We start from the raw sequence: 117103 nt of genomic DNA, 5'->3' as shown, positions 1-117103 counted from the left end.
CTGAGACTCTGTGACTCTGTGACTCTGAGACTCTGTGACTCTGTGACTCTGAGACCCTGACTTACTCTTCCCACCTAAACGTTTCCTCATTGAAAGCAGGTCAGTTTGTGTGAGTATGCAGAGTTCCTGCATGACAACAGTACCTTCTTCATTCATGCTCCAGCTGCCGGAGTCTGATGTGTAGCCACAGGTGCCCAGTTCAAAGTTGCAGGATCCAGGCAGCAGCTGGGGCTGAGCCACAATGAGTCCACACAGCAGCAGCAGCAGCAGCAGCGGCGGCGGCGGCACTGCAAGAGACACACAACACAGAACACACAACACAGAAAAGTCCGTTACAAAACAATGACTTGTCTCAGAAAAACCTTTAAAAGGCAAAAATAATTGAGGGTTATTGTGTACTGTTGTTGTTTTGGTTTTGATTTCTTGTTACAGCAAATGACATGTATGTGCAACACAGGCCGACCTAAGACATAAGCGCATGAAGCGTCTGCTTTTTATTAACATATTAAAGAAGATATTTTAGATGTCTAGTGTTAAGTTATCCGTGGTTAAGTTTGTAGTTCATTTAGCGCACATTTGCACATCTGTTCAACCAAAACCACACTGAGTTCACCTGGAATAACAAAGTGAAAATGAATACGAGGCAACTTTTGTGATTTTACTTTTTTTGTCTAATGTTAAATACAAGTTTGTTGTAAATAACACAAATTATAGTGTTACAAGTGGTGGGGGCCCTCAAAATCAAATAAAGTTTAGGGCCCCATAAAGGCTTGAGCCGGCTTTGTTCAAAATCCTGCAACATTACATCAGCATGTGATTATTAATAAACACTTTACAAAGAAAAATGAAACTAAAGTGGATTTAACACCAGAAGTCATTATAAATCACGAGGTGCTGGAATGACACAGGCGCCCCCTTGTGGCACTTGACAGTAAATCCAGAGAACTGCATGTTGGTGATTTAAACTGAATTTTCAAATCACTGACAAATAAAAGTCACACGAGTTACAACGAGGACTCACAGGAAGAAACAGCGACACAGAAGGACAAAGAGTTGGACATTTACCGTGGACAGAAAGTGTGACGCTGCTCATCGTTTCCACGGATGTCGGTCAATCAGCTCCGGACAGAAGCGCAGCAGCAGCAGCTCACACCGGCCTCCACTCACATGCTGTGGCCGGACAGATGGAGTCAGTCCGTGGGTGTCGTGATGAATGGATGTCCCGGAGTTTCCAGCAGCTCCTCCTCCTCCTCCTCCTCCTCCTGCTGTCAGGGCCGGAACCAGAGGGGTCCAGGGCCTCGACAGCACAGGCTCGCTTTTGTGTTCATAATGGTTCACAGAGGAGAGGAGAGGAGAGGAGAGGAGAGGAGAGGAGAGGAGAGGGAGAGGAGAGGAGAGGAGAGGAGAGGAGGAGACTACCAGTTTCAGTCAGTTTGCCAAACTCTGGGTTTTTACACAGTGAGACCTGATGAGTAACTTGCTTCAGGTGTGGAGAGAGGAGGAGTTAGAGACCACGCCCACATGAACCTGCCACTCTCACACACACACACAGGAGGACAAAAGAGAACATGCTAAACATAACATAGATTTAGTTTATCACACAGAATCACATCAACCGTCGAGAAATCATACACATTTTCAGGGGCTCAGAAATAAATATAATAGAGTCAAAAGCAGTTCTGGAGAAAGATTCTCTGGACAGATGAAACAAGGCAGACTTCACCTCGCAACGTCAGACAGACAGACAGACAGACAGACAGACAGAGCCACCAAAAACATTACTCTGTGGGGTGAAGTAACAAAGATGAATTTGCACCAGAACGTGTGCACGGAGCAGAGGACGCTGCTCTTCAGGGACATTTTTATGTTAATCTGTCCTCTCCTTCATACGCTCCAGTAAAATAATCTTCATCTTTAGTTTGAACATCTGAGCTTTGGTTTACTCTGATGACGATGATGATGATGATGGTGTTTATTCCTAAAACAATCATTGAACTCAGACACTGAGGATAATTATTTATCCCTGTGTCACATTTATTTACACGATAACGTCTCAAAGCATGACTCTGTATATAATGATGATTGTTATTAATGTTATTGACTCTTGAAAGACACTTCCTGCTCTCCATCTCTGCTCTATCTTTCATTTCCCTCAGTAACCTCCTTCCCTTCCTCCTCCTCCTTCCTCTCCTCTCTCCTACCCCAAAGCGGTGGAGGTCTTAAAAGACATGAAAGCTCGACATGAGTCCAGTGGTGTGAGCCATCGTCCTCATGAGTCATGTGATCGTGGATGAAGCCCACGCAGCATTGACAGGGTCATATCTGACTTAGTCTAACAGCTTTAAATAAAATACAAATGTGAAACGTATACATCTGCATTCTGTCATTCATCTTTCCGTTCCTACAACAATATAAAGAGAAAATGAGAATTTTCTGCCATATTTACGTATGGTAATTAATCGTGATTAATCATGATTAATCCACAGCTACCCTTTGATTAATCTGATTAAAAATGTTAATCTTTTGACAGCCCTACTTTATATACATGCAACACGGCGGGCCACTGACAGAGCAGCAGACATCTGGATCATTGGTTTTAGGTCCATCCCATAATCTATCCAGAGGTGTTTGGATGTACATCTGTTGGTGATTACGTCAGGCAACAACGACACACACACACACACACACACACACACACGAGGATGAAATCCTGGAGTGTAATCAAATATTTGGAGTGCTAAAGTTTTGTGGTCGGAAAACAGAAGCTTTTCTCCGTGGACTCGGAACGAGTCAAAGTTTCCTCCGTCTTCGTTTGGACTATTTAAGTCGATGTGTTTGCTTTTCTTTGTCTTCTCATGAACTTCACATTGTTCACTTTTGATTGAACACAGATCAGATGTGATGGTTCACATTCAACACAACAACATGTGCGTTGCATTTGACACACGAACACTACAGTGCTCCGCTTGTGTTCACTTCCCTCCATTGTTGTGATGGTGACCTGAGGCTGATGACATCAGTGACATCAGTGCATAAATCTCACATAAATGATAAAAACAGGATGAGATACTTTAATTCTCATTGAGACGCTCTGGCTCACACACTCACTGTTTCTCCTTCTTCTTCTTCTCCTTATAAATTCCAACAGGCTGCACACGAGAGGTTAAATGCTGCCCTCCACAGGTTGAAGCTGTGAATCACAGTTCATCCCTTGAAACCCAACCCAATCAATTAAATTTTGCATTTTAATCCCATATCAATATCTGAAATTGAAATATATCTCATCTCAAAAATATTGCAAATATTATTCATTTTTGAACGTAGTTGAACTAATAGCACGATACTATAGTTAGTGAACTTTTTCAGTGTGCTTTTATTTCTCATATTCTTTTATTTTGATGGATATTATTTTATGTAATACTGCAGGAAATGGAGACGCATCAACACTGACGCCAGCGTGTGATGTGTCTCAGACTGAGAGACAAACGTGGACATGTCAAATCATTTCATTCCATAAGCAAACGTTACTACGGTAACCTGGAACATGATTTACAAGCTACGTTTATATCTGCACACATTTCTCATTTGAACAACAGGTCAAATAAACCTGACGCAACTCAAATCATGTGACACTTGGGATATGACACGACGCGGTCGCTGTTAAGGGGCAATAAAGTTAAAGAGCCACAGAACGGAACACAGACAGTCTCGATGACAAGGTGAACTGCAGGTGAGGCGTTGAGGAGGGACTTCAGGATCCAGGCCACGCCCACTGAGCAGGAGACAAACACAGAGGAGAACAGTCACTTCACTGTCCAGTCGCAGCTGTGGCTGACATCCTGATGAAGTGGGATGATACGAAAGAGAAGCCAAGCAGGAAGAAGGAAGCAGCTGTCCTCACAGAGGTCGACAGGTGCTTCGCCTGCAGCAGCACCGCAGCAGCACTGCAGCTGTTGAGCATACAAAAGACATGAGAAACACATTTGTCCTGAAAAAAAAAAACGAAATAAAACAAATAGAGGGAAAAAAAATGGAATAAAAAAGTGCCAATGTGTCCCGGGGCGAGACATTTAACCCCACACTGGTCGTGATGGCTGTGTAACGTCTGCGAACATCACAGCGTTGATCCGCTGAACAAGAGTCAACCTGAGGTTCCTCGTGAGGACGTCTGTTTGTGGTATAAAGTTTATTTAACTCCAAACAACATGAGAAGACGTAAGAACTAAATGTTTCCACACACTGTTCATTTCAGAAACAATGACCTCATTAGACATTACTTGACTCCAGTATCACATGTTAGTATTTAGCTGGTTTTTAGTCATTGTTTTGAACCTTTTGATTTAGGTTATTTAATCATATTCACCTTGTTAGATGTCATGTTTCTCTATTGTCATTGTAACCAAGTCAACGTGTGGTCAGAGGTTTTTTCTCATGTCATATCAATGAGGAACTCTGATGTGCTCGTCTCGCCGCTGCCTCGCTAACATAAACAGTGGCTGTAAAACCAAGAGAACACAGATGAAAGAGTCCAACAGAAGAGGCTGAAATTCTCTGGATCAATAGTTGATTAAATAGTTTTGAATCAAAAGTTGATGTTTAATGGAATCCATGAATCCATGAATCCATGAATCAGAATGAGTATCTGAATGGAACGGTGAGATTGTGTGTGCAGGTGTGAGATACTGACACAAGTCTTTTACATCAAAGGCAGATTGAGTCATGGAGTCACTCGAGTGATAAAGTGACATGATGCGATGTCACTTTATCAGCTGTGCTTTCATTTTAGATCCTGATAAAGTAGAGAGACAAGGTGAAGAGGACACAGATCAGGGAGCTTACATCTTACGCGAGACTCTTAAAACCAAGACGACGACGACGGCAACCATCATTTCACTTTAACTTTTCACTTTCACTCAACTTCAGAAAACATGGTAAGAACAAAAAGTGTTTCCTGTTGAGATGGTTCATTGGTTTTCGATACTAAAGCCCAGTTTTGTTACTGATGTTATCGTCACTGGACGCAAACAGACAACAACACTACAACATTAAAGAAAACGTGTTTATAATTATATATATATATATTTATATTCTACAAGCTGTCATCACATCACTGTCCTCCTCGCCCTCATGCTACATGATGATGATGATGATGATGTGGGCTTGCTTCTTCCTCCATGGTCTCATCAGGGGTGAGAGGTGGGAGTGTCAGGAGAAGCTTAAATGCATCCGTTCTCTTACAGCCAACAACAACAACAAACAAGGTGGCTTCATATTCCTCTATGATGTCACCGAGTGTTGTGTTGCCAAAACTGTGCAGCTCTTACATTCCTTTACAAATGAAAAAGTGATGACACAAGAGATTCATATCTGAATGAGAGCTCTCAATGCGTCAGTCTTATCCTCGAACAGACTCTCTCCTGTACTCGCCTTCACTGTCCAGCAGAAGTGTCACTTGACCAATAGTTGCCATGAGCACATGTGTTTCGGGTCACTGTCATCATGGATGTCGTGGAACTCTCCTAGTTCCACAAAGACTATTACTTTCCAAACACACGTCCTCTTTAGTTGTTCTGATCATTGTGCGTCCGTCCCCTTTTTGTAAAGTTGAAACTAATAGTTTGACAAGTCGCTGCAAAAAGACCCAGACTCAAGACCTGGTCTGAGCATGGGCCTTTGGAGTCTGCATGTTCTCCCTGTGTGTGACGAGGTTTTCTCTCTTTATGTTGACCCTCATGTGGAGGATAAAGCGGTAGACAAGGAATGAACGGTTTGCATTTTGTGTAGTTACACTAACCACAACAAGATGTGCAGAACTATTATTATTCTTATTATAACTGTGAAATCTATTGTGTGAATTTAAATGATGACGTGTCACAATATTAACCACCACCACTTGTAACTCACAGGGGAAGCAGTACAGATGTGGCTGACACGCCTTTCCAAACATACAAGTACAGACAGTTGTGTTAAAGTCACCGTGCTGCACCAGTCAGAGGTTGAGGCTGCAGACTATTACTGTCCATTACTGGAATTCAGATTCCTCCATTTTAAACTTCATTTATTTTCATGAATTAACAATAAAGTTTATTTTGTATTTTCAAATAAATAAATAAATAAATAGGCTATTGGTGGTAGCATGTTGAATATCTGTCACCCTTCCATTCCAAACATTTAGGAGAATCTATGCTAGCCTCCACTTATCATTTAAGTGTTAGCTTTGACCATTAAAAAGCTAACACTTTTTAATGGTCAAACATGTTGGCCTCCATAGAGATGACCCACCTCCTGCTGTATGTATATATATATATATATATATATACTATATAAGAGAATATTTTATATTTCATGTCAGCCAAATGCAAATAATTTCACCCAAATCAGGATCTTTAAGTTGTGCACAGGCAACTATAAATCTGTTTTCTTTCCACAGCGTGAGTGCATCTCTATTCATGTGGGCCAGGCCGGAGTCCAGATTGGCAATGCATGCTGGGAGCTTTTCTGCCTGGAACACGGGATCCAGCCAGACGGACAAATGCCCAGTGACAAGACCATTGGAGGTGCAGATGACTCGAGCAACACCTTCTTCAGTGAGACTGGAGCTGGAAAACACGTCCCCAGAGCGGTGTTTGTTGACCTGGAGCCGACTGTCATCAGTGAGTGTCATCATTACTTTCTGAAAGTGTTCTTTTTCTTTTCATGTAACAGCAGCTTGATGTTGCATTACTCAGTCAGGTCACAAAAACTCCTACATAACTAAAACAATATCTTTATTACCTCTTCAGATGAGGTGCGCACTGGGACCTACCGCCAGCTGTTCCACCCTGAGCAGCTGATAACTGGGAAGGAGGATGCTGCCAACAACTACGCCCGTGGACACTACACCATCGGCAAAGAGATCATTGACCTGGTGATGGACAGGATCCGTAAACTGGTACGACACTTATCATAAGGAGTAAATTTTCCCAATTCTGGTTTTGTGCATGTCAAACCCGACTATACATCCTGACCACACCGCGACAATTTCATGTAAACCACAACAATTTGGGGAGATTCAACTCATTTCTACTATTTCAAATGTTTTTCATGCTCTCTGAGACAGCCCTTACCTGCCCTTGACCTAGGTTGCCATGGCAGGTGATAGTGGATTACATTTGTCTGGTGAAGACTGCTCGCAGCTCTAATTTTGAATCTTGTGTTAATCACTGTCTCCTTGTCTGTCCTCAGGCTGACCAGTGCACTGGTCTGCAGGGCTTCCTGGTTTTCCACAGCTTTGGAGGTGGCACTGGTTCTGGCTTCACCTCTCTGCTAATGGAACGTCTCTCTGTCGACTATGGGAAGAAGTCCAAGCTGGAGTTTGCAATCTACCCAGCTCCCCAGGTGTCTACGGCTGTGGTGGAGCCCTACAACGCCATCCTGACCACCCACACCACCCTGGAACATTCAGACTGTGCCTTCATGGTAGATAATGAGGCTATCTATGACATCTGCCGCAGGAACCTCGATATCGAGCGTCCCACTTACATAAATCTGAACAGGTTGATCAGTCAGATTGTGTCCTCCATCACCGCTTCCCTCCGCTTCGATGGTGCCCTCAATGTTGATCTGACGGAGTTCCAGACCAACCTGGTGCCTTATCCCCGTATCCACTTCCCTATGGCCACCTATGCCCCTGTCATATCTGCTGAGAAGGCGTACCATGAGCAATTAACAGTGGCTGAGATCACAAACGCCTGCTTCGAGCCGGCCAATCAAATGGTGAAATGTGACCCTCGTCATGGAAAGTACATGGCCTGCTGCCTTTTGTATCGTGGTGACGTGGTGCCCAAAGATGTCAACTCAGCCATCGCCACCATCAAGACCAAGCGCACCATCCAGTTTGTGGACTGGTGTCCCACTGGTTTCAAGGTTGGCATCAACTACCAGCCCCCCACTGTGGTTCCTGGTGGAGACCTGGCCAAGGTCCAGAGGGCTGTGTGCATGCTGAGCAACACCACTGCTATTGCAGAGGCCTGGGCTCGGCTCGACCACAAGTTTGATCTGATGTACGCCAAGCGTGCCTTTGTTCACTGGTACGTGGGGGAGGGTATGGAGGAGGGAGAGTTCTCTGAGGCCAGAGAGGACATGGCAGCACTCGAGAAAGATTACGAGGAGGTGGGACTTGACTCCACGGAGGGAGACGAGGAGGGAGAAGAATACTAAAGTAACATAGAGGCATGCGTTCACAGGAGTTAATTTAGAATAAACATTTATGCTGTCAAAGAGCATACTATAGCTGAAATGCAAATAGCTGAATGATAATAAATAAGGATTACACCTGTGGCAACTTTTCCTCGCCACAAGGGAGCAGCAGAAATACGATTACTTACATATTTTTGATGATGCTACAAAAGCTAGACGTAGCTGAGCTTGAAGGTGGTGTCCAGGCTGCAGGGAAAGCTAGCAAGAGCAGGTTGTGTTTTGAAAAGCTTCATCCGTCAACTCCTGCCCCCTCCCCTCAGTGCCCGTTTGAAAGCCATGCCTCACGAACCTGAGTATGCACATGACCACACAGCTCGGAGACAGACGAGAGCGATACCTACCTGCAGACAAACACACACACACGCAGAGGAACCAACATGTATGAAATGCCATGTAACTACATCACTAAAATTGTCTGGACAGTAAAGAAATCACAGCCTTCCCAGTTCACGCACACACACACACACACATATTTACCTTCAGCGCTGCGTGTGTTCAGCCGACACAGTCGCTGAAAAGCAGCCACTGCTTCCGTGTAGTGTCAGGTTCTGCATTCCGAGGCAGGTGATATCTGTGGCACACCTGGTTAAGATCAAGCCAAACAATCACATTTGTAGGTGTGAAAATGATTGGTGGTCATGTTCAGAGCATCATTGCAAGGTGTATAGACAACTTTCTTTGTGTTTTTCCACACCCACCCCCCCTCCCTCTTCTGAGATTGGCTCCGCCCAGTGCCTAATTGAAAAATGCCAAGAGGTGGGCTGAGAGCTGTGTGAGGGAGAGTGGGGAGCAGTGCAGAGAACGTGGCCTGGTAGTTCCGTGGCAGGTGCACAGTGAGACGAGTGTCGCCATCGCTCACACCGCGCTCCAAGAGGTGGACAGAGAGAAATAGGATGAAGTGACAGCACCAGGGAGGAGGAGCTGGTGTTTGACCAGAGAGGCAGTAGACACGCCGTTTTATCACATTTATAATTTCAGTACTTCATACTAAACTGTTTGTTTAGATTTGTACTTTGATTACAGAAGAATACTACTAGATACCCACATACACTGACAAAAGTGGTTTAGGGGTTTAGTTACATTTGAAATGAATATGGTAAAATGTGTTTTAGAAACCAATTATGGACAGCACCTCTGATTATATTTGATGCTGCTGTAGAAGATGCAGTCATGCTCACACTGTTGTCCACTGTGTAAAAAAAACATCAAACCGAGCGCATTTCTTTTCACCTTGTGTTTGTGTAATCTGACATGTTTCTTTTACAAATATACTGTACATCGTACGTGAGAGAATCACTCTTGACAAATGCAAATGTTGATTTACAGCTACAAACCTTGGAATGATTTAGTTGTTTTTTGTTGAGAAAAGCATGGAATATCAAATGGATCTGTATTGTTCACCAGTTAGAAATACTGAAAATGTTCCAATAAAGTTATTTACCAGTAAAAAGTTATTTTCAATAAAGTTATTTAGCATGGGAAATTGTTCGTCTTGTGTTTATTCAAATTAAATATATTTGTTAAGTAGTCACAAATGATTATTCCTACAGAAATTATTGAATTTCCATGAAACATAATAATTTGAGTATTGGCATTGGCACTGGCATAACCATGTCAAACTGTCAATGCAAGACAATAGGGGCAGGGCAAGTTCACAAAGGACACCGCAGTAGTGGGACTGATTACCTGCAGTGACGAGTCAGCCTATAGATGTGAGGTGGGACAACTGGAAGCCTTGTGCAGAACAAACATCAACAAAACCAAGGAAAATGACAGTGGACTTCAAGACACATCAGAGGAGCAGCTGTTCAGGAGTCCACATTAGCAACAACCTCACCTGGACCTCCAGCTTATAAAGAATAAGGCCCTCCAACTACTGTACCTCCTGAGGTGGCTCAAATGGGCTACCTTGGAAACCACAGTCAGAGCTTTCTCCAGGTGTGCTGTAGGGAGCATCCTCACCTCCTGTGCATTGTTCAGTTTGATTCTTGTGTCGGACGTCGCACTTATGACTCTTCCAGTCACAACACTCTCTGACCAATCAGAGGCCGGCAGTCTGTTGATGTCACATTTTAGTATCAGCTCAGCTCACTTGGAACCTCGCGAGAGCACACACCAAAAACCACCAGGTACTAGCTACTATCTCTAATGGAAGAGCAAAGAAATCGTGTAGAGTCCATTTGATTCAATAGTAAACATCCTGTGTGAAAGCTGAGAAATATAAATTGAAATTGTCCAAGTTCAAACCCATGTTTCACCCCATGTCAGTTGGCAATGGCTCAAGCTCCCCGGGACGACCTTACCTAATTCATCACTGAGTTAATGCAGTATATTTAGGTTCTTTCTTATTGCTGGGCCGACCGGGTTCTGGAGAGACTGATTTTCGTTCTGACCTCATGTCTAATGTGTGTTGGTATGACAAAAGAAATATTGAATCTTGAATCTTGAATCTTGAATTGACAAATAATTTCACAGCAAAACTAGGGAAAAAATGAAAGACTGTTTTTTAATGCTATGCACAACAAAAACAAACTCGTATTGTAATTGTCAAACAATAATTCTCTCATGTAAGATTTATGTTTGTAAACGATTGATGCAAGAGGTGAGATTACAAAACCACATGGAAAAAGAAATGCTTTTAGTTTGATGTCGATTTTTCACAATCGCCAATGACGTGTGCATGACTTTTTTAAAAGCAGCATCAAATAATAAAATTCACCAAGGTCTAGATTTTGTAGCATCATCAAAACTATGATTCATCAAAAAGTAATGATGTCACCGTTGTCCACATTGTATTACTGCTCCACCCATGTGCAGGTTTGTGATCTCAGCAGAGATCACAAACAGAGACCATTAGCAGAGAGGTGAAGCCAGAACCAGTGCCATGTGTCATCATTTTTAGAGAAATGATGACACATTTGAAGAGCCCTGAACAACATGCGATTTTTTTGGAGGTCACCCAGTTTGGACACTCCTGTGGACAGTGGATGCACCCTACCCACCCTTCCTGCAGCCACAGTCAAACCACTTATCAGAATGGAGGTTCCACAGTTTGGGGAGACAAGAACTTCCACAGATGTCACTGGTTTCTGTCAGGCTGAACAAACACTGGGTATGGACTCAATAGCAGGACTCTCAGTTTGAACAGAAAAATACCTTTTACTGGTCTTGAACAAAACAGGTTCCCAAAAAGCACAAGGCAACAAAAGATACAAAAATACAAAAGAGGTCAAAAGGCACTAGAAACCAATCTTAAATACAGGCAAGGATGCTTACCAGTCGGCAGACAAGAAGAACTGGCAACAGACAAAGGAAACTAAACAGGTGAAACACAACAGGTAATCACAGAGGAGGGAAACTTTGCAGGAAGCAGACTCCGAAACGAGAGGCAATGGTAATTATTTCAAAATAAAACAGGAAACAGAACATAAGACTACTCAGGATGTTAGACTTTCATTAAGCATTATAAGAACTTTCTTACCCTCAGGCCTGTAAGAGATATTGAACTTTTAGGCACACTCAATGCTGTTCTTTAAGGGGAAGCACAGAGCTGGTGGTTGGCAGACTGCAGTAAGATAACCAACTGGACAAAAGTGCAACTCTCAAAGCTTTCCTGCACACAGACAATCAATCTGTTCTTGAGCATACATGTTCTTGAGGATGAAGATGCATGCCTTTACTGTTAGGCCTTGAAGTCAAATCATCTTAAAGCTGCGCCTGTGTTGCCTGAAGGACAGGAGCGCAAGACACAAGATGACTTTCAGTGGATTCATTCAGAGCCAATAGTCAACATTTACATGGCTCTACTGCAGGGGTGTCCAAACTCTTTTTAACGAGGGCCAGATTTGATAATGTGAAGATGTCCGGGGGCCAATGGTCTGTCATCTTGGGCAGATCTACTCATTGCTTTTCAAAAAACTGGATGCATACAAGGAGTGTTGTATTGGGGTGTAAATTCAAAATATGGTGGCTTCAAATCTCTGTTGGTTGTTTGCCTTGTGTTGGTTCCAGAGATTCTGGTTACTTGCACAACAATGCATTTGGAGGTCATGTGGGAAGGATTACTATACTACTAGTAAGGATTACTACTTGGAGGATTGAGCTTGCCAAACCTTGCCAAAAGGTTCCAATAATAAGGCCAACCCACTCCAGTCGACAGAAGACACCAAGTTAAATAATAGGAGTGAACTTTATGGGCCATATCAATTAAGCAAGGCCCAAAATTCAGTCCTGATGGTGGTTGTGAATTACTTTGGTAATTGGGTGGAGCTCTTTCCTCTGAAGGATGATGCCAAAACACCAAAGGTCTGTCAGATCTTAAAAGATGACATCTGACATGATGGTATTTTCCTGCTCTGACAGCAAGTGGAGTCACCTGAGCCACAACAGAGGGTCAGAAAACTTCAGAGCATTTCAGGTTTCATGCATCAAATCCCTAAGTCAATAAATGAAAAAGTTAATGTCTGAAGTCTCTGTATGGGATTGCTCCCACCACCAGGGGGCCCCATTTACTGAGAATCTCCTTTTAATTATGATGATTTAGAAATCATCCATCCATCCATTATCTACCGCTTTGTCCTCCAGGTCACAGGGGGTGCTGTGCCAATCTCAGCTGACATAGAGCAATAGGCAGGTACACCCTGGACAGTTCGCCAGTCCATCACAGGGCCACACATAAAGACAAACAACCATTCCATTTAGAAATCATGTCAGTGAAAACGTTTTTTCTTCCCACAGTAACATGGTGATCCTGTGGATCTGTGACCAAAACAGCACCAGTGTTGTTAGCTGCAACATGTCATTTAAGAAGCAATTTCATATGCTAAATAACTTTGGTAAATAACTTTATTAGAACATTTCAGTATTTCTACAGTCAAACTGGTGAACAGTAAAAGTCGTTTTGTTTTCTTTAATGCTTTGTACAACAAAAACAAGCTAAATAACTTCAACATTTGTCAAAACTTATCACATGTAAGATCTGTATTTGTAAACAAAATGGATGTCAGTGGTGAGATTACACAAACACATGGTGAAATAAATAATTTTTCACAATGGACAGTAGCATGAGCACGACTATATATTTTCTACAGCAGCATCAAATATAATAAAACTCAGCTAGGTCTATGGTTTGTGGCTTCATCAAAAGTATGTAAGCGAGGATTCATCAAAAGGTAATTATATCATTGTTGTCCACAATGTATTTCCTCTGAACCCTTGTGGCAAGGTAAAGTCGCTGCAGGTTTAATCATTATTCATTGTCTTTAGGCTATTTGCATTTCACCTATAGTATCCTGTTTGACTGCATGAATGTATAATCTGAATCTCCTGTTAAACACATGCCTCTATGTTTCTTTAGTATTCTTCTCCCTCCTCGTCTCCCTCAATGGAGTCGAGTCCCACCTCCTCGTAATCTTTCTCGAGTGCTGCCATGTCCTCTCTGGCCTCAGAGAACTCTCCCTCCTCCATACCCTCCCCCACGTACCAGTGAACAAAGGCACGCTTGGCGTACATCAGATCAAACTTGTGGTCGAGCCGAGCCCAGGCCTCTGCAATAGCAGTGGTGTTGCTCAGCATGCACACAGCCCTCTGGACCTTGGCCAGGTCTCCACCAGGAACCACAGTGGGGGGCTGGTAGTTGATGCCAACCTTGAAACCAGTGGGACACCAGTCCACAAACTGGATGGTGCGCTTGGTCTTGATGGTGATGATGGCTGCGTTGACATCTTTGGGCACCACGTCACCACGATACAAAAGGCAGCAGGCCATGTACTTTCCATGACGAGGGTCACATTTCACCATTTGATTGGCCGGCTCAAAGCAGGCGTTTGTGATCTCAGCCACTGTTAATTGCTCATGGTACGCCTTCTCAGCAGATATGACAGGGGCATAGGTGGCCATAGGGAAGTGGATACGGGGATAAGGCACCAGGTTGGTCTGGAACTCCGTCAGATCAACATTGAGTGCACCATCGAAGCGGAGGGAAGCGGTGATGGAGGACACAATCTGACTGATCAACCTGTTCAGATTTATGTAAGTGGGACGCTCGATATCGAGGTTCCTGCGGCAGATGTCATAGATAGCCTCATTATCTACCATGAAGGCACAGTCTGAGTGTTCCAGGGTGGTGTGGGTGGTCAGGATGGCGTTGTAGGGCTCCACCACAGCCGTAGACACCTGGGGAGCTGGGTAGATTGCAAACTCCAGCTTGGACTTCTTCCCATAGTCGACAGAGAGACGTTCCATTAGCAGAGAGGTGAAGCCAGAACCAGTGCCACCTCCAAAGCTGTGGAAAACCAGGAAGCCCTGTAGACCAGTGCACTGGTCAGCCTGAGGACAGAGAAGGAGACAGTTATCAAACAGACCCTTTACACAGATTGAAGACAAATGAAATTCCATACCACATTTGCCAAAGGCAAGCAAAGGCTGTTTCCACTCATTTTCAACAGGAAAACTAGTTCTAGTTAAATTTAATTCAAATTTAATGTATGATATTCCTTTTTGGGTTTCTAAAGTTTAGGCTAAATGTTTTTCAGCTGCAGTTTTTCAGCTCCCTAAATTGTAGTGGTGTAGCATGAGATTGTCAATTGTGTGGTCTACATTTGATGTACCCACTGGTACATGAAGCAGCACCAGTTTCCATCAAGAAACTTAAAGAATGTTTAAGTGTCCTTTCGGTAAAATTGACGTACCAGTTTACGGATCCTGTCCATCACCAGGTCAATGATCTCTTTGCCGATGGTGTAGTGTCCACGGGCGTAGTTGTTGGCAGCATCCTCCTTCCCAGTTATCAGCTGCTCAGGGTGGAATAGCTGACGGTAGGTCCCAGTACGCACCTCACCTGAAGGGAGATATTAATTTAGTTGTCTATTGACACATTTTTTAATTTTTTTATTGATTTTCTGAGAGAAATAATGACACTCACTGATGACAGTGGGCTCCAGGTCAACAAACACTGCTCTGGGGACGTGTTTTCCAGCTCCAGTTTCACTGAAGAAGGTGCTGCATGAATCATCTCCTCCACCAATGGTCTTGTCACTGGGCATTTGTCCGTCTGGCTGGATCCCATGTTCCAGGCAGTAAAGCTCCCAGCATGCATTGCCGATCTGGACTCCAGCCTGACCCACATGAACGGAAATGCACTCACGCTGTGGAAAGAAAACACAACATTGTTATCGGTTGGCTTCCATTCTGAATCTTGCCGATGCAAAGCTTAGGTCATCCTTTATAAACGTAATGACTATTATTGGTGCATCGTCAATGACATAGCATGGAGACAAACTCCTCTGTGTTTGCCTGTTTACAAAGGTGTGTCCCCTTCTTAAGGCTCTGTCCCATTTCTCATCTTTACCCCAACCCCAGTAATTGAATTAGCCATGATAATCTATCCAGCCTACAAAGGGGGACACTTGTTCAAGACTGTAGCACATCCTCACAAAAGTAGACATGACATGTTTTTAATGGAGATTCAACATATCCTCGTCAGAAAAACAGCTGGGCTCGTTTGCATGGGCTTGAGGTCTTATGTCATAAACATTAGTTAGCGTGAGGTGTGTTCACACTTTGCTGCAGATATTTCAGAAATGTGGTAAACCCCTGGGATTACAGGTAGAACAGTTCATCATTTGCACAAAGATTGCAAATAAGATTTGTTGTGGTTAGCTTAGCCACACATGTTCATTAGCGGTAGCCTGTTGTCATTAACAGTAGTGAGAAAAAGTTTTGTCCAGCCACTGTATACAGCAGCCAGGTAACAGCTAACATTTATTCAGAGGAAAGATTTTTAATTCCTACCATGTTCCCTGAAGTTTGGTGACAGTCAAAGATGCAGTAAAATTACTCTCACAGTGTAGGTTGTATGAGTCTTATGTAAGAAGTAACTTCCCTGCTATTTTTTTTTGCCTCCTCTTCTTCTCTTCCTCGCCTCTCATAATCTACCATGAAAGTACAGGTATTTCATGACATAGTAACTATGTCACTACTCACTCAGATTACTCCGCATGCCTTTGATGTCACATGTTGTCACACGTCATACGATTCTGAGCGGTCCCTTTCATGGTCCTGTACAAACTTCAAACATCGCAACAAAAACTGGGGTAGGCACCAGCACCCCCTCATGTGGAGGATAAAGCATTAGACGATGAATGAATGAATGGATGAATTTACACCAAAGATGGACAGAGTAATGTGACTATGTGTATTTCAAGCTTTTGGATTTATTTTAGCCACAAAACTAAGAATAAACAGAAACAACTAAACACTAGGGATCTGTTAACTGAGGCAATATTTTTACAGGATCATACTCAACATACCCAACATTAACAAGGGCTCTGTTCATCCATGAACGTCAGGAAAGAGTGACAGTGAGCTGACATACATCCTGAAACTAAGTAAGCTAAAGGGAACTCAGCCATGATCCATTTGGTGTACACCTTTGATTTTCATACTGTGACTGCAAGTGGGGTCACCTGTGCCACAACAGAGGGTCTGAATACTTACAGCATCTGATTTTAACACATGTGCAAGACGTTCTAAATGGTTTCACATCAAATCCACGACTCAATCAAGTGAAAAAGTGAAGGTGTCTTAAGTCTCTGTGTCTGATTGCTGGAGTTATTTTACAAAACAATGTTTTTGCACACGAAATACAAGTCATTCATTCACGCGAGATCCCCTGCAGCAATCTTGAGGCAATGTGTCACTGAAAAAGAGAGTTTATATCCTTTTGTTACATGTGCCCTAGTATTAGATTAATATTATAACTCATCAACTATTGTCTCACACGCTCCCATCTAGTGAGAATTTACTTTTGATTTAGAAATGCCTTTCACCAAAACCTTTTTCTTCACACTTCTTGGGTGAATGTTTAACAACCCACCATTGGTTTACAGTGGCAGACTCATTGTAATACACAGGACTGGACCCAGATACAGAACGGTGGTAAGTAACAAAGTTTATTTTAATAGTTCAAGAACAGAGGAAAAATACAATACCCGAGGACCCTCAAATAGACGGCAGGAAGATCCACGGTAAAAACAAAGTTACGAGGCCGACCGAGAGTGATTAAAGTACCTTATGAGAGAGGGGTCAAGGATGTCCCGGCTGGGAACCCACAACCTCTCCTCAGGAACCTAACCCTCCCAGTCGACCAGGTACTGAACCCGTGTCTCCGGTGGCAAGAGTCCGAAATACGATGAACAGTATAGACCGGCTTGCCGTTGAGAACCCGGGAGGGAGGAGTGGGTCTGGGTGCAGGAAGGAGGGAAGAGACACGGACAGGCTTGACTTGGGAAACATGGAACGTGAGGTGTACACGCAGAGATGGGGGAAGTCTGAGACGGACAGCTATGGCGAGCAGCTTCCTCTGTGCTCGGGGCCAGACACGGCGACACCGCCCTACCAGGACTTGCGCAGAGGGGACACAAAAATCACGATTAAGTGAGGGGAACAGCATTCAAAAGGGGGAGTACCCAGTAGACGAACAGACCAGCGAGTTGTGTGCATACTCAACCCACGGCAGAGCTTTGACCCAAGATGCTGGAGTGTCGGATACCAAGCAATGGAGAGAAGTCTCCAGTTCCTGGTTGTGCCTCTCAGACCGTCTGTGGATGGTAACCAGACGAGAGACTGGATGGGGCCCCGATGAGTTGGCAGAATTCGGCCCAGAACCGAGAGATGAATTGGGGGGCCACAGTCCGACACGATGTCCAACGGCAGCCCATAGAGCCTAAACGCCTCCCTGAGGATCACCTCTGCCATCTGTTTAGCGGACAGGAGCTTGGCCAGGAGAATGAAGTGCGCCATCTTAGAGAATCGATCACCAGTCAGTATGCAGGTCTTACCCTCCGATGGCGGCAATCCGGTGACGAAATCAAGGGAGATGTGGGACCAGGGCCGAGATGGTACGGGCGGGGGCCGAGATTTGGGTGGTCTGATCTTGGGAAAATTTGAATATCGTCAAGGTACACGAAGACGGAGACATTCAATGAGCGGACATAGGGAGCCGTCCTTCATCACAAAGAAAAACCCAGCACCGGCCGGTGAGGAAGAAGGATAAATGATACCAGATTTGAGGGATTCGTGGATGTATTGGTTCATGGCGGTGATTTCGGGTTGAGAAAGTGAGAACAGACGACCACGAGGGGGAATGGAACTTGGGTGAAGCTCTATCACGCAGTCATAAGGACGATGCGGAGGGAGAGCAGTGGCTTTGGTTTTATTGAAGGCTTCACCAAGCTCGTGATAGCAGGGAATCGGGGACAGGTCTGTGACGGTAGCCAGAAGAGACGTTGCAGCAACCACCTGAGATCTGGGAAGAGAAGGCAGAAAAACAGATGAGAAAGATGAGATGTGTTGACCAGTCAATGACGGGGTTATGGATTTGGATAAGCTGGATTTGCTCCTGGTGACCACCTGGGAATACCAGGAGGACCGGAGCAGTGCGATGAGTGACCCTCACTCTGAGACGAAGCTGGCCTCTGTGCCCGAGCCCATGAGGGCGAGGACCGCTCGTTTGTCCACAGAGACCTTGAATTCTGGTCGAGAGACACCCTTGTCAATGATGGTGGGACTCGCAATTACTCTCTTTACTGGTGAGACCTGCCTTTTCACTGGACAGTCCGCTCTTAGGTGTCTCTTGCTCCCGCAATAGAAACAGAGACCCCCAAACAGGCGTTGCTCCATGTTGTGCCCCAAGCCCTACAGCTGAGCAGTGTTCTGCGTGATGTGCTCCTCCTGCCGCAAAACTACAGCTTCCACCGTCCGCTGGGTCTATAATGTTGGTGAGTTTGTACTGTAATGCACAGGACTGGCCCCAGATGCAGAACGGTGGTAAGTAACAAAGTTTATTTTAACAGTTCAAGAACAGAGGAAAAGTACAGTACCCGAGGACCCTCAAATAGACGGCAGGAAGCCGTCGGTGCGAGATCCACGGTAAAAACAAAGTCACACTGAAACCGGTTGGCACAGAGAAAAATCCACAGAAGCACGGATGTGCAAAATCCAAAGAACGGTAAGAGAACAGCCGGGTAGATGTCACACTGACAACTGACAAAGACAAACTCACAACAAGACACAGGAAATGGGAGCGGTTAAATACACTAAGGAATCAGAGGAATCGACAAACAGCTGAGACAAACCAGACGCACATGAAACAGATTGGGTAATCACAGGAGGGAAAAGTAAAGAGCATGCAGACGAGAGACAAAAACGACTTCAAAATAAGAGGGGAATTTCACAATAAAATGACATGGACAATGGAACATGACACTGATAAGGTTATAATACCAGTGAGGACATGTTATCTACTGCAGTGTCTGTCATGAAGAGTGGTATATCACACATCCTGTGTGTTTGCTGAGGAATTTCAATGAATGGCTGTGACTGAATGTAAAGGAGCATTATTTCAATACTATGCAGGAAGAATCATTGAGGATCAGTAAATACATGCAGTATGTTTAGGCTGAATTAACACAAGACAAACAGGACAACTTCACATGATAAATAGAATTGGAAAAAAATCTTTATTGAAATGTTTTCACTATTTCTGCAGACAAACTTGTGAACGATGCACATCTGAACAATACGTTTTTTGAATGCTTTGCACAACAAAATCAAGATAGATGATTCTAAAATTTGTAGTTGTAAATCAGCCTTTTGTATTTGTCAAATATAATCCTGTCATGTAAGATTTGTATCTTTAAAAGAAATAGGAAGAAATGATATGAGATTAAAAGAGTGAAAGAGAGGATTTTTCACAGCGGACAGAAGCATGAACATGATTTCATATTTTCAACAGCATCAAATACAATAAAACTCAGCTCTGTCTAGATTTGTAGCTTCATCAAAAATATGAACGTGAAGATTTATCAAAAAGTAATGATGTCATTGTTGTTCATATTGTATTTCTGCTGCACCCTTGTGGCCAGAAAAAGTTGCTGCAGGTTTAATCCGTATTCATTATAATGAGGCTATTTGCATTTCAACTGTAGTATATTTACTGTTTGACTGCAGGAAAATTTAATCTGAATTATCTTCTTACTTTAGTATTCTTCTCCCTCCTCGTCTCCCTCAATGGAGTCAAGTCCCACCTCCTCGTAATCTTTCTCGAGTGCTGCCATGTCCTCTCTGGCCTCAGAGAACTCTCCCTCCTCCATACCCTCCCCCACGTACCAGTGAACAAAGGCACGCTTGGCGTACATCAGATCAAACTTGTGGTCGAGCCGAGCCCAGGCCTCTGCAATAGCAGTGGTGTTGCTCAGCATGCACACAGCCCTCTGGACCTTGGCCAGGTCTCCACCAGGAACCACAGTGGGGGGCTGGTAGTTGATGCCAACCTTGAAACCAGTGGGACACCAGTCCACAAACTGGATGGTGCGCTTGGTCTTGATGGTGGCGATGGCTGAGTTGACATCTTTGGGCACCACGTCACCACGATACAAAAGGCAGCAGGCCATGTACTTTCCATGACGAGGGTCACATTTCACCATTTGATTGGCCGGCTCGAAGCAGGCGTTTGTGATCTCAGCCACTGTTAATTGCTCATGGTACGCCTTCTCAGCAGATATGACAGGGGCATAGGTGGCCATAGGGAAGTGGATACGGGGATAAGGCACCAGGTTGGTCTGGAACTCCGTCAGATCTACATTGAGGGCACCATCGAAGCGGAGGGAAGCGGTGATGGAGGACACAATCTGACTGATCAACCTGTTCAGATTTATGTAAGTGGGACGCTCGATATCGAGGTTCCTGAGGCAGATGTCATAGATAGCCTCATTATCTACCATGAAGGCACAGTCTGAATGTTCCAGGGTGGTGTGGGTGGTCAGGATGGCGTTGTAGGGCTCCACCACAGCCGTAGACACCTGGGGAGCTGGGTAGATTGCAAACTCCAGCTTGGACTTCTTCCCATAGTCGACAGAGAGACGTTCCATTAGCAGAGAGGTGAAGCCAGAACCAGTGCCACCTCCAAAGCTGTGGAAAACCAGGAAGCCCTGCAGACCAGTGCACTGGTCAGCCTGAGGACAGACAAGGAGACAGTGATCAAATATAGAATAAAATACAATAGATGCAAGCAGCACTGACTGGACCCTTGTAGACTTATCAAAGACAGAGGAAATTTGCTTTAAGGGTTGCCATAGCAACCCAGTTTAAAGGCAGGCAGGGGATATTTCCATTTTTTTCAATAGGGAAAAAGTTCCAAAGCTCAAAAATAATTATTAGCAGAAAAAATGAAAGGTACCAAATTCTCTTGGATTGCTGAGTTTTGGTCGAGAATTTCGTTTTTATGCCTGTTCTGGTCCCCACATTTTTGTAGTTTACAGGAAATTGTCATGGTGTGGCCTTCACTTATCAAGTGATGTCCAGGACCTCTGATAGCCTGGGTCATTTAAGGCCCGATTTGGTTTGATATTTTGAGTCAAATTTGGGCAACTGACCCCTTATGATATTAAGTGTCGTACCAGTTTGCGGATCCTGTCCATCACCAGGTCAATGATCTCTTTGCCGATGGTGTAGTGTCCACGTGCGTAGTTGTTGGCAGCATCCTCCTTCCCAGTTATCAGCTGCTCAGGGTGGAATAGCTGGCGGTAGGTCCCAGTGCGCACCTCATCTAAACGGGCAATGTAGATATTAATTTTGTTACTATCATCTTTTGTACATTTTTTAAGTTTCCTAAAGAAAATCTGACACTCACTGATGACAGTGGGCTCCAGGTCAACAAACACTGCTCTGGGGACGTGTTTTCCAGCTCCAGTTTCACTGAAGAAGGTGCTGCAAGAATCATCTCCACCTCCAAGAGTCTTGTCACTGGGCATTTGTCCGTCTGGCTGGATCCCGTGTTCCAGGCAGAAAAGCTCCCAGCATGCATTGCCGATCTGGACTCCAGCCTGACCAACGTGAACGGAAATGCACTCACGCTGTGGAGGAAAAACAACAATGTTATCTGTTTGCTGTCATTCTGAATCTTAAAATTCTTCAAAATTAACTTTCCTTATTTCATTAATAAGAAATGACTTGAAGCCACATTCAGAACAGTCTTTGTTTGGTGTATTTTATGTAGATTTGTGCACTGGGATGTTGTACAGTTGGGGTTTGATCATTCTGAATACATTAGAGGATATTCTTTTTACCTGGCCTGATACATAAGTTTGTCTCCCATTTCGTGGTCGGAAGAGAAATTATAGGATCATATTTAGTTTAAAAACAGAGACAATACTTTGATATTTTTGGAAGATGAGAGCTTAGACAATAGTTTTCAAAGTCCTGAAATTGAATAAAATTACTATCTTGGATTATTTGTTCCAAATGCCTCATTGTTTTTTGTGCTTGTTCAATATCTAGCCACAGGTTGTCCAGCCGGAGCCAGGTTTACCTGTTATTGTACAAACTGGCGTGTTGGCAAGAAAGTTCCAGACCACAATTTCTGGTTTTGGAGGGTTGTTTAACCAACACATGGTGGTTTGCTTTTCCCAATGAATTTTAACCAGGTTGTGGGGATCAGTGAAAAGAGGTAACTGTTTTGGCCAAAACAGTTACAACTAACAACTAAAGGTTAAAGGTTGTATTAAATCTAACAACCGGGGGGAGATATTAATACTAATAATAAGTATCTAATGTTACCTGACTTAGGAGAAGTGGAAAATAAATGTTTCTTACCATGTTTCCTAAAGTCTAGTGAAATTCAAAGGTTGAAGTAAAATCAATCTCACAGTGCAGATTTCATGAGTCTTGTATAAGAAATAACACCGGTGCTCTCTTTCCTTTGCCTCCTCTTCTCTTCTCTCTCACCTCTCATAATGTACCATGAAAGCACAGGTGCTTAGTGACATCATAATTACATCACTCAACGGTGACTGACTCAATCTGCCTTTGATGTAAACAAGCTGTGTCAGTACGTCATACAATCACGAGTGTGAAGCTTGCCTTTCATTGTCCAATACAACCTTAAACTACGTGTGGAAATAATATACATAACAAAATCTATGTATCTCAGCCTGACACTGGTTTGGTATTGTATTACTCATAACATTAACAAGGGCTCTATTAACTTCATGTGTCAAGCCATTACTGTTTGATTATGTACGCATATGATTTTTACTACTGTGACCTGTACCGCGAGTGAATAATACTTCCTTTTTAACACATGTGTAAAATATTCTAAATGCATGGTTCCAAAACCAGAACTCGAAGAGGAACCGTATCCTGTAAACAAAGAGAGCGGAGAGAGAGAATTGTGAAAGGGTGTTTTAGGCTTGTCGCTTTTTTTTATTAATTTATATGACCCATAATTTGTTCACTTGTAGAAGTACAATGGACTACCAGAAAACTGTAATTGCAGTGTTTTTGGATATTGAAAAGCATATGACTTTATGTGAAAGGAAGGAGTTAAATGGCATGACCCAAGGATCTGTCATCAGTCCAGTCTTTTTTAATCTAGTGATTGGCGACATTTTTCAAAATCAGGGATATGGAATGTTACTGTTTGCAGATGATGGTGCCGTCTGGAAGAAGAGTAAACATATTCTTTCTTCTTTATTGGTGGAGATTTAAGATTGCAGACCATGATTTTTGGTCTGAAAAATAAGGTCCCTGCGTTAAGCTTGTTAATGTAAGGCGATCCCTTAGATCACACATGGCCATGATACGGCCCACGTGAGGTTAATTAGAAATTAGAAAATAAACGTTAATAACTGACAATAAATGACATGCTCCTGAGTTTCCCACGTTGCATCCACGCTGACATATCTTATTGTTCCTTTGACAATATATTCGCTGCACTACACCACAATATAGTATGTATATAAATATTAAATGCGGTGTGTTTAGTTAGAGAAACACTGTTCTCTCTCTCTGCATCCTCATCTTGCAGGCTGCAGGATCCAGATCCAGTTTCGCGTCTATTACTATTATTATTATCATTCATATCATATCACCATTATTATTATGCTATAATTAAAGTTGATATCAGTGTAATTCTTTATCAACAATCTCTGCTGCTGCTCTTATTTCTTCCTGTTGAGTGTTTTTTCTCTCTTTTGTTGGGTTTCTCTGCTCTCTATAATGTTGCCTATGTACAGCGCCTTGAGATAATGTAGGATGTGATTTGGCACTAAACAAAGAAAAATAAAATGAAATTGAATTGAATTGTTGGAAGTGACTAAGTGGCTACAACTTTTGAGTTTTGAATGCAGTAAAACTCAGGTTGCGTGTTAACCTTGTTAATGGTTAGTCTAGTCAATAAATTAAACTTTAGTGACAAGTTTAGTGACAAGGTGACTAAACTTAATCTGGCAACTAACACCTCGCTACCAGCTTAAGCAGCCTTAGAATCTTTATTGTGGTTGTATGATCCCTTTAAGCTGTAGACTCTCAGTAAAGGTGTATAACCTGGGCTTTTACATTGTATATATAGTCTGTGCAAAGAAATCTAATTGTATTGTTTCTTAAAACTACCCAGCATCTAAATGCAGCCACATTAGACTCGCATGCATCACTTGAAACCTAAAGAAAATCAAAGATCATGGCTGTGCCAACCGATGTGCTCCTCGATGACTGGTTCATTATTTTATAACAACATCCTTTTTTCTTTTCTTTTGTTTTATTTGTTCAGAACACAAGAATCATGTATCAATGAAATAACAAATATATTTAGAGAAATCAAAAGAAGCAAAAATCTATCACATGAACAGTACGATGCTGACATACTGCAGATCTTACAGCAATGGTCAAGTTTCAATAGAAATAGAAGATTTCTATACATGTGACAGTTTTGTCTCTAAACATGGAAGAAAAAACATTTTATTTCAGATCATTACATGAAAAGTCATAAAGTCTGTATCAAATGATGAAAGCTTCTACAATCTATTCAAGGTTAGCACTTCATGGAGCAGTATTTAATATAATAAAATCATAATAATAATATGACTGAGGGGCCCTATTAGACATATCCCATAGCCTTTGTTATTTGACTGAGGGCCCCATCAAGACATCAGGGGTGGATACCATAGCCTAAGGGGCCATCACATAATAACCAGTGTTATTTGGCTTCAGGGCCCCATTACAATATACATTACAAAAAGTCCAGTTAAAAAACAGCCTGCAGCTAAAGTTAGCCAAACTTACACTGGGAAAAACCTACAAGTGTGAACTTGGATTTTCTATTTTCACTGAAATAACACAAAGCACAGAAAAAGCATGTAAAAAGCAAACACGCTCACTTATCTCATAGTAATTATCATTTTTAAATTGTACATTAATAAAATGAAGCTGTGATTTATTTATCACACAATTATCTCATGGAAAGGGCCAATTTACCTACAATATAAGGTGATACAGAAACAGCATTAAAAATGGTCAGAAATGTTACAAAGTACAACTCTGCTCTTGTCAGGATGGTTTGTCACCTTTAAAAATGAGGTCTCCATAGAAAAAGCTTGGGAAATATAACCCTCGAAGACACAATCCTGTCATCAGTTGGACGGCCCTGGTCGTTCCTCTGGCCTGCCTTTCAGGTAAGTGTAGAAGTTGGTCACAATGTTAAGGTTTTCTGAAACATCTAAAAAAAGATAAATGTATATTGTTAGCTATGTTTCAGGTTGATTTATTACTTTCAGACAGTAATAAATGTATTGAATTCTCAGTGATCCATGTATAAGAATTGATTGATTTATGCTGTTTTCTACCTGGGAATGAGTCGCTCCCTGTCTTGAGTGCCAGTTCAATCGATTCCATCAGGGTTTCCTCGAGTTTCTTCAGAATTTCATCCTAATTCACCGTCATAATTAGCCTCATTACTTCATTATCACATACACAGCAACATAATGTGAATGATATGCATCAACTGTTGAGTGTTTTCAGATTGGTCAGAAGAATCAAAGACTACATTAACATGTGCAATGATAATATCACATTTATGACAGTGATGGAGAGTTTTCAGAGCAAGAGGAGCTTTAGCATATTCTACTTGATTAAAGTAAAAACGTTTATGTAAATGATTACCTCAAATCATTGATAACAATACATATTACACAAAATGTACAAACCTTCAAAGCATCCAGTTGTGTCAACATGTTCTTTTTAGCCATCTCAAACATTGTGTACTTTGTACCACATACATGAGTCCGAATAATCTCCCTCATTTTTAACAGTGAGCCCGGTCCACGAATCTCTTTTGCTTCTGTAATAAAAAAGTTTCCTCTTTTGTTGTTTGTCAAACTTGTTTCTGTACAATCATGATTAATATAAAGGTGTTTTACTGTCGTCGCAGGTTTTACATGAAATTATCTTGATTACCGTCATAGCATGTTTTCATGTTTGCCTCAATTGTGTCTGTCAGGCTGCTGTAGATCTTCTTCTTACGATCCCGGATGATTTTGTGGAGCTGTAGTTTGAGTTTGTCCTCCTGGAGAGACAGAGAGAGACAAAGAGAGAGAGAGATTTGATTTTTAAGTCTCCTTTATTTGCTCAGAGCATGTTATTCAATACATTTTGGCTCTGGAGGAGAAAAAAAAACAGAGGAAGAAATTTCAGCAAACATAAAATAATCAACTCAGGATTTGACCGAAAACTAAATCATCGTCTTTCACCGAACATAAAACTCCCTTCTCCCCCCACACTTGCAAAAAAAGTGTGGGGGGTTTCATTAAACAAAGAGAAAACCTGAAACAGAAAGTGAAACAGAGGACTTAATCTAACACACTGTAAAAAGTGTGTTAGACTGTGAAAGACAGTTTCTCTCAGTGAACAGAAGGGACATGAATCAGTGACATTTGGATTTACAACAGAGATAAAAGCATTTACAGCCACCGCACCATGGAGAAGCCTCCACTGTAGGTCTCCAGCTTTCTTGGTTAGCGGTGGCTTGTACAGAGCCTTCCATTCAGGCTTCTGAGCTGTTGTGAGGGACAGGTGGGTCCTCCAAGGAGTGTCCACTCTGTCCCTGAGCTTGCTCTGCAATAATGCTTTTAAAACCAAGTAATACATTGTCTTTCCCGTCATGTTCCACAAACCATAATCAATAAAATCATTCATTTTCAAATAAAATCCAGAGTCACTTTCAAGAACAGGAGTAATGTTCGTGTTAGGGAAAGAGTCTGTGGGGTCAGGCTGAGCTGAGCCGTCACAATAGTTCGTTAAAAGAGTCAGTTCAGGATCAGTGAGCTGCTGTTTCCAGTCTTTCAGCAGGAGACCACTCACCCTGACTGACCTGGTCCCCAGACACTGGGCCAGAGCAGCAGCATTGTCCAGGCGAGGTCCGCACACCTGAACAACACGGCCTAGGGTCAGGACCCTGGCATCGTGCAGTTTCTGGAGTAGGGACGGTCCTGCGACGCAGTGGAGCCGTGTCCCGTGAGTCACTGGTTCTTTTAGGAGCCAGAAAAGAGAGTCGCAGCGCCCTCTTTCCTTGCAGAAGAGTCCCCACACTTTGAAGAGTCCTCTATAAAAGTAAATAAAATTATCCAAGTTAAGCCCACGTAAATCCATTAAAAACAGAGAGTCTGCCAGACCCGGTCCACCACACCGCTCCAGTATGGCGCGAGCCGCCGGCCTCCAGACCAAGTCCGAGGGTCCAGTTAAAAAGCGCCGGATGTGTTGGAGTCTGAACGCTGCTCTCCTGCTGACCAGGTGTACAAGTCCATGGCCCCCCTCCTCTTTTGGGAGAAAGAGGACGCTCTGGGGGACCCAGTGCAAACGGTCCCAGAAGAAGTCCACCATAGCGGCCTGCACCCTGGACAGCAGCCTCTCTGGCGGGTCCAGACACATCAGCCGGTGCCACAGCATGGAGGACACAAGGTTATTAATAATGAGGACTCGACCTTTGAAGGACATCTTGGGTAAAATCCATCTCCACCTCTTAAGACAACCTTCAACCTGTTCAATTAAAAGGTCCCAGTTCTGGGAGGTGGAGGCTTCATCTCCAAGATGGACACCAAGGTACTTAAGTCCTCCCCTTCTCCACACTAAGCCCCCGGGCAAAACCAGCTTCTTCTCCAGCCCCTCCCCCACTGCCACAGTTTCGCTTTTCTCCCAGTTAATTCTGGAGGAGGAGAGTTTTCCGAAGTCAGCGGCAGTTTGGGTGAGACCATCTATGTCATCCTGAGTCCTCACAGACAGGATGACGTCATCAGCGTACGCTGACAATTTAAAACAGCCCTCACAGCCGGGAAAGGACAGACCAGACAGACGAGACCTCAGCTTGTGGAGAAAAGGCTCCAGGGCCAGAGAGTAGAGCATGCCCGACATTGAGCAGCCCTGTCTAACACCTCTCTGGACCTTAAAAGGAGCGCTTAGTCTACCATTGACTTTCAGCACACTCTCAATGTCACTGTACAAGACCCTGATCTTAGCTATGAATCCTGAGCTGAAGCCAAAAGCCTGCAGCGTCTGCCACAGGTAATGGTGTTCAACTCTGTCAAAAGCTTTTTCTTGATCTAGAGAAAATCAGACCAAACTCTGAGCCTAATGAACTAGAGAGGTCCAAAATGTCCCGAATCAGACTAATGTTGTCAGATATCAACCTGCCGGGCACGCAGTAGGTCTGGTCCACATGAATGACCTGGTCCATCACCTTCCTGAGTCTCATGGCCAGCACCTTAGAGAGCAGTTCATAGTCAGTACATAGCAGAGACACAGGACGCCAGTTCTTAAGCTCCTGCAGGTCTCCTTTCTTTGGGAGGAGGGTGAGGACAGCCCTCCTGCAGCTCAGGGGCAGCCGTCCCTTGTTGAGACTGTCCTGCAGGACACACAGAAGATCGTCCCCCATGACCCTCCAGAAGGCTCTATAAAACTCCGCAGGGAGACCGTCTATGCCGGGAGCCTTCCCGCTCTGCAGAGTCTGTAGCCCCTCCTGTAGCTCCTGGGCAGAAAGTTGTGCCTCGAGACTCTCTCTGTGGTCTTCGGTCACTTGCGGCAGCCCTCCAAGGAAAGACAGCGCCACCACTGGTTCCTCCCGAAGCCCTGCTGTGTAAAGTTCCTGATAAAAGCCCACAGCACACTGCCGAATTTCTGCGTCCTCCTGCAATAGTAATCCACTGTCAGACCTCAGCGAGTGCATTAGTCTCTTCTGTCCACTCTTCCGCTCCAACCCAAAGAAAAAATGAGAAGGAGCATAGATCTCCGCGACGTTCTGGAAGCGTGACCGAACCAGGGCACCATGGGCGTGAAAACCCAGCAGGTCGGACAGAGCTGAGCGTTTGACTTTGAGAACTTCAATGTGTTCTCGGTCTCCTGTGGAGTCTGCTTGGTTTTGCAGTTCCACCACTTCTCTCTCCAGATCTCTCATGGACCTGGTCATGTCTCTAGTGACACTGAGAGTGTACTGCAAGCAAAGCTGTTTGATCTGAACCTTTCCCACGTCCCACCACTGCTGCAGAGAACTGTACTCGGACTTAGTCCGTCTGAAATAAAACCAAAAACAGCTGAGTGACTCTTTAAAACCATTATCGGTCAACAGTGTGGTGTTAAAGTGCCAGTACGCACTTCTGCATTTCACGTTCTTTATAAAAACCACACACTGCACCAGGGAGTGATCGGAGAACCCGACAGGGCTGATAACACTGCTCTTAAAAACATTAAAATGAGGCTCGTAACAATAAAACCGAGTCTTGCTAAAGACAGTGTGTTGCCTCTAGAGTGAAGCCAGGTGTATTGACGCTGGCTCCTGTGGAAACATCTCCACACATCACACAACTCAAAAGTTTCCATCATTTTGCTGATGGCGTTTTTTGAAGCAGTGTGAGGTTCCCCGTGGTTCCTGTCTAAGACAGGGTTCTCTGTGCAGTTAAAATCACCAGCTAAAAACAAAAACTCCTCACTGCAACACTTGTGAAGTGTTTGGTTCAGTGTTTCTATGAAAACCAGTCTCTCCAGAGCAATCACTGGAGCATATACATTTATAAAAACCAGTTTCATCTTCTCAAACTGAGCAGTCACTTTTAAAAGTTGGCCTGGAACGACCTCGTCGACAGTGAAGTTAAAAGGTGTGAATTCTCTGGAGAAGAGAATCCCGACCCCCCCACTGTTACTTTCCCTGTGACTTAAAACCAGCTCCCCATTCCACTCCCTTCTCCAGTCACACTCATTATCAGAGGTGCTGTGTGTCTCCTGAATAAAAGTGACATTCAGTTGCTTGGTTTGTATCAAATTAAAAAGTGCAGCTCTCTTTGTGTCCTGACGAGCACCGTTAATGTTCAAAGAGCCCAGTTTGATGTCGCACATGATTAAAAAAGAGCTGCAAACAAACAAAAACACACTCACCAAACTAAAGAAAGGAAGAATAAACACACTCATCCATTATCCTCCTTCTCTAACTGGAGTCGAACTTTTGTTAAAATTTTCTTCAGCCTAAAGACCTCTGTTTCGATAAAAGCAGGATGACCAAGGTCTCCTTTGATCTTCATCAGCGACCTGACTGACTGAGTGAAGAGACGCAGGTCAGGGAAGAACTCCTCAATGTTCACCCCCTTCTCTCCTTTTGTGTCAGCTAAAAACTTCCTGACACGAGAGAAGGAGTAATCACTGTGTATCTCCCCGGCCTCCCCGTCACCCTGTGTGCTCTGTGTGTCTCCCAGTGTGTCCTCTAATGTGTCTTCCTGTGTGTTGTCCTCTGACCCCTCAGAGGACACCTGTGAATTATCTTTTGACATTTTCTTGTTTTTTTTGGTGGTTACTTTGGTTTCAGTGTTTTTCCGTTTGATTGAACATTTCATCATTTCACCCATTGAATCATCAATAATATCATCATTATTATTATTATTATGGTCCAGAGCAGCCTCTGCCACTCTGGTCGCTTTCTGTCCTCTGACTGCAGAGGACTCAGTCTGGACACTCTGTCCATCAGGGCTTGTCCCTGTCTGTGTGTGTGCTGCATCACTCTGTACCTCCGTGTGTGTGTGTGTGTGTGTGTGTGTGTGTGTGGTGTCTGTGGTGTGTGTGTGTGTGTGTGTGTGTCTGTGGTGTGTGTGTGTGTGTGTGTGTCTCAGGTGTGTGTGTGTGTGTGGTGTCTGTGGTGTGTGTGTTGTTCGGGGACTGTCGGCTCTGACCGGCGGCTCCGCTGCAGCGGCAGCAGCAGCAGCGTCAGGCCGGCGATCACCTGCTCTTCCCGGGCATGAGCGGACCAAGTGTCCCTCTGCCTCGCAACCGAAACACTTGAGCGAGTCTGACGTGACATGAACTGTATAGTCATAATCATCTACTCTTCAGAACCAGGTTTAACTCGGATCTGTTGTCCTTGAGTATCATGAAGACCTGTCTCCTGAAAGACACGACGTGCTTCAGGAGAGCAGATTTACAGCCAAGCGGAATCATCTTTATCGCGGACACGAGTTTCCCGTGCCGCGACAGTTCCTTCATTAGAGACTCGTTGCTCAGAAACGGCGGAACATTTGAAATAATAATTTTCTTCGTAACACCTGCACCAGAGAGCCGTCCACCACCACGCCGCTCTCAACCAGCTCATTAACTTTATCAGTGCTGTCTAAAAAAATGACGACAGCACTGTTCATTCTGGAGGCGGATTTAACTCTGCCGTAGCCCACGACTGCACCCACAGCCAGGCCACACGCCTCCACTGACACGCCGACATCCGGACACAGTCTAACGGCATGTCGGCGAGTCAGCTTCTCCAACCCGGAGACTCCAGGAGCTGCCATTACCTGCACGGCTGCAGCGCCGGCGGCAGCTACCGTCAAACACAAATAACTTTAAAACTATAAACTATAAACAACTCAAAATCAGTGGTCACAAAAGAAAAACTAAATATCAACAAAAAACCACCAAGCAGCAAAAAGAAGAGTATAGAAAAAGTCAGAAAAGTTATAGATTTCACTCACCCTGACCACGCTCACTCCCACCATTCACTCAGAGAGAGAGAGAGACAGAGAGAGAGACAGAGAGAGACAAAAAGAGAGAGAACATGAAGTACATGTACATTCACATGGTCAATTTATACACATGTTTTTGGATTGTGGGAGGAAAGTGGAGAACCCAATGTATGCTCTTCTTTCTGTTCTTCTCTACTTCATTTCCTCATCTTAAAAGACTTTTAAAGAAAGTTACAGCATCCAGGGACGGCGTATTTCCAGGACAAAGACATTTTAGCTAAGTAAACTACTGATGACATGTGTGGTTACTAATACTCCACTGGAGAAACCGTCTTCAGTCTTTACTCCGTAATATTTTACTTATCATTCTTTGTCACTATTTTCTGAAATATACAAAATGTGAAGAGGAGAAATTGTGCTTTTGCTTTACTTTAAGCAGATGCAAATTGTATTTGGCAATGCTCAGTTTCCCTTGTGTCCCCTCTGGCAGCCATGTTTTCAGTGAGCACATGTTCATCACTTCAAAAACCCAAACTATCTCTTTAACAATTGGGTTCATCATGCAGTACAGCCGTGAGGTCACTGTACATTGAAGTAAATGTTTTATCACCAACCTACACACACATTCACAATATTTTACCTCTGTCTTGAGAAAAGTGAGTTGCAGTTTGACGTCATCGTACTTTTGAATCAGCGTCTCTGTGTTCAGTGAAAACTCTTTGATGACATTCTTGAAAGGTCCAGAGTTGCTTTCATTTCTGAAAAATATCAAATGCTTTTGGTATGAACGTACATAACCGTGGACTTTCTTACGTTCTCATTAAGTAACAACTCACGGGAAGGTCTTCTTGAATTCTGCATCAATGCTGTCAGTCAGATGTGAACTTAACTTCTCATTTAAGTTTTTAGGTTTCCCTTTCTTTGATTTGTAGGCCCCACTGTTCTGAACTACATACTTCAGTATCATGTGAAAGCTGCTACCTAATGTCCTTGGCTGGGACAAAACAAACAGAGTGCAAATAAAATCAATCAAGTGCAAAAAAAATAAGATTATATTAGTGAAAATATATAATTGGGACACTGGTACATACAGGCTCTAAAATGGACTTCATTGTTTTGTCACATAAACGTAGTGATTTTTCAACGCCCTCTGCAAGGTGTGATTCAAAAGCTGAATGAGCCTCTTCCACGGACTTTTTGACTTTGTCAAGTTCATCGCTCATCTTCTCTTCAATATCCTTATACACCTCTGCTTTTTTACCAGCCTGAAAGTGGAAAGAAAATAAAAGAAATATATATATATGGGCTGTAACAATATGCAATATGAAACCGAAATCGTGACACTCAGTTCCACGATCCTGTGTCGCGGTGTGAGAAGGCAGAATCGCGACACACCCCTTCTAACTCCCAGAGTTATCCCTCCCGTTCAGATCCAATGAATCATGTGACGCCTGCCTGCAAAAGTTGAGCTAACCGGAACTGGCCGCTATGAAGACGACAGTAGAGCTCCGAACAGCATACGGGCTAGAGGCTAGCTCGTTGGCACTGGCACATCGGCGAGTGAGTTGAGAGACGGCGCGCCGGGGGACTCAGATTCCGGACATGAAAGGACGTAGGAATCAACACAGATGGCGACAGCTGTACAGTTAACACCCCCAGCAACTCATCACAGTAGATGCCCTCTCCAGAGCTCCCCTGGAGGGTACGCCTACAGCAGGGTATCTACAGCTTGAGAAAGAGGTTGAGGTTTTTGTGGACTGTTTAATGTCTTCTCTCCCAGCTACAGAGAAAAGGTTGGGGGAGATCAAAAAGGCACAGAAAGAAGATACAGTGTGCACAAAAGTGACAGAACACTGTCTCACAGGTTGGCCAGAGAACTGTGAGGCTAACACACATCAGCCCATACTGGTAGGACAGAATGGATCTCCACATCGCTCACGGTCTCCTCATGAAAGGAGAGAGGATTCTACAGCAACTGCATGAAGGACATCAGGGGAATCTCAAAATGCAGAGCAAGAGCTAAAGAATCTGTTTGGTGGCCTGGCATTTCAGCCCAGATAGGACAAATGGTGGAAAGGTGTGAACTATGTCAAACGCACAGACCAGCTCACAGAACCACTGAAAAAAGTGGGCATGGATCTGTTCGAGTGGTCCAAGAAGGATTACCTGTTGGTCATTGACTATTTTTCAAGGTACATTGAGATAGTGGAGCTCAAAAGCACTTCGGCTGAAGTGACAATCACCCTGGATTTCCACTGGACACGGAACGGCCACGGCGCGGTTCTGCTGCGTCCTCTCCCAAACGTCAATCCCCACCGGGCGCGTTACGGCAGCAGCGCGGAGCCTTGGGAGCCAGCGGTATTCACGGAAGATCATTATCATCGATAATCTCGAACGGACGCGAGATCCCGCGATAGACTGTGTGTATAAAGGAAACAACAACAACACAGCTTCTTTCATTCTCCGACGTGGACGAACTGTCTCTCGTCGTCCATTGTCTCCGAGACCCTTGGATCAAATGACTGTTGACCTGGGAGCACCGGTTATGACGTAACGTTGAGGTGAAGTTGTGACCTGCGTATTGTGTTTTATTTTGAAAGGGGGGCGGAAGTGTTTTACTTTGATACTGTGTCGGACTTCCTGTCTTGTGCGATCTGCTTCGTTTAAATTTACGAGGTTCAGCAGCGGCGAGCCGCTTCTGGGCCGCTGCTGATCCGCGCCGCAGCGCGGCCGGTGGGAATGCTCACATTGATTAGAATGGAAGCTATTTGCAACGGCTACCGGGCCGCGGCCGTTCCGCGTCCAGTGGAAATCCAGGGTTAGAGCTATTAAAGAGGTCTTTGCCAGGCATGGGACTGCAGAAGTTGTCATATCAGACAACGGGCCTCAGTTTTCATCAGCGGTGTTCAAAGACTTCGCAAAGGTGAGCGGTTTCGTGCATACCACCAGCAGCCCCCGTTACCCTCAAGTGAATGGAGAGGCAGAGCGCGCTGTACGGACTGTCAAGGATTTGTGGAAAAAAGATAGTGATTACAGCAGAGCACTGCTGGCTTATAGTTCCACCCCGCTGGTGCCCGGGTTCTCACCAGCTCAGCTGTTGATGGGAAGAAACCTGCGTACATCTCTGCCCCAATCAACAACCAAGCTGGATCCTAAGTGGCCAGACCTGCAGGCCTTTCGCACAAGGGAAGAGGAAGGAAGGTGTAGGCAGGCAGCAACCTACAACCTGAGACACCGCTCAAGACCTCTCCCAGAACTGACTGCTGGTCAAAAGGTCTGGATTACCACTGAGAGAACCACAGGTGCAGTCATTGGATCAGCCAATACACCAAGGTCTTATATGGTAGAGACCAACAGGGGTCTCCTCAGAAGAAACAGAAGTCACCTCTGACCTATAGGGACTGTTACGAGAGCTGGTCAGGTGACAAAGCCGCCTGATAAACTGGAATTGTGAATTAGTTGGACAATGACAGGTTATGGTCCCAGTAAAGAATAAAAGTGATTTGGGATGTTAAAGTTCTTAATTCTTGAGTTCAAATATAAACATTGCTAAGGATAAAATGTTGTTAAAATGATACTGTTTCAGTTTTAGTTCATAAGAAAATGTAGTGAAGTGACCCGTAACATTGCCATACGTCGACCAATCTGCACTAAACTTCACATGAAATAAGTAACCCGGCCAGAGCCCACGTTATACATGACATGCCGGTAGAGGGTGGCGGCCGCGGGGTCCCGTACAACGCTGCTTGCAGCTTTAATTAGGGACCGAGCACTCACACAGTGTGCGAGGACCTATTGTAATTCTAGCAACATGGACCGAGCACTAACAAAGCAGTGTGCAAGGACCTAGGACCATGCACAAACACAGTAGTGTGCAAGGACCGAGGACCGGGCACGCACACAGCGCGTGCGGGGTCCGAGCCCACACAGTGGGCGAGGACATATTGTTATTCTAGGAATTATTAGGGTTCGAGCAACAAGGTTGCAAGAACCCTATTGAAGCTGGAAGGATTATTATTATTATTATTATTATTAGGGTTCGAGCAACAAGGTTGCAAGAACCCTATTGAAGCTGGAAGGATTATTATTATTATTATTATTATTATTAGGGTTCGAGCAACAAGGTTGCAAGAACCCTATTGAAACTGGAAGGATTATTATTAGGGTTCGAGCAACAAGGTTGCAAGAACCCTATTGAAACTGGAAGGATTATTAGGGTTCGAGCAACAAGGTTGCAAGAACCCTATTGAAACTGGAAGGATTATTAGGGTTCGAGCAACAAGGTTGCAAGAACCCTATTGAAACTGGAAGGATTATTATTATTATTATTATTAGGGACCGAGCACTCACACAGTGTGCGAGGACCTATTGTAATTCGAGCAACATGGACCAAGCACTAACAAAGCAGTGTGCAAGGACCTAGGACCGTGCACAAACACAGTAGTGTGCAAGGACCGAGGACCGGGCACGCACACAGCGCGCGTGGTCCGAGCCCATGCAGTGGGCGAGGACATATTGTTATTCTAGGAATTATTATTAGGGACCGAGCACTCACACAGTGTGCGAGGACCTATTGTAATTCGAGCAACATGGACCGAGCACTAACACAGCAGTGTGCAAGGGCCTAGGACCGTGCACAAACACAGTAGTGTGCAAGGACCGAGGACCTGGCACACACACAGTGCGCGCGGGGGGGGCGCGCTATAACTTTGCCATACTTTGGCCTATCCGGACGAAACTTCATACGTGACACAAGACCCTGCCCCGGAACACGTCTACGAATTCGAACTTGACCCCAACGAGATGTCGGCCATTTTGAATTGCGCGTTTCGCCGCTAAACAGGAAGTGCCCTGTTTAGGCGGTGGTGATAGATATGGCCATAGATATGAAAGAAAAGCTGGAGCAGATGTGGAAGGTGAAGGCGAGCGTGGTCCCTGTGGTAGTAGGACCACTCAGGGCAGTGACCCCCAAACTGGGGGAGTGGCTCCAACAGATCCCACATCAGAAGCCTCAGTCCAGAAGAGCGCAGTCCTAGGAAAAGCTAAGATACTGCACAGAACCCTCAAACCTCCAGGCCTCTGGTAGAGGACCCGAGCTTGAGGATGACACAGATACCACCCCAAGAGGGTGAGAGGGACTAGGTTTTTATATATATATACACACTGTATTTATATATGAAATATGCTGACATCCTCTTTACGTCCTGATAGCCAATAAATAACTTTTAATAACTCCACACCATGTGGCCAACAACTTTATTAATATTTCTTTTTTTATTATTGATGTGGGGTTTAAATCTAGAACAAAAACATGATGCATCTGCTTATTATCATTGCTGGGGGAATTTCCTGGTGTGCACACACACTCACACTCTCACACTCAGAGTATGAATATGACTTTATTATATGTCATTAACCTTGTTCTCTCTCTCCCTAGTTTGTGTCTTTCCTTCCTTTCCTCTCTCTCTGTGTGTCCACATGCTGGTTGCAGGATCCAGATCCAGTTTTCGAGGCTATTATCATCATACATATTACCATTATTATTATGCTATAAATAAAAGTCGATATCAGTATAAATTTTATCAACAGTCTCTGCTGCTGCTATAAATGACACTGTAGTTCTATAAACATGTCATCACTGACTCTAACTGTCCTGTTGTCATATCTAGGAAGTTGTGTTAAGTTATGTTTAGTTTTGCCTTGTATCTGTTGTCTTGTGACTTCCTGTTTTACTTTGACATCACTCTTTCCTCTTGTTTCAGATAACTTGCCCTTCCCCTGGGGTTTTCCCACCAGTCTGCTCATCTTCCCCGCCCTGATTGTTTCCACCTGTTTCGGTGAATTCAGTTTTAACCACTACCCCTTGTAACCTAATTCCAAGAGGGGGTTTACTTCAGTTATGCAGCCTGTAACAATTTACCACATTTGAACTGCTATGCAGCAAGGTTTACAGGCATGCTAAAGATGTGTTTTTTATATTAATGGCATATAAAATGATCAATGACATGATTACTCTTACCACTTCCATGCATCTTGTTCCTTGAATCAGAGACAAAATCCCACAAGCTCCAGACACATAGTTTAATGTCTCCGAGTAAGAGTCGTTCAGGTCTTTCAAAAAATTCTGCAATCGCGGAATTTCTGTCAAAGAAATATGCTATAATTTTAAATACTTAATATGTAATGTATACCACATTCAACATTTCACACAAACATCTGTTATGGAGAAATCTCTACTTACCGGTTTCATCTCGCTCAAGATATTTATTCTTCAGAAACTCTTTGGAGCTCACTGTGAACACTTTGAAACTGTCATCACTGAAGTGTTTCTGTGGGAAAGGCCTGTGATTTTAGCAGGTTTCTAGTTGTAGTCTTTGTTTTAGATTTTCTGTTTTTAATGTAACGCACCTTAATTTTGTTTTCCTTGCTGAATTGTTTCATCACTCCATGTTTGGCTTTTTTGTTTCGTTCAAGCACACGATTACGAACTTCATCTCGTGACCTGCAAGAGATTTCAACCTGCAACTCAGTCTTCCTGGAACCCTGAAACATCTGAAGTTTGGAGGAAAGAGTCTAGGCATACAATCCTACTTAACAGAAAAAAAACCATGTCTTTATTTCTTTAAATAATCTATCTGCATGGATGCTAACAACTCTGACCAGAACAGTGCCTTGTGCCAGACATTTGCTAAGGACACTTGAAGTAAACATTGCATGGTTCAAGATGAAAATCAACCCATCAAGTCAAAAATAAAAGTAAAAGTAAAGGCAGTTATCTGAGAAACCCATTAGAACCCTTCCCTAAAAGACTGTGGACAAGTCCAACAACTAAAGAAGGACATTTGCAGTGGGTTTGAGAACAATTATTCAATTATCCTGAGAAATCAAGATTGAGAAAATTTCCTGAACATTATAGGTGTAGTAGTTTCCAAAAAACTGTATATTCAAATTTGCATCAGTATATGTGTTACCAACAGGAAAATCTAATCAAATGATTTTTGTCAGTTTGACGTAGGTGATTTATAAAATGTTCAGGCCTACAAAACAAAGAGATAATTAAAGCACTTTAGATGCAAACAGAAAAATATATCTATAGAATATAGTAAGAAACTGTATTTGCTTGATTTAAATCAACCTAATTCAATGTGTTAACACAAAAATGGACACCAAAAGAAACAACTCAACAGGCATTGGCAGTATGTAGCACAATGTAGGATTTCAATCTTCAAATAATGTCTCTGAGATTATTTTGATGGTGCATCAGCTCATAACAGGGTGACTCTCACCTCTGTCAAAGCCTGAGCAGGTCTGCATCACCTGCATTGGCACTATGTAACTTCTGTTTCAGGTCAATCCAAAAAAAAACCCTAAAACATTCTTCTTTAGAGCACACATCACAGAGAATGCTATAACACAGGCTACTGTACTTCTCACTGAGATGTCCAGGAGGCCTCCTGACTCCAGATGACTGAACCACTTCAACTGGTTCCTCTCGATACAGAGGAGCAGTGGCTTGTCTCTCCCAAATGTCCTCGCTCCTCACCCTCTCTCTTAAGGTGAGCCCAGACACCCTTATTTCACAATCATGTTCTATCAGTCACTTCCCACAGTTCATGATTGTAGGTAAGGGTTGGAATGTAGGTGGACCGGTCAATTGAATGCTTTGTCTTTCAACTCAGCTCCCTATTCACCACAACAGACCAGTACAGCGTCTACATCACTGCAGATGTTGTCTCAATGTAAGGGATCATCTCAATTAAGCTTTGTGACCATCTGTTTTACACATCATCACCTATCCCCAACATCTCTTAGTCTGATCAACATCAGCCCAGGATCAACAGAATGAAATGTTTTAGACAGCTCATCGATTCGTAAATCAAATCTTTCAGTACTTACATACAATCTGAATCATTAATTTGATCAGACTTGGTGCAAATGAAGTGAATGTGCTGACACTCGCCACCATTTCCCATTAGCCTACTGGCATTTTCCAGGATCTCCCAAGATTCTTTCTCTGCTGTTGCTCGAGTAGTTTCAGTCACAATCCACACAGTGGAACAGTTTCCAACAATCTGCAGATGCATTACAGTCAATAAAAATACTGTTTCTAAAGAGATATATATAACAAACAGAACTGAAAGTAAACAGCTTGCCTCTTTCCACATTTTATCTCTGCTTTTGTTACGATCCCCAGTTCCCGGAAGGTCCACAATTGTGACATGCTGAAGGAGGTCATTTCCAGGAACCCTTAGAGTCACACACTTCACTAATGGCCAATACTGTCTCTTTAGTTTAGACCTTTCCACTTTTTTGTTATTTCTTGTGTATTTGACACATTTTGCTGCAAGTTCTTTAACCTGTGATTAGAAATAAAATAAGGTAAAACAGACGATCTGTTCATACATGTATTCAAAGAGTTTTGCTGCAGAAAATAAGTACAAGCCTCAACTGAACTTTGAAAGTACAACTTTCTTTCATCAGTTGGATCAATTGAAAATGTGATTGCAGGAGTGAGGCAGCGTAAATGCAGCTCTGCAGCATTCTCTTTGCCAGATTGTCTTTGCGTCATGCCTGACTCTCCAGCATTTCTTTGTGGACTGATTTCCTGGTCATGCCTCTGCTCTTCATCCCTGCCCTGGCAAACTCAACAGCCTTCTGTCTTTGACCTTGTTTTACTAACCTCCCTGAAGCACTTACCAGCCAGCCTTTATCTCCATGCCCTGTGCATCCTGTTGAGCCTGAACTCTTCCTTTGGAACTCACCCAACTCCACACTTCAATACCCTGCTACACTCTGGTGCACTATAAAACCTGCTGAAGGCTCTTTCATTATAGGTCATTATCAATTGCCTTTCTGTGTGATTGTATTGCATTTGGGCTCTATCACACCCCCTGACAGTTACCACCATAACTCACTCTCACTGAGCTCTAAGGTGTTGGAATGGTGTTACATGCCACATGGGTTCAAGAGTCCCGGGTATCATCACAAATGTTAGTGTTAAAGAGGTTTTACTAACCGAGTCACATTTGATAATCTTCTTCCTTGACTGGAGAAATTCTGGAATTTCTTTGAAATATTTGTTGTCCATGCCGTTAGAGATTTCTTTCCAATCTTGTTCATACAGTGCTGAAATCTTGTCCTCAGTGGCACTATAATCATCATCATGCTCATCCAGAATATTTTCCATAGACCACAGTTCATCTTTCCACTCCTAAAATAAATGAACAAATTAGTTGTGAAATAACATGTGATATCTGATGGTGAAAATAAAAAAAAAGAAGAAGAACATACTCACCTCTGGCGTAATGAACTCAATGTGTGCCTCATATCTTGGTGTGTCCATGTTTGCCTCTAGTTTTATCATGACTGAGGTACATGCATCGACATCCCCAGACGGCAGAAGTTCCTTCTCCTCAATGACGGCATTTATCAAAGAGCTCTTTCCAGCTCCTGTTTTCCCAAAGACACCAACTAGTTCCCTTTTTTCTGTCTTCAAATCTTTGATTTTATCCCTGTTGTACAAAATGTAAATATGGATTTAAAGAGTGGGATTTAGTCAGAACAGCAGAAAACAACTCATACAATCAGGTGATTGTACACTTTAAATTAAGTATGCAGTAATTATTCTGCTTCAAGTTCTACGGAGCCCCTAGAGCAGTACTTCTCAAATGGGGGGGGTGGTGTTGGCCTTGGAATCGGTGCCGTTTTATCCCAAAGGTCAGTTAAAGACAATAAACTACATCCATGTGCTTTTCTCTCCAAGAAACTCTCATCCTCACAAAGGAATTATGATGTCGGCGACTGTGAGCTTCTGGCCATAAGGGTGGCACTGGAGGAGTGGAGACACTAGTTGGAGGGGGCCGAGCAGCCTTTCTTGGTTTGGACAGACCATAAGAACTTGGCGTATTTGAGAAGGCTGTTTCCGCCATTCGGCATCCTTCATGTTTTGTTGGCGCTATTACCTGGGAGATTGAGAATAAAGTCAAGGATGCCAATAAGAGACGTCGCATTCCGGATGGGGATCCCCCCCAACCGTCTGTTTGTTCCTCCTCTTCTCCGTTCTCAGGTCATCCACTGGGCACATTCGTCACTCCTCTCCTGTCATCCAGGGATTCAGAGAACTATCTTTGTCATCCAACAACGATTTTGGTGGCCCAGTATGCTCCAGGAACAAGACCTCTCGGAGGCCCATCTTGTCATGATCTTCTGTCTGTCACCTAATTCACCTCAGCTCACCAGCCCCTCCTTCTCCTCACCTGCCTGCCAGCCACTCCTTGCCCATTAGTCCAACTCTCCCCACCTGTTGCACTCAGCTGCCTCTGATCACCAATCAACCCTGTATATAAACTCACCTCTCAGTTCACTCAGTGCCAGATTGTTCTATGTCACCAGTACTAGTCTCTCCATCGTTTTTCGGATGGATTCCCCGGTACTGACCCTGCCTGTCCCTGACCTGCCTGCTCTGTCTCTGCCCCGGTGATCTACTCTGCCTTCTTCCCCCAACAACGGATTCTGCCTGCTCCCTGCCTGACTTCTGCCTGCTTGTTCCTGTGTGGGCTTGCTGTGTTGGGCTCAAGTTCCCTCCAGTGAACCCAGCTTCCCCTTGCAGGTTTTCATTGAACTATCACTGAATTTTGTTGCAAAAAACGTCATTACCAACTGTCTGCCTGCCTCTATGTACTGCATTTGGGTCCTCCCCTGACCCGTTACACATCTGTGGCCTTGTGCGCCCCCTACCGGTGCCTCATCGCCCCTGGCCAGACATCTTCTTTGACTTTGTTACTGGCTTGCCTCTGTCTGAAGGTAATACCACCATTCTTACAGTTGTTGATCGATTCTCTAAAATGGTTCATTTTATTCCACTGCCTAAATTCCCCTCTGCTAAGGAGACTGCAGAGGTGGTTTTGTACCATGTTTTCCATCTTCATGGTTTCCCCAGGGACATCCTGTCTGACCGGGGGCCACAGTTTGTGGCAAGGTTCTGGAAGGCTTTTTGCAACCTACTCAGGGTCACCGTCAACCTATCCTCAGGCCATCACCCTCAGACCAATAGACAGAGAGACTGAACCAGGAACTGGAGACTGGGTTGCGGTGCCTCACTTCTCAGAACCACTCATCCTGGAGCAAGCACGTGATCTGGGTGGAATATGCACATAACACCTTACCTTGTTCCTCATCTGGCATGTCTCCATTCCAGTGTGGATATGGCTACCAGCCTCCTCCGTTCCCTTCACTGGAAAGGGAGGCCAGTGTCCCCTCTGCACTGGATCTGGTACAACGGTGTCACCGGATATGGAATCGAGCCCGACAGGCCCTCTTAAGGAACTCAGACCGCTACTAGAAAGCTGCAGACCGGCACCGGCTTCCTGCCCCATTCTACTAGAGTAGTCATAGGGTGTGGTTGTCCACCAGGGACCTTTCTCTGCGTGTTGAGTCCTGTAAATTGGCACCTCGCTTCATTAGTCCTTTCCCTGTGTCCAAAGTTATTAACCCTGTGGCTATGAGGTTGAGGTTGCCAAGGTCCATAAAAGTTCATCCCACGTTCCATGTCAGTCGACTGAAGACTGCGAAGGAAAGCTCATTGGTCCCAGCCTCCAGACCCCCGCTGCCACCCCAGTTTGTTGATGGCAGTCTGATTTACATTTTAAAGGGGACATATTATACCCTATTTCCCCCATTAAAATAGTTCCCTGGTGTCCTAATGAACATGTCAGTGACATGCTTTGGTCAAAATACCATAAGGATGAAGAATCATAGTAATTCAATAACCCTGCTAAACCCGCCCCTTTCAGAACGCTCGGTTTTCGTGCAAGGTCCCTTTATATGCAAATGAGACACAGGCAAACACACACACACTTCTTCCAGGGGGTTTCTGATTTGTCCTCTTTACAGCGCTTTACAGCTCTATTCGTCTCCCCCTCCCTCCACTAGCTCTCTGACAATATCAACATGTCAGCGAGACTGCCGTCACAGGAAGAGACGTCCTACATAAGGATCGAGCCGAACACTGTCCAACTGTAAATCAGTTAAAAACACTTAGGAACAGAAGATCAGCGGTGACACAGAGAGTGCAGCACCGCTGCACAGAGAGTGCAGCACCGTGTAACGCGCCACCGCTGATCGCCAGCGGCGCGCTGAATAAACTGTATGTTGCTGTATCAGACCGGAGACTGTGCTCCGGAGACCTCACCACCGCCGACCAGCTCCGGTGCTCCGGCGAGCTGGCGATCACCGTGTAACGCGCCACCGCTGATCGCCCGCGGCGCGCTGAATAAACTGTATGTTGCTGTATCAGATCGTGTGTTTGTGTGTTCGCACCACTTCACATCAGACTGCGAACAGCGGTCGCCGTATTTAGTCAGGGGACGTATTTCACCGACGTACAAACACACAAATTGTTAAGAAAAGATCACATAGAGTTCATAACTGACCATTCTGACACGTCCTAATTAAACATATTTGTTCAGTACGTCCTCCATGACCGGAGCACAGACTCAGTCTGATACAATCGCATAAAGCAGCTGTTTATGCAGCGGTGCTGCACTCTCTGTGCAGCGGTGCTACACTCTCTGTTTCACCGATAGCCTAAACTGCCACTGGCGATCAGCTGATCGCCACCGCTGATCGCCAGCGGCGCGCTGAATAAACTGTATGTTGCTGTATCAGACCGGAGACTGTGCTCTGGAGACCTCACCACCGCTGACCACCTCCGGTGCTCCGGCGAGCTGGCGATCACCGTGTAACGCGCCACCGCTGTATCAGACAGTCTCCGGTCTGATACAGCAACATACAGTTTATTCAGCGCTCCACTGGCGATCAGCGGTGGCGATCAGTTGATCGCCAGCGGCAGTTTAGGCTATCGGTGACACAGAGAGTGTAGCACCGCTGCACAGAGAGTGCAGCACCGCTGATCGTCAGCGGCGAGCTGCATAAACAGCTGCTTTATGTGATTGTATCAGACTGAGTCTGTGCTCCGGTCATGGAGGACGTACTGAACAAATATGTTTAATTAGGACGTGTCAGAATGGTCAGTTATGAGCTCTATGTGATCTTTTCTTAACAATTTGTGTGTTTGTACGTCGGTGAAATACGTCCCCTGACTAAATACGGCGACCGCTGGTCGCAGTCTGATGTGAAGTGGTGCGAACACACGAACACACGATTGCTGACTTTATCCGGCACATTAGCTTCATATATAAAATCCTCTGTAAAACACTGTGCTCCACTGTGCAGCCACCAACAGCACACTTGTCCCGCCGCGTTGACATAATACCGCTCTTCCTCCCTCGCCTGCACTCTCGCAGGGACAAGGTGGAGCTAAGGTGGAGCTTGCGAAGTAAACGTACTGGTGGGGCGGTAACATTCGCGGTGAAATGCGCATGCTGACGTCATAAGCACAGGGAATTCAACATCGAGTGTTTTATCGCCTATACTTACACTAAGCGGAACCACGAAAACATGACTGAGTATTGTTTTTCCACACTTTGGCGACTGGTAGGGCCCCCAGAGTCCCAAATATCAGTATTAAAATGGTTAAAAAGTTGATTTTGCATAATATGTCCCCTTTAAAGAAACTCTTGGCAGTGCGCCTTCGGGGCCGTGTTCAGCAGTACCTTGTGGACTGGGAGGGGTATGGTCCAGAGGAGAGGTCATGGGTCTCGGGCAAGGAACATTGTGGACCCATTGTGTGTGTTCTCCATTGTTGTGTTGTTGGGTTCTGTGAGCCAAACTGACCTGAAAGATAAGGTCACTACGAGATTTTTTTTATATTGCGTAACCTTGCAAAAGTTATTGCGAGGTCATGCAAAATCCATAAAGTTCTACAAAATGGAAATAATTAGCTTTACACGCTGGAGCTTAAGTGTATTGTATTACTCTTACTTTTCTTAATATAGAAAACATAATACTTACTTCAGGAAAGCATTGAGCCTTGTGTTGTCTTTATTTTGTAGTGTCTTGCTGACTAAAGCAATTGTGTCTTTCACATAACCCAGTATGATGTCTTCTATCAGAGTGAAAATAAAGAGCTGTTAATAATGTGGAATAATGATAAACTCTGAGATTATAGCCACTGAGCTAAAACATCACATGTTATTAATGCTCATATGTAGCTTTGGTACAGGTAGTACATTGTTGACTGCTCTGATTGGACACTGGCCTACTACTAAAAAAGGATTTACTGTGGCCAATATACAGAAAACAATATTGGACAATGACATTTTGACATTTGTGGGTTGCTATTGCGGAGAGTGGTAGCATGAATACCTGAATGTGAATCTGGTGAAATGACACACTGACGTTTCCTGGGCGTCTCCTCCTTAGGATCCAGCAGTCTCTTCCCTTATTGAAGAGAAAAGTTTGCTGCAGTAGTCTCTCCCAACAATAAATCTTTGACACATTACAGACGTTCACACAAAGCAAAACTATTACTGCCTTGAAAACACAAACTAAACCTTCATATGAGGTCATATATCATGTAAGATATACAGATATTTCACCTGTGTCAATTCTGCCACTGGTGGATGGAACCTGAGGATGAACATGATGTTACTTGACTGTTAGATCAAAAAAACATATCATACACATCATATGTTGTTTAACAGAACAAACTCATGAACACATGAAGTCATGCCATGAATCAGAAAAGACCAAACAAGTGATCAGTGTTGATTTTCCTCAGTGAACAACAGTTAAATCATCTTGTGCACAGATTTATGCACCAAAAGCATATGAATGGAGAATTAGGGAACATTTGCTGATTTCAAGCCTCTGCGATTCAGTGATATCTTTATATGAGAAGAATCAGGTGTTTAGACTGTAGATGGAGCATACAGCCATGTCAAAACCTGAGCAGGCATTAAATAGAATCTCTTTCTCCACAATTAATGGCTCAGATGACTATTTAACAGTCTGCAACTTACCGGAGGAGGAGAATAAAGCATTTTCTGAGTTGATGGTGGAGTCTGTGTTGCCTGGAGACAATAGAAGACACTTATCAATGACTGTATTCACATTAATATTGTCAACCAGAAAACACTTAATAATTCACAGTAAAGAAATTTTTATAAAGAAATTAAAAATATCTATGAGTGTATTGACATTGACATTGACATTGTCAACCAAGTCAGCACAGTACTCCCATGGTGCCAGACTCCAGATCAGCACACTATAGGACTCCATCAGGGCACCATAGAAGGCACCATCCCACCCCAGAGAGCCAGAGGGACAACCTCCCCCACCCCTGGGACACCACGGGCCCCCAGCACACAGAAACCCAACCCCCAACTGCCACCCACAATGTGGAGGTGGCGTGGCCGATGCCAACGGCCAACTGGAGAAGGAGCAGCAACCATTTCCCGATTTGATGATGGATGTTGTGTTTCCTGTAGACAGCAGAAAACCTTTACTACATGTACTACCTACATATGTATTAGCATTGATTGTAATTTGATGTTGTCAATTACACCACCATGTGACAGTAAACAAGGGAAAAAAGCAGAAATCGTGCACAGCTGTGTGTCAGAAGTAACTAATGACAAACATCATTAAAGTACAGACTTGCCTTCCACAACTTATATTTATCCTTGAAGATCATCCTCGGTCCTCCTTTTGGGATCAACTGATCAATTAATCGATCATCAAGAAGGTGAAAACTTTGCTCATTTATTTCTTCAACTGTAATTAAGAAATATTTAATTAAATCACAGTCATGAAAAAATGAGTTTTAATTTTTGTTTATATGCTCCTGGTCTCTTTCTTCTGTCCCTCCTCTTCTTTGTCCCCCATTTTTCCTTTCACCCCAACCGGTCGAGGCAGATGGCTGTGAGTCTAGTTCTATCAGAGATTACGTCTTCTGTTAAAAGGAAGATTTTTCTTCCTTTTTGTTATGCTCATTGTGTGAATTGTTGAGTTTCTCTGCTCTCCATGATGTTGTCTGTGTACAGTGCCTAAAGATAATGTATGTTATGATTTGGCGCTATACAAATAAAATTTAATTGAATTGAATTAAATGATTGTGTCAGGTGAATGCATATTTATTTTTTCCTGTTGAGATAATTCTTTACTTTCCAAGCTTCCACGTATCCTGTGCTTATAGCCTTTTTTTTCCAAAACACAAATTAATTGCATTGTCCTTTGAGTTCAAATGTTTCTTTTTATTTTAAGTTATTTTAGACTTAGTGATGCAAACAACACTAGGAAGGATTAGTGAACACTTTTCTCTCAATGTTATGTCTGCGATGCACAGCAGACCAAAGCTGCAGCAGTGTCACAACTGTACGAGTAGATATTCATCTGTTTATTTTACATTTTATCTGTACCTCACAAAGAAACATACTTTACCTTGAAAATAAGGTATCCACTTGCTGAGTCCCCATTCATGTAATTTATTTTTAACAAAAGTGTCCATGTCCCACAGCAGAAACTGAATGGTAGATAAATTGGTTTACTTAGTCATGAAGTCATACATGATGGACACTAGTGAAAAATAAAACCAGTCAAAGGTATACTCACCTAAATCCAATCCAACTGTGTAAATCACTTTAATACAACCACAGTGGACAAAGAATACAGAATAATAAATAAACGACAGAATAAAGAAAAGACATAAAAGCTTACACGAAACATTAAAAAAATAGCGTCAAAGGCCAGTGAGAAGATTTGAAAACAGAAATTTCTGATGTGCACAGGCAGATCATTCCACTGTTTAGGAGTCATAACCTCTGAGGGCCATCCAGGCCTTTATGTCATCAAGACACCTAAGCAACAGTTGGATGGATATGTGTTTTTTTCTTTTAGGAGGCACATGAATCTGACAATCGTCTGAATAACCGTGGAATAAAATGCTGGGTCGCCTAAGTATAGAGTCAGGTGGGAGCAGATAGAAAGAGAAGAGGGCCTAAAACTGAGCCCTGAGGGACTCAACACAAGGGAGGAGCAGAGGTGGATGCAGAGTCATCAATGCCCAGTAGCTAAAAAGATTTATACAATTCTTTAAAGAGCTGATTCTGTGCTGTGCAGAGTTTTAAAATTAGATTAGAAAACCCTGAGTATGTTATGCTCTTCCAGAAAGGCAAATAACTGACTGTAAACTATGTTCTTGAGGATTTTAGAAATAAAAGGCAGCTTGGAGACACACCTATAATTAATGAGAACTGCGTGATCAAGACCTGTTTTGTTTAATTAGAGGTTGCACTACTGCATTTTTTTTAAATATTCAGGGACCACACCTGAGCACAGATTGCTATTAATAACTGCAAGTACAGATGGGCCTACAGTGGGGCCCACACTTTAAAAACATGCAGAGGTCTTCTGTCTGTCTGTCTGTCCTATGGTGTTCAAAACTTATTTTTGAAGTGTGGTTGTTTGAGTTGCTGACCGTATGACCAGAATTTAGCCCCTTAACAGAAGACTCACCCAGTATAATCTGCACAAGCTTGACTTTAACATATCTTTAACATATAGGTATATAGTATATTTTTTGTCACATCACACAGGAGTTGTTAATCCACCTCTGCCTCCATCAGGAAGTTCAAATTGAAATTTTACATTTGTCATTGGTGGTGCATGCATTAGCAATGTCAGCACTGAACCACACCTCAAATATCTATTTGAAAATGTACAGTATTTTGAATAAATATACATTATAAATGTGTATGTCACCTCTAAATTGTGTTTTTCGACAACAGCTTAGTTATAGAAATAATCATTTAAAGGAAGGACTATGCAATTGTATGTATCAAAACTGACAACTGTACCACTGCATCACCTCCCACAACTCTAAATGCTTTCAGTTTTGTAACAAAGTAAAGAAATTCAACACCCAATTATCAAAAGGTTTTGAAGAAGAAATTAATTATAAAATCAAGAAAGAATGTTGTAAAATCCCGACATATTTAATGGGTATACATATATATTGTGAAGTCAAACTAAAGAAAGAATTAATAAACTCATGTCGCAAAGCGGAAAGGAACCTTTCGGCAGTCCGAGTTGCTGCACGGACTATAAAAGAGGTGGCACACAACATCAATGAGAAAGTAAAGTGAAGCGAAGACGCAAACTGAAGCAGTGCTTAGCGCAAAAATATCCAACCCCGTGCAAACAAATCTACAAACACCAGAGAGGCAGCCGGTAAGACGCCAAGCCCATCAGGAAACCCAGCGGACAATCGAAATGAAATGTTTGTGCAGGCGATAGCCGCTAGCGTTAGCCACGGGGCAGAACCGGCAGTGCGGTCGTTAACCTTATAAATGCCAGTGTGTGTCACGTTTGATTCTCATTTCATAATTTAATGATGTCATGATTGTTAAAGTTGGTTAAGATGTCATGATTTTTGAGTGAGCTTATGTGTTGCAGATAAATTAGTTAAAATTATTATGATGTCATATTCTTGTGGTGACATTATTTAAATTAAGTAAATGCAAAATATTTAAAATCTGAAATTAACTTAATGAAATCCCTAAATGCATTAATAATAACAGTGGGAGAATTTATGTTGCACTTTGTTTAATTTAAGAGGAAAAAGAAAATAATTGTTAAAAATGTATATTTTCCAGAACATTGTAAAAACAATCTTTTTCTTGTTTATTGTTTCAAAAGGTTTTTCACCTACCTGCTTGCTTGTAAACTACCTGCTTACTTGCAAGCTACCTGCTTACCTGAAACCTTGAAATCACAAAATAAAAGAAGATAAGAGGAAAAGAAAAGCGTGGTTATTGAGTGAAGTCCAGCAACTCTGGGTAGATGTCCAACTCCTTCAAGTGGAGATTGCACAAAGGAGGGGAGAACTTGACATATATATATATATATATATATATATATATATATATATATATATATATATATATATATATATATATATATATATATATATATATATATATATATATATGTGTGTGTATATATATATATATTAGAGCTGGGCATAGATTAATTTTTTTAATCTAGATTAATCTCACTGCAATCTTGGAGTTAATCTAGATTAATCTAGATTAAAATGGCTCATTTGAATTCTTCTTCTGCTAAGTGGCGCTCCTCTGTTTTCATCACACCTAACATTAGGAGTAGGACAGAAAAAGTATATCAGAGTAAGATTGCTAGTAGTAGTAGGCAACTATCAGCAACTAATCAGCAAAACGTTGATAACGTTAGCTAAAGCTATACCGCGTGAAGTTAGTTTCAGGTTGGATATTCATTCAGACAGTTGTCGGACGCGACGGTTGGATATCCAACCTGAAACCATTTTCACCGTGGTAAATTACATAGACCGTTATAAAACAAAAAATGACAATAAATTACATAACGTAACGTTACCTACATCCGCGCTCAGCCAGGTCAGAGCCTTCTGGGCCAGGTATACATCCGCGCTAACATATCAAAGTGAAATTCATAGCTTGCTCACTATGTGGACCCAGGTCCCACACCCAACTTTGAGAATAGATTAACGGCGATAATTTTCTTATTGCGCGATAAGAGTCTCGCGTTAACGCCGTTAACGGCCCAGCACTAATATATATATATATATATATATATGTGTATATACAGGGCCGGCTCTTGGCATAGGCGATATAGGCGGTCGCCTAGAGCGCCATCTGCTGGAGGGGCGCCGCGAGGCGACTAGTGACTAGTATACAGTCACTTTTGAGCGCGACACACACGCTCGTGGACACACACACACAATCTCGCCTAGGGCACAAAATTAGGTAGAGCTGGCCCTGTGTATATATGTATGTGTGTGTATATATATATATATATATATATATATATATATATATATATATATATATATATATATATATATATATATATATATATATATATATATATATTATATACATAGGTGTGTGTGTGTGTGTATATACATAAAACATCCAATGACTTTTCATTGTTTCATACAGCATATAATAGAACAAAAGACTTCTGCATGTTATCCTGTTTTAATTTTGTTTCTCCCTGTTAAATTTACTCTTGAATTAAATGTATTAAATTTTCCATACTTACATTCTGTTGCTTCCTCTTTGACGGACAAACAATAACACAGTGCAGTGCTCAATCTGGGCCTTTTCTTTTAAGTCTCCACCTCTCACTAGTTTCACTTTTATAAGAGTTAGATTGTGCAATATTGCAGAACAGGTTCTGTGGCTACATCCACATGTTATGTTTGTGTCCAGATGAGTCAGAAAATATTTCTCACAAAACAAAAAAACAATAATGATAATTATTATAATTACAGTACACGTCATTGAGCAGACACTTTTATCCAAAGCGACTAACAATAAGTTCATTTCAACATTTGTTTACAAATAAGAGGACAATATACTGGTGGAGGCTACAGTGGGAAATGACCCTGCCACTGAAAATGGGCAAATGAACACTCAAAAATGTGCCCAATAAAGACATTGCCAATATAATAGAACAAGCATGGATATGGACTATGAGTATTTTTATGATCAGATGGATGAGGTATCTTTCATCGACAGATGGGGGCAATGGACTGAGTTACGTGGCTTACATGTTCTCCAAGGAAAGACTGTAGAAGGTTGGGATTATTGAGACTTTGACGTACCGAAAACCCGATATGAACACATCACAGAGGGCTCAGTTTACTTTCACTGGTTCTCATTTTGGGAGGAAGAACAGGCCAGACTCAAAATCAGTAATATGAACAGGCAGGCCATTGTCAAACAGATTTTGGAAGAAGGAAAATATTGATTGTGGGATGAAAGTTTTACTTAAATGTGATGCTAATGGTGAAAGCATTGTACAAATACACTATCACTTACATATGCAACAGTTGTGGTACTGGCTGGCCAGCTGTTGAGACTGCATGGTTTTTGTGGGGACATCAATACCCAGATCAGTGTCGCAACCCGTTCGCGGTGCACCCACAATCAAACAACATGTCAGTTTGGCAGTGGGGTGTGGTTAGGCCAGGTCCAGTGAGAGAGAAGCAGAGCGGAGACGGCTGCACGAACACAGCGGATGCAGCCCCCAGCTGTCAGAGTGACGGCGGCGCTTTTTGTTGAGACTTAAAGTAATTTCAGTTGGACTTTATCTGGTTAGTCCAACCAATAAATTAAACTTATCCCTGGGGCCTAACAAAGTCACTGAACTTAATCTGGCAACTAACACCTCGCTGCCAACTTAAGCAGCCATAGAATCTTTATTGTGGTATAGGATCCCTTAAAGCTGTAGACTCTAACATTTGTATATGACAGTAAAGGTGTATAACCTGGGCTTTTACATTGTATATATAGTCTGTGCAAAGAAATCTAATTGTATTGTTTCTTAAAACTACCCAGCATCTAAATGCAGCCACATTAGAAAATATATTAGAAAAAAAAAATTGAAATAGAAAACATATCCCATAGCCTTTGTTATTTGACTGAGGGCCCCATCAAGACATCAGAGGTGGATACCATAGCCTAAAGGGCCAGCACATAATAACCAGTGTTATTTGGCTTCAGGCCCCCATTACAATATCAGGATGAATAACGTGGTAGCACATTATACAGATATTGGGATAGTAATGCAGAGGCTGGGGCTTCAGGGGCCCCACAGCCCATGGGCCAAGGGTTGAAAACCATTACGTAAAATAAGGCAAGGCAAGATTCTTTGTATAGCGCCAATCTTACACAAGGCAATTCATAGTGTATTACAGAAGCAAGTAAATACATTGGAGACAAAATCAATTAAAAACAATTAAAACATTAAACAATTAAAAATCAAGCAGACAAAGAATTTTTCATCTGTTCTGTGTTTGCCCTCCATGTGAAAATGAAATAAGTCACAGGGCTTACACTCCCACTCAGCTCGAGTCTCCAAGACTCCAAAAAAAAGTGCTCTTTTACCTGTTCTTCCCATTTCATCTAATCAGTCTCCCTTTAACTCAGATAAAGCATCCTTTAACTTAAAATTAATTAAACATTGGAATGTAATTTAAAATCCTTAAACATCATTAAACAAGCAGATGTGAAAGTTAAAGTGGTTAAAATTGGCATTATCAGAAAAAAGAAAAATACTGTTGGGTAGTAACGTGTTATTAGTAACGCTGTAACTTTATTTAGTAACTGCTAATGTAACATGTTTTTTTAATTCAGTAACTGTGTTTTCGTTAGCAAACGTTGCGTTACTGCGTTCCTTTTGGTGAGGTTTTACAACGGCACACAGTTCTCATTTTACATTTTAGCAATCAATTAAGTTTAATTGAATTGAAAAACAAAGCTTTTTTTTTAATTCGAATTAGAGTTTTATTTAAATTAGAAAAAATAAAGTTACTTACCTGTAATTGACTAAAGTTTTGTGTCTTTCAGGTATCTAAGAAGCATGCGATCAATTATGATAATTAACTAAAGTTACCATGAAATTAAGATAATCTATACATAATTGAACTAGCAAGACAGTTAGCAAAGTGAAATCTATCATGCCTGAACAACAAAAGTATATATTTATATATATATATATAGAGACATACATACATACATATATATGTATACACACTTACTCTACTACTTTATACAGCATATTCTTATGTGTAATGCCTGATGTCTAATGCTGCTGTAAAATGATCGTTTACTAACTAACTTTTTTATTTTTTTTATTTTACAACTTTATTGCAATACAGTTACAGTACAGAAATGATGTGTGGTGACTGTGTGGTAAGTGAAGCCAGGTCTACTGATGGTGGGGCATGATAGGGGTCTCTGTGTGTGATTGAGCATTTCAGACTCTAACACGTTGTGCATGAAGACAGCACCCACAGCTGATCGACGTGGAAAATATCCCAGGAATGAGAACTGAATTGGATGCACCCCCAGTGAGGGGGGAGAGAGAGTCAGAAAAGAATGGATGTCAAGGTACAGCCAGGGCACACTGGTGACATTACACTGCTGTGAAACTCAGCATGGGGTTCAGTGTCGGCTAAACAAGCTTTACTGTCACTAGTAGTAGTGGTAGCCTCGCGCTCTCACCCGTTCATTCACCGCGCGCGGTACTAGTTATTTTCAGTACTAGTTATTTTCAGTACTAGTTATTTTCAGCGGCGTCCCCGCACATGTCGATCCAAATTTCGGGGGGGATCGGCAACGTATGGCAAAGTTATAGGGCACTTCCTGTTTAAAATGGCCGACTTCCTGTTCGGTCAAATGCGCGTCCGTAAACGTGTTGAGGGAAGTTCCCTTGTCTTACATATCAAGTTTTGTGCAGATCGGACAATCTTAGAGCACTTCCTGTTTAAAATGGCCAACTTCCTGTTCGTCTCTGGAAACATGTTCAGGGAAGGTCCCGTAACTCACATATCTCGTTTTGTGTCAATCGGACAATGTAAGACTTTACTTCCTGTTTCGGGCGTTCCACTTCCTGTAGGGAGGTGACCTTTTACAGACATGCTCAGGACAGGTCCCTGGTGTCACATATAAGGTTTTGTGCAGATCGGACAATGTACTGCAAAGTTAGAGGGCACTTCCTGTTTAAAATGGCCGACTTCCTGTTCGGTCAACGGCGTCTTTCCGGACTCTCTTAAAGAGGCCAGAGTGACCCCCCTCCTTAAAAAACCCACCCTTGACCCGTCTGAAGTAAATAACTACACACCTGTCTCTCTTCTTCCTTTTCTCTCCAAAACTCTGGAGCGCGCTATCTTTAATCAACTCTCCTCCTACCTTCACCGGAACAACCTTCTTGATCCTCTTCTGGTTTTAAAGCAGGTCACTCGACCGAAACTGCACTTCTTGCTGTCACTGAGCAACTCCACACTGCCAGGGCTGCCTCTCTCTCCTCTGTGCTCATCCTCTTGGACCTTTCTGCAGCGTTTGACACAGTTAACCACCAGATCCTTACTTCCTCCCTTCAAGAACTAGGTGTCTCAGGCTCTGCACTTACCCTACTCTCGTCCTATCTTCAAAACCGAACATACAGAGTAACCTGGAGAGGATCCGTGTCGGAACCCTGTCCTCTAGCTACTGGGGTCCCTCAGGGTTCTGTCTTGGGCCCTCTCCTCTTCTCTCTATACACCAACTCTCTTGGTTCGGTTATTCGCTCTCATGGTTTTTCCTATCACAGCTACGCCGATGACACCCAACTCATTCTCTCTTTTCCCAGCTCCGACACACAGGTAGCAGAACGGATCACCGCCTGTCTGACTGACATCTCTCAGTGGATGTCTGACCATCACCTGAAACTCAATCTCGACAAGACTGAATTTCTTTTTCTCCCAGGAAAGGGCTCTCCCACCACAGATCTAACCATCACCCTCGACAACTCTGTGGTAACTCCTTCTCACACCGCAAGGAACCTGGGTGTGACACTTGACGACCATCTCTCCCTCACTGCCAACATTGCTGCAACAGCTAGATCTTGCAGATACATGTTGCACAACATCCGAAGGATTCGGCCTCTCCTAACCTAGAAGGCGGCACAGGTTCTGGTCCAGGCTCTTGTCATCTCATGCTTGGATTACTGCAACTCCCTCCTGGCTGGTCTTCCTGCATGCGCCATACGACCTCTGCAACTCATCCAGAATGCAGCAGCTCGACTGGTCTTCAACTTACCAAAATTCTCCCACACTACACCCCTCCTCCGCTCCCTTCACTGGCTTCCTGTAGCTGCTCGCATCCGCTTCAAGACTCTAGTGCTTGCGTTCCATGCTACAAACGGATCCGGTCCAGCCTACATCCAGGACATGATCAAAACCTACACCCCAGCCCGCCCACTCCGCTCTGCATCGACAAACTGGCTCGCTGCCCCCTCACTGAGAGGATCGCAGAGGCACTCGCAGAACTCGAGACTGTTCACTGTCCTCGCTCCCAAATGGTGGAACGATCTCCCCATCGACATCCGGACAGCTGAAAGCCTCCACATCTTCCGACGCCGACTAAAAACACATTTCTTCTGACTCTACCTCGACTAAGACGACAAAAAAAATAAAAAAAAAAGCTTGTACATCGCACTTATGACTAGCACTTCATAGTTTGTTCTACTTGAAGCTCTTACTTACTTCTAGCTCTTATTTGTACCCAAATGTTTAAATGCACTTTTGTAAGTCGCTTTGGATAAAAGCGTCTGCTAAATGACATGTAATGTAATGTAATGTAATGTAATGTCTCCGTTAACATGTTCAGGGAAGGTCCCGTAACTCACATATAAGGTTTCGTGCAAATCGGACAACGTACGGCAAAGTTAGAGGGCACTTCCTGTTTAAAATGGCCGACTTCCTGTTCGTCTCCGGAAACATGTTCAGGGAAGGTCCCGTAACTCACATATCTAGTTTCGTGTCAATCGGACAATGTAAGACTTTACTTCCTGTTTCGGGCGTTCCACTTCCTGTAGGGAGGTGACCTTTTAGGAACATGTTGAGGAAGGGTCTGGGGTCCCACATACTAAGTTTCAAGTGGATACAACAATCCCTGTTGGAGCAGCATCAAAAACTATAAATGTAATTCTGTCTGCTGTCACCAGGGGGCGCTGTATTTGAAAATTAATATTTTCATATAGACGTGTTCAGGGCCGGACTGTCATCAATCCTTGCAAGTTTGGTTCAGATCGGACCAGGATTCGCGAAGTTGTAGCAGTTTGATTTTTTGTCCCAAAAATCCGACTTTGCGTCGTTGCCATGGCAACACCGTTAAACGATTTGTCGTCATATTGATCACGCATCATCTACCATGTGTTTTGACTGTTGTCACCAATTTTGAGTGCGGTACGATTATCTGTGTAAAAGTTATTCCCGAAATCGTATTTTGGTGTATTTTCTTTCACCACAAGGAGGCGCTGTTTTCAAACTTCACCATTTTTTCATAGACGTCTTCAGCCATGGCCCATCATCAATGGTAGCAAGTTTGGTTCGGATCGGACCTTCCATCGCAAAGTTATAAGAGTTTTGTTTTTCTGATGCGAAACATCAGAATCATCACGAACTTTGCCGCCCCCTATCTCGTGCGCCATGCGACATTTGAAAAAACATTTGAAAAAACATTTGATACTGTAAGCTCCTCAACTGGTCCACAGGGACCTCACCAAGTTTGAAGGTGATCGCACGAAAACTCTAGGAGGAGTTAGTTCAAATACCATTGCTGCGAATTCGCCAAAATCGCCAAAAATGCGATTCATTTGGGGGAATAATAAGAATAATAATAATAATCCTTCCAGTTTCAATAGGGTTCTTGCAACCTTCTTGCTCGAACCCTAATAATAATAATTAAAGCTGCAAGCAGCGTTGTACGGGACCTCGCGGCCGCCACCCTCTACCGGCATGTCATGTAAAATGTGGGCTCTGGCCGGGTTACTTATCTCGCATGTGAAGTTTAGTGCAGATTGGTCGACATATGGCAATGTTACGGGTCACTTCCTGTCCGGAAAGACCTACTTCCTGTGTGCAGGTCATGGTTTACAAACATGTTCAGGGCGGGCCCTTGGTACCACATATCAATTTTGGAGTTGATTGGTCAATGTACGGGCAAATTACAAACCACTTCCTGTTTAGGGCTACCTACTTCCTGTGAGCAGGTGATGTCTTACAGACGTGTTCAGGGCGGGCCCTTGGTACCACGTTTCAAGTTTCAGGCCGATTGGTCAAAGTTTGGCGGAGTTAAAGGGCACTTCCTGTTTCAGGCGACCTACTTCCTGTGTGCAGGTGACATCTTGCAGATGTGTTCAGGGCAGGCCCATGATGTCACAAATCAAGTTTCAGGTCGATTGGTAAATGTTTGGCAAATGACAGGGCACTTCCTGTTTCGGACGACCTACTTCCTGTGTGCAGGTCATGTCTTGCAGACGTGTTCAGGGTGGACCCTTGGTCTCACATATCAAGTTTCGGGCCGATTGGTCAATGTTTGGTGGAGTTGAAGGGCACTTCCTGTATAGCGGCGAAATGCGCAATTCAAAATAAGCGTTTCCAGTAACCATGGCGACAAAAATCACAAAAACTGCGAAACAATTCCACTCACACAATAATTGGAAATGTGTGTGCTGCTTCAGTGACAGACTCTGCTGAGATTCACAAATCATCACTCTCAATCTCTAAACAAACTCTTCTCCTGCCCACAATTTCCAACCTACAATTTTTAGATCAAAATGTTGCCATGGGTGTCGTCTAACTCTGTGTGTGTTTTCATTTTTATATGAATTGTAGTTTTTCTTAAAATCACCTCAAAGCGCAGAGAGTTCTGGTCACAGCTCCCATAGACTCCCATGTTAAAAGTCTGCTTGAGAGTTTGGCAAAAAATCAACCCGAGGGTGATTTTAAAACTGTGATTTCTCTGTCAATTCAGGCCCGTTTGTCACAAATTTAAATGTGGGAGTTGCTAAAAGCCTCCTGACGCTCACAAACCAAAAATTCTTATCACTATCATCAACCGTTCTTGAAATATGACACGTTTAAAACATGCTGTTTTCTCTGCTTCTCAGAGGTTTGGGAGAACTGCAGGTGTGTGTGTGTAATTTTCTCTCTGTATGTGTGTGGCAGAGGGTGTGGTGTTCAAATCATCACAACACCACAGTGTCACACTGTGATTGGTCAAGGCTTGAAGCTTCTAGCAGTTTCTGTGAAAGTTAGGCAGAGGTATGTGTGTGTGTGTGTGTGTGTGTGTGTTGGCTCTGTGTGTGTGTGTGAGTGGCAGAGGGTGTGGCTTTCAATCTTCACTCTCTCTGTATGTGTGTGGTGCTCAATCATCACACCACCACAGTGTCACACTGTGATTGGTCAAGGCTTGAAGCTTCTAGGAGTTTCTGTGAAAGTTAGGCAGAGGTATGTGTGTGTGTGTAATTGGCTCTGTGTGTGTGTGTGTGTGTGTGTGTGTGCTGCAGAGGGTGTGGTGTTCAATCTTCACTCTCTCTGTATGTGTGTGGCAGAGGGTGTGGCGCTCAATCATCACACCACCACAGTGTCACACTGTGATTGGTCAATGCTTGAAGCTCCCGCCTCCCTACTATAAATAACCTGGACCCGCCTCGACTGCAGACCCTTGCTCTAGCAGATTCTGTGGAAAGCATTGAATTTGTTGGATAACTTTGTTGGAGACTTTGGAAAACCTTTTTGGACCATTTCATCATATCTACTTCGTTTGAGGACATTACAGGATCTATTGACGACTTCCTTCAGCTCAACAACTGGTGAGTTATCTTATTCAATAAGTAATTTGGTTATGTGTGTGAGTGCGTGTGTGAGAGAAATTTTTTAATGTGGCCGTTTCATTTGAAAATAGTGTAATATTGTGTGGGAAGTAGCTGCTTTTCAGTTTAATGTGTGTTTGTTGAATTTTAATCGGAGTTTATCTTAAAGTTGTGGTTGGGGTTTTTTCTTTTCTTTTCAATTTTAATCACAGTGTTAGAAAGGCTTCATAAGTTTTAGTTAATTAGTATTGTTATTTTTGTCTTTAATACTCTCCATCCCAGTAGAGTGCGTCTGTGTTACTTTAAGGGCGCAAAGCATTCCGGTTCAGTAGTCTCAGCAGCGCAGGTTTACTTTAATCACTCGCTGATGCTCATCATGCAGTGCTTCCACGTCAGTGTGCGTCACTGCTGAATGTAAGTTTATTATTTCAGTTCAATAACGGGTGTGATCTCATTGTTATGTATATTTAATTTTTTACTGTTACTGTCAAGGGCTTTTATTGGGATGTGAACCTGTTGAGAGATTTACTTCTGTTAGTTTCTGTTGTGACCCTTTCATCATAATCTCTCTGTGATTTAACTTGTTGGCTGCCATTGACTGCTATAGACGTCAATTCACTGCGTTGAAAATGGCTGGCAGCCAATGATTAATGTATTCGCGGGAGTTATTGTGGCCGAGGCGCATTTTATGCATGTAAACTCCTATGCCGCGTCAGTCCGATGGTCCGTCCAGACATGTGCGTTTATGGGCGCCACCATTGCGGCTCGTTAACAGCGCGTTGTGGCGAGCATAGACATATATAGTAGACACTACATTTAGAGCTGAATCGTATGTTTTAGTACGAGTTGAGTACTTTTACATTGTAGTGTATTATGATGTGTTTAAGGTTTTTTTGTAAGTGGGGTGCATTTAAGTACTTTTACATTGCAGTGTATTTAAACTGTGGTGCGTTTAAGTACTTTAACATGATAGTGTATTTGAACTGTGGTGCATTTAAAACTTAATAGTTTTAAAACGAAACAGATTCTTAAAACTGCAGACAGTGTACAATGACCAGAGGAATCCTTATAGTTTTCCAAAAAGGAAAACTAATGTTTTTGTAGTGCCAGGAGTCAAAGGCGGAGGTGGAGGTCCGCCTTCTGGACCAGTGGTTGACACCTGTCCACGTATGTAGCCATGTAATTTTTCTCTATTATTCATTTATTTATTTATTTATTCATTAATTCATTTATTTTTATAATTGATTTATTTATTTGCATCCATACATTAATGGGCTCTTGTTTATTATTTTTATGTCGTAACATGGGTGTTTCTATGTCTATTTAACAAGGCCGTGGTACAGGTCGTCGCCATGTCGCGAGGAGATGGCCAGTTTCGTCCCTCACCGGCAGGAGCCACAAGCTGGTCATCCCGGCCGAATCACCTGACAAGAAGGTATTGTTGCGGTAACATTTGCAAACATGATACTTGATCTGAGAAATTATTATTTCAATTTCATTATTTTATAAAATATTTTCTGTGTTTTCAGTTTGTTTTTCTTGTCGGGGACTCCCACCTGAGGCCCATCGTCGATGGCTTTGTGAAGATGCCGGAGAGGGGCATTTCGTTTGGTGCCATGTCGACGCCTGGGGCCTGTGCCAGGGACCTGAGGACCGAGTTGGTGAGTGCGGTCCTCCCTAGGACACCTGACCTTGTTTGTCTTCTCGCCCCCAGCAACAACCTGACTGCGAGCAGGACTGTGGACGAGGCCGGGGTCCTTGCCAGCGCTTGCGCTCGGTGGCCGAAGGTAAAATTATTTTAATATTGTTATTTCCTATTCACTATACGGAATGAATTAATGTGGTTTTATGGGATGTTGCAGAAGAATATTTATATAAATAAACTTTTGTTATGTAGGTGTTTGTCCTGGACTTCCCTCCACGCCTGACCGTTGACGCAGGTCTCCAGGAACTCTTTCGTCAGGAGTTTCATCGCGTGGCAGCACGGAAGGGTATGTCTTGAATTAAATATGTAATTCAGTTCAAGTGAAGTTGCATGTATAATGAATTGTCTCTTATTGCATGCTTGAAAATATGATTTTTATCACATTATAATAACAGCTTTGATTTATGAAGCGCCTTTCGTGGAACCCAAGGTCACAGTACAAGTAGAAAAGAGACAAATCAGAACAAAACACAAGTGTCGCTTCAAGATTGAATGAAATGACTCCACAGTTGGAGCATGGCAAGTAGGGTTTCGTGAGTGACGGTTGACATTGAGGTTGGAGAGATTATGTGCTGCAAGGGAATGGAGAGACTTGTAGCTGAGGAGGAGAAGCTTCAAGACGATCCGGAATTAAATAATAAATGGATATGTTCAATTCATGTTGTTGTTTTTTTTTTTTGTTTTTTTAGGTGTGAGGTACTACTCCCTTGCGGAGTATTTTCCTCTTCATCGTCTTGATCTGTGGAGTTGGGATGGCGCGTAAGTTAATATCACAGAGCTTATTGTCCAGGCAAATCATATTTGACAATAAAGTCTAATTTGTAAACTTGTGTTTATGCTCTATATTTTTGCAGGTGCACTTGAGCGACAAACCAGGAATGGAGCTCCTGGCAGACGTGCTGTGGGAAATCTCTGATCGGCTGCTGGAGACAGCTGCTGAGGTGGAGGTTCGTCCCAGCACTCCGCCACCCACTCCATCTCCTCCACGCCCAGGTCCCAGAGTTGTTGTGAGGGGAAAGATCCGCTCCCCTCGTCCAGCACGCAACCCATTGGATTGGACGCTGGTTGGACCACGCAAGAAGGTAAATGAGTTGGATACTTTTTGGTTTGGTTTTGAGAAACATTTCTCATTTCATTTTATTGCAGTAATGGTCAAAATGTACATATTTATCTAATACAATCTAAACTGTTTGTCATTACAGAGGAGCTCCCCAGTGCCACTGTCTCCTGATGCTCCCAAGAGGGGGATGGTTCAGCTTAAGGTTTGCTTGTTTTATTTTGCTTGCCTATATTCAGCTATCAAGTAATATTTGTAATTAATAATCAATAGGATTATTTATTGAGTATATCACTGTTTACGTTTTGCCTTTGTCTCACAAGGAGTGTTGCATCCCGCTTACACCTGTGTGGTTCAGCCCAGCCATTCTGGAGTCCATGAACCAGGTCCGTCCGGCTGACCTTGGTGACCCTGTGGATCATCCAGCTGTCCACAAGCAACAAATGGTAATTTGATGCCAGTTGTGTCTATTGACTGATGATTTCCTTTTAAAGGGTATAGCAAAAACTATCCAAAAGCTATACCTTGTAACGTTTCACTTTTCCTACATAAGAAGGTGGATCGTCGCCGCAGGGCTCTTGCTCCCAAGAAGACCCGGGAGAGGCAGCAGGTCTGACAAGCTCCTTTTGTTTTGTAGAGAAATAAAGTTTGGAAAAACATACAACTCATTCAGCTACTTTATTCATTTTTGTTTTTTTTCCAAGGTGGAGCTGGAGGAGGAGTGGCCCTTACCTACAAGGGCTGTGGTGGTAAGGAAATTATGTTTTTAAACACCATTTCATTGTGTTTTGTTTTTTTATTATTCCGAACTTGATATTTTTTGCTGATAAATACAGTATATTCATTATATTAGGTCACTTCTGTCCATGGTTGTCGAATGCATGTCTTTGTCTTTATTTTTAATGGCCATAACTAAAATGTAAGACTGCTGTAAAAATTGAAATTAGTTTTCAACGCAGGAGAACTACTGCTTCCCGCAGGCCTCTGGCACAGAAGCAGGTTTGTCATTTTCTTTTTATTGTCCAACATTTAACTTATTTGAAATTACTTGTCTTGAGTAGAAGAGCTTTTTAAGTAGTAATAATGAAAGTACATGTGACTTTTTTCACACTGTTATATTGTTTTTTTCCTAGGTGGAGGCAACACCGCGTGTGGGGGAGGAGTCTGTGGAGCCATTTCCTGCCATGGATGTGGTGGTGGAGGAGGAGGGTCAGCACACACAAAGATCCAGCAAAGGTCAGAGTGATGCTAATCTTCCTTACCCTTCCACAGATGTGAATGAGCCCAGTACTTCTGTGGGGGCTCCAGTTCCGGTTCAGGTTGAGGTTCAGGCTCAGGTTGACTGCGATGGTGCAACTGAGCCAGAGGATCACAGTCGTCCCAGGGTGGATGGTCATGCAGTACAAGGATCATTTCATCAGGGACTGTAAGGGAAAAGACCTGCATTTCAGTGAAAACTAGTGTTTTGTTTTGTATTTGTATTTTTATTACATATTTAATTCCTCGCGGGGGTTTGTGTGTTTACACAACTAGCCCTGTCTGCCTTTAAGCTTGAGACAGCAAGGGTCTCACGGGGCAGCGAGCGCAGTGCATGCTGGGAGTTGTTGTCGTTCATCTACATGAGCCAACATGACATTTTTCTGCCTCTCTCGGTCAAGAAGGCACTTGCTGTGTTTCATTTGTCTATTACATAGATGACCCAGTTTTAATAGACATTCATCTTTAAAAACCTCTATTTGTTGCCCTAGCGATACTGCAATACACATTATTCATTGGACCAAATGGATTGATTTACTAATTCATTTATTTTATTTTTTTCCACTTTCAGGCTGGTAAAAAAGCAGAGGTGTATAAGGCGCTTGGAAGAGAAGATGAGAGATGAACTTGACAAAGTCAAAAAGTCCGTGGAAGAGGCTCATTCAGCTTTTGAATCACACCTTGCAGAGGGCGTTGAAGAATCACTACGTTTATGTGACAAAACAATGAAGTCCATTTTAGAGCCTGTATGTACCGGTGTCCCAATTATATATTTTCACTAATATAATCTTATTTTTTTGCACTTGACTGATTTTAATTGCACTCTGTTTGTTTTGTCCCAGCCAAGGACATTAGGTAGCAGCTTTCACAAGATACTGAAGTATGTAGTTCAGAACAATGGTGCCTACAAATCAAAGAAAGGGAAACCTAAAAACTTGAATGAGAAGTTAAGTTCACATCTGACTGACAGCATTGATGCAGAATTCAAGAAGACCTTCCCGTGAGTTGTTACTTAATGAGAACGTAAGAAAGTCCACGGTTATGTACGTTCATACCAAAAGCATTTGATATTTTTCAGAAATGAAAGCAACTCTGGACCTTTCAAGAATGTCATCAAAGAGTTTTCACTGAACACAGAGACGCTGATTCAAAAGCACAATGACGTCAAACTGCAACTCACTTTTCTCAAGACAGAGGTAAAATATTGTGAATGTGTGTGTAGGTTGGTGATAAAACATTGACTTCAAGAAAGAATGATAAGTAAAATATTATGGAGTAAAGCCTGAAGACGGTTTCTCCAGTGGAGTATTAGTAACCACACACTTCATCAGTAGTTTACTTAGCTAAAATGTCTTTGTCCTGGAAATACGCCGTCCCTGGATGCTGTCACTTTCTTTAATAGTCTTTTAAGATGAGGACATGAAGTAGAGAAGAACAGAAAGAAGAGCATACATTGGGTTCTCCACTTTCCTCCCACAATCCAAAAACATGTGTGAATGTACATGTACTTCATGTTCTCTCTCTCTTTGTCTCTCTCTGTCTCTCCAGGAGGACAAACTCAAACTACAGCTCCACAAAATCGTCCGGGATCGTAAGAAGAAGATCTACAGCAGCCTGACAGACACAATTGAGGCAAACATGAAAACATGCTATGACGGTAATCAAGATAATTTCATGTAAAACCTGCGACGACAGTAAAACATCTTTATATTAATCATGATTGTACAGAAACAAGTTTGACAAACAACAAAAGAGGAAACTTTTTTATTACAGAAGCAAAAGAGATTCGTGGACCGGGCTCACTGTTAAAAATGAGGGAGATTATTCTGACTCATGTACGTGGTACAAGGAACACAATGTTTGAGATGGCTAAAAAGAACATGTTGACACAACTGGATGCTTTGAAGGTTTGTACATTTTGTGTAATATGTATTGTTATCAATGATTTGAGGTAATCATTTACATAAATGTTTTTACTTTAATCAAGTAGAATATGCTAAAGCTCCTCTTGCTCTGAAAACTCTCCATCACTGTCATAAATGTGATATTATCATTGCACATGTTAATGTAGTCTTTGATTCTTCTGACCAATCTGAAAACACTCAACAGTTGATGCATATCATTCACATTATGTTGCTGTGTATGTGATAATGAAGTAATGAGGCTAATTATGACGGTGAATTAGGGGGAAATTCTGAAGAAACTCGAGGAAACCCTGATGGAATCAATTGAACTGGCACTCAAGACAGACAGCGACTCATTCCCAGGTAGAAAACAGCATAAATCAATCAATTCTTATACATGGATCACTGTTACGTGTGCATGTTTTTGCTGCTCTCTTGTGTCCTGCGCTAGGTGCTACCCTCCCCACCTGACTGGTCAGGCACACCTGCGGCACCTTGGCAATCAGGTGGACTGTCTCAAAGCTGCAGGGATGGAAGCAGACGGGGCCAGTGGGCCAAACCGCCAGATCGTGAGAAGTGCTGATGATCATGAAGGAGAGCCGTGTGCTGCTCTCCGCCTTTGATTCATTCTTATTTCCTTGGGGCTCCGGCCATCGTGTTACCTTCGCTTCGCTTCCATCAGGAAGTAGATTTATGTTAACGCTGATTTACTTAGGCATAAATAAATAGTCTAAGTATACAAATATCTTTGTTTCTTTGCTTTCTTGAAACGCCCGGTACAGTATTTAATTGTTGCTCGCCTTTTCCCCTGGATGCCACATATGGGGGCGTAACAATTTTGGGGGCTCGTCCGGGATTTAATTTCGTTTTGAGAAATCAGTAAAGATGTTTGTAGTTTAACTATTTTGTTTTGAAAGCGGCAATTCACTTCCGGTGGTTTGCAGTCTGTATTGACGGCGGTGTATGCACGATCTAGCCTTACCTATTTGTACAACTCCCTCAGTTAGGTAGAAGTGTCCAGCTGGGTTGCACGGCACCCTTCCATCGGACACTTGTTTATTGTTTTACCTTTTTTATTTTCGGAGCAAATCCTGGGCGGGGATCAAGTTCCCCGACGGGGGTAGGCGTTTCGGGGCTCCGGCCGCCGATGTTTCTGCCTTTCAAGTCGCCTCGAGCCCGGCACGCTCCAGAAGACAGACAGGTTAGTTTTTGGTAGGTAGGATCTGGGGGATGTTTGTTTATTGTAAGGCTGCGTTTCTTTGATTGTGTGTGTAGCATCCGGCGTGAATGGTTCGGACTGTTGCCACGGAGTGAGTGGAGTACACGCTAATTTGCTAATAGCTTACTCTAGCGGCTAGACGCTACTACTGGCGTAATGGCGAGTGGGTCAGCGTTTAGTGTGGAGGAGTTTGTGGTGAAGCCTACGCTGAGTCAACTAGACATCTGTAGGAAAGCTGATTTATTTGTGATCGCTGACCGCTACGGGATTAAGGTTACAACTTCTCTCCTTAAGAAGGAGTTGAAAGCTGCCGTGGTGGACGGTTTAGTGGAAGGGGTTGTGTGTAGTTTACCGGCGACTGTGGCCGAGTCCGCAGGGGAGGTGCGCTCCGAGGCTCGGGGGGCGGAAGCGACTGAGCGGCAGCGAGACATTTTGAACATTACCCCCGGTGTAAAACATGGTAACATGGACGAGAAGCAGTTTACGTTGCCACGTTTTGAGCCGTTGTCCGTGGAAACGACCCCTGGATCGAGAATAGATGCGCGGATAAAGCTGCGTTTAGCTCGTCTCCATCTGGAGAATGAGGAACGGGAACGGGAGCGTGAGTTTCAGCTCAAGTTGAAGCGGATGGAATTGGACGCAGAGACCGCGGTCAAAATGCGAGAGCTGGAACTCCAGTCTAGCTCAGTTTCGTCTGGTGCGCGGCTGTCTTCGTCATCTGCAACATTTGACGTGAGTAAAAACATTTCTTTGGTCCCCGTCTTCCGAGAGTCCGAAGTTGAAGGTTATCTCGGTGCATTCGAGCGCATTGCTGCTGCCCTGCACTGGCCGAAGGAGGTGTGGCCGATACTTTTACAATGCAAACTAACGGGTAAAGCTCAGGAAGCTTGCTCTTCTCTTTCTGTGGAGGATGGCCTCTCTTATGAAAGAGTAAAGAGCGCGATACTGCAGGTATATGAGCTGGTGCCTGAGGCGTATAGACAGCGTTTCCGCGGTCTTAGAAAAACAGCAGGCCAGACATACGCTGACTTTGCCAGAGAGAAGGGGATGCTGTTTGACAGGTGGTGCTCATCTTGTAAGGCAGATAACTTCGATTCCCTACGTGAGCTAATGTTGTTAGAGGAATTTAAAAACCGAGTGCCCGAGCGAACTGTTGTGTACTTAAACGAGCAAAAGGTATCTACTTTGCAGCAAGCTGCTATTCTTGCTGATGAGTTTGCTCTTACCCACCTTTATCAGGCATGATTCCCCTACTCGACATGAGACTGCTTTTAGGTCCAGTGACACGTGCGTTCCACGTTTTAGTACATCAGCCTCTGCACCGAGAGCAGATAAGCAATGTTTTTTCTGTCATAAAGCTGACCATCTAATTGCGGACTGCAATGCGTGGAAACGTAAGCAGCAGGCGGCAATTTCAAAGCCCAAGGGTGTGGGGCTAGTAAGAACAGTAACCACTTGTTCACCGTCCCCCAGTCAAACAGTACCTGATGAGTGTTTTAAACCCTTCATTTTCCCTGCATTTGTCTCGCTCACAGGAAAGGTGGATGATCAGCGTCCTGTCACAGTGTTGCGAGACACTGGTGGCTCCCAGTCATTCATTCTTTCCACTGTACTGCCCCTGAGCGCGGAGTCTGCCTGCGGCACAAGCGCAATTGTAAGAGGTATCGGGATGGGGTTTGTACCTGCCCCTCTTCACCGCATCCATGTCCAGTCTAACCTTAAAACTGGTTTCTTCCGGGTAGCTGTCCGTTCTTCGTTTCCCATCGATGGAGTCGGATTTATTATGGGTAACGACATAGCTGGGGGTGAAGTATATCCATCACCCGAAGTCGTTGACAACCCTGTGGCAGAACCTAGACATGATGATCTGGTCCAGTGTCACCCTGACGTATTTTCAGTTAGTGTGCTAACTAGGGGGCAGGCCAGAAAACAAGCTCAGGATGTCGATCTGTCTGACTCTGTTTTTGCTTCTGCCATATCTGAGGACAGGCTGCCTGCTACGAGAGAAAAGGAGAACTGGGCTGGAGACCTAGAAAAATGTGAAGGTGGGACAGAGCCCGTCGCTGCTCATGTGCTGCCACTGACCCGTGAGGCGCTCATCAGCTCCCAGTCAGGTGACCCGTCTATGAGAAAATGTTTTGCAGCAGTTGAGGATGTCGATAAATGTTCTGAAGGTCAGTCATTTTTCTTGGATAACGGGGTATTGATGCGGAGATGGATTTCACCACTAGGAAAAACCAATGCAGTTAGTGACTGTGGCACAGTGTGTCAGATAGTGATTCCAGCTGAATATCGGCAGCATATACTAGAGTTAGCTCATGATCATCCCTGGTCCGGTCACCTTGGTATCACCAAAACCCATGACCGTATTCTGAAGCATTTCTTCTGGCCAGGAATGAAGAAGGAAGTGACACGCTTCTGCAAAACATGTAGTACCTGCCAAGTGGTGGGGAAACCAAACCAGGTTGTTCCTCCAGCCCCTTTACATCCTATTCCTGCTGTTGGTGAACCCTTTGAACGCGTATTGGTCGATTGTGTTGGTCCGTTGCCGAGGACAAAATCTGGTAACCAGTTTCTGTTAACGGTAATGTGCGTTACCACTCGTTTCCCTGAGGCCATTCCACTGCGAAAAATCACTGCACCTGCCATTACGCGGGCGTTAATTAAATTCTTTACCATGTTTGGTTTACCGAAAGTTGTACAGACTGATCAAGGATCCAACTTCCACAATGTGCGTGGCCCACTGAAATTGTTAAAGGAAAAGTTCTTGTGTAATACTTCTTCACAGACTACAGTGCGGGATTTTGTATCACGATGTAAGGAGCGTTTACGTAATGCTTCTGTGCTGGCTAAAGTGGCACTCTCCTCCTCGCAGGAGAGTATGAAAGAACGGTTTGATCGAAAGGCAGTTAAGCGTGAGTTTGAACCTGGTGAGAGAGTTCTGGTGCTGTTACCGACACCTGGCTCTGCCCTTACTGCCCGTTTTTCAGGCCCATATGTCATAAAAAGCAAAGTGTCCGATACGAACTATGTCATTCACACACCTGAGCGCAGACGCAAGGTGCGGTTATGCCACATTAACATGCTTAAATCCTATCATTCCAGAGAGGCCAACCAGGGGGAGCAGGAAAAAACTCCGGAGACTGCTGCCCCTCGTGAAACAACTACTTCCTTGATTTGTGTGGAATCATTGCCTGACGATGGGTTGGCTGTACTAGGAAGTGATCAGCAGAGTGGTAGGCTGTCTAACACAGAGTTCTTGGCGAAAATGAACATGTGAAATACTTTTAATAAATGCATATATGTTGTTATTATTTTTACATTTTAAATATTTAACTTCATTTATTAATTTATTTCTATTAAAATATACAATACAAATAATACAATGTGGAAAATAGATATATTACAGCATTGTAGAGTAGTATATATATATATATGTATGTATGACATATATGTACGTGTACAAATATATACTACTCTACATACTATACTATACATATCTAATATTTACATATTATATTTAAATACAGATACAATAACCGTGCGACTTTAATATAAATCTAACATTCAAAGTTAAAATAAATAAAACATTAATAATATACAAATCAACAACAAATCTATGGATCACACCGAGCATCTAATGACAGCGACGTCTGAGCCAGCGGATCATTTAATCAGGACAGGCCGAGGTAACGCTGCTCTGTGCCGGGCACAGTGAGCGCCGAGCGTCCACAGAGGCGGAGCTGATCACCTCCAAAAAAACGTCGCTGCCAAACTATAAATACGTCATATCTTCATACACAAACCACATGTTTGAATTCTAAATGACTCATTTCTCGCCTCAAAGGATGTTAAAACTTTGTTCCGGGACACAGAAAAATATTTATTTCAGATATATTTCTATTATTTGCTGCTACGCTCCGCCGAAATGTATTCTGGGATACATGGCCATCGCAAGTACGTACTTGGTAAAAATGGGCGGAGCGAGACCTACTTGGCTGGAGGTAGTTAGCAGCTAAGCTAGCTAACGCCATAGAAATACCTGGGTGACGCTGAGGTGGGTGGAGCATGCTCGGGTGGAGAGGGCGTTGCATTGCTGTGACTCGGCTTCAGTGTCGTCTGAGAGGCACACGGAACAGTGTGGAGTAGTGATTGAAGTGCATTAGAAGAGTTGCTGTACCTATTTGGAGTGTGTACAGGAGCGTGTGCGTTCATAAACCAGTAAGTAAGATGTCTGTCTGTCTCACATGTATAGTTCTATATCTATTGTTTATGTTGTTTGGCTGGTTAACTGGTTAGCAGGCTAAGGCTATCGCGCTAATGCTAATCTTAGTCCTGAACATCCACTGTCCGTTGTTGACCGTTGTTCTTACAGTTATTAGACGTTAATTGGTTAAGGGGTGTGTTTGGTCCGTGTACTTTTTGACCGTTTTTTTCGGGAGGTTCGGAAATACCATCTTTTTCCGTTTTGAACCATAAACGAAAAAACCGCCCTTTTTTCGTGTTTGTTGTCAAAATTTTGATTTTGTTTTTTTTTTGACTATTTATTTTGCCTTTTTTCCGTCTGAGGAATGAAGTGAAGGACAGGAAATCAGGTGACCCAAAAGTTAAAGCAACTACTTCAAAATAAAAGCCAAGAAGATGGTAGAGAAACAAATGATAGCCGATTTGATAGATAGATAGATAGATAGATATCTGTCACACTGTATCTGAACGTAAATATCTACATGTCTGAAATGGTCAGTAAATCAAAATAAATAACACATTTTATGATGCTTGGAAGATGACAGCAGCGTTAGGCCAGCAGGACATGCAGGTTTAAATCTGAGCTGAGGGTGAATGATGATGATGATGATATGATACAGTGATGAAGTGCAAAGAAAAATGAGCACTGGTGGTGCGGTGACTGTGTGGTAAGTGAAGCCAGGTCTACTGATGGTTGGGCATGATGGGGGTCTCTGTGTGTGATTGAGCATTTCAGACTCTAACACACTGTGCATGAAGACAGCACCCACAGCTGATCGACGTGGAAAATATCACAGGAATGAGAAGTGAATTGGATGCACCCCCAGTGAGGGGGGAGAGAGAGTCACAAAAGAATGGATGTCAAGGTACAGCCAGGGCACACTGCTGTGAAACTCAGCATGGGCTTCAGTGTCGGCTAAACAAGCTTTACTGTAACTAGTAGTAGTGGTAATAGTGTAGTTTAGTGTCCTAAATGCTATCTAATTCAAGCCGCCTCACAACTAGTTAGCTAGTAGTTAGATATGAGTTAGATGTAGTTAGATAACTACAGGGTGTGCCAGTGCAGGAGAGCCGTGCCAAGGGTGACGGGTCTTTACATGACTTTGCATGACTTTGCAATAGGGATGCACGATATATCGGCATTAATATTGGTATCGGCCGATGTTCGTCATTTTTTAACATATCGGCATCGGTCCAATGAGTAAAACTGCGCCGATTTTAACAACCGATGTTAATACCCGTCTATTTGCTGTTTGTGTATGTGTGTCGGGAAGGGGAGGCCATGCTGCATTTCTTTGAGCATGTTACAGTGACGCAAGTGCAGCACAAGGTGTGTGTGTGTGTGTGTGTGTTGAGGAGAGATAATGTCAGCGGTGTGGTTGTTTTTTCAGGGTGTCTGTAACAGGGTAGACCTGTATCAAATAGATTAATGCATTTTGTGACACTAGTGGTGGATTTGGTGGTGCATGTGTGGGTGTGGCTTCACAGTGTGTGTGTGTGTGTGTGTGGTGATTTCATGGTGATGGGCTGATCTGAAACAGGTATGCTGGGCAGGATTTCAGCCAGCTTAATTACCCCCTCACACACTCTCTTCCAGTCTCCCTCTGCTCTTCTCTGTGACAGTGTGGCGTGTGACGTGGGCTGGAGTTGTCTTAAGACGGTTGGTCGGACTGGAAGTAACTACAGCGGCTGAACAGCAGCGCCTTGCAGCCACACAGTGGAGTGCAGCAGTCATCAGCAGCACAGCATGCGGCGTCAGCAGTGATAGCACAGCCACATCGAGTCAGTGCACCAGTCGACCAGCGGACCCAGCCTGGTGACAGTGAAGCTCAGCCACTCACCAGGCCACACGGAAGCCACACCTTCAGTCACCCCTTCTAGTACTTTTAATTAAATTCCCTTGGACTCAATCAGCTTTTTAGATGTTTATATGAATAATAAAAGACTCGTTAAATTATACCTCTGTCTTGTTGTTCCCTTGCCCACTATCCACTGGCTGGTCAATTGCACGAACCAAGGAACACTTTACATGTCGATAGAAGATACGCGAAAAGCATTATGCAACACTTGCAAAGTTGAGATAATGCGAGGAGGGTTCCGCGTCAAGTCATTCAATACCACAAATTTGATGATGTCATTTGAAAAACCGCCACCCAGAAGTATACAAACAACGGCAGGAAGCTAACGCTAGTAACCTAAAACATTTTATTTCAGATCATTACATGAAAAGTCATAAAGTCTGTATCAAATGATGAAAGCTTCTACAATCTATTCAAGGTTATCAAAAAAATAAGAGCACTTCATGGAGCAGTATTTAATATAATAAAATCATAATAATAATATGACTGAGGGGCCCTATTAGACATATCCCATAGCCTTTGTTATTTGACTGAGGGCCCCATCAAGACATCAGGGGTGGATACCATAGCCTAAGGGGCCATAACATAATAACCAGTGTTATTTGGCTTCAGGGCCCCATTACAATATCAGGATGAATAACATGGTAGCACATTATACAGATATTGGGATAGTAATGCAGGGGCCCCACAGCCCATAGGCCTAGGGTTGAAAACCATTACGTAAAATAAGGCAAGGCAAGATTTTTTGTATAGCGCCATTCTTATACAAGGCAATTCATAGTTTATTACAGAAACAAGTAAATACATTGGAAACAAAATCAATTAAAAACAATTAAAACATTAAACAATTAAAAATCAAGCAGACAAAGAATTTTTCATCTGTTCTGTGTTTGCCCTCCATGTGAAAATGAAATAAGTCACAGGGCTTACACTCCCACTCAGCTCGAGTCTCCAAGACTCCACAAGTGCTCTTTTACCTGTTCTTCCCATTTCATCTAATCAGTCTCCCTTTAACTCAGATAAAGCATCCTTTGACTTAAAATTAATTAAACATTGGAATGTAATTTAAAATCCTTAAACATCATTAAACAAGCAGATGTGAAAGTTACAGTGGTTAAAATTGGCAATATCAGAAAAAAGAAAAATACTGTTGGGTAGTAACGCGTTATTAGTAATGCTGTAACTTTATTCAGTAACTACTAATGTGACATGTTTTTTTAATTCAGTAACTGTGTTTTCGTTAGCAAACGGTGCGTTACTGCGTTCCTTTTGGTGAGATTTTACAACGGCACACAGTTCTCATAATATTTTAGCAATCAATTAAGTTTAATTGAATTGAAAAACAAAGCTTTTTTTTAAAAAAAAAAAAATTCAAATTAGAGTTTTATTTAAATTAGAAAAAATAAAGTTACATACCTGTAATACAGTAAAGTTTTGTGTCTTTCAGGTATCTAAGAAGCATGCGATCAATTATGATAATTAAGTAAAGTTACCATGAAATTAAGATAATCTATACATAATTGAACTAACAAGACAGTTAGCAAAGTGAAATCTATCATGCTTGAACAACAAACGTATATATATATATATATATATATATATAGACATACATACACACACCTACTCTACTGCTCTATACAGCATATTCTTATGTTGTATGCCTGATGTCTAATGCTGCTGTAAAATGATCATTTACTAACTTTTTTTTATTTTACAACTTTATTGCAATACAGTTACAGTAGTGATAAAAGAAACATTCTGCATTAGTGAACAAACAAGCAGAGTACAGACAGAAGAAATAAAACTTGAAGCTAATGAGTTATTAAAAAGAGAAAGAAACAAACATTGACAGTCTTAATTGCCTTTTTGTTGTTGAGAATTGAAAAACAAAGCACTTGTCGCCCTCAAGCGTCCCACACGTAATCAAACACGCGCCATGAAGGGGGCTGGACAGTCTGCTGATGCACCTGGGGGAGTGGCATGCTTCGGCAAAGTTAGCAGCTAAGGTAGCTAACGCCATAGAAATACCTGGGTGACGCTGAGGTGGGTGGAGCATGCTCGGGTGGAGAGGGCGTTGCATTGCTGTGACTCGGCTTCAGTGTCGTCTGAGAGGCACACGGAACAGTGTGGAGTAGTGATTGAAGTGCATTAGAAGAGTTGCTGTACCTATTTGGAGTGTGTACAGGAGCGTGTGCGTTCATAAACCAGTAAGTAAGATGTCTGTCTGTCTCACATGTATAGTTCTATATCTATTGTTTATGTTGTTTGGCTGGTTAACCGGTTAGCAGGCTAAGGCTATCGCGCTAATGCTAATCTTAGTCCTGAACATCCACTGTCTGTTGTTTACCTTTGTTCTTACAGTTATTAGACGTTAATTGGTTAAGGGGTGTGTTTGGTCCGTGTACTTTTTGACCGTTTTTTTCGGGGGGGGGGATACCATATTCTTTCGTTTTGAACCATAAACGAAAAAACCGCCCTTTTTTCGCGTTTGTTGTCAAAATTTTGATTTTGTTTTTTTTGACTATTTATTTTGCCTTTTTTTCATCTGAGGAATGAAGTGAAGGACAGGAAATCAGGTGACCCAAAAGTTAAAGCAACTACTTCAAAATAAAAGCCAAGAAGATGGTAGAGAAACAAATGATAGCCGATTTGATAGATAGATAGATAGATAGATAGATAGATAGATAGATAGATATCTGTCACACTGTATCTGAACGTGAATATCTACATGTCTGAAATGGTCAGTAAATCAAAATAAATAACACATTTTATGATGCTTGGAAGATGACAGCAGCGTTAGGCCAGCAGGACATGCAGGTTTAAATCTGAGCTGAGGGTGAATGATGATGATGATGATATGATACAGTGATGAAGTGCAAAGAAAAATGAGCACTGGTGGTGCGGTGACTGTGTGGTAAGTGAAGCCAGGTCTACTGATGGTGGGGCATGATGGGGGTCTCTGTGTGTGATTGAGCATTTCAGACTCTAACACATTGTGCATGAAGACAGCACCCACAGCTGATCGACGTGGAAAATATCACAGGAATGAGAAGTGAATTGGATGCACCCCCAGTGAGGGGGGAGAGAGAGTCACAAAAGAATGGATGTCAAGGTACAGCCAGGGCACACTGCTGTGAAACTCAGCATGGGCTTCAGTGTCGGCTAAACAAGCTTTACTGTAACTAGTAGTAGTGGTAATAGTGTAGTTTAGTGTCCTAAATGCTATCTAATTCAAGCCGCCTCACAACTAGTTAGCTAGTAGTTAGATATGAGTTAGATGTAGTTAGATAACTGCACCTGAATTGACAGGGTGTGCCAGTGCAGGAGAGCCGTGCCAAGGGTGACGGGTCTTTACATGACTTTGCATGACTTTGCATGACTTTGCATGACTTTGCAAGTAGTTACACCCAGAAGGTGTACAGATCGCACAGGACTGAAAAGGCACTGGATGAACGATCGGGCTAGGTGTAAGATTTATGTCTGAACATAGTCGTGTCCCATACTTGAATGTGTATAGTCATACTGTGGTAAAGGTGGTCAAAGGATAAACCCTTGGCCTTACTGAATTCATTCATTCATTACCAAACAAGATGGCAAGTGCAGCTCCAGGATTCTCTGGCTGGAAAACTGACTGGGTTAGGTCCTGATGGTTAAGTTACCGATACCGGTTCCTCATCAGTACTTTTTTTTGATACCAGTTTTATAATATATCTTAAAAAAGAAAACTACACATTATGGAAAAAATCAATCCTTAGTTTTCATTTGTCATGTTCATTACTACTGGTATATAGAGAATGTATATCCTGTTCTGATTTCTGTATTTATTTCTGTTTCAGAACCACACACATAGACACACACAAAAGTGGAAGGGAAACTCTACAAGACGGTAGTGAGACCTGCTATGACATGACTTAGAAACAGTGTCACTGTCTAAAAGACAGGAGACAGAGCTGTAGATTGACCAGGGTGGACAGGATTAAAAATGACTGGAAGAGCAACTTCATACTACAATATTTTACTGAACAAACATTCTTCACTCTCTTCTTTCTCCCCAGTGTGACTCTGATGAGGCTGTGCGGACCAGAGCGGCTTGTTATTGCTTTTCTGAATTTTCTGATGCGGATGTAGCCTCAGAGCTTGTGCAATATTGCACAATCTAACTCTTATAAAAAAATACTGCCAAACTTAAAGGAAACGGCTGTGGTATTGTTTGTCCGTCAAAGAGGAAGCAACAGAATGTGAGTATGGCAAATCGAATACATTTTATTTAAGAGTAAATGTAACAGGGAGAAGCACAGAATCAGCTCTTTTCTATTTTTTTTATGTTTCGTGTAAGCTTTTATGTCTTTTTATTTATTCTGTCGTTTATTTATTATTCTGTACAGCACTTTGGTCCACTGTGGTTGTATTCAAGTAATTTACAAATAAAGTTGGATTGGATTTAGGTGAGCATACCTTTGAATGGTTTTATTTTTCACTAGTGTCCATCATGTATGACTTCATGACTAAGTAAACCAATTTATTTACCATTCAGTTTCTGCTGTGGGACATGGACACTTTTGTTAAAAATAAATTACATGAATGGGGACTCAGCAAGTGGATACCTAATTTTGAAGGTAAAGTATGTTTCTTTGTAAAGGTACAGATAAAATGTAAAATAAACAGATGAATATCTACTCATACAGATGTGACACTGCTGCAGCTTTGGTCTGCTGTGCATCGCAGACATAACATTGAGAGAAAAGTGTTCACTTATCCTTCCAAGTGTTGTTTGCATTACTAAGTCTAAAATAACTTAAAATAAGAAGCAACATTTGAACTCAAAGGACAATGCCATTCATTTGTGTTTTGGAAAAAACATGGACTATGATGACTGTGATTGAATTAAGTTTTTCTTAATTACAGATGAAGAGATAAATGAGCAAAGTTTTTACCTTCTTGATGATGGATTAATTCATCAGTTGATCCCAAAAGGAGGACCGAGGATGATCTTCAAGGGTAAACTTAAGTTGTTGAAGGCAAGTCTGTTCTACAATGATGTTTGTCATTAGTACTATTGTTAAAGTCACAACTCAGTGTAACATGCTATCTCAGGAACATAAACCTCTGATTAGTTCTGAGTACATTAGTGCAAATGTGGCAACATGGTGGTGTAACAACATCAAATTACAATCAATGCTAATACATACGTCGGTAGTACAACAAGGTTTTCTGCTGTCTACAGGAAACACAAAATCCACCATCAAATCAGGAAGTGGTTGCTGCTCCGCCTCCAGAAGATAAGAGCATGGTAAATACCCAAAAGCCTGCGGGGAGTGTCGGGTGGTTGGCTGTTGGCATCGGCCACCCCACCTCCACAATGTGAGTGGAAGTTGGAGACTGGGTTTCTGTGTGCTGGGGGCATGTGGTGTCCCAGGGTGGGGGAGGTTGTACCACCGGGGTGGGATGGTGCCTTATATTGTGCCCTGATGGAGCCCTAGGGTGTGCTGGTCTGGAGTCTGGCACCATGGGGATACCGTGCTGACCTGGTTGACAATGTCAGTTATTTTTTTGATCAAAATGTCTTTACTGTGAATTATTAAGTGTTTTCTGGTTGACAATATTAACGTGAATACACTCATAGATATTGTTTTATAAGAACGTCTTTACTGTTATGGATAAGTGTCTTCTGTTGTCTCCATGCAACACAGACTCCTCCACCATCATTTCTGGAAATGGTTGATTCTCCTCCTTCAGTAAGTTGTAGACAAATGAATACAGTCATTTGGCCACATGGTTGCTAATAATATTGTGAATACACTCATAGATATTTTTTTATAAGAACGTCTTTACTGTTATGGATAAGTGTCTTCTGTTGTCTCCAGGCAACACAGACTCCTCCAACACCTCAGGAAATGCTTTATTCTCCTCCTCCAGTAAGTTGCAGACTGTTAAATAGTCATCTGAGCCATTAATTGTGGAGAAAGAGATTCTATTTAATGCCTGCTCAGGTTTTGACATGGCTGTATGCTCCATCTACAGTCTAAACACCTGATTCTTCTCATATAAAGATATCACTGAATCGCAGAGGCTTGAAATCAGCAAATGTTCCCTAATTCTCCATTCATATGCTTTTGGTGCATAAATCTGTGCACAAGATGATTTAACTGTTGTTCACTGAGGAAAATCAACACTGATCACTTGTTTGGTCTTTTCTGATTCATGGCATGACTTCATGTGTTCATGAGTTTGTTCTGTTAAACAACATATGATGTGTATGATATGTTTTTTTGATCTAACAGTCAAGTAACATCATGTTCATCCTCAGGTTCCATCCACCAGTGACAGAGATGACACAGGTGAAATATCTGTATATCTTACATGATATATGACCTCATATGAAGGTTTAGTTTGTGTTTTCAAGGCAGTAATAGTTTTGCTTTGAGTGAACGTCTGTAATGTGTCAAAGATTTATTGTTGGGAGAGACTACTGCAGCAAACTTTTCTCTTCAATAAGGGAAGAGACTGCTGGATCCTAAGGAGGAGACGCCCAGGAAACGTCAATGTGTCATTTCACCAGATTCATTTTCAGGTATTCATGCTACCACTCTCCGCAATAGCAACCCACAAATGTCAAAATGTCATTGTCCAGTATTGTTTTCTGTATATTGGCCACAGTAAATCCTTTTTTAATAGTAGGCCAGTGTCCAATCAGAGCAGTCAACCATGTACTACCTGTACCAAAGCTACATATGAGCATTAATAACATGTGATGTTTTAGCTCAGTGGCTATAATCTCAGAGTTTATCATTATTCCACATTATTAACAGCTCTTTATTTTCACTCTGATAGAAAGCGTCATACGGGCTGGTGTGAGACACACAATTGATTTTGTCACCGAGAAACTACAAAATAAAGACAACACAAGGCTCAACGCTTTCCTGAAGTAAGTATTATGTTTTCTATATTAAGAAAAGTAAGAGTAATACAATACACTTAAGCTCCAGCATGTAAAACTTTGGGAAATTATTTCCATTTGGTAGAACTTTACCACGCCCCTCAAGGGACATGGTATAAGTTTTTTAAATGTCTTTTATTTGTAGCCTATTAGGGACTTAGACAGGAAGTCAGCTTCAGTCCCTTTTAGGTCAGCCGTTCAGGGCTTGTTCTTTAAAACCCTGTCCCAGGTTCAATACCCACCTGTGACAGTCTGGTCTATTACGTTACTTGAAAGCAAACTTTCAAAGCAGCGGTGTGCAACTCACTCAGAATGACAACCGTTTTTGCAGCAGCAGCCACAAACAGTGCAGAAATGCCACAGATCAAACTCAACCGTTTTCTCTCCCACGGGTTTGTGTTCTCTATTGTTGTGTTGTTGGGTTCTGTGAGCCAAACTGACCCGAAAGATAAGGTCACTGTGAGATTTTTTTATATTTCGGAATATAAACGGAATATAAAAAAACTTGTCCCCCCCCAAAAAAAAACAATCACCATGTCCCTCTGGGGCAGGGGTCTCAAAGTGGCGGCCCGGGGGCCACATGTGGCCCTCCAATCGATTTCATGTGGCCCTCCAAACAATATCAAGTTGTAACGAGTCATTTCTATATATTTTTATTTTTAAATGAATAGATTCATTTTGCATCATAAATATGTTTTTTTATTGTTGCATATTAAAACAACCACTTATATTTTGAAATGATCCAATCCAACTTTATATGTAAAGCACTTTAAAACAAACACAGTGGACCAAAGTGTACAAAGTACAGAATAATGGACAAAAGACAGAAAAGCTCACATGAGGCAATAGCATACATTAAAAAAAAAAGGAATTAATACGGTATATTGATATGAGCCCATAACGTCCACCAAAACTGTTGCTTTTCCCAAAAAAGTTGGGCTTTTTTTTTTTTTTACTTGACTGGTTTACTTGACCGACTGACCAGGCGAGACCGTCAGTGGCCCACAGGTCATTTGAGTTTGAGACCCCTGCTCTAGGGGCTCCGTCGAACTTGAAGCAGAGTAATTACTGTATACTTAGTTGGTCAGGTGTACAATCACCTGATTGTATGAATTGTTTTCTGCTGTTCTGACTAAATCCCACTCCCACTCAATCCATGGTCAGCCTAACCTATATTTACATTTTGTACAACAGAGATAAAATCAAAGATTTGATGACAGAAAAAAGGGAACTAGTTGGTGTCTTTGGGAAAACGGGAGCTGGAAAGAGCTCTTTGATAAATGCCGTCATTGAGGAGAAGGAACTTCTGCCGTCTGGGGATGTCGATGCATGTACCTCAGTCATGATAAAACTAGAGGCAAACATGGACACACCAAGATATGAGGCACACATTGAGTTCATTACGCCAGAGGTGAGTATGTTCTTCTTCTTTTTTTCATTTTCACCATCAGATATCACATGTCATTTCACAACTAATTTGTTCATTTATTTTAGGAGTGGAAAGATGAACTGTGGTCTATGGAAAATGTTCTTGATGAGCATGATGATGATTATAGTGCCACTAAGGAAAAGATTTCAGCACTGTATGAACAAGATTGGAAAGAAATCTCTAATGGCATGGACAACAAATATTTCAAAGAAATTCCAGAATTTCTCCAGTCAAGGAAGAAGATCATCAAATGTGACTCGGTTAGTAAAACCTCTTTAACACTAACATTTGTGATGATACCCATGTGAATCCACTAAAGATTAATATAATATATATAATATATTATATTATTAATAATAATAATAATAATAATAATAATAATAATGATATACATCATATAATAATATATAATGGTGGTCAACTGTGAAATCTATACTTCACAATTGTTTGTTATTAATCAAAATCACTTCTTTTCATTTACTCTGTTACTTTTACTAAGTTTAGTTGAGACTTGTACTTATTTTCTGCAGTTAGTAAAACTCTTTGAATACATGTATGAACAGATCGTCTATTTTACCTAATTTTATTTTTCATCACAGGCTAAAGAACTTGCAGCAAAATGTGTCAAATACACAAGAAATGACTCCAACGTGGAAAAGTGTAAAGAATTAAAGAGACAGTATTGGCCGTTAGTGAAGTGTGTGACTCTCAGGGTTCCTGGAAATGACCTCCTTCAGCATGTCACAATTGTGGACCTTCCGGGAACTGGGGATCGTAACAAAAGCAGAGATAAAATGTGGAAAGAGGCGAGCTTTTTACTTTCAGTTCTGTTTATTATATATATCTCGTTTAGAAACAGTATTTTTATTGACTGTGATGCATCTGCAGATTGTTGGAAACTGTTCCACTGTGTGGATTGTGACTGAAACTACTCGAGCAACAGCAGAGAAAGAACCTTGGGAGATCCTGGAAAATGCCAGTAGCCTTATGGGAAATGGTGGCGAGTGTCAGCACATTCACTTCATTTGCACCAAGTCTGATCAAATTAATGATTCAGATTTTAAGTAAGTACTGAAAGATTTGATTTATGAATCCATGATCCGTCTAAAACATTTCATTCTGTTGATCCTGGGCTGATGTTGATCAGATGAAGAGATGTTGGGGATAGGTGATGATGTGTAAAACAGATGGTCACAAAGCTTCATTGAGATGTTCCCTTACATTGAGCCACACCTGCAGTGATGTAGACACTGTACTGGTCTGTTGTGCTGATTTACCGGTCCACCTACGTTCCAACGCTTACCTACAATCATGAACTGTGGGATGTGAGATTATTTAAAGAAATAAAGACATGTTTTTTTCTCTTAAGTAGGATTGTATGCCTAGGCTCTTTCCTCCAAACTTCAGATGTTTCAGTGTTCCAGGAAGACTGAGTTGCAGGTTGAAATCTCTTGCAGGTCACGAGATGAAGTTCGTAATCGTGTGCTTGAACGAAACGAAAAAGCCAAACATGGAGTGATGAAACAATTTAGCAAGGAAAACGAAATTAAGGTGCGTTACATTAAAAACAGAACAAAGGCAAACAAAGACTACAACTAGAAACCTGCTAAAATCACAGGCCTTTCCCACAGAAACACTTCAGTGATGACAGTTTCAAAGTGTTCACAGTGAGCTCCAAAGAGTTTCTGAAGAATAAATATCTTGAGCGAGATGAAACCGGTAAGTAGAGATTTCTCCTTAACAGATGTTTGTGTGAAATGTTGAGTGTGGTATACATTACATATTAAGTATTAAAATTATAGCATATTTCTTTGACAGAAATTCCGCAATTGCAGAATTTTTTGAAAGACCTGAACGACTCTCACTCAGAGACATTAAACTATGTGTCTGGAGCTCGTGGGATTTTGTCTCTGATTCAAGGAACCAGATGCATGGAAGTGGTAAGAGTAATAATTATGTCATTTTAAATGCCATTAATATAAAAAAAAGACGTATTAGTCAGTAGACCTGATTTTTCCTGTAAATCCATTTTTAATTTTTACTTCTACCCCTTGGCCCTCCCCCCTTGGAATTAAGTTACAAGGGTTAGTGGTTAAAACTGAATTCACCGAAAAGGTGACGTCAAAGGTCACCCCTTCAACAACGTGATAAGTCATCATGTAAGCAGATGCATCATGTTTTTGTTCTAGATTTAAACCCCCAACCCACATCAATAATAAAAAAAAGAAATATCAATATAGCTGTTGGCCACATATATATATATATTTATTTTATTTTCTTTCCACTTTCAGGCTGGTAAAAAAGCAGAGGTGTATAAGGAGCTTGAAGAGAAGATGAGAGATGAACTTGACAAAGTCAAAAAGTCCGTGGAAGAGGCTCATTCAGCTTTTGAATCACACCTTGCAGAGGGCGTTGAAGAATCACTACGTTTATGTGACAAAACAATGAAGTCCATTTTAGAGCCTGTATGTACCGGTGTCCCAATTATATATTTTCACTAATATAATCTTATTTTTTTGCACTTGACTGATTTTAATTGCACTCTGTTTGTTTTGTCCCAGCCAAGGACAAAAGGTAGCAGCTTTCACAAGATACTGAAGTATGTAGTTCAGAACAATGGTGCCTACAAATCAAAGAAAGGGAAACCTAAAAACTTGAATGAGAAGTTAAGTTCACATCTGACTGACAGCATTGATGCAGAATTCAAGAAGACCTTCCCGTGAGTTGTTACTTAATGAGAACGTAAGAAAGTCCACGGTTATGTACGTTCATACCAAAAGCATTTGATATTTTTCAGAAATGAAAGCAACTCTGGACCTTTCAAGAATGTCATCAAAGAGTTTTCACTGAACACAGAGACGCTGATTCAAAAGTACGATGACGTCAAACTGCAACTCACTTTTCTCAAGACAGAGGTAAAATATTGTGAATGTGTGTGTAGGTTGGTGATAAAACATTGACTTCAGTGCACAGTGACCTCACGGCTGTACTGCATGATGAACCCAATTGTTATAGAGATAGTTTGGGTTTTTGAAGTGATGAACATGTGCTCACTGAAAACATGGCTGCCAGAGGGGACACAAGGGAAACTGAGCATTGCCAAATACAATTTGCATCTGCTTAAAGTAAAGCAAAAGCACAATTTCTCCTCTTCACATTTTGTATATTTCAGAAAATAGTGACAAAGAATGATAAGTAAAATATTATGGAGTAAAGCCTGAAGACGGTTTCTCCAGTGGAGTATTAGTAACCACACATGTCATCAGTAGTTTACTTAGCTAAAATGTCTTTGTCCTGGAAATACGCCGTCCCTGGATGCTGTCACTTTCTTTAATAGTCTTTTAAGATGAGAAATTGTGAATGTACATGTACTTCATGTTCTCTCTCTCTTTGTCTCTCTCTGTCTCTCCAGGAGGACAAACTCAAACTACAGCTCCACAAAATCGTCCGGGATCGTAAGAAGAAGATCTACAGCAGCCTGACAGACACAATTGAGGCAAACATGAAAACATGCTATGACGGTAATCAAGATAATTTCATGTAAAACCTGCGACGACAGTAAAACATCTTTATATTAATCATGATTGTACAGAAACAAGTTTGACAAACAACAAAAGAGGAAACTTTTTTTTTTTCTTTTACAGAAGCAAAAGAGATTTGTGGACCGGGCTCACTGTTAAAAATGAGGGAGATTATTCTGACTCATGTACATGGTACAAGGAACACAATGTTTGAGATGGCTAAAAAGAACATGTTGACACAACTGGATGCTTTGAAGGTTTGTACATTTTGTGTAATATGTATTGTTATCAATGATTTGAGGTAATCATTTACATAAACGTTTTTACTTTAATCAAGTACAATATGCTAAAGCTCCTCTTGCTCTGAAAACTCTCCATCACTGTCATAAATGTGATATTATCATTGCACATGTTAATGTAGTCTTTGATTCTTCTGACCAATCTGAAAACACTCAACAGTTGATGCATATCATTCACATTATGTTGCTGTGTATGTGATAATGAAGTAATGAGGCTAATTATGACGGTGAATTAGGGGGAAATTCTGAAGAAACTCGAGGAAACCCTGATGGAATCAATTGAACTGGCACTCAAGACAGACAGCGACTCATTCCCAGGTAGAAAACAGCATAAATCAATCAATTCTTATACATGGATCACTGAGAATTCAATACATTTATTACTGTCTGAAAGTAATAAATCAACCTGAAACATACATATTTTTTTAGATGTTTCAGGAGAGCTTAACATTGTGACCAAATACTACACTCACCTGGAAGGCAGGCCAGAAGAACGACCAGGGCCGTCCAACTGATGACAGGATTGTGTCTTCGAGGGTTATATTTCCCAAGCTTTTTCTATGGAGACCTCATTTTTAAAGGTGACAAACCATCCTGACAAGAGCAGAGTTGTACTTTGTAACATTTCTCACCATTTTTAATGCTGTTTCTGTATCACCTTATATTGTAGGTAAATTGGCCCTTTCCATGAGATAATTGTGTGATAAATAAATCACAGCTTCATTTTATTAATGTACAATTTAAAAATGATAATTACTATGAGATAAGTGAGCGTGTTTGCTTTTTACCTGCTTTTTCTGTGCTTTGTGTTATTTCAGTGAAAATAGAACTTGTAGGTTTTTCCTCATAGGTGTAAGTTTGGCTAACTTTAGCTGCAGGCTGTTTTTTTAACTGGACTTTTGTGTTTCATTTGGGGTTGGGTCACGTTCCAACTCATGCTAGCTTAGCACACAGGTGACAGTTAGCTTTACTCGACTTTTGTGTTTCAATAACAAAGCAGGGCTCGATTCATGTCGTCCTCACATGAGCTTATGTCACAGGTTACAGCTGTTTCAGTTTAACTGAAATGTTGTGCTTCATTAAAAAACCCACACCAAACGTCCTAGCTTTCCTCACAGACGAGGATGGACCCAGCCCCAGGGGCCATGTAGGCTCACCAACTTCTTCATGATAAAATAAGGAACGATTGTAATCATTTTTACCTTTACATCTTGTTGCGTCTCCGTTGCTACGATACACAGGACTCACAGCGAATAGGACAATCAGTTAACAGTGTCCATTTTCTGCTGGATAGTAATGAATGACAGACTGAGAGGGCCTGATAGCAGGAGGAGGGTTTTATTTTCCGTCTTATCAATTGTGCAATCTTCACAACTTGACTAACTTGGATTTTGTTCTGTCATGGTTTTGGGCTGACTTCATTTTCAAAATAAGGAACGAACTCTGTTCTGTTCTATCCAAATGTTGTTTGTCTTTTAAATATGGAACAAATCCTTATTTTTCTTATACATATGTATGTATGTGTATATATATATACATATATCTGTATGTATGTATGTATATATATATGGATATATATATATATATGTATGTATGTATGCAGGTATATATGTATGTATATATATATATATCTTGTGTGCTGGTTACTGAAAAATAGTAACTAGTTACAGTTACTAGTTACTTAAATCAAAAAGTAATGCGTTACTGAGAAAGTAACTTTTTAGTTACTGTATAATGTTTTTCCCAATGCTCCAATAAAGGTTGATTGATTGAGTTCCCCTCTAGCTGTCATTTCAGTTCTGTACTGATGTTGTCCACTACATATCTGAGGGGGGAAAAAAACACACGCTTTAATCTGTAAAATTTTACCATTGGACTCTTGGAATATAGCCTGATATTGCTAAAAGAGATCCAAATAAACAATTAAACATACCGGGTTATTGTTTTATCAAGTTGTGCCTGGCTATGGGTCCGTCTTTCGAACTCCAAGCGCTGCTGCTTGGGTGGAGTGTGAGTGTGTGTGTGTGCGCGCTCGCTGCTGTGGCAGTTTCCCAATATCCATACTTGTGCGTACTCCCGTACTCCCGTACTTGTGAAAACGTCATCAGCCTCAGTCCAAGTTCTGTTCCAATTCTCAAGTAAGCGAACGGCGAGGACGGTTCTCAAAGCCGGAAGTGTTCTCGCTCCGCCCATTTTTACCAAGCATTGCACTTAAGCGGATGGCCATGTATCCCAGAAAACATTTCGGCGGAGCATAGCAGCAGATAATAGAAATCTGAAATAAATATTTTTCTGTGTCACGGAACGAAGTTTTAACATCATTTGAGGCGAGAAATGAGTCATTTAGAATTCAAACATGTGGTTTGTGTATGAAGATATGACGTATTTATAGTTTGGCAGCGACGTTGTCGTGTCGGAGGTGATCAGCTCCGCCTCTGCGGACGCTGGGCGCTCACTGTGCCCGGCGCAGAGCAGCGTTATCTCGGCCTGTCCTGATGAAAGTACATACTTGTTTCCTTGAGTATTGAGAAAATGCCTCGGTCCTTATTCTGCGTTAGCCATCCGTTGTCCTCCTGTTGACTGCCACGCCCCTCCCAAAAGAATGTTCGCGTGTGTCCCTGTGGGCTTTCCGTACGTACTGTTTTGTTTTTTTGTTTTTTTTTTACCCGGAAGAAGAACACGGTCTCCGTGACGTCATTGAAAGCTGTAAAAATGGCGGAGTTGGAGGAGGAGGTGGACGTCCTGGTGCAGAGAGTTGTCAAAGACATTAACAACGCCTTCAAGAGGAACCCTAACATGTGAGTAGTGCTGCTTGTGGAGGCAGCACAGCGAGTGGAGCCCCGGCTGCCACGTCCAGTCACCACCGACACTAACACCCGCTCCATCCCGCCGGTCAACGGTGGGCTCCGACTATCACCTGGAACGAGAGCGCTTCACAGAAAGTTGACAGTTCAGTCGCTGGATTTAGCTCGTGCTCCGTTCGCTTAAATAGACAGAAATAGTTTCTTTGAAAACGTTTCCTTTTTTGTTGAGTCACAAAATGTATTGCGTTCGTAGCGTAGTTATGATGGCTGTATTTTGTACGAGGAATGAGGAACGGAGAGATTGAGTATTATTGTTGTTGTTACTCCGTCTTATTTCAATGCTCAGTTAGCTGCTACGTTTTATTGCATCGCTATTACAAGTTCAACGACATGGGGCTGTCAGTGTTGTTGGCATATCCATAAAACGCTTTCATATCTCCTAATAATAGCAACAACAATGATAATAGTAGTTGTCATACATAAATAAGTTGTGTATGTGTGGTTTTGTGTTGTAGTTCATACTCTGACCTCTCTCCTTCCTGTCATTCCTCTCATTACACGTAGGAAACTCTAGATTTTGTTTTTACAATGAGTGTTATAATATTTTTGTGGGGCCATTCTTATATAATACTATTCTACCGCATTATATCGTATCGTCACCTCCATATTGGGATATGATGTGTATCTTTTTTGCCAGATTTTTATAATAACTAGGATTCCAACGATAACTCCGTTAATTGATTACTAAACGTGACGTTTTTAATGTTTTTTTATATATAATAAAACAAGTCGTGTGATTTATTTTTTGAGCTTCATAAAGGTTAATATATTCTGGGGTTTTTTGGTTCTTTAAAACCAGGATACTCATCACAGATATATCACGATATGTCAATATTTAAAATTGACATGGATATACTGCCCAGTCCTACATCTATACTTTACAAACAAAAGGACTGTGACTGCTGTCAATGCTCATTCTCTCTGTCTTGTGTCTTGTCAGTGATGAAATCGGTGTGATCCCATGTCCAGAGGCGCGCTACAATCGCAGTCCCATCGTGCTGGTGGAGAACAAGCTTGGTGTTGAGAGCTGGTGTGTTAAGTTCCTGCTGCCGTATGTTCACAATAAGTTGCTGCTCTACCGCCAGCGCAAACACTGGTTAGACAGGGAGGGTAAGTGCTCTCGTTCGACTTCTTCTTGGTACAGCTGGCTTGCACAGTGTATTTACGTCCATCTTTATGTCTGTTCCTCATACAACTACACTTTCAGTATTTGAATCTGAGTTAAGTCGTTTTGTTGTTTTTCTTACTGAGAGATCCCTACCTCAATCATTTAAAACGTAATAGAAGCTAATACTGTATCATTGTATGTCTCTCAGCTTTAGTGGATATCACCTGCACGTTGCTGCTGCTTAATCCGGACTTCACCACTGCATGGAATGTCAGGTACGCCACGCACTACTACACAAATGCAAGAGTTATTTGCTCTTGGTCTTTATTTTTCCCCCTTGAAAGTAGCGCTGGGCGGTATGAACCAAACTTGATATCACTGTATTATATTATATAGGCGCAGTTGCGTGTGTGCGCTTGTATTGAGCGAGTGGTCGAGCAGACAGAGTTTGGCTGTGCAACGTTCCATTTGAAAGTGTACAACATCTTTCCAAAAGATTGTTTGTTGCAAAACCTTACTTTGTACAACTCAAGCTGCGGCCACACCGTACACTAATATTAAATTCAACAGCTTTATTTATATTCAGTTTGCAGCCTCAGTCACATAAACATACAACAAACTGACAACAACACAACACATACAGCAACTACTCAGTACCGCAGGTGGGCATGGGCAGTCGAAGCAAGTAAACATTTAAGAAATAGAGATTAGAAACATTAAAGAATTCAGCTTCCGCAGTAGATGGATACGTTGTTGGCACCGCGTTGCACCATTTTTGTGCTATTCTTGTGTGCATTTGTGTCGACCAGGTTGACCGACCTTTCTGCTGATTTTATTCCATGATTTTTCTGTTTTTAAATTGACTCGTGAATAAAATAAAACGCCTAGTGTCATAGAGCTCCGGGTGTGAACACACAAAGGTGATATGTTTTTCCTCCATTGTGAACCATCTGAGTCTGGCTGGCTGCTGGATTTGGACGTGACATCAGTCAGAGAATTTCAACACTGATGAAAGTAGAAAGTAAAACAAATTTATCCAAAAATCAGGAAACACTTCGAAACCGAAACACAGAACGAAATTATTATGCCAATTCTGTACCATTGTTTTTTTTATTATTATTTATTTAATTTTGTTATTATGGCTGGGACTGTGTGTACTTACTTCACTAAAGTCAAGACATTGGAACTATATTATATTATATAGTATAGATTAATATTCATGCTTTTAAATAATGAATCTATATATATATATATGTATATATGTATATATACATATACATATATATATGTATATATACATATACATATATATATGTATATATACATATATAGACGGAGAAGCCTTTTTTTTGCTTCTCCGTCTGCTCCTGCGCTGTGCACAAAGTAATTGTCTAATCTAGTGTCTACTCACATCTGTGCGTTGACTTTGTTTGTATGCAGCATCCGGATAGTGCTCAGTATTTTTTATTTCATCAATCAGATCAGTTGAAAAAGAGACCAGCGTAAAATATTCTTGTGACGTGACAATTCATGCATGGATGATACAAACACCGCCGGGCAGACCAAACCACTGGCAATGGGCTTGTAGTTGATCACCCGTGTTCACAAATTCTGGTTCTAGCTGTCAATTTTAGTGTGAAAGAACATTTGATGAAATGCAGTGTGCTCCGCGGTTTACTTTGAAACTCTGCTGTTTACCCTGAGATCATTGCAACAAACTGATGAAACGGTTCCTCGCTGCTGCAATAATGGTCCAGATTTAAGTTAGTTTTAACACACAGGTTCACACTTCAACAGATGTTGTATATGGATCATGTATGGAAATGGCTTTTGCACCCACAAACACCCCCGCCTGTTCTGTTGAAGTTCACAGTTAATGAAAGTAGTCTAATTCATCGCTGATTGTTGTTGAAGGAAGGAACTTGTACAGTGTGGAGTTCTTCACCCTGAAAAAGACCTCTATCTGGGTATGCTGGCCCTCACCAAGTTCCCCAAGAGCCCAGAGACATGGATACACCGGTAAGACATACAGTAGTGCCCACTGGGTAGGACTGCAATAGCGATAGTATGAATGAAATTATTAAGTTAAATGAATTGAATTGTCTATTTAAAGTTCACTTATAAATATAAATGAATAGCCTGCATTTTGCTCCATCATTTGGCTGCACATCAGGTGACTCAGCAGTTGATGTCTTCCCACAGTCGCTGGGTGTTGCAGCAGATGCTGCATCAGTTCTTTGCTGTGGGCGAGAGCAGTAAGCAGCAGCAGCAGCAGCAGCAGCAGCAGCAGAATGGTGAAGCAGCACAGGCTGATGGAGAGAGGAGCCACCAGCTCAGTGATCATCTGGCCAGGACACTCCACCAAGAGATGAAGGTGTGCTCTGACGCTGCCTGCCGCTATCCCAGCAACTACAACGCCTGGTCCCATCGCATCTGGGTGCTACAGCACATGGCAAAGGGCAATGTCAAGGTAGGACGAGGAGAAGGTGAGCAGGGAGCCAAAAGCAAAAAGACAGACACCCTGCAAATATTTGCATTAGTACCCAGGATGTAGACTGTATACACTGCAATCTATACTTTTGTAGTAGATGCCCAGTACACACTGGATGTTTCACCACAGTGCATACAAATGACAAATGAATCTCTCTTTCATTTCTGGTCTCACTCGTGCTCACGGCCGTGTTTCTCGACAGGTTTTCCACGACGAGCTGTCGTCGATGCGTCTGTGGGTGTCCATGCATGTGTCTGACCACAGTGGCTTCCACTACCGCCAGTTCCTGCTCAACGAGCTGATCACTGTGCTCTCGCACGCGGCAGCTCCCGCCGTCACCGCCGTTACATCTTCTTCACCGTTCTGCTCCGGTCCAGTCCCCGGCACCGTCGTCCCCCACAGTCTCAGCCACGCCCACGCTAACGGCGAGCTGTCGGGAGCAGACACAGCAGCAGAGGATGAGAGGCAACACAGCTGTACCACAGTCCTGCAGCTCTTCCACCAGGAGATGGAGCTGTGCTCAGACCTGATCCAGTCCTTCCCGGGACACGAGACACTCTGGAGTCACAGGTAAGACGACGCGGGTGAACCCAACGTGGCCATTGTGTCATGATCACCAGGTAATCACAGCACTGCAGTGAAAGTAGATACTTGTATATTGTGCTGTTGAAGGGATAATTCAGGATTATTCATCTAAATCTAAGTCAGTCTCTTCTTACACTGCCGCTCATTTATGCTCACCATCATTACAAACTGATCTTTTATCATCTTTTCATATTAAACCTAAATGTTTGAAGTGAACAGCAAAAATAAAGCAATTGACCTCATTCTTCCAACACTTAGAGAGGACTGAACATTTTTAAACAGCAGCAATTATTATTATTATTTAGTATTATTAAGTACTCGGTATTATATATGAAATATAAGTACTCATACAAATTAGAAGCAAGTGCTTTCAAACAGCTGAAGCCTGTTCGGCAGTTGCATTTTGACAACATGACTCTGAATATGTCTCCACCTCATCATCATCATGCAGGCGACATGTCTTTTACTTGTGGCATCAGTGGAGGAGAGAGCAGCAGCCACACGGCAGCAGTAACGGAGGTAGCCGGCCCATCCACCGTAACGACAGTGACCCGGGTCGGCCAGAGGTCGGCGATGGAAGCCGCGCAGGCCGGACAGAGAGTGTGAACGGACAGAACCACACCGGTGAGCCCATGGAGGTAGACGGGGTGTCCTCGTCTGACCCACACGACAGCAAGCGGCTGAAGAGAGGGGCCCCGCTGCCGAGCGCCACCCTGCCCTCCGAGCACGGCTTTGTGGGCGGAGTCCTGCGCGGTTGCTGTGACCCAGAGCAGAGACGTTTTGCCCTGGCGTACAAGAAGTGGTTAGACACCGTCATCGCTCAGCAGCCGTGAGAGAGAGGAGTTAGCCGCGTCCTTCCTTAACAGACCAAGAGTTCTGATCAGCCACTCACCTGTTGTAGTGCTGAGAGTAACTTATAGTTTTTTCAAATGTAGTAAAGACTGTGGAGCCTAGATCCTGACGTACCCTTCTGATGGTGAGTAAAGAGGAAGGTGACGGGTTGTTCTTCCTCAGAAACACGTGGATTCTCTTGAGCTTCATCTGAGCCAGTACTTCTTCAGAATGGAAATCGGTACAGAGTAAGCCACTTGGTTCCATTGATAGATTCTGCTCTTGTTTCAGGTTCCGTAGTACCTCAGGACAAATTTCCACCATTTTTCTTTTGTTGTTGTTTTTTTGTCGCCATCTTGGCGTCCGGCTGCGTAGCTCGATTTTTGTTCAGATATTCCAGCAAACTGCTGCCGCAACAGGTGAGAGCTCAGCAGGATTTACACTCGGCGTGACTCGCTGCAAACCACGCATGAACAGATTATATATTTATTCCTTCAGTCAGTTTTTGAAGGGTACGCTGAAAGCTTAGGAGAACGGGGTCTAGGGACTGACGTCAGTTCTGTAATGTCTTCTGAAAAACTCTCTTACAACAAATCCAGAGTTACTGCAGTTGAATCAATCATGTAATCATTTATAGAGCTCCGGTCGCTGACGGCACACAACCAAGGGAACGCCCTCAGACAGGAAATGATTCACTTCTACAGACAGACGTACACACTCGAGCCATGATTCTCAAACATGTCTCAAACATGTGTGACACAATACTGTGTGATGGCAGTGATGTGTGTAGACATGAGAATAAGTTCAATCATAGTTATCGTCACCTTATCTCTTACTCCATCTTTAGCTAATTTCACTACACCAGTGTGTGTGTGTGTGTGTGTGTGTGTGTGAAGTATATGTGAGGAAGAGGAGGAGGATGATGAGAGAGCAAAGGGGAATAAATCTGCTCGACCTGTTTACACCTCTGGTGATGACGGTTTTCTCCGGTGGCGTTTGGTTTAAAACGTTTGAGAGCCGCTGGTCAGTCTCATGTCATCATACGAGTGAAGGTGGTGCATGGATGTCAGAGACAGTTTAGTGGATCCACAGAAACGCCATGAACCGTGTTTTACAGTGAGCCAAAGAAGACGGAGCGAAGGGAACAAACGCAAGCAACACATTTCGTATCCGTCTCTCGGTAAATAGTGGACATACTAGGTTTATAATTCTGAGTCGTGTGACGTCCAGAGCTCTGTATCAGTGTGTGCGTCTTCATGTCCGCTGTGTTGAAATTCAGTGGCCTCACTTGTTGCAACGGCAGCTTGAAAGCACAGAGCCCTGATCCTCAGATTTCCATTCTGAAGGCAGTTACTTTATTAACCATGTATACTTTCTTCACTTTGCGTCTTCTCATCCTGATCCTCGGCTGCGGATGTTGCTTTATTTCTGGCCACTAAATTTAGTCCTAAATATGGAGCTACATGCTAAGTTATAGTTGTGTTCAACAGGAAGCCTTGAAAACTGATCTTTAGCAGACCTGTTGTTGTTGTTGTTGTTGGGGGACGGATCTGAAGGACCGTGCCGGGGAAAATGGCGTTTCCCTGAAAGCGAGCGTTGCTGCGCGTTGCTGCGCGTTGCTGCTACCACACTCTGTTACTTCTGTATCGTTGCTTTTTAAAGGTCCAGTGAAGAAAAAGTGTTGACACCCGATGGTGAGACTGCAGATTATGACAAATTAAGACTCCTCTGCTCACCCTTCCCTTTCCTGAAGGTGTCGGGTAACTGCGGAGGTCTTCACGTCATCATGTCCAGCTGTAGTATTATTTGTTTATAAGACACGTGAGGCTGCAGCGAAGATTATTTTCATATCTGTCAATTAGTTCCTCAAATCATTGTTTGGTCCATAAAATATCAGAAAATCAATGTTGATGCAAAGAATGTTCTCAAATATTTTGTATTGTCCACGAACCCAAAGTTTTAATATTTTTATATATATACATATATATATATAGAGAGAGAGAGAGCAAAGAAACCAGAAAACATTCACCTTTTAAGAGCAGAAAAACCTAGGAACTTGTTTTAATTATTAAACCGATCATTTATCAAAATAGGTGATTGGTTGGTGATTGGTAATTGGTTAATAATCGATTAATCGTTGCAGCCCTTTATTAAGATGATTAATGTAAGATGCAAAGTATTCGTAAAGCGTTGTAAGAAAACACAGAACACACACTAGCTCTGTCTCAGCTCCTGTACAACAACAGACTCTGTTAAAGCACAACTCTTAAAGTACATATTTTATTCTAAAGGCATTTGCATAAATACACAGACGAGTGCAAATAATACCAATTAAGTCCAGGATCAGACCCCAGCCAATCATTGTTCATCAGGGAGGTGGAGCAACGAGTTGTCAATCATTACTCACCGGGGTTCTGAAGTGTCTCCACTGTTTCTCCCCAACAAGTTGTTTTTTTTAACTTTGTCGTGGTCGAGGCAGAGCTACTGTTAACAGAGCTCAACACAACGTTCTTCAGTGTCACTGTTACACCTAACATCAGCAGCAGCAGCAGCAGCAGCATCGTCCCAGGGTGTCTTAGCTGCATTATCACTGAACAAAATCTTTATAAAAGTGTAAATAACTGACACACAGAAGAAGAAAAACTATGTAGCTGATGTTTTAGGGAAACATTTAGGGAATGAAATCTGACTTTGGTAGTATATTCAGTTTTTTGAAACCCTCCCTAAATGTTACACACTGGACCTTTAAAATATTTCTCTTGTTATTTTGCACTTTGTTAGAAACGATTCGGCCGAGCTGCTTTTCACTGACAAAAGCCAGTGAGAGGATTTCATGCGGCTGATTCCTGGTGTGGCTGATACACGTCCGTCACTACCTTTGTATTAAACTAATAATCAAGAAGGTCAAAGTGTTTTTGTGTTGATGGAAGAATTTGTAGCGCTACTTTGGGAGTTGTGTAACATTGTGTATCTGCACAGTTCAGATGATGATGATTGTGTTATGATGTTTTCCTCCGTCATTGACAGGAGACGACACAGTCAGTGTAGCCGTGGTCACGTTTACCATATAAGATGTAAATAATCATCGGTGGCCTTAGTGCTGACTGGTGGATGGTCACAGTGTGCTTCCATATTACCTGAACGATGTTTATTCACGAAGGATCAGTGTGCGATTGTCTTGAAACGTGTATTTTTGAGCCGTGTACGTTTAAGTTCATTCATTCATCCAGGAATTGGTGCATATCCTAACTACGGTGGGGCATTTTGACACCTTTGCAAACCCAGAACACAAACTTTAAATCTAAATCTATCTATGCAGAAAGGTTTTTAATGGTTCAACAAGCTTTTTAAAGGAGAAATGTAGCTTGTTTTCTGTCTTTCTTTTTTCTTTCCAAACGTATTCATCAGTAAACTCCAGTGGCAGGGTCTGTTCTAACAGCCATATTTACAATCCTTTGTGTTGAGTTGTTTTCTCGTATAAAGATCAGTTATCGCCAGGAGACGTGAAGAAAAAAGAACTTTGTTTTGTTGTGTGGTTACATGTGGTGCTGACTTCATTAAGCGCGTCAGCCTGAGACACTGGAAATATAGCTGAAAAATGGATCTTTAACACTTAAGATGAGGGTCAGCCTGTAAAATGTAAGGCTGCTTATGTCTGTGATATCTTATGTTAGCCGCTTTATCTCCATGAGACTGAACTTTGCATTGTTTGCTCTCTGCACCGAAGCCCATCGAGAAATCAGTGAATCAGTGAAGCTCCACAAGAGCTAAAAACATAGATTTTTCTCTGTGGACTTTGGTGTGGTTGCATGAGCGATTTATAAACTTCAATTTCCAGTTAGGAAAGGTTGCCCAACGGTGAGAACATAACACTTAAGATGTCATAGCCTCAAGTACATGTAGATTTTCTAATGTGAGCTTTATTTTAAGTGGTTAAAATCTTCTTTTTCCTTGTGTTTTCAGCGTCTCAGCACAGGGAGAATCTGGTCAGTATCTCATGCAGCCTCACTTAAGAAAAAACCCTTAACTATCCCTTTAGGTCAGGTCTTCTTTTGGCACATCATAGATTGAATCGAGATCCTGCTTTGTCACAAACTTAAAGTGTAAATAATTAAAGTCTAATATTTAATGTTATCTGGAAGCGTGTGGTTGCATTTTCAAATCATATTTTACAAAGGGAGATAAAGGGACACGTCAGTCACACCCCGCACAGTTTAACTTTAATCTGTGGGCTAAATTAGGGCTCTTATTTTGTAATATGACTTAAAATGCATCCAAAACGGGTAAACGAGTGACTTATGATCCACTTTCATAACAGATAACAATATTATACACAGGAGGAAGTGGTTCCTGTTTATTAAGGGTTCACTGTCAGTGAGTGACAACAAACCCTGTTTTCTCCTCTAACAAAACCAATAATATATAAGGTCAAGATGGTCGTGTACGTTATTGCAGATAGGGCCACTCTTGGCTTCAATAATAATCACTAGCATCTCATTCATTCAATATTTATTAATAGAGTTAAGTATTTTATCTTGAAAGTGTTTTTGTCATCTGCTTACCAGGAAAATAAAGCTAATCTGTAATAAAGAGTATTTTTCACCTCTTGTTTATTTTGAGTCAACATCTTTGTGTGTGACACGTGATGATCATGTGACGCGCACCTGCACAAATAAGTGAAGGGAAAAGAAACACATTTTAACTGTTTATATTCTATAAAAAATGTTAATGTCTAAATTTATATAATAGTGTCACACATAAATGTACCTTATTATAGTGCGTTCAATACTAAGCTATTGTCTGAGATCAACAATGTCTGTCAATTGCATGCTAATCATGCTACAAGCTATTCAAATTATTAGAGGCTTTTATTTTATCTCCACAGACCTCTGATGAAGGCTCAAAGCAGATCAGGTAAATAAGACGCTGAGTAACTGTTCAGTCTTCAGTGGATGTTAAATCATTCATTATAACATATATATATATATGTATATATATATATGTATATATATATATGTATATATATATGTATATATATATATGTATATATATACATATATGTGTATATATATATGTGTATATATATATATGTATGTATATAAAAATATGTTCTCTTAGTGTGTGTGTGTGTGTGTGTTTGCATAGACATAGACACTTTGCTGGGTCCTGTGATGATGAAGATGATGATGATGATGATGTGACGGTGGGATAAAGGAGGGGCTGGGAGGCAGACGCACACACACACACACACACACGCATACATACAGCAGCAGCAGCAGCAGTAGCGACAGGGAAGATGGAGGACAGGGTGGTGGTGGTGATGGTGGAGCAGACCTCCAGCCCGCAGCAGCAGCAGCATCATCCCCGCTGATGGTCGCAGGTGAGTCCGCCTCTCTGTCTGTCTGTCTGTCTGTGGCTCGGATGTTGTTGTTGACGGTGTCAAAGCTGCTGTGGCGCGCGTGTGTGTGTGTGTGTGTTTGAGGAGTGGCTTCAACAGTGGAGTGAAAACTGAGGAAATGCCTTATTAGAGCCGAGGTGGAGGAAACAGCGCTGCTCTGTGCGCGAGGCTTTGTGGAGGGGGCGACCGCCCACCGGCCTGACATGAATGAGAGGGCCGAGAGAAGGGGAGAGGGAGACACAGAGACACACACACACACACACAGAGACACAGAGACACACACACAGAGAGACACAGAGAGAGAGAGACACAGACACACACACACACAGACACAGAGAGGGGGAGGCCCTGCTGTCCTCACAGTCCCAGCATGGCTGAGCTCGGCCCTGTCAACACTGTGGCCTCTTTTCTTTTCTTCAATCATCTCATGAACTGTATGTTTGTGTCTCTGCAAGATTACACACACACACACACACACACACACTCTCATATTTCTATCCATTTGAAGACTCACATTTACTTGCATTCATTTAGAAAAGCCTCAGTCAGTTAACCTGAGTCAGTTCACGTCTAACCCTGAACTTCAGTCAAATCTGCAGCGTTCAGCGACAAACTGTAGAATTGAGTGTGTTCAGAGACGACATACGTGTGTGTGTGTGTGTGTGTGTGACACCATGGAGTCCTCAGGTGGTGTTCTGTGAAACACTGTCATGCTGTTGTGATGATGGAGCCACATTATTGTTACCTTAACACATGACTGTGGCCAATGTAGATGTGAAGCAGATTTATTTATCACTGTATGTTGAAGTCTGTCAGCAAAGACACTGATGTTAACACATAGTTCAGACTGTTCTGGGAGCAGGTTTTGTATTGACTGGCTCCTCGCGGCTCTACCTCTGCCCCCTGGAGAGGTCACCTCTTCATCTGCCCTTTCCACAGAGAGAAATTACACAGCGGTTTCCACGGCAACCGATGTCAGGGCTCTGAGTCAGATAAGGGAGGGGAGAGGACGCATAATAATGTGCATCCGTTCTAACTGAAGCACAGAGCCCAACACACGTCACCACATGATGGCGCTCTCGTGTCATCAACACACAACCTAACAAGAGAGCCGATGATTTAACTCACAGCAGTAGAATATGTGCATTTACACACTTGTGTTAGCAGTAATGTCCTGAAGGGGGCAGTGGTTTTCATGTTGGAAAAATAGATGATAAGTCAGCAGGAGGCAGAGGTGTGACCTGTAGAGGGCAGCGTTTCACCTCTCAGTGTCACAGCCTGCAGAGTCCTGCCTGTATCCTGAGATCATCTCTGCTGTGATTGAATGCTTTAAACTACCGAGTAACTCCTGTCACCACCGTCTTTATGCTGTGGTTCCATCACGGTACGGTTGTGTACGGCGCGCTCAGACTGATCCTGAGTGATCCAGACTGATGTCGTGACGTAACAGACAACACTGGAGGGAATCCAGCAGCGCGGTTTGTCTCGACGTGACGTCAAAGCGTTGTGTGAGAACAGACGGCGTTGATGGGATATTTACAGTAAAAGCTGACGTGCTGACGGACGATGTTGTTTCCTGTTTCCTGACCTTGTGTCGTCTCTTGTCTCCTCCTCACAGACTCTGAGCGCAAAGGGTCGTGTGCTGATGAAGTTCTTCACTGTTGATCCGACCACAACCCGACAGCCATGAACTCCCAGGAGATGGAGCTTGGTCAGGTGGTCATGGAGGAAGATGACACCCCTCCTCGCCATCGCCACAGCAGTCAGTCTCGTACCCACGGCAACCAGGACAGAAGGCACAGACGTGACGCCCCGGGCGGAGGAAGTGTCAGTGGCAGAGCAAGGGCGCCGCAAGGGTGTCGCCCACAGGAGGAGCAAGATACTGAGCTGCAATACGGAGCTCCGCCTCCACAGGCCCAGCAGCAGCAGCAGCAGCAGCAGCAGCAGCCCATCCCACGGCCTGCGGTGACCCGCTATCGAAGGCAGGGGGACAGCGAGGCCCGGATCCGAGTGCAGCAGCAGAGACACAGGCAGCGGCAGCAGAGAGAGGCGGAGAGAGCACAACATTCAACACAACAACACAAAAAACACCCGGAGGTGGAAGATGAACGAGAGAGGGACGATTCAGCGCTGGCCCGCTCAGCCAGCACTGAGAGCGGCTTCCACACCCACAGTGACCGGGCCGAGGGGGACGACGGTCTGGTCCTGATGTCTCTGGAGCCTGAGACGCAGCCAGAGGTGGAGGATGAAACGGGGAACTACGGAGTCCAGCTGCGGCCCGAAGCCGAGGGATACACCGAGAGTGCCGAGGCCGAGCAGCAGCATCTCCACTCGCATCCTTACTGCGCTCCTCGGCCGTTACCACGGGAACCCCCGCCCGACGTCCACCACGCCCAGAGACAGGACGACACGGAGGAGAGCCTGAACACGGGATACTCCAATTATGTCTACACTGAGCCCCTGTGCCGTGCTCGAGGACGGCCGGAGAGTCTGGTCCCTCACAGCTCAGAGGGTCTGGATTCTGGACTCGTGGATGAAGCTTATTCTGAGCCGTATGACATTTACTCCATGTCTGAGCATGTTTACGAGGAGATCTGTGACGCTCCACCTTCAGGTTCCTCTGCTGCAGACGGATCAGGAGACGCAGAGTCTCTTCAGCAGAAGAGGGCCGGCTTCCGGCTGCTGGAGGGCCAGGCTGTGGGTGGAGACTACCATCAGCAGGAGGCCGTGGGCTCCCGTCTGCGGCACTACGACGAGCGCTCTGACGGCGAGTCAGACAGCCCGGAGAAGGAGGCGGAGTTTGCCCCCTACCCGCGCGCCGACAGCTGCGAGCAGGAGGAGGACATCGACAGCATCGTCGCTGAGGTGAAAGAAAGTATAAGTTCTCAGAGTCTTCATCATACGTCAGAAGACACGATAGACGAAGAAGACAATCTGCCACAGGAAGAAGAAAAAACCTGTGAGGGAGACGTTAACCGAGCGAAGCCTGCGAGAAACCAGGCTGTCAGTCCTTCAGAGGAGCTCGCAGTGATGAGGAACAGCCAGGAGAAGAGGGACGCCATCTCTCTGGCCATCAAGGATATTAAGGAGGCTATAGAGGAGGTGAAGACCAGAACAGTGAGGTCTCCTTACACGCCTGATGAGCCCAAGGAGCCTATCTGGGTTATGAGGCAGGACCTGAGTCCCACTGCTGAATGTGACCTTCCACCATCGCTAGGAGGAGATGTAAGTACAGCAGCTCAGGCTGAGTGTATGAGTGTGGCTGTCAATCAGTCCATCTGTCCATCTGTCCATCAATCCATCTGTCAATCAATCAGTCCATCTGTCCATCAATCCATCTGTCAATCAATCAGTCCATCCGACCATCAATCACATTTATAGTCAATATTCACGTATTTCAGTACATCCCATACGGGTTTGTCCTTGGCCCCGCCCATCTTTCCCCACTTCAAGCCCACGCCCACTCAGCTCCCTCACCAGGCTACCTGTGTTTGAAGTCATGGTGATTGTTGCTCTGCAGATCACTTTTGAATCATTTACAGTGAATTCATCGTTTTCTGAAGCAGCTGACGACGACGCAGTAATGTTGCAGCACATGTGCTCATTGTTGCCTCTGCTCTGCCTGGTGTCGCTCTGGTGTCGCTCATCTTCCTCCTCATGCTTTATTCAGTCATGGTGAGACCAGAAACAGGTTCAATTATTCAGTGAGGGTCCAGTAACAGTGACGGAGGCTGTTTTCCTCTTAACTTCACAATATAATAAAACATGGATGCTTCCTTTATTATGCTTCCTCAGTTTGACACTTATTATTCAGATTCAGGGGTGGAGCACATTGATTTAAGGACTGAAGTCTCAAAGCGTCACAGACTCAGACCAGCAGACCAACGCGGTTGATTGCGTGATGAATCCTGACACCTGTGTGTCACCTGAGCAGCTCACAGTGTAACCACACGCCGTCAGTCGCCGTCAGTCGCCGTGAGCTCGTCTGAGACGTCGGTTTGTGCAGCAACTGCTTTTGTGCTTTGACTGAAATCATGGAAAACTTTTGGATTTATCAAGTGGAGAAGCTCGAGGAGGAACAAGCCAAGCAGACGCAGCAGGAGCCCGAGGAGCCCCACAGAGCCGAGGTTCTTACTTCATTTATTATGGTATTATGGGATGTGGAGGAACCCTGATGATGACAGTGACAGATCAGACACAGACATGGTCACATGATCACTGGCAGAATTGATGTGAATATTTGACTGATGACTTTAAACGCTTGTATGGAGCTGAGATGTTGAGCTTTAGATCAGAGAAGCATTCGACTGTGGAACCATGTGACGTCTTCGCTTCCTAACATTCGTTTTTACAGACTGCCCTTCGTATGACCTCGTCTTTTTATTTACTTTAATAATGCCCATGATTGACCTTTGTTCTGACTCTTGACAGTTGTTATTATTTAAACCTTTTAGTTTGGCTTTCATTCATCTGCTCTGTGAAAGCACTTTAGCAACACTATAGAAATAAGGTAATTATTATGATGATGTAAAGGAAATATGATTTAATGGACAAACTCTATCCATCTACAGCGCTTAAGAGTCAAATCATCGCTGTGAGAAATGATCAAACATCTTTTATTGTCCTGTGATTTTACTGAACAATTTCACCCTCAAACAACCTGTAAAATCACTCATGACTGAACAAAAATGAGCAGGAATAAATAAAAGAGAATGATAAATAATACACGACATAAATAAATAAAGCTGATCGATCAGTGACTTAAATGAAGCTATAAAATAAAAGTTAAGATTCAAGCCAAACTGAAATACAATAATATAATAAAGTTCATCATTATTCTGACAGAGTTAAGTCATACATGATGATAGAAATACAAACTTTCACATCTGTGATCTCAGCTTTGCTCAGTTTTTACTTGATTATCGGTCTAATGTTTGTTACTGTGACGTAAACATCAAAGTGTCCAGTCAACAGACGAGGGAGGAAAAGACAAACTCTGTAAATGTGTGTCAGTGTCAGAGAGAGAAACAGGTGACGACTGTTGACGTGATGATACAGAACAGCTGTTTGTTACGAGTGCAGCGTCAACATAAAGCCACAGAACAGGTGTCCTCACCACTCTCTAACCAAACCACTCCTCCTCCATGCTCCTCCTCCCCTGCTCCTCCTCCATGCTCCTCCTCCCTGCTCCTCTTTAAGTGAATGTGCAGTTTTAGCACAGAAATGCTTTGGTGCTAAAGTGAGTCAGTGTCTCTCTCTAATTCAACTCTGCGTCGCTTTCGTTTGTCAGACGGCATCGTGATGCTCGAGCGTCTCTGAAGTGTCCCGCCCATGAAGAGCAGTGTGAGTGACTGATGTTTGCAGCCAATCACAGCCCAGCACCGTGTTGCACGAATAACATGACGAACAGACATCAGCAGCAAATCAGACGAGAGCCGCTAAAAAAGTTCAGAGGCGAGTTTTATTATAAAGTCGGCTTCATTTACAGAGAGGACAAGGGCCGCATCCAGCCCGCGGGCCGCGAGTTGAGTACACCTGGCTTACACAAAGTTCAAGGGGAATGCCGTCTAGGAAAGAGTTCATTCAACACCAAATACACTCAGACAAAGTGGTCATTTAACTCTTTAAGTTTTGATTTAACGCTGCAAAGATTCACACGGATCACCTTAATGTAAAATGATAGGCAGAGATATTGTTGGAAAGTATAATCTTGTAATCCGAGGGTTGGAGTCCCCCAGAGCTGGGGTTCCCCTGAGCAAGGCACCAAATCCCTGTTGTTAATTGTGTCTTCCTTCAGTCTCCTGGTTCCGGGTCTCCCTCTCCTCTCGGAGCAGAGTCGTCCAGCAGACATCTGCTGCAGGAGGACAGCGTGGAATCTTCTCCCTCCAGTAAAGAGGTTTGTCTGAACACGTCGCTGCGTCCTCGTTCCCGATGTCTTCACGTCAGATCCTAACTGTGTCCCTTCTGTTTGTCAACAGTCCAGGAGAAGTCTGGCGTCTTTCCCCACATATGTAGAAGGTGAGTGTGTCTGAGGTGGAATCAGCTGCTCACTCTCCCACACCAGAGTCCATGAGAAAAATCAGTGTTTTTCCATTTTTGTCACTTCAGTTAATCCAAACTAAGGATTTAATCTGGATTGAATCTGAGGAAGATTCAGTGGGACAACATTTTTAACAACGTTAGACTGATCACACATTTAATATAAGATTAGATTTTCTCCCTCCTGACTGTTTACATTAGCTTTAGTACCCACATCAAATTACTGACGCTGCACTGATGCAAATCTGAGGAAAGTCATTTAATCCATGTTTTATGGTCTTGTGGTATCGTGGGATTGGAGATTGGATTAAGGACGACAAATGAAGACGGATGGGAAGAGTTTACAGCCTCGAGCGAGGCTACACTTTATTTTAAAGTTGACAAAGAATCAGACAAAGAGCACAGATACAGCTGTATTGTATTATTATTGTTATTATTATTATTATTATTATTATTATTATCATCATTATCATTACTATTATTATTATTATCATTATCATTATTATTTGTATTTTTATTTTATCATTATCATAATTATTATTATCATTATTATTATTAGCATTATCATTATCATTATTAGAATTATTATTTTTATTTATTGCATTTTCATTATTAGCATTATTATTATTATTATCATTATTATTATTATTAGTTTTATTTTATCATTATCATTATTATTATTATCATTATTAGCATTATCATTATCATTATTAGCATTATTATTTTTATTTTTTGCATTTTCATTATTATCATTATTATTATTATTATTATCATTATTATTATTATTAGTTTTATTTTATCATTATCATTATTATTATTGTATCATTATTATTTTTATCATCATCATTGTTATTATTATTATTATTGATAATAATAACAATAATAATAATTATAATAATAACATTAAAGTGAGATGGTTGTCAGACAGTGAGACCGCACCCCTCTTGTGCCTCCAGTCCCAGGTCCATGTGACCCTGAGGACCTGATCGATGGAATCATCTTCGCAGCAAACTACCTGGGCTCCACTCAGCTGCTGTCGGATAAAACTCCGTCTAAGAATGTTCGTATGATGCAGGCGCAGGAGGCCGTCAGCCGCATCAAGGTGAGAACACACTCTGTAATAACTTCACTTTCATTTTCAGCTCAAACTGTGTCTTAAAGGGATAGTAACGTTTTTTTAGTTTGCTTGAAGTGATTTAACAAGAAACACGAAGATAAATGAAGTCAGACTCCAATTAGCCTGCACATTTGTTTGTATACACACACGTATGTAGAAAATAGAAACATGTTAAATAAATAAATAAATAAATAAATAAATCTAGACAAACATTCAAACTTATACAACGTGTAATGTTTCATAACAACTGTGTGTCTGCATGAGTCTGTCACTCTCACTGAAAACATGTTCCTTCATCAAAGTCTATGATGTGTTTGTTTGTGTTTGCTGCTCTCACCTGTCTCTCTCTCTGTCTGTCTGTCTGACAGACTGCGCAGAAGTTAGCCCAGACCAAGAAAAAGGTGCAGTAATCACATGATCATCCTGTCTGTCTGTCCGTCTGTCTGTCTGTCTGTCTTTGTTTGTTTACTTGTATGTAACGTGTTTGTTTACATGTGTGTAATATGTTTGTCTACATGCATGTAACGTGTTTGTTTACTTGTGTGTAACGTGTTTGTTTACATGTGTGTAACGTGTTTGTTTACATGCATGTAACGTGTGTGTTTACATGTGTGTAATGTGTTTGTTTACTTGTATGTAACGTGTTTGTTTACATGTGTAACGGTTTGTTTACATGTATGTAACGCGTGTGTGTTTATGTATGTAGCATGTTTGTTTACATGCATGTAACGTGTGTGTTTAGATGTATGTAACGTGTTTGTTTACATGTGTGTAACGTGTTTGTTTACATGTGTGTAACGTGTTTGTTTACATGCGTGTAATGTGTTTGTTTACTTGTATGTAACGTGTTTGTTTACATGTGTGTAATATGTTTGTCTACATGCATGTAACGTGTGTGTTTACATGTGTGTAACCTGCTTGTTTACATGTATGTAACGTGTGTGTTTACATGTATGTAGCATGTTTGTTTACATGCATGTAACGTGTGTGTTTAGATGTATGTAACGTGTTTGTTTACATGTTTGTAACGTGTTTGTTTGTGCAGGCGTCTGAAGGTGACCCTCAGCCCATGACTGAGGTGGATCTCTTCATCTCCACTCAGAGAATCAAAGTGCTCAACGCTGACTCTCAGGTAATGCATGCACACGCACACGCACACGCACACGCACATAGACACACACTGGTCTTGTTCTTCTTAGTACAGTCAAAGTCTGAACGCGACTTTTCTATCTTCTTCTCTCCTTTTATTGCTCTCTTTCATCTGCTTTTGTTTCCTATAACTGTGATGTCATCAAAGTGTTTCCTTATAGACACTTTTACTACAACTTCCTGTCCTGTCCTGTCCTTTCCTTCTTTCCTTTCCTTTCCTTTCCTTTCCATAGTCTGTATGGAGCAGCAGACTTAGTGTCATGCACACATGTAACAGTCTTGATGTGGTTCCATTATATCCAGGAGACCATGATGGATCACCCTCTGAGGACCATCTCCTACATCGCTGACATTGGCAACATCGTGGTTCTGATGGCGCGGCGCAGGATGCCTCGGGCCGACTCTCAGGAGGATCTGGAAGCCTCAGACCCGGGACAAGAGAACAAGCGTCAGTACAAGATGATCTGCCACGTGTTTGAGTCTGAGGATGTAAGTCCAACCAGGACCGGACTGAGACATGGACGCCACAAGGACACAAGGAAAAACCGATTTTAGCTACTTCATTAAACATATCATGAGTTCAATGTGTATCTCTGGTGATCCTTGTGTTCTGGCAGCCATGTTGAGGTGTGTCAGCTCCTCATACGTCCACACTCCAGGATCACGTCATTATCTCATATGTCGTGTACGATTATTGGAGGAAGTCTTTGCGCTCTGTCCTTCAGGCTCAGCTCATCGCTCAGTCCATCGGACAGGCCTTCAGCGTGGCCTACCAGGAGTTCTTACGAGCCAACGGAATCAACCCCGAGGACCTGAGCCAGAAGGAGTACAGTGACCTGCTCAACACTCAGGACATGTACAACGACGACCTCATCCACTTCTCCAAGTCTGAGAACTGCAAAGATGTGAGCAGACCATAATAACATCAATGTTACAAACATCTCAATTATATTTGAATCTTATTAAAATCACGTGCGTGTGTAAAACTATTAAATACAAAGTAGGCAGGATGTTACTCTGACCTCTGACCTCTGACCACCTGCTGTGACCTCAGGTGTTCGTTGAGAAAGCGAAGGGAGAGATTCTGGGTGTGGTCATCGTGGAGAGTGGGTGGGGCTCCATCTTACCCACTGTCATCATCGCCAACATGATGCATGCTGGGCCGGCGGAGAGGTCGGGCAGACTGAACATCGGAGACCAGATCATGTCCATCAACGGGACCAGTCTGGTGGGACTGCCGCTGTCCACCTGCCAGAGCATCATCAAGGTATGAAGAGAAGGAGGTGGAGTAGTGGCTGCTACTGTTGCCTCACAGCAAGAAGGCGTCGGGTTTGAATCCCTGTTTGACTGAACTCTTTTCTGTGTAGAGTTTACATATATATATATATATATGTAAATACACATATACATATATATGTAAACTCTACACAGAATATATATATATATATATATCATCTCATATTATGTTTTTTCACTCCTGCCACGTGCAGCTTAGATTTGATTACATTTCCATTTAAAAATGATAATTGTGACAATGAAAATTACATTTTTACAAAACAGTGCATTTGTATGTAAATGTGAATGTTAAAGAAAAAGGAAAAAAGGACCTTTTTAACTTCACATTATCAAATATGGCCCTTATTTTTGCTTATTTTAACCATAAAAGGGTCATTTTTCCAGAATAAAGTTCAATATCTGGCAGTTATTTACAGTGTGTTAAAATAGTGCATTAACAATTTAAAAAGAAGAAAAAGATGTTCGCTCATGAGTGACAGGATTCTAAATTCCATGTTTGCTACAAAATACGGACCAACCTTTGTTATCTGATCCAACTGAGTGATGAAAATAAAAAATAAAAATGGAAAAGGTTTGAAAATGAATCAGTAAAAATGTGTGTGTGAGTAAAAAGAAGGATGTGTGGGTTTTTAGGGTCTGAAGAACCAGCCTCGGATCAGTCTGAACATCGTCAGGTGTCCCCCGGTGACCACAGTTCTCATCAGACGACCCGACCTGCGCTACCAGCTGGGCTTCAGCGTTCAGAACGGCATCGTGAGAAACACACATCTGTGTCAGTCTGTCACGAGTGTGTTTGTGAGGTTTAGTGTGTGTGTGTGTGTGTGTGTGATGTGAAACAGCGTGTCTGCTCCTCCTCCTCCGACAGATCTGCAGTCTGATGCGCGGTGGCATCGCCGAGCGAGGCGGCGTGAGAGTCGGTCATCGCATCATCGAAATCAACAGCCAGAGCGTGGTGGCCACGCCCCACGAGAAGATCGTCCACATCTTATCCAACGCTGTGGGAGAGGTGAGACATCCCATAATACAAAACAACAAATACACACACACAAAACATGCCTGTGTGTGCGCGCGCGCGCTCAACAATATGGCACCAATATAACGCCGTAGAATGGAAAGTGTGTTTATTTGGAGACTTGTGTCCATGTGAACACAGATGTTCCTGTTGTGTTGTGGTTGTGGCCACAGGGGGCGCACACAGCTTACTCTCAGTACCTTAAACAAGCCGTGGCTCTGCTTCCTGCGCGGTATGGCCATACGTTCATCACAGTTATAAACAGTGCATGACACGAGTCGGTTGCTGAGCAGAAGTAACGTCGTCGTCTTTGCAGCTCTGCTCGGTTATAAACGGCAACAGCAGCGACATGACACCGAGCATTCCACTGCAGCCTGACCTCACGCACACACACACACACACACACACACACAGAGGAAACAAAGTCTAAACGTTGTTCTAAACGTGCTTTTGTTTCCACAGATTTGTCCTAAATCAGAGATTTAGAGAGAATTGAAAGAAAATCAAAATATGAAATACCTCAGAGAGTGTGCAGCATCGCGGACGACGTATGACACAACAGTTTGTGCTATTTTCAAGACGGGATTAAAACACTGCAAACAATCAACAGTAGATTAAAAATGGGAATTTAGAGCATTCCTTTTTTTGCTTTTGAATCAGTGATAGTACCTGGGTCCGGGTTAGGTCACTGATTGGTCAGAGAGTCATGAGCGCGACGTCCGACACAAGAATCAAACCGAACAATTCAGAACTGTAGATCAGTGAAAAAGAATCATGTGTTCATCGCCAACATTTAGCAAAAAAAAGCACCAGCTGAGTCGTGTTAGAACTGTCAAATGGAAAAGAATCAAACATTTTTATTGTTAATTATAATAATAATAATTAATTTTATTATTATGAGAACATAACTTAAAGGCACACATTGAAATAACAACAAAACACTTAAATAAGACACAACGAAATGTAAAATACAACAAAATATCAAACTTCAAGTACGTGGTAATAAAGAACACAAAAACAAACAGAGTTTACTCTCATCTAAACTCTCATGTAAACAGAATAATACATGTTGAATAACGACGCGCTGTGTTGTGTCTGTGACAGATCCACATGAAGACGATGCCTGCAGCCATGTACCGCCTGCTCACCGCTCAGGAGCAGCCTGTTTACATTTAACCAGACCTCACACTTCCTGCACTCAACTGTCACTCAATCCCCAAACCCGCCTCATCTGCTCCGCCCGCTCCTCCACCTACAGCCCTTCTTCCACAGCTGGTGTGATGGACGGACGGATAGAAGCTGTTTATTGGATGTTTCTGTTGCTCAGTGGCAGTGTAGTGTATTCACTTTAAAGGTCCAATATGTAATATTTTTGCTCCACTGGTCGTCGCTATGACAACTGGTGTCGAGTTTAAAGGCAGAAATGAAATATACTACGTGGTTCAATTAAAACTCCTCTGACATTTATCTGACATAGACATCATTCTGATGCATAATCTAACGTGTGATAATCTGCTGGTAAAAGGACATGATGACAGGAAATGTCCATCTATTGGTTGCAATCTGCAGTCTCACCATTAGATGTCACTAATTATTCCACAGTGGACCTCTCTGCAGTACTACACACACATTTTGAGAAAAAAGTTGCAGATTTATGAGATTTAACGCAGCAAATCTGCGACTTTTTTCCTCCCCAGCGGCTGTATTTTGTTTTTTTTCATACTTGGCGCTAATACACTGTCGGAAAATGTTGCGTACTGGACCTTTAAAAGATTTATTTCTCACTTTGGCTTCAGTTTGCTCATCACAGGTCATCACAGGTCATCACAGGTCATCACAGCTTATCACAGGCCATCACAGGTAATCACAGGTCACAGGTCATCACAGGTCGTAGGTCACAGCATCACAGGTCATCACTGGTCACATCTTATCACAGGTCATCACAGGTCATCACAGGTCATCGCAGGTCATCACAGGTCATCGCGGGTCATCACTGGTCACAGCTTAGGTCATCACAGGTCATGAGGTCATCACAGGTCATCACAGGTCACAGGTCATCACAGCTTATCACAGGTCATCACTGGTCACAGCTTATCACAGGTCATCACAGGTCATCAGGTCAGGTCATCACAGGTCATCACAGGTCTGGGTCATCACAGCTTATCACAGGTCATCACAGGTCATCACAGCTTATCACAGGTCATCACAGGTCATCACAGGTCACAGTTGTCACAGGTCATCACAGCTTATCACAGGTCTCATCACAGCTTATCACAGGCCATCACAGGTAATCACAGGTCACAGCTTATCACAGGCCATCACAGGTCACAGGTCATCACAGGTCACAGCTTATCACAGGCCATCACAGGTCATCACAGGTCACAGGTCATCACAGGTCATCACATCTTATCACAGGTCATCACAGCTTATCGCAGGTCACAGGTCATCACAGGTCACAGGTCACCACATCTTATCACAGGTCATCACAGTCAGGTCATCACAGCTTATCACAGGTCATCACAGGTCATCACAGGTCATCACAGGTCATCACAGACGGCTGTTTTGTTGTAACGGTGTTTTCTGGTAAAGTCAGAGAAATTGTGGCCTTGAAGGCAAACTGCACATATAACATGACTGTATTTCTGCCACGCTGCTATTTCACCGGCAGATCACTCACTGCCCGTCTCTCTCTCCACTGCCCGTCTCTCTCTCCACTGCAGGAGTGTCACTGTTCATCTGTTCGAAGCTTTTCAACTCTATTTAGCTCAGTTGATGTGATTGTGATTGTGTACATAGCACCAGCAGTAATAACCATGAATGTCCCTCACACAACGACCCACAGTGTGTGCGCTATTTATGACGAATGTTGTTGAGATTTCATTGAACTACACACAAAACAGGAGCAGGAAGCAGAGGCTTTTATTTGAACTGAGTTTTTCTATAGAAGTGTAAATGTGTGAGTTTGACGTCAGAGACTCGTCTTTCTCTTTAGTTTAACATGAACTCTGATGTTTATTAATCCATCATCATTAATCACTTACTAAGTTCATCATCCACTATTCTGATCGCCACTCGTCTAATACTCGTTTTATAAAATAAACCATAAAATAAAATATTAACATTTAAGAAGCTGGGAAAAAAATCAGAAATAGTTCAAAATAGTTGACGATTGATTTATAGTTATCGATTAATCAAATAATCGTTGCAGCCCTAAACGAACGAAACAAGACATTTCCAGGTTTGGGAAACAATAAGAAACAGTTTTCAACATTTCATCAACCAAACGAGTGAAAGTAATCAGAGCAGACGCTTCCTCTCATAGTTATTTAAATAATGATAATTATGATAATGTCACTTACATATTTATTTATTTCTAGTCGTACGGATGTTTCTTAAACTCCACCAGTTTCTACAAATGTTATTGTGCAGAAGAAAATAGTGAAATTACAAGTTAAAGGCACGTGTGTGTGTGTGTGTGTGTGTGTGTGTGTGTGTGTCAGACTTCACCAGCTCTAACAATTCCTGGTTTTTAGTTTTGATTTAGGAGAAACAAGGATTCTGTTTTAGTCACCAGTCAAGGACTTTTCCAGGACCAGTTCCCTCAAATTCAAGGACCTAATGTTCTGACACAGTTTATGGGAGGGCAACTTAAAATATGCTAATGTCGTCCACTTGCAGCACGAGTACAATCTAAATATCAAATGAATGTCTTTCTTGTGCAGAACTCCAGAACTTTCAATGACGTATCTGTGGGAACACTGTTTATCTGTATGAACCCAACATTAACTCGTCCAGTTCCTCTGTGACGACCTTTGATTTGTCGTTTTCTTTAGTTTTGTTGTTTTTCAGAGCATCGAAAACGTCAGAAAACAAAAACACGAGTCCACATTATTTAAGCTTATCATGGCCTTATTATTACTACTATGACGACGACGACTACTACTAACACTGGACCTGTAATGATGTTAGAGGGTTAGAGGACACGGCAGCCATGTGCGATTACGCTGTGCTGTTCCTTTCTTCCAGTGTGTGTGTGTGTGCGTGTGCGTGTGCGTGTGCGCGTGTGTGATTATAAGCAGTGTATTCATGACCAGCTGAATATATACGACACACACATAGATGAACATTATAGAAAGCTATATAAAGGTATATACTTCTAATGGTTGTTTTGTTTTGTGTGTGTTTGGATTCAAAGGTCATTTAAGGTCAGGGGAATTAAGGACACACACACACATAAACATGTATATATATATATACATGTTTATGTGTGTGTGTATATATATATATATATATATGAAGCTAGGTCGGCTTAACAGGATAGTTTGGGGGTTTTCATGTGGGGGGTGTATGTGTTAGAACAGGGGACAACAGAGAACTTTTCATTCAGATTTATGTGAATATGTGTCACATACAATGGGAGTTTTCGTACTTTTACCAAAACATGTCAATCTTGTTAAATGATTTAACAAATCAAAGCGACATTAAATGCAACAGATATGTCTGTAAATAAGTCGCCTGTCATTTATATTGTGATTGGGTTTAGTTTGTCATCTTTAAAACATTTTCTCTGTTGTCCCTAAAACACACTGAACACACTCCTGCTCCCAAAACCCTCAACTGTCCCTTAAAGCTTGGGAAATAAAAGCACTTAAAACTGCTGGCAGGCAACACTCATTCTGAATGTAAACTCTGAAATATTATCTCTCAGTGTCTAAAGAAAAGTAAACATCCAAGACAAAAAAAACATTCCTGTAGAAGAGCAGCAGCAGCGGCGGCGGCGGCAGCGATGTTTGATTTATTTGCAAGCTTTTTCTGTGGTGTTCTTGCAATCGGAGCTTCATTCCTGTACCAGAGCCAGAATGTATTTGCAACAATAAAAGACTTGGAGAAGGACGAGGATTCCAGTTGTGCTTTTTTTTTGTTTGTTTGTGTAATTACGGTAAAAGTGAATTAAGAGTTACAAACACTGACGTCACAAAATGCCACACGTATAAAGTGACACAATGTAAAATCAGTGATTTTCTCTGTGACGAGCGAGTGGTTTATAAAGCACAAACACAAACCTCAGAAAACGCTGATAAGATACATGATGTATGAGTGCACTCTTGTGATGGAGCCCAAGTTTTCATCCCAAATAATCTTGTGATAACATGTCAAAGAACTGCTGTCCTTTCAATCCGTCAATCAAATTTTATTTGTATAGCCCACATTTAACAAGGCGTGACATCGTCTGTCTGTACAAGGCTCGCGTTCATTAACCAGAATCTCTGTCAATGTCACGTCCTCGGACACTGGACATGTCCACACACGCACACGCACACACACACACACGGTCAGTGGTTGCAGTCCATGGGTTAAAAAGTTTTCGCCACAGTTAAAGGCAGCGGCGCCTCAGCTGTGCTGCCACCTACAATAATGATGCTAACACTGTTTGGCTTCACTTCAGAGCACAGTCTCTCTAAAAACTCCGATCAGACTGTGAGGCCGATCAGGAAGATCCGGGCGGGATCCTGTCCTCGACGTGGACCTGGAACTCGCTCTGGATTCTGCCCTCCTGCTGTTTCTTCGATGCTCCAAAGACTCGAGTGCGGCGCAGGTGAATGAGCTCAGGTCCCCGCAGCTCTGAAGGTGCAGCAGACCAGGTCTTCTCCTGCGGTGGTGGGGAAAAGTCTGGCAGGACGTGCTCGCCGGCTGCTGTTGCTGGGCGGGTTTGGGTTGAGCGGGACCCATTCGTGAGTCAGTGAACACCTGGAAGAAGAAGGTAAACATTTTAACAATAAGACTGACTGACCAGGTGAACAGCAAGTGTTTGTGCCTCAGACTGGTTCTGCTGAAGTTCAAAGATGCTGCTGCATGTGCTCCTACCTGTTCTATGTAACTGGCACAGCGCACCGCCTCCTCCATGTGCTCCTGATCCGACTGCAGGACATGTCGTATGCTCTCCACCAGTTCCTGGACCTCGGGGGCCAGACCCTGTGTGGCTGGCTGCTCCAGGATTTTCCTGACCAGCTCCTGTGTGTGTCTGTAGCTCTGGTAGTCCACCATAGAGGACGGTCGAGGCCGGCGCGGGTTCCTGCCGTCGTTGTTGCTACGTCGCAGCGTGACCTGCCCCTGGGAGTGGGCAGCCAGTGTGGGCTGGGAGGTCTGGGTGGAGGAATCTGTTGTTTGGGGAGAAGGAGCAGGGGGGGCTTCACTGCTGCTCCACACTACAGAAAACATCACAGGAAGATTCTTCAGTCTCCAATTACCAACACACTGTGGAACCAACCTTAGTTCATTTAAACACAGTCTGCGTCACAAGATATCAGAGTATAACAATACAGTAGTGTAAATGAACATTTCTGTCAAAATGACTTTAATGTTTATCAAACTTTTTAAGTGAAATTTAAAGAAGAACATGATTGAATTAATTACTATAACATATAATAATATAATATAATTATAATGGACGACATACTAAACTATGACGTTTTTGTCAAAATTTGGACGACATACTATACTATGACTTTTTTGTCAAAATTTGGACGACATACTAAACTATGACTTTTTGTCAAAATTTGGACGACATACTAAACTATGACTTTGTTGTCAAAATTTGGACGACATACTATCTATGACTTTTTGTCAAAATTTGGACGACATACTATACTATAGCCATTTTGTCAAAATTTACGACATTATACCATATTAGCCGTTTTTGTCAAAATTTGACGACATACTATACTATGACTTTGCAAAATTTGGACTGACACACTATCTATGACTTTTTGTCAAAATTTGGGCGACATCTATTATACTATACTATGACTCTATGGTCAAAATTTGAACGACATACTTTCCTATGACTTTTTGTCAAATTTGACTCCACATAGTATACTATGACTTTTTGTCAAATTTGACCCATTACACTATCCTATGACTTTTATCAAAATTTGGATCTATTATAGTATACTTGCGACTTTTTGTCAAAAATTTGACTCCATTAATAATTACCTATGACTTTTTGGTCAAAATTTGACAAATATACTAAAGTATGCCGCTTTTGTCAAAATTTGATCTATTATACTATACTATGACCTTTTTTGTCAAAATTTGGATCTATTATTATTGAGTACTATGATCTTTTTGTCAATTTACCTACAATTAAAAGTATGCCGCTTTTGGTCAAAATTTGGTCACATACAAAGTATGCCGCTTTTTGTCAAAATTCTGGGATCTACATACTATACTATGACCTTTTTGTCAAAATTTGGACGACATACTATACTATGACTTTTTTGTCAAAATTTGGACGACATACTAAAGTATGCCGTTTTTGGTCAAAATTTGGACGACATACTAAAGTATGCCGTTTTTGTCAAAATTTGGACGACATACTATACTATGACCTTTTTGTCAAAATTTGGATCTATTATAGTACTACATGACTTTTTTGTCAAAATTTGATGACATACTATCTCTATGACGCGTTTTTAGAAATAAAATTTGACCACATACTATACTATGACTTTATTGTCAAAATTTGGACGACACATTATCCTATGACTTTTTTGTCAAAATTTGGACGACATACTATACTATGACTATTTTGTCAAAATTTGGACGACATAGTATCCTATGACTTTT

The 117103-nt window shown here is 42.5% G+C and overlaps 9 protein-coding genes and 2 long non-coding RNA genes across 25 annotated transcripts; 7 read left to right on the top strand and 4 right to left on the bottom strand.

Annotated features, from left to right (window-relative positions):
- Positions 1-6436: 6436 nt before the first annotated feature.
- Positions 6437-13929, top strand: LOC122761642 (tubulin alpha-1C chain-like). Of its 2 annotated transcripts, XM_044016849.1 has the most exons (4): positions 6467-6653; positions 6783-6931; positions 7225-7942; positions 13870-13929. In XM_044016849.1, the coding sequence occupies exons 1-4, from the start codon at positions 6533-6535 to the stop codon at positions 13875-13877; spliced, it is 996 nt and encodes a 331-aa protein (XP_043872784.1). In that variant the 5' UTR covers positions 6467-6532; the 3' UTR covers positions 13878-13929. The 2 variants fall into 2 exon arrangements, with proteins under 2 accessions (XP_043872786.1, XP_043872784.1); XM_044016851.1 differs by lacking the exon at positions 13870-13929 and having other exon boundaries at positions 6437-6653; positions 7225-8434.
- Positions 13589-15296, bottom strand: LOC122761643 (tubulin alpha-1C chain-like). The gene is made up of 3 exons (XM_044016852.1): positions 15161-15296; positions 14928-15076; positions 13589-14565 (listed from the first exon to the last, which is right to left on the bottom strand). Exons 1-3 carry the CDS (start codon positions 15279-15281, stop codon positions 13591-13593), a joined length of 1245 nt encoding a protein of 414 aa, XP_043872787.1. The 5' UTR covers positions 15282-15296; the 3' UTR covers positions 13589-13590.
- Positions 15297-19786: 4490 nt separating this feature from the next.
- LOC122761649 (tubulin alpha-1C chain-like) lies at positions 19787-22161 on the bottom strand. The gene is made up of 3 exons (XM_044016860.1): positions 21929-22161; positions 21696-21844; positions 19787-21251 (listed from the first exon to the last, which is right to left on the bottom strand). The coding sequence occupies exons 1-3, from the start codon at positions 22047-22049 to the stop codon at positions 20277-20279; spliced, it is 1245 nt and encodes a 414-aa protein (XP_043872795.1). The 5' UTR covers positions 22050-22161; the 3' UTR covers positions 19787-20276.
- Positions 22162-24813: 2652 nt separating this feature from the next.
- Positions 24814-52121, bottom strand: LOC122761647 (nuclear GTPase SLIP-GC-like). Of its 4 annotated transcripts, XM_044016857.1 has the most exons (24): positions 52053-52091; positions 50711-50717; positions 48567-48593; positions 48396-48477; positions 47617-47729; positions 47351-47437; positions 46976-47026; positions 46553-46583; positions 46320-46394; positions 45966-46059; positions 41350-41566; positions 41071-41265; positions 40208-40411; positions 39951-40126; positions 38463-38556; positions 38296-38383; positions 38074-38195; positions 33146-33319; positions 32891-33048; positions 32695-32812; positions 26527-26635; positions 26277-26410; positions 25917-25998; positions 24814-25789 (listed from the first exon to the last, which is right to left on the bottom strand). In XM_044016857.1, exons 4-24 carry the CDS (start codon positions 48460-48462, stop codon positions 25704-25706), a joined length of 2475 nt encoding a protein of 824 aa, XP_043872792.1. In that variant the 5' UTR covers positions 48463-48477; positions 48567-48593; positions 50711-50717; positions 52053-52091; the 3' UTR covers positions 24814-25703. The 4 variants fall into 4 exon arrangements, with proteins under 4 accessions (XP_043872792.1, XP_043872791.1, XP_043872793.1 ...); XM_044016856.1 differs by lacking the exon at positions 50711-50717 and having other exon boundaries at positions 52053-52121; XM_044016858.1 differs by lacking the exons at positions 48567-48593; positions 50711-50717 and having other exon boundaries at positions 52053-52109.
- A 9567-nt stretch (positions 52122-61688) lies between these two features.
- Positions 61689-73501, top strand: LOC122761638. Of its 5 annotated transcripts, none has more exons than XM_044016847.1 (18): positions 61689-61816; positions 62715-62942; positions 63063-63122; positions 63241-63363; positions 63471-63527; positions 63622-63666; positions 63865-63916; positions 64051-64153; positions 64746-64920; positions 65017-65174; positions 65253-65370; positions 65723-65831; positions 65948-66081; positions 66360-66441; positions 66530-67279; positions 68833-69411; positions 70403-70533; positions 73166-73501. In XM_044016847.1, the coding sequence occupies exons 1-15, from the start codon at positions 61742-61744 to the stop codon at positions 66547-66549; spliced, it is 1539 nt and encodes a 512-aa protein (XP_043872782.1). In that variant the 5' UTR covers positions 61689-61741; the 3' UTR covers positions 66550-67279; positions 68833-69411; positions 70403-70533; positions 73166-73501. The 5 variants fall into 5 exon arrangements, with proteins under 5 accessions (XP_043872782.1, XP_043872781.1, XP_043872780.1 ...); XM_044016846.1 differs by having other exon boundaries at positions 68833-69471; XM_044016845.1 differs by having other exon boundaries at positions 68833-70533.
- LOC122761641 lies at positions 71310-72384 on the top strand. Its single transcript, XR_006358596.1, has 2 exons — positions 71310-71518; positions 72279-72384. It is a non-coding gene; the product is annotated as an uncharacterized LOC122761641 (long non-coding RNA).
- Positions 73502-75419: 1918 nt separating the features above from the next.
- On the top strand, positions 75420-77816 carry LOC122761640. The gene is made up of 3 exons (XR_006358595.1): positions 75420-75608; positions 77457-77639; positions 77787-77816. It is a non-coding gene; the product is annotated as an uncharacterized LOC122761640 (long non-coding RNA).
- LOC122761637 (nuclear GTPase SLIP-GC-like) lies at positions 77812-86315 on the top strand. 3 transcript variants are annotated; one of them, XM_044016841.1, is made up of 23 exons: positions 77812-77846; positions 77936-78017; positions 78307-78419; positions 78626-78691; positions 79092-79136; positions 79266-79316; positions 79709-79739; positions 79898-79972; positions 80233-80326; positions 81533-81749; positions 81833-82027; positions 82367-82573; positions 82656-82831; positions 83225-83318; positions 83399-83486; positions 83586-83707; positions 84059-84232; positions 84329-84486; positions 84565-84682; positions 85180-85288; positions 85412-85545; positions 85824-85905; positions 86017-86315. In XM_044016841.1, exons 2-23 carry the CDS (start codon positions 77951-77953, stop codon positions 86100-86102), a joined length of 2502 nt encoding a protein of 833 aa, XP_043872776.1. In that variant the 5' UTR covers positions 77812-77846; positions 77936-77950; the 3' UTR covers positions 86103-86315. The 3 variants fall into 3 exon arrangements, with proteins under 3 accessions (XP_043872776.1, XP_043872777.1, XP_043872778.1); XM_044016842.1 differs by lacking the exon at positions 79898-79972; XM_044016843.1 differs by lacking the exons at positions 77812-77846; positions 77936-78017; positions 78307-78419 and having other exon boundaries at positions 78630-78762.
- Positions 86316-88091: 1776 nt separating this feature from the next.
- ptar1 (protein prenyltransferase alpha subunit repeat containing 1) lies at positions 88092-98068 on the top strand. Its single transcript, XM_044016855.1, has 7 exons — positions 88092-88385; positions 89392-89561; positions 89768-89834; positions 91474-91578; positions 91762-92029; positions 92253-92620; positions 93087-98068. Exons 1-7 carry the CDS (start codon positions 88300-88302, stop codon positions 93466-93468), a joined length of 1446 nt encoding a protein of 481 aa, XP_043872790.1. The 5' UTR covers positions 88092-88299; the 3' UTR covers positions 93469-98068.
- A 638-nt stretch (positions 98069-98706) lies between these two features.
- Positions 98707-111960, top strand: apba1a (amyloid beta (A4) precursor protein-binding, family A, member 1a). Of its 5 annotated transcripts, none has more exons than XR_006358598.1 (15): positions 98707-98846; positions 100483-102089; positions 104662-104760; positions 104843-104882; positions 105860-106005; positions 106389-106421; positions 107066-107152; positions 107473-107658; positions 107895-108074; positions 108224-108436; positions 109099-109218; positions 109331-109471; positions 110582-111347; positions 111775-111808; positions 111873-111960. XR_006358598.1 is itself a non-coding variant. In XM_044016853.1 (13 exons), the coding sequence occupies exons 2-13, from the start codon at positions 100551-100553 to the stop codon at positions 110651-110653; spliced, it is 2856 nt and encodes a 951-aa protein (XP_043872788.1). In that variant the 5' UTR covers positions 98707-98846; positions 100483-100550; the 3' UTR covers positions 110654-111357. The 5 variants fall into 5 exon arrangements, 1 of the variants encoding a protein (XP_043872788.1); XR_006358597.1 differs by having other exon boundaries at positions 110582-111354; positions 111745-111808; XR_006358600.1 differs by lacking the exons at positions 111775-111808; positions 111873-111960 and adding an exon at positions 111647-111684 and having other exon boundaries at positions 110582-111287.
- Positions 111961-114647: 2687 nt separating this feature from the next.
- On the bottom strand, positions 114648-115809 carry LOC122761645 (protein FAM189A2-like). The gene is made up of 2 exons (XM_044016854.1): positions 115343-115809; positions 114648-115225 (listed from the first exon to the last, which is right to left on the bottom strand). Exons 1-2 carry the CDS (start codon positions 115694-115696, stop codon positions 114920-114922), a joined length of 660 nt encoding a protein of 219 aa, XP_043872789.1. The 5' UTR covers positions 115697-115809; the 3' UTR covers positions 114648-114919.
- Positions 115810-117103: the final 1294 nt, after the last annotated feature.

Source organism: Solea senegalensis, unplaced genomic scaffold, assembly GCF_019176455.1.
Source record: "Solea senegalensis isolate Sse05_10M unplaced genomic scaffold, IFAPA_SoseM_1 scf7180000014853, whole genome shotgun sequence".
NCBI classification, from domain to species: domain Eukaryota; kingdom Metazoa; phylum Chordata; class Actinopteri; order Pleuronectiformes; family Soleidae; genus Solea; species Solea senegalensis.
Note: the sequence above shows the minus strand (reverse complement) of the source record. Positions and strands in the feature narration are given on the sequence as shown.

Excerpts from the sequence above, each read along its gene's own strand:
- ptar1 (XM_044016855.1), top strand. The coding sequence starts at position 88,300 with ATGGCGGAGTTGGAGGAGGAGGTGGACGTCCTGGTGCAGAGAGTTGTC. Across the intron at positions 89,835-91,473 it reads ACCACTGCATGGAATGTCAG|GAAGGAACTTGTACAGTGTG; the intron begins GTACGCCACGCA and ends TTGTTGTTGAAG. Across the intron at positions 91,579-91,761 it reads CCAGAGACATGGATACACCG|TCGCTGGGTGTTGCAGCAGA; the intron begins GTAAGACATACA and ends GTCTTCCCACAG.
- LOC122761642 (XM_044016851.1), top strand. The coding sequence starts at position 6,533 with ATGCCCAGTGACAAGACCATTGGAGGTGCAGATGACTCGAGCAACACC. Across the intron at positions 6,654-6,782 it reads CCTGGAGCCGACTGTCATCA|ATGAGGTGCGCACTGGGACC; the intron begins GTGAGTGTCATC and ends TTACCTCTTCAG. Across the intron at positions 6,932-7,224 it reads TGGACAGGATCCGTAAACTG|GCTGACCAGTGCACTGGTCT; the intron begins GTACGACACTTA and ends GTCTGTCCTCAG.
- LOC122761649 (XM_044016860.1), bottom strand. The coding sequence starts at position 22,049 with ATGCCCAGTGACAAGACTCTTGGAGGTGGAGATGATTCTTGCAGCACC. Across the intron at positions 21,845-21,928 it reads CCTGGAGCCCACTGTCATCA|ATGAGGTGCGCACTGGGACC; the intron begins GTGAGTGTCAGA and ends TTGCCCGTTTAG. Across the intron at positions 21,252-21,695 it reads TGGACAGGATCCGCAAACTG|GCTGACCAGTGCACTGGTCT; the intron begins GTACGACACTTA and ends GTCTGTCCTCAG.
- LOC122761643 (XM_044016852.1), bottom strand. The coding sequence starts at position 15,281 with ATGCCCAGTGACAAGACCATTGGTGGAGGAGATGATTCATGCAGCACC. Across the intron at positions 15,077-15,160 it reads CCTGGAGCCCACTGTCATCA|GTGAGGTGCGTACTGGGACC; the intron begins GTGAGTGTCATT and ends ATCTCCCTTCAG. Across the intron at positions 14,566-14,927 it reads TGGACAGGATCCGTAAACTG|GCTGACCAGTGCACTGGTCT; the intron begins GTACGTCAATTT and ends CTCTGTCCTCAG.
- LOC122761638 (XM_044016844.1), top strand. The coding sequence starts at position 68,967 with ATGGGGTTTGTACCTGCCCCTCTTCACCGCATCCATGTCCAGTCTAAC. Across the intron at positions 70,534-73,165 it reads AGGAAGTGATCAGCAGAGTG|TGTGGCGTGTGACGTGGGCT; the intron begins GTAGGCTGTCTA and ends TCTCTGTGACAG.
- LOC122761647 (XM_044016856.1), bottom strand. The coding sequence starts at position 48,462 with ATGGACACTTTTGTTAAAAATAAATTACATGAATGGGGACTCAGCAAG. Across the intron at positions 41,567-45,965 it reads AGGCTCAATGCTTTCCTGAA|GGATAAAATCAAAGATTTGA; the intron begins GTAAGTATTATG and ends TTTGTACAACAG. Across the intron at positions 38,196-38,295 it reads TCTTGAGCGAGATGAAACCG|AAATTCCGCGATTGCAGAAT; the intron begins GTAAGTAGAGAT and ends TTTCTTTGACAG.
- LOC122761637 (XM_044016841.1), top strand. The coding sequence starts at position 77,951 with ATGGACACTTTTGTTAAAAATAAATTACATGAATGGGGACTCAGCAAG. Across the intron at positions 78,018-78,306 it reads GTGGATACCTAATTTTGAAG|ATGAAGAGATAAATGAGCAA; the intron begins GTAAAGTATGTT and ends TCTTAATTACAG. Across the intron at positions 85,906-86,016 it reads AGACAGCGACTCATTCCCAG|ATGTTTCAGGAGAGCTTAAC; the intron begins GTAGAAAACAGC and ends ATATTTTTTTAG.
- apba1a (XM_044016853.1), top strand. The coding sequence starts at position 100,551 with ATGAACTCCCAGGAGATGGAGCTTGGTCAGGTGGTCATGGAGGAAGAT. Across the intron at positions 107,659-107,894 it reads ACGTGTTTGAGTCTGAGGAT|GCTCAGCTCATCGCTCAGTC; the intron begins GTAAGTCCAACC and ends TCTGTCCTTCAG. Across the intron at positions 109,472-110,581 it reads TATCCAACGCTGTGGGAGAG|ATCCACATGAAGACGATGCC; the intron begins GTGAGACATCCC and ends TGTCTGTGACAG.
- LOC122761645 (XM_044016854.1), bottom strand. The coding sequence starts at position 115,696 with ATGTTTTCTGTAGTGTGGAGCAGCAGTGAAGCCCCCCCTGCTCCTTCT. Across the intron at positions 115,226-115,342 it reads GTGCCAGTTACATAGAACAG|GTGTTCACTGACTCACGAAT; the intron begins GTAGGAGCACAT and ends TTCTTCTTCCAG.